Source organism: Chenopodium album, chromosome 12, assembly GCF_948465745.1.
Source record: "Chenopodium album chromosome 12, dcCheAlbu1.1, whole genome shotgun sequence".
NCBI lineage: Eukaryota > Viridiplantae > Streptophyta > Magnoliopsida > Caryophyllales > Amaranthaceae > Chenopodium > Chenopodium album.
In genome coordinates this window covers 11589661-11714137 of record NC_137845.1, presented here as the reverse complement: position 1 = coordinate 11714137, position 124477 = coordinate 11589661, and the positions used below count along the sequence as shown (strand labels likewise).

Sequence of the window (124477 nt, the reverse complement as noted above, 5' to 3'; positions counted from 1 at the left end):
ATAGATAAGTGACATGTGTACAGTATGGGGCCTATTAATGGTTTTCTGGATGGCAAAGTAAAATGGTGGTGAAATCCACCAATTTTGGGTTTTTAAGTAGTGTTATAATAAAACGGTTTTTTTTTTTTTTTTTTTTTTGGTGGTGTTATAATCCAATTTGTGACTTTTTTGTGGTGTTATTTTGCAAAAAAATCCGAAAAATAATAAACATAAATTATACCCCTAATTTATTAAGGATTTAATATGATTTTTAATGAACTAATTTATCTCAACTTATTTTTATTAAACTAAACTTATTTTTTTTACTAAAATTTATTAAAATAAGGTGAATAGAACTATTGCTTGGAGCTTTGAAGACCTGTGGGATCCCGTATAGCATAGGCAAAAGCTTTATTTCTGGAAGTTAAGGTTGTTGTCGAGGCTGCTAGGTTCTTGCGAGTGGTGGTAGGGAGTGATTGTCAGGGTCTAATCAACGCAATGAAGTCTAGAGGAAGGTAGAAGTTATTTCCATATGATTTTAGATGACATCCGTCATTTTTGTAACTTACTAGTTAGCGTTTCTTGGAGCTTTATTCGTAGGGAAGGGAATAGAGTAGCTCATGTGCTTGCTCATTGCATGCCATGGGAAGTTGGAAGTCGGGTTTGGGTAACTGATTTTCCTTATATCGTTAGCTCTGCTCTTAATGTTGATTTATCTATGAATGGAAGTTAAGGACTCCTTTGGAGCTTTTCCTACAAAAAAAAAAAAAAAAAAAAAAAAAAAAAAAGTGAACACATCCTAAAACTAATATTCCAATTACGATGATCAACCATTTTAGTAACAACTAGTTCAAATCTCGTGCTAGCACGGTTCTATAATATTATTTTATAATTCGTTTATAAGAAACGTTACAAAACGAAATCATAAGAAGTAGAAAAAACATAAAAAATAAAAAAAATAAAAAAAATAAAGTACAATAAACATTATGATATACCATAAGATTAATAATATTCTTTGATAATATCCTAAGTAGTATTTATATTATTACGTAATATTTCTTATTCGTTAGAACTATATTTTTTAGTTATCAATCCCTAAATATAAGGCCAAAACTTCTCTCTAACAAACTTCATTCAAAAAAAAAAGGAACAATTTTTTTGGCGGGAAAATTTTTTATGAGATGATGCCACGTGTACTTTAGGGATTAATACGGGGATTACTTTAGTATATAAGTATAGATGTGTTCAACTACACATAAAACAATAAAGTATGTTGAACTTTTTTTTTCTTTTCTAATTAGATATGAACATATTTCCTAATTTAATTTGAAATAAGTAAAAATAAGATGAATTAGGAACCGGAAGGAACCACTTTAGCTATCCCTCACTCTCAACTTGCCCATGTGGCTCTCTAAACACTGGAAGGGGTTGTTAAACACCGCCATCCATATTTATCAATATCGCCATCACTTCAAACAAAGGGTCAATATTGCCCTTACTTAACCTTAACCCATTTTTTCTCCCTTTTTTTTTCCTTTCTCATCAAACACCCCTACCAACCTTTTTCAACACAACTACCACAACCACATAGTAGAGGTTACCGGCCGGTGGCGGAGCCAGGATTTGTAATCTGGGGGACAAATTTAGATGTTTGATAATCGACAAAATTTTAAGGAAAAAAAAAATTGGTCACATAAATTGTTTAATATATATTTGAAATTGCGTATGAGATATGACAATTATTCTTATATGACAAAAAAGATTCATTGCATATTAAGAAAATTATTGACCAAAAAAATAATTTTGTTGGTAAAACCCCAATTTAAGGTATGTAATCCCCAATAATCGATAAATACGATTTATCAAATAATAAGCATTTAAACAATTTTTATTATTATTTTTTTTTTATTTTTTTTTTTTTTTTTTGAGGGGAAGCATTTAAACAAATTGATAGTAGAAGTAAAGGGACTTAGGTTACATTTTTTTTTTAAAAAAAAAAAAACAACTTTCTTTGACTAATGAAATTGTTACAATGTATTATGTAAAAATAAAATTGGAAACTTAGTTCCAAACAATTAATAAAAAAAAAAAAGAATTTTGGCACACATAATTAAAGAGATAAAAAAAATACAGAGACATGTACTGTGTTCATTACAAATAATTTAATAACACATTAGTAATCACTATCAACATGTCGGTATTTGATTAAATAGTTAAATGAAGCCTTACTCATGTTCATCACCACTAGACCACATATCTATCTATACTTTAGTATATTTATTTAAAAACACAAACCAAAGTTGACACATGTACTCATTCTTTTTCACTTTTCTTTATTCATTCTCTTTCCTTATGTTTTCAAAGAAATTCTTTTCATCTCCCCCTTTATTTCTCAATAACTTTATATTTTGTAATCTCTATTTTAATTCAATAACAAATTAAATTTCCTAAATCTTCACCTCTTCTCCTTCCATCTTTCAATTCAATTTATTCACATTTATAATTCAATTCTTTGACCCTTATCTTCCCTCTCTTCTAATATAAATATAAATTTTCAATAAAGCTTTTTCACATCACTTAAATATAATTTCTACAACAATGAAGATAATGATTGAAAAGGAAAATATTGAGGCGGTAAAGAAGGAAGACTTTTTGACAAAAAGAGTGAAGAGTTTCATACAAGAATAATACTATGGAAATTCTATAGGATGACATTGCTTGCATGTCATGGGCTTTATTTTTCAAGACATTAAGCGCACTATAAGAGACATATATTGGTAAAGACTAACGAAGATCATGCCTTCATATTTGATGTAAAAATTATAAAATTATAATAAGTGTTTGGTATTAGTTTTTTATACAAATTGTTGATTAACTATCATGCAAATAGAGATTTGATTTTATAATTGTAAGCCATTTTTTCTACAATTATTACTACTTATTCATAAAATATTATAATATGTCAAAAGACGATGAAATGAATTCATTCAAGTAATTTGTAAAGGGATTTTTTTTTGACAAGATAATTTGTAAAGTTTTAAATAAAATTAATAACTTAAGCGTAACCCGTACGTAGAACGGGTTTAAAGCTAGTTGTCTTTGATATACAAGCTACACATGTAATGTATTTATTCTTATTTACATCATCTATTTAAGATAACATAATTTTTTTTATTTGAAAATGGGGAGACAATTGTCCCTGCTGTTCCCCATGTTCCTACGTGGCTCTGCCACTGTTACCTAGGGCTGAGCAAAACTACCCGAAAAATCGATCCGTAACCAATCCGAAAATTAGGGTACCCAATCCAATAATCATAACGGTTCGGGTACCCGTTCCGATAATTTATTATCGGGTATGGTTATTGGGTATCATTTTAAAATTAACGATTACCCGATCCGATAAGCATTTTTTTTTGCTTTTTTCCCTACTTAAATCTATTTTTTTTAAATATAAACTCTTACTTTAATTCATAATTACTTTATAATATCAATAATTAGTAATATTATTAATAATTTGGTCAAAATCATATGATATTGTTGTTAATTAGTGGTAAATTATATCATAATAACTACATAATAAAGTTTAATTATCATTATTGGATATCTTATTGGGTACCCGATAACCGATCCGAAAATCCGGGTATCCGAAGTCCAGGTACCCAAATTTATCGGTTCGGGTTATGGATATCACTTTTAGGGATTTTGGTTATCGGGTAACCGAACCGTTAGTACTAACGATACGGGTACCCGTCCCATGCTCACCCCTACTGTTACCGGCAGCAGTTGGTGACGGCGCGAAAGCAGGTGGCCGATGTAATACCCTAGAAATTTCCTTCTTTAAAATATACACTTTCTACTCTAAATAAAACTCTTTTTATGAAATATCCAAAATATTACCGCCACCGTGATAACGACTAAGACTATTTTCAAAGTCACACAACGGAAGTCTAAAATAAAAACCAACTTTTAAAACAAAAATTGAGTTCACAACCTCAAAACAAAAGTAGTATTAAATAATTTACAAGTTGGAACCAAACCAAATATGACCCTTTTAAAAATCCAACTTAAAATAAACATAACAAAGTTAGTCCATAACCAATAATCTTATAAACAAATAATTCAAAATATGAAACTAGGAAAACATAAAAAGTAGCTCTCTACACTCATTCCCATCAGGCTCTTCATGCTTCAAGTACCTGTCACTTCCTCTTTATTTCAACCCTCTACTCACCATATAAATAGGTCATAGTAGGGTCAACCAAAGGAAAGCCAAACACAAACCCAAAAGTACGAATTAGCAAAAGTTGAGTACATATACACCACACTAATATGAGTATCCTATCATCAATAAAATAATTAAAACATGCTTGCCATACAATCACAAGTCAACTTACGTTTGACTCATAACTAGCAATATTAATTATTAAATAATAGCTTTGGATTACGCATCGAACGGGTTTCCTTCCTTAAAAATAGCCCATTAAAATGAAGCTTTCAATCAAGGAGCAACTCCAATTGGCACCTACTATGTCACACTTGGTGACGGAATTGCAGTGCATAAATAATAAAAGAAAGTACAACGTTCTGTGCCCCTGTAGAAGCTATGGTTAAATACAAAACCCCATAACTCTCCCCATATGTTCATAATCAAGGTATATACGTTCCAAGAGTTTTGGTGCGTATCATCTTACACTATTTATCAATTTAACATGTGATGACTCCAACCAATCAATCAAGAATAAACATCACAACATTGAATAGATACTTCCAATTCATTCTTGAATTAAATAGTGAGCACATACTATTTATTTTAATTAAGGTTCCTTGCTTAGTTTTGTGCACAGAATTGCACGATTACTACCTTAGTGCATAGAATGCACTAATAAACTTCCTTGACTCAATCTCAACTTATTTGAGCGAGTAAATAAATATACTAAATTCATGACTCAACACCAATAATAAATGGGTGAGAATTAAATTCATGAATCATGCTTAATAATTCTAATTATAGCTCTTTTAAACATACATAAGTCTTGCTTATTAATTTCATGCTTCCTTGATACTTGAAAATAAAACATACTTCCATGACCCACATATATTCAACTTGTATCATGCATGCTTCAAATATCATATTCACATACTTGCATAATAATTCATATTCAACCAACATCAATTCCAAGCATATAATTTAATCAACCAAACATGTTACTAATTCATCACATCAATCATAATTCATAATCCTAACATGATACCATGTATACACAAATATTCTTATGCACATACGTACATTGAATATTGCCTAAACTCGGCCACACTCGTTAGAAATCACTTAGCTCGAAGCTTCCTACAAATAAAAATACATAACTGTATTTAATCCGCAATTCTCACAAATTTCCAGCAACTATAATACTCTTTAAACCTTATTAATCAACCCCCTTCTAATGACATAAAAGCCATATATATAACCTTTTTCTTTAAGTGGGTACTTCAAATCCTAACAAAAAGACTTAGTTTTCATGACTTAAATAAAATTCCAGCATACTTATTTAATATAAAATATCTCTTTTAGACTAGGAAATCATATTTAAATCATTAAAACCTTTTTCCCTTTTATGGGTAATCAAACCCTAACTCAATAAATAAAGAGTAGTGTATATAATTAAATTCTAGCATTAAATTGAGAGCTTTAAAGTCATTAAAAACATGTTTAGACTATGAATTAATCAATAACAACAACCTATCATCAATCCCTAACTAATTACACAAAATCCCCAATTTCTAGGGTTCATACTTTAGGGTTCTTGATTAAATAAAAATTTAAAATTTATATCAATAATTTAACAACTTCAAAATCCCAAAACCAATACCAAAACATAATTAAAATCATGCCTTTAAAACAATAAATCAATAGAATTAATTTAGAAAGAGAAAGAGAGGTTATTTTATTTTATTTATTTTTTTTTCAAAAACCAAATCGCAAAAGAGGAGAGAAGGAGGAGGAGAAAGACGGTCGGTGGTTGATATGTCCATTTTATATAGTGTTTTACCCCCGTCCCTTGGTCATAATTAGTAGTGTTTTTGGCTCTTTAGAGCCACTTTTATTACTAATTGGTGTTTTCTAGTGTTTTCGTAGTTTTGGTTGAGTTTTGTAGGAAATTGCATTTTTGGAGCTTTTTCCCGGGATTATTGCGGTACAACTACGAGCATTTGAAGGCATGACCGATTGCATTTGGATACCGAATATTCAAGACCCGAAATGGAGATTCGAATTGGGCCAAGAATGAAGCCCAATCCAAGTCCAGCATAAAGCCGGGCCCGATCGGGCGAGCTTTAGCCCGATCGGGCGGATGCCCAGAACGAGTGGGCGAAGGAAAAGGCGGGCCCGATCGGGCGTGTGTTTCTGAGGAGAAGTTTAAGCGTCGTTTAAGTTGTTTTAACTTAGGATTTTCGAGCTTAGTATAGATACGCTTTTGTTAAGCGAGTTTAGTATTCTTTTCTCCCTTCCCTTACTCTCTCTCTTTTTCTCTCTCTCTCTCTCCTTTTAAACTCTAGTATTATTTTCTCTCTCTACAACTCTTTATTTAATTCCATCTCTTGTTTCCTTCAACTTTGGTAACGATTTCTTCTCCTTTAATCTCAGTTATTTATTCTTTCTCTTTCATCATGACTTGTTTAATTGCTTTGTTTAGTTTATATTTAATTATGTGTGAGTAGTTTTCTCTCTAGGGTTATGGGGATCCATAAATAATATGAAGGGGTAATTTATTATTGTTAATTGTCAATGCTTGATTAATTTCCTATTGATTGATTTAATGCTATGCGGTTAGATTTGGCCAGATTTAATTCGTATGAGTTTAGCAATATTAATTCGAGATTCGAGAGATGAGAGTTGATGTTTAGGCTTAGTTTCAACAGGCCGACTAATTTATAAATGGTTAGGTCGAGATTTGAGAGATGATATTTAATACCGGTAAATTAACTTTGTGATTGTAATACGTAGTGAAAGCCCTTTATGATCTGATTAATTGATGCATTGATGATTGATTGTTATGTTTTACCCTGGAATATTATTTATTAGTGAACCTATGCCCTAGGTCTTTTATCATTTGATTTCCCCCTACTCATATTCTTCGTAGTATAGCCCCTTTAAATAACAACTTTTGGTTACTTAATAATTTAGATTGTAATAATTAATTAGGAATAGAAAGACTTGTTTCCCTGTGGATTCGACCCTACTTCCCTATCTATTATTAGTTAGTGGTTTTAGGAATTACTTTTGATTAGGTGATACGACGATGGCGTTGTCGGTTTGTTTTCCGATGAGCCACCTCCATCACCATCCATTTCTCGTCGACTTTCGCAATTTTGTTGGCAGTCTGATGTAGATGGTGGGTGTTGACATGGTGTTTATGGGTTGTGGTGGTCGATGTGGTGGCAGAGGTTGTATCGGTGTCGTGATTAGTGGGGGTTGACTTGGTTGTGGTGGATAAACTAATGTTAGAGAAAGAAAATGGGAAATTTATTTAGTAAGGGCTAGGATGTCTCTTTGCTTGAAATGACGGAGGTTGATTATTTTTGATGGCGGTATTCAATACGTTTTATAAAAAAATTGTGTCCTCAATTTATAATTAACATGTTACACGTATATAAAACTTTTGCATGCCCGGGGTTTACAGTAACTTTACTGTACATCGAGCATTACGCACGTGTGAATAGTACAGAGTAGTTTTTTTTTTTTCAAAAGTCACCCATATTTTTACAAAGTGACCCATATTTTTACTAATTTTATTATTCATAATCTCACTAGTTTTTTGTTTTGTTTTTTTTTTTTAAAAAAAAGTAACCCATATTTTTCACAAAAGTGACCCATATATTACTGTACATCAGCATTTCGCAAAATTAAACTTATTATTTGAAGCTAAACTTAAATCGAATATGGAAGAGTTTGAAGTTTAATATTAAAGACAAAAATGGATGAGAGAGAATGTGTAAATAGTGAGAGGAGAGAGAAAAACAAGAGATAGAGAGAGGAAGTATCGTAAAAGTGGGTAAAAGATAAGTGAGAAGAGAGAAAGAAATTGAAAAAAGAAAATAAAGAAGAGGGCTCACGTGTCAGCTTAATTTGAAGTACTTAACTTGCATTATTTGTACTGAGTTACAATAGTGTTATCATACATCGAATTTTTTTAAACATTTGTCTACACGTATTATATATACTAATAATACATATAACATGTTTTGTTTTCCTAAAAAAAAAGGTTACACGTATTAGTATATAACTTGTTCTAACAAAAATAAAGATTATTTAATTGTCAAATATTTTATGCGATGATTATCAATCTAGTTTATCTACTGGTATATGTAAACATAGAAAGGGAAAAACAAAAGCCGAGGGAAAAAGCAATCAAAGATTAGTAAAAGTAAAAAATGAATTACTCCATAATTAAAAATAAGTATTTTTTTAAAGTTGATATTGTATTGTGTTTCCTTGTTCTAGACATTTCTTGCTATCTAATCTTAGTAAATCCTAGACAGTGTGTCTGAAGAAACATAAGTTCATTTCTTTTACTTCTCAAAACATGTTTGTTAACTTTTTCTTCATTTTCACTTTCATTCAACTCTTCTTTCTAACCGAATTACAACTTACAAGAGGTATACACTAATTTACTTTGTTTTTTTTTCCTTAATTTTTTGGCATTATTTTCTACATTTTACCATTTTCTTCAAAAATAAAAATCATAAATTTTTTTACATATAATTAAAATGACCTCCGAAACATTAGAGACAACAGAAACTAGAAGCAGTGGCGAATCTAGTATTTCTTATAAGTGGGTTCAAAAAATTAAAATTAATTTTGAATCAAATAAAACAAATTTATTGATGTAAATCATTAAAAAAAACATTTAAATATATTTTTATAATGGTTTACAAAACAAATATAATTTAGTGAGAAACAATAATGTATTTTGCTATGAAAATTATTATGAGTACAATTTGTAATCTTTCCATCCTTGCTTTCATGTCTTGCAATTTCTCATGATTAGAAGAACTCTTCAAATTCATAATTTGTGATTTGACTTTAAAAAACTTCATTTGCCACTCATAACTAACATAAACAATTAATAAAAAGAAATAAACATTAGAAAAGTAACTTAGTTTTAATGCCATAAGAATTCAACAAATTACACGACCATAATTTTACTTCAAAGAAGAAATGGAGTTTGTGGTGGGGGAAGGATCCACCCCTTGAGAAGATGAGCTAGTCAAGAAAAACGCCTTACGTATTGCAGAAAATTGTTTATCTTTCATTGAAATTTCTTCCTTTTTCTTCCTCATCAAAATTTCTTCTTCTCTTTGTCTTTTGGAAGACAAGATTGAACTACATATATAAAATATCAAATATTAAATAATTAAGATTTAAAAACCAACAAGAGATTAAATAATATACATACCAAATATGAAGGGACTGCTTATCATCAATGTCTAGAGCTTTTCACAGTAGAAAAGACAATCTAGCATAAACTTTCATTGACGCAACCAAGCTAGAACCCAATAAGTCTGACTTATTTTGAATAAGGCAGAGCTTATGCTTCAAAGCACTCCTACTCGTACGTAGAAGAGATGTTGTGCCATATAATTCTCTTTTTGAAATGAAAGTTGAATCAACCATGGGTTGCCTATGAGACCAAAAAATGAAAAGCGCTTCTTATATCATCTATCTTTTTCTCTAAGACTTCAATACAAGTCACTATGAATGAAACGTTTTCTAACATCTGTTAATTACAAAAATTTATTAGTATTATATTAACAATATATATATATATATATATATATATATATATATATATATATATATATATATATATATATATATACTGAGTTTAATCTTGTGTAATCTATCGGTATTATTTTGTAATAAAATTAATTAAAACAAATAGTATTAAATTTATTAAGCATTAACAAATTACGTGAAATAATTTATAAAATAACAAATTACTTGTAACTACGTAAATATTATATTTCACGTTGTTAACTCATATAATTATGTGTATTGATACATTAATTTAAATTTGCAAATTTTATTCTCATATAAAATAATATAATGCTAAATAAATCATTGTTATTTTAATTTATAAAGTAAATTGACTCTGTTGATTTTAATTCTAATCTGTCCGTGGCTAGAAGTGTTATACTAGATTATATTTTTATTTTAACTTATTAAAATTGATTCTTTACACCCATGAAGGTATTTTTATATGACAAAGTTTGTTGTTATTCCATTTTAAGTTATGATTTTTTTTTTCTAATATGGAGTAATAACTTTTAGTGCAGATGACTTGAGTAATGTAAGTGTGAAAGAATGTAACTAACTATTAGCAAAATCAGGATTATCTGATGATATAATTAAAAAGGTTTGATACTACTCGTATGTTCAGAGTTTTTTTGTTTTTGTTTTTTCATTTTTTTATTTTTATTTTTTATATTTGTTAAAATATTGATTATACATTTTTTATTCGAATTTAAATACTCCCTCTGTTACATAATATAGTTCTTTTTTTCATGGTATTTAAGAATTAGGAGGAGAAAGTGGATGAAATACATTATTAAAAGTGAAAAGTACAATTATAGACAAGAGTTAGAGATATTGTGAAAAAAAATACAAGACAAATACAAAATTTAAGAGTAAATTAGGAAAACACAATGAATAAAGTTAAAAAAAAAAGTGAGGGTATAATGGTCTTTACATACTATCCAAAAATGAAAACAAAAACAACATTTTGGATTTCCAAAATAGAAAAAATAGGATTTATATTATGGGACGGAGGGAGTATGAATTTTTTTCTCCATTTCCAGATATGGTTTAAGGTTGACTTTAAAGGGCAAGGTGTCTTGAATTTTGAATAATTCAAATATGTGATGATGGTAATTAAATCACTCTCTTTCATTATTTTTAAATTAGTTACATAAAATTATTATATATGTGTGTGTGTGTTTTTTTTATTTATTTATTTTTATTTTAAGTTCATATAATTAATTCGGTAATTCTAATATATTTATATAAAAAATATATACTGAATTTAATCTTGTATAATCTGTTTGTATCATATTTGTTATAAAATTAATTTAAATAAATAATAATAAAACTATTATGCATTAACAAATTACGTGAAATCATTTATAAAATAACAAATTATTTGTAACTACGTAAATATTATATTCTACGTATTTAACTCATATAAGTATGTATATGAATACATTAATTTAAATTTGCATATTTTATTCTCATATTAAATAATTTAACGTAAATAAATTATTATTACTTTATTTTTGAAAGTAAACTGAATTCGCTGATTTGAATTTAGATCCGCCCATGGCTAGAAGTGTTATAATAGATGATATTTTTACTTTAACCAATTAAGACAGATTTTTACATTCATGAAGGTATTTTTATATAACAAAATTTGTTGTTATTTAAGTCATGATTTTTTTTTTTTTCTGATATAGAGTAATGAATTTGGGTGCAGATGGTTTGAGCAATGTAAGAGTGAAGGAATGTAACTTACTGTTGACAAAATCTGGGTTATCAGATGATATAATTAAAGAGGTTTGATAATGCTCATATTACATACGGAGTTTTTTTTGTTTTTGTATTTTATATTTGTTAAAATATTGATTATGCATTTTTTTTATGGAAACTTTGTAATTATTAATCCCAACTTTCACCTATTTACTTTCATTAATCCCAACTTTCCATTATTATTGATTAATCCCAACTTTTTTACCAATTTTTTTTATCCGGTCAAGATGACTGGTGACTGGTTAAAGAAGTCAACATAATCCTTTGTTGACTTAGGAAGGTCATTTTCCTCCCTAATTAAATGCCGAGTCACCTCCTTCGACTACCCCTCTATTTCCAATTAATTCCTCGCCATTACTCCACTCCTTTAATCTCTTCTTCTCTGTATCATAAACTCAAAAAAAATTTCTCAACAACCCACACTAAAGGCGATAGCGAATGGTCATCCAAATTTGCAAGTGATCCACTTTCCTTTTTGGGTAAAAGTGCGGATTTTGGCGTAAGGCCCTACTGATCTTCCATTTGAGGTAAAACCCTAAATCCGTACTTGGTATGATTCTAGGATTGTGTAATTTTGCATTTTTTTTTATGGAAAATGTGTTAAATTTAGGAGCTTTATAGTTTGATTTGATGAATATATACGGTTTTTGTTTTGTGAAATGATTAAAAGTTTATGGGTGATTGAATGGTTGGTAATTGTTATTGTTTGCGAATCTCAGGTTTGTAAAATTAACCTTTGTTGAATTAGTGTTGTTTGAATGCATAATTATTTGTTACTAACTACATTATAATTCATGTCTCAGTCAAATAATGCAAGGCCAATTGGAAGACTAAGGACCAGGTCAGTCAACTATCTAGGTCAGTCAAGCCAGCAATCTACCCTTCACCAAGGAACACAACCTTAATGTTTTAAGATTAAAGTTTGAGGTAGTTGCAGTAATCTTTTGGTACATGTGTGTACAAACTGGATGTTTAAGTAGTTTATGTTAGAGTACTTGCACTAGTAAACTATGACTGTTGGGGGTGGTAGCATTTTGCTTTGGATAAGCTGCCTAACTTTGCCTAATATTGACAGCAAGTGTGCTGTATAACTTGGATATTTGTTCTATTTGTTATGTTATAGGCACTTATATAATTAGATGCATGTTTGTATGACTATAATGGTGACATGATTGCAAAATATATGTAAAAACTTAGAGTTCCATTTTATTGATCAAAGTCATTGTTACAAGACCCACCATAACCTCGTAACATTACATTACCCCTATTTCAAGTACACAACAACTATTTGTCAAAAAAAAAAAAGTACACAACAACTATGCCAAACAACAACCATGAGAAACACAGAGCCATTAACAAATGGGTCTCATTCCTTGATGCCCTTAGAAGTTGCATCCTAAGTTGAGAGAGTTCTTTTTTCATCTCTTTCACCAAATCTTCCAATTTCAGTTTCTTTCCCTCCAGTTTCTTCACTCTCTCTTCAAATGAACTCATATGGAGCTCCAATCCTTCTCAAATATTTGAAAGCGTAGATCTTCCTCCACAGGATTGCAATCAACCCACTTCATAAAATTACAATTCGTGTCCTGCACATCCAAACCCAACAATTTAGGCATAAATTCCAAATTGAACCCTAATTCAACCCGAATTCAAACAAACACAAATTCAAGTATACAACAATGAAATTAAACAACCCAAATACACATACTGGCCATTTCGGACATCCATAAAACTTAGCTCCAACATTCTGCCCCTTTTTTACTGTTCGAACCACCGCATCCATTCCACATGAACACCTTGTTCTTGGATATGTCCCTCCCCTTGTGTTTGAAGCAGACCTAGTCGAACCGCCAGCCATTGCGTGATTTCAGGATTTGGATTCAACAACAAAAAAAATTACAAAAAGGAAGGATTTTTAAAGGAGAAATTTGAAGAAGAAGAGTGAGGAAACGGGGGTTGCAACGGGCAAATTCGAGGGAAATAAATAGGAAAGGGGAGTTTAATTTTGACCGTTTAAAAAAAAAGGAAAAACAAATTCAATTTGCTACTGCCACGTAGGATTAAAACCGGGATTCATAGGTCTGGTAACCTGTTGGACCGGATAAAAAAAAGGAAAAATTGCCCCCCATTAATCCCAACTTTGCCTCGTTCGCAAATAATAATCCCTACTTTCGATTATTCACTATCACTCCCAACTTTGTATAGGATTAATTTCTATTGCACCCAACCGGTCATCCAACTTGTTGTAGGAGGTTACTAGAAACGTGTCAAGGTGTGATATGTCCTATTTTTTTTTAAAAAAAAAATCAAAATAAAAAAAAAAATCAAAATAAAAAATAAAAATAAAAAATAAAAAATCTAACACCACCAATACCCAGCTGCTGCCACCCACGGCCAGGCCAGCCCAACCCTTTCCCCCAGAGCGCCGACCACCGAACATTTCCCCTTCCCCTACCCCATTTCCAGGGCTGTCCCAACCACCTTCCTTTTCCCCTTTGATCACCACGGAAGCCAACCATAATTCCCCAAATCCCGAGCAAGGAGGCAACGAAATTAGCCAGAACTTTTCCACTAATGGCCGAAATCGGTCGATTTCGGGTTAATATCAACCATTCAGCCCGAAATTCGGCTGATTTCGGCTGTTTTTGGTGGTCTTTTTCAGGGAGAAGCGGTTAGTGGGGAAACAGTCAGTTTACTGCGGTTATTTTCGGTGGGGAAACGATCAGTTTACCGCGGTTGTTTTCGGTGGGGAAACGATCAGTTTACCGCGGCGGTGAGGGTGATGCTATTAGATGTATCGATGGTCGGGGATTAATGGTTGTTAGAGGGGAGAGGAAGGGAGGGGTTGCGAGAGTTTTTAAGGGGAAAGGGGAGGGTGGTCAAGCATCGCCGGCACCAGGAGAGGGGAAGGATGACTGGGCGGCGACCGACGCTCGAGGGGAAGGGATTAAACATATATACACATCAAATGTATAGAAATTATAATGCTATAATCTTTATTAATAGGCAAAGCAAAAAATTAACAAAAATGGATTCTTTGGGCTGCCCAAACCCGAGAACTTTTTTAGGCGGGGTTTGGTTGATAAACATAAAAAATTAATCAAAAAACAAACTAAAATCTCCATTAAAACTATTAACAAAAGTGCACAACACACACACATAGAACAGGAAATGTCAATTGTCACTACGTTTGGTATGGTGTGTCTTTTATTTATGAATATCAAATGTAATAAATTTATCATCTCAATTAAGTGTCTCGACAAAAGATATTTTTTTTCTTTGACTAAGATATTGATTTTTTAATTATGTAATTTATAAAAAAAATGATTGATATTTTATCTTTCCCTAGATTTAGACATATGATATAATTGTCAAACAAAATATTTATTTTATAATTATACTATACTCTATAAATCCTTAATTTGTGATAATATATACCTAGTAGTAAAATTTCAGAAACAAAATTGTAATTAATTTGAATGTATAGTTATTAAAGGTGGGCACGGGCCGTGCCGGCACGGGCCCGGCACGACGCCGGCACGACACGGCCACCAGCACGGCACAGCACGGCGGCCCACCAGTGGGCCGTGGGCTGTGCTGTGAACACAAATTTCGGAAATGGCACGGGCACGGCGGGCGGCACGGTGCCCGGCACGCCGGCACGGCCCGCGCCTAGCCGTTGGAAGTAGCCGTTTTCCAACAGCTCTAAAACGACTATAAAACGGCCATTTTTCCCATCCAAAATCCCTATAAATACCTCATTTCTTCCTCCAAAATTTTCACAATTCATCAACTCATCTCTTCTCTCTTATTCTCTAATTTTCTTATTCTCTAATTCCTACAATCTTACTCTCTTTCTCTTTTGTGCAAAGAAAAAAAAATTCCTACTCTCTTATAAATTTTACATTTTTACTTTTATTAGTCTACTACCAAAATTAAAAAAAAAAATTCTTATATTTACACTCGAAAAATTATAAATTCGGGAAATTGTAAGTTCGGGAAATTATAAATTTGGGAAAGTAATTGAAGCGTCATTGTAAGATCTAACTCAACTTTATTTTAATTTGTTATTGTTATTATTATTGTTATTATTATTATTGTTGTTCTTGGAAGTTGGAACAACTTAATTATATAAAAACTACTTTCTATTTTTATTCTGGATAATTTAGATTGTTAGTGAAATCTGTCTAAGGCGGGACTTGGGCTCTGGACAACGTCGTTCCTAACCTCTCCTACCTGGGATCTCATTGACCTAAGTAATCTACTATTATTATAATTATTTTTGAAAACTTAATTTATATAAAAACTACTTACTAATTCTTATTGCTATCGTTATTATTGTTGTCAATTGTTATTATTATTGTTATTGTTAATTTGTTATTTGTATTATTATTATTGTTGTTGTTATTATTATTAAATATCATGGCATCAAACCCGAACACTTCCTCCTCCTCTAGAAAAGCCAAGTTAAAACGTAGGGAATCACCAAACCCAAACACTTCAATGCCCCCCCCCCCCTAACACCTTTCCCTCCCCTAACATGCCCTTTCACTCCCCTAACATGCCCTTTCCAAACACTTCCACCCCTTTCTTTCATCCCCAAACCACGGGAGGGCACGGACAAATGGATGATATGGCTCCTTGGACTATGCCTAGTTCGGGATTTCAACAAACCCAATTCTCACCTCATTTATACGGATCACAACATGAATTTTCTATTCCTAGTTACCAAGGTAGCCAAACACAAGCCTCCGAGTCGAGTGAACAATCCACCCAAATGCCTAACACCCAAAATCCTAACATATTAGAGTGGTATACCGAAGAGGAATTTGCTCAAACCAACCGAAAGAGTGAAGTTTGGGCACATTATCAATTGAGTAAAAATGGAACCAAAGCTCAGTGTCGGACTTGTAGTAAAATTTTCTCGGCCGATACCAAAGGAGAGACGGGACACCTTAGTAGACATTCAAAAAGATGTGGTGGACCATCTAATGATCCAACCCAACCCAAAATTTCTCATTTCTATCCACAAGGCTTCATTTATAGTTATGAGAGAGATAGGGATGAACTTGGGAGAATGATTGTACATGCCGAACAACCTTTTCTTTTCGCCGAAAATGATGCCTTTAACAACTACATTAACCGAGCACTACAACCCAAACACAAAAAAATCTCCCGAAAAACCGTTCGATCTGCTGCCATGAAGAATTATCAAGAGTATAAATTGAAATTAGTAAATGAATTGGCTAATCTTCCTAGTAGAGTTTCTTTAACTGCCGATGCATGGGATAGTGGATACGGACTTCACTATTTATGTGTTACTTGTTATTGGTTGGATAATGATTGGTTGTTACAAAAACGCATCATTCATTTTAAAATGCTTGAATACCCTCATACCGGTCTTAACATTTCTCATCATTTAATGGAAGCCATTGATGCATATAGTCTTAGGGATAAAATCATGTCTATGACTTTCGATAATGCAACTTCTATGACATATAGTGCGAATTTGGTTAAACCCCAATTGACCGATTTAGTATTAGATGGAGAAGCACTTCATATTAGATGCATTTGTCATGTTCTTAACTTGTGTGTGAAGGATGGAACACAAGCAATTGGTCCATTTTATCACAAAATAAGGAATGTTATTATGTCTATTAATAGCTCTAACTTGAGATATCAAGAACGGAAAGGTTTTTGCAGGCAACAAAGGAGAAAGACTATAAAATAGCACCGGATTGTCCAACTAGGTGGAACTCCACCTATGAAATGTTGAGTCGGGCAATCGAGTACAAGGTTGATTTAACACTTTTTTATAATATGAAATTTCCACAATGTGCTTTACTAGAAAATGATTGGGCTAATTGTGAAAAATATATGCAGTTTTTACAATTACTATATAGTATGACACATTGTTTTTCTTCTGTATATAATCCTTGTTCCCATTCTTTTCTTAGCAATGCATGTTTACTTGCACAACTTTTTGCCGAACATTGATCACAATATGAATATCATGGATATCTTCCATCTATGGAGGAAAAATGGCGTAAATATTACACTGATATTCCTATGATTTATATTTTTGCTTCTATTTTAGATCCTAGGCAAAAATATGATGGCACTTTTTTATTAATTGATATTTATTATAGTAACATGAATTTGGAAGATGATGTTGAAACTTTTAAAAATAAGGTGACTAATGAGTTTTTCTCTTTATATAGAGTTTATGAAAGTAAATATGGAATCGTGTCTTGATTTTCCCCTTCTCAAACATCCAAAAACGTAAGTAAACGGGCCAAAGGTTTATTTGCACACTGCTAACATGATGTCCAAGTTTTCAGGTACGGAATCATCATCAACTAGGAGAACACAAAGCGATGTTTCGGAGTTGCAAATGTACCTAAGTTACGACTTCATGAAAGGCATGGACGATGAAGAGAAGTTTGGCCTCGACATCCTTGATTGGTGGAAATCACAAACCATGAAACATCCAATTTTGTCGGCAATGGCTCGTGATATTTTTGCTATCCAAGTCTCCTCCGTTGCCTCCGAAAGAGGTTTTAGTGCATCGGGACGGGTTTTAGACGATAGAAGAACAAGACTAAAACCCGAAACACTTGAAATGTGTGTTTGCTTCAAGGATTGGTTGGATGCCGAAACTCGTTCTCAAGATCGTACTTATGCACAAAACGACGACAATGAAGGAACGTCGACTTCTTTTAGTTCTCATACTTCTCAATCAACTCAATTGGCCGATGACCTTGAATCACAAGAAGACGAAGACGAAGACGAAGACGAACAATAATAATTACATTATTACATATTTACATTATACACTATTGTACAATTTTTGTATTATCGAACTTCGTATTCCGTATAATAAATGAAGTTATTCACCAAATATTGTACGATTTTTAATTATCACTAATTATTTGTATTATCGATTTATCGTACCGGCTACGGCATATAATAAATTAAGTTATTCTTCAATTTTTTGTGTTTTCGAATTATCGCACTCGTAATTTTTTTTTTGTATTATATGCATTGTTGTTTTTTGCTAAATTAATAAAATTATTTTTATTTGTTTATATAAACTTAAACATAATTAGATAAATTATTTATATAACCTTAATTAAAATAAATTTGTTCAAAACAAAATATATTAACATTAACATAAACATAAATTAATCACATTATTTATATAAAATTAATTTGTACTAAAAAATATATATATCGTTTTTTATTTACATTTATTATTTAAAAAAAAAAGTGGCACGGTTTGGCCCGCGGCCCGGCACGTGGGCCGTGCCGTGCCGTGGGCTGGGGTGTGCCAAAATTAAGCACGGCCCGCCGCGGAGCCGGCACGGCACACCCCCCACCGCGGCACGGCCCGTTGCCCATGTTTAATAGTTATATTGAAATTGAAATAAAATATTAGCTAGAGGTATTTGAAAAAAATAAATTAAGTGATGAAGTAATTTCTTTTTTTTTTTGAGGGATTTGAAATAATTATTTGAACATTTATAATATGATCGAATCAATGTATTATTATGTTTTTGGCAAAATTTAATAATACTCCATTTAAAAAATAATTAAAATTAGTTGGAATAATTATTTAGGTAAATGTGTATAGAAAATAATGAACTCTAAGTAAAAAAATATATATATTTGCCATAAAAATAATATAAAAAAATATGGAAAGATATTATTATAGAATCAAATATTAATAAAAAAAAAAGATTAAAAAGGAAAGGGGAATTTTGGAGGGAAAAAATAACACCAATGTGACACATGTCACCCTGGTAATTTTAATATTAAGTTATTGATTGATGATTTATAACAGATAATAAGGATATCCTTGATTTTCAAATCTTTCAATACCCTTGATTTTGGCTCCCATTATTCATTTTTCTCCTAAATGAATCCCCTTTATTTGCTATATATGTTTGAAAAAATCAATTTACTCTTTCAGTCTTTCCTATTTCTACCAAGAATCCATTTTTTTTTTTTTTTTTATGGAAATCCCCAATAAAATCAATTAAAGATGAAAGTTATGGCTGGTAGTATGATACAGTTCTTTAACTTTATGCCGTCGAAGTATATCTATTCATCATTTGGATTCCAACAATTCACTTACGTAGTACTAGAATATAATTTGCTTGTTCTTATTTTTTACAATTACTATATAGTATGACACATTGTTTTTCTTCTGTATATAATCCTTGTTCCCATTCTTTTCTTAGCAATGCATGTTTACTTGCACAACTTTTTGCCGAACATTGATCACAATATGAATATCATGGATATCTTCCATCTATGGAGGAAAAATGGCGTAAATATTACACTGATATTCCTATGATTTATATTTTTGCTTCTATTTTAGATCCTAGGCAAAAATATGATGGCACTTTTTTATTAATTGATATTTATTATAGTAACATGAATTTGGAAGATGATGTTGAAACTTTTAAAAATAAGGTGACTAATGAGTTTTTCTCTTTATATAGAGTTTATGAAAGTAAATATGGAATCGTGTCTTGATTTTCCCCTTCTCAAACATCCAAAAACGTAAGTAAACGGGCCAAAGGTTTATTTGCACACTGCTAACATGATGTCCAAGTTTTCAGGTACGGAATCATCATCAACTAGGAGAACACAAAGCGATGTTTCGGAGTTGCAAATGTACCTAAGTTACGACTTCATGAAAGGCATGGACGATGAAGAGAAGTTTGGCCTCGACATCCTTGATTGGTGGAAATCACAAACCATGAAACATCCAATTTTGTCGGCAATGGCTCGTGATATTTTTGCTATCCAAGTCTCCTCCGTTGCCTCCGAAAGAGGTTTTAGTGCATCGGGACGGGTTTTAGACGATAGAAGAACAAGACTAAAACCCGAAACACTTGAAATGTGTGTTTGCTTCAAGGATTGGTTGGATGCCGAAACTCGTTCTCAAGATCGTACTTATGCACAAAACGACGACAATGAAGGAACGTCGACTTCTTTTAGTTCTCATACTTCTCAATCAACTCAATTGGCCGATGACCTTGAATCACAAGAAGACGAAGACGAAGACGAAGACGAACAATAATAATTACATTATTACATATTTACATTATACACTATTGTACAATTTTTGTATTATCGAACTTCGTATTCCGTATAATAAATGAAGTTATTCACCAAATATTGTACGATTTTTAATTATCACTAATTATTTGTATTATCGATTTATCGTACCGGCTACGGCATATAATAAATTAAGTTATTCTTCAATTTTTTGTGTTTTCGAATTATCGCACTCGTAATTTTTTTTTTGTATTATATGCATTGTTGTTTTTTGCTAAATTAATAAAATTATTTTTATTTGTTTATATAAACTTAAACATAATTAGATAAATTATTTATATAACCTTAATTAAAATAAATTTGTTCAAAACAAAATATATTAACATTAACATAAACATAAATTAATCACATTATTTATATAAAATTAATTTGTACTAAAAAATATATATATCGTTTTTTATTTACATTTATTATTTAAAAAAAAAAGTGGCACGGTTTGGCCCGCGGCCCGGCACGTGGGCCGTGCCGTGCCGTGGGCTGGGGTGTGCCAAAATTAAGCACGGCCCGCCGCGGAGCCGGCACGGCACACCCCCCACCGCGGCACGGCCCGTTGCCCATGTTTAATAGTTATATTGAAATTGAAATAAAATATTAGCTAGAGGTATTTGAAAAAAATAAATTAAGTGATGAAGTAATTTCTTTTTTTTTTTGAGGGATTTGAAATAATTATTTGAACATTTATAATATGATCGAATCAATGTATTATTATGTTTTTGGCAAAATTTAATAATACTCCATTTAAAAAATAATTAAAATTAGTTGGAATAATTATTTAGGTAAATGTGTATAGAAAATAATGAACTCTAAGTAAAAAAATATATATATTTGCCATAAAAATAATATAAAAAAATATGGAAAGATATTATTATAGAATCAAATATTAATAAAAAAAAAAGATTAAAAAGGAAAGGGGAATTTTGGAGGGAAAAAATAACACCAATGTGACACATGTCACCCTGGTAATTTTAATATTAAGTTATTGATTGATGATTTATAACAGATAATAAGGATATCCTTGATTTTCAAATCTTTCAATACCCTTGATTTTGGCTCCCATTATTCATTTTTCTCCTAAATGAATCCCCTTTATTTGCTATATATGTTTGAAAAAATCAATTTACTCTTTCAGTCTTTCCTATTTCTACCAAGAATCCATTTTTTTTTTTTTTTTTATGGAAATCCCCAATAAAATCAATTAAAGATGAAAGTTATGGCTGGTAGTATGATACAGTTCTTTAACTTTATGCCGTCGAAGTATATCTATTCATCATTTGGATTCCAACAATTCACTTACGTAGTACTAGAATATAATTTGCTTGTTCTTATTTTTTTCTTACTATATCTACTTAATTTCTTGATGTTTGAGTGGGTCTGTTCGATAATCTTAAATTTGGATTACAGTTTATCAATCTTTTCTCTTTCACCGATTTGCTGAGAACGTTTAATTTTGTATGGTTTGTGTTCAATCTTCATCATTTATTTCATTTGTGAATTTTATATCTGAATTATTAAATATTTTTAAGATAAACTGTGCTCGAAAGTCTGAGTTTTGCAAAGTTTGTGTTCGACAATAGGAATGCAATTAAGTTAAAAATAAAATATAGAAAATGATTTTTATCAAGATATGTTAATGGCTTACCCAAAATTAATTAGATGTTGAAAAAAAAATACTTTAGGGAACAATTTAACAGTTTTAATTTTTTTTTTTTTTTTTTTTTTTTTTTTTTTTTTTTTTTTTTTTGCTTTGTAACTTTATACTTACGGACTCACGGTTACGGGTTGAGAACAATGTCTTATCATTTACGAGTATTAATTAAACAAGTATGACTAAAGCTAATTGAGTCTAATTGCTTTAATTGTAGGACAGAACCATGAAAATGAAACTTTTGTAAGTTAATTGATTTAGTATATATGAGTACTCTATAAATATATGAAAGCTAAAATCATGTTATCTAATTACACAAGGAGAAGATCATGAGATTGCATGATTATGGGAATTACGAAGATAGTTGCCATGTTTAAGATGTAATATTCCTATCTTATCTTTTATGTAACATTCAGAGTTATTCTCTTTTCAAATTACACAGCTAAAATCATGGCTAGCTAATTACACAACGTAGTTCTACGAGAAGATCATGGGATTGCATGATTATGCATGGGAATTACAAAGATTATTGCCATGTTTAAGATTGCAGAATTATTCTCGTTTCAAATGCCTTTTATAAAATCTCTGGTCATATTTGCCATTACAACAAATAAATCCATTTTGTTAATGCTGCAGAATCACCTATTGAAGCAGTGTGTTTCAAAGTCCTCCTCAATATGGTAAACTTCGTAAAAAATATTTCACAGTTCTCACTGTTTCTTCCCTTTCTATTGGTTGCTGAAGTAAATTCTGCATGCACAATTGTTATATGGACTTTGCTTGTTTACTGATGTTTGATGAGATGGGTTTTTGCATAATTATCCAAGGAAAAGTATGTATGTTAATTGTTTCCTTGATGTGTTTGTGGGCAGGAACCTTATTTTTCTGAACTTTCCTTCGCAGAAGTAATGGAGAGACTATACAAGGAAAAGCTGAAGCCATTGGAGACTGAATATCACTTTTGTGACTTTGTGTTACCTCCTATGTTGGTAAAGTCTAATACCTTGTAGTCAATTCTAAGCACGCATGCTTTGTTTATTTGGTGTTATCATCATAATTCTTTTGATTTATTTTCTTTTGCTAGGATAGATTTGCATTTGCCTTTGACCCGCTTATTATGGTGTTGGGAGAATCTTCAACCGGGAAAACTTCATTAATAAAACAACTATTCGACTGTGATTATCCAGGTCTTCTACAAAGTATTTGCTTTCATGTTTATGCATTAAAATACTTCGATTCTGACTTCACTAAATGTTAATTTTCTGCTATACATCCAACAGGTTCCAAATATGGCTATACAGACAGGTTTTATTTTATCAAGGTATTATTTTCACTAGCATTTTTTTTAGTTGAGTCCAGGATCTAGATGCTATCATTGTTTGGCCATTTCTCTTCTACTAATTTACTTGGAATTTTCGGTTGTGTAAGGAATTGTTGTGTCACAATTGGTTTTTACTTGTATGAAAAGATGTGAAACAACGTGTGTTTTTTGTTACTTTTTTGTTGTTAGTAACTTGGGTCATTTCATTTCACAGCATGGACTTTTTAATCAGACCGTGACAAGATCTGGGTTGGTTAGACATCCAGATTATAGATTGGATTCACTTCAAATGTGTGGGTCGGATGTCTTATCATGTAGGGAGGGTGCAATGCTGAAAAACAATGTAAGTAATTGTATATATAATATGGTACCATTAAATATTTATTCACTGTAAATTTTCATCTTGCTAATTTTAAAGTTTGCATTGCTTGACATCAGGTGCTGGGGTATGCTTCTTTTGTGGACACCTGCGATTCGTACTGGACATGTGAAAACCACTCAATATAGAAAGATTATATTAGGGTGTGCGCAAAAGTGTGACATGATTCTTCTCTTTTTCGATCTTCACAAGCCTGAGATTTGTGCTGAATTCAAGTGGTTACTTTCATCACTACGTGGTCATGAGCACAAGTTCCGTATTGTTATATATAGGGTTTATGGCATGGCATTAATTCTGAGATGGTAAGATCTTGATTTGAAATTATAGGGTTGTACAAAGAGAGTTGCTTGTATATAAAATGTAGGTCATGTGATAAGGAGAGCGATAAAAAGAATACAATAAAGTATCTAGTGAACTGGACTTATTATGGAGCTTATAGAAAAAAAATCCAACATGACACTTGCTATAAAGCGGAGGAAGTGTAACTAATGGAGCAATGTACAAATTGCAGATGACCAAAGCATATGGCTCACTGATGTGGTCGGTTGGAAAGGTTATAAATAGACCTATTGCTTGCCCTGCTTATATTGGGTAGGTCTTGCTTTATGATTGGTCTCAACTGTCTAGAGTAATCTACTTTGTAGTCTGTATGTCTATATTATACGTCTACTATCAGGCTGATTTCGGTTAATTTACATTCTTTTTGTGGCTTGGATTTAATCTGCTTAATATTTACGTAGTATTGGTGAATGTGTTGCTACTAATCAACATCATTATACAATTCTGCTTCTCTGCAGATTCTCGGAGGAAGTAAAGAATGACTTTCTGAATGAACCGAAGAATTACAGAAAACCTGATGGAAAGAATTGTAAGTCTAATTTTGTAAAATATTGCTTGTTCCCTCTTTTGTTGTTGTAATTTCTTTTTTCATCTTGAGACTATTTATACGGTAGTAATTATCTTATGAAATTATACAGATCATGGACTTTGCAAAACGTGCCAAAGATTCGAAGATTCATGCATGTATTATGAATCACCTGAAGAAAAAGATGCCTTTCAGCTGTCAGTTTCAAATATGTGATAATCTTGAAGATGACTTTGAGAAGGTTAATGCTTTTAATTTCCAAGTCAATATCCTAATTTTGCTCTTTTGATTTTTGGTTTTGATTTCTGTTCAATTCTATCTCCTCACATATCATCAACTTTGCGAAACAGGTCTCAAAGAAGTTTGGAATACCATTGGAAGATTTTCCTCATGTGGATAAGTATAAAGAAGTCCTCAATCACGACTATGATTTTAACAAATTGAAGAAATTGAAGCCCAAGCTGGAGCTGGTTAAAACAGTTGAGGACATGCTTGCCTATGATATTCCCTTGCTCCTTTGCTAATTGTTGATGGCCGTTTTTCCTGCACGAACAAATACAATGTTTTGAGCTAAAGGTCTACAACATGATTCATATTTTGTTTAGTTGTAATCTCCCTATCATGTTAATGATTTAACTTCGATGGTCTTATCTTGATCGCATAAACAGACCATATTGCAGTTTTTTAAATCTCATATAGCATTTTTTAGTGTCGTGTGTCGACCTGATGGCATTTTTTATTACTCCTATTTTTAGCAACAATGAAAGTCGTTGCTATGCTTGTAGTTTACAAGATATCCAGATTCATAAATTGGCCACAACCAATATGTAAAGTTCAAGAGTCATAACACAACATAAACATATAATACGGTAAGTCATTACACAACATGACATAAAGAAGGGTTTTTTGACGAGTATAAAGGGTAATGAGTATATACAAGTAAATGGCATTGGAAGGGAATTGAAACATAACCATTCAGAATTGAGTCTGATCTGAATTACGTCAAGGGGTGAATTGGGTGGGAACACTAAAAAAAAAAAAAAAAAACAAAATTAAACCGCATTGGGTATTGGTTGCAAAAGTATAGTATAATATTCTAATAGCATGCCATAATTCATACAAGATGAGTTCCTAAATAACTTATATTTCAAATATTGCAATATTGATGATTTAATCAAAATCTTGAAGAGAATTTTTTTTTTTTTTTTTTTTTTTTGAATAGAAATCTTGAAGAGTATTTATGAGCAGATTGATGCCATCTCAACCTAAAATTTGAGAATGTACGAGTCCATAAGTCTTATTGTTTGTATTTTCAGGATATGTCTCGTATTAAATTTGAATGTCCACACAATAGAAATGAGATACTCATTTGTAAAATATTTTCTTATGGTACAGAAGAACCATAACTCCATAAGTGATATATGTGTAATTTTTTTTTTTTTTTTTTTTTTTTTTTTTTTTTTTTTTTTGAGAAGTATGATACGATGAGGAGTTTAGGTATGTCTTCTCGCAAGACCGTGACCTAAACTATCTAGGAGTAAAAAATAAGAAAATTTGCTATCTAAAAAAGGGTCTATATCTTGATAAGTCGGAGTCGATTAGCTGAGAGAGGCAACATAGTCTGCCACCCGATTTTCTTCCCGATAGATGTGTCTTGCCTGAAAGCTCGAAAAAGAATCCAAGATAGCATTGACATCCGGCATAAGAAGGTGAAGTTTCCATGGACAGCTGAAATGACCCAGCAAAATATTAATAACAGTTAGGTTATCGCTTTCAATAAAAATATCAGAAATACTACTCCCTAGCAAGAAAAAGAGGCCATTTCGAAGGACAATAGATTCGGCAAGAAAGGTCGGATAAGAGCCTAAATTATAAGTTTGACTGGCCACATGATTACCCAGTATTACAAATTTCTAGAAGATTGAACTATGGTATTAATGTAATCACATGTGCCATATAATTGTGATTAAGAGAACATTTAATCAAATTTTGATCAATTTCTAATATAACTTTTTCAATCTTACAGGGAGAACCACTTATGACATGCAATAAAACTAAAAGTTATTGTAAGACAGATTAAAGTTACTTTAAATGTATATAAAGCTATCCTTATACTATAAGATTATCATTTTCTTAATACTAATTTTACCATTAAAAAAAATTATGAGTATAATATATTAATATGTATTCAACAGAAAATAAAGTACATATTTAAATACAATTAAACTCATTATAAATTAAAAGTTATCTTTAAAGGGATCAAAATTACCATAAAAATTATTAAAATTATCCTCAGATTAATCGTCTTTTAATATAATTAATGGAACCCGCCTTATATAAAGACTTAGGCCCTATTTAGTTCGCCTCATATTTGTTTATCTGAACTTATCTGATCTGGTCTGGTCTGGTCTGATCTGATCTGCTCTGAATGTCAGATTTGACCAAACTTTGACCTTAAATATACGATAATCTATACGGAAAAAATATATCAAGTGGGGTCTTGTTAGATTCGTAATAATGTGTATTTTATTAATATGTGATTTTTAGAATTTTTTTCATTACGAAATTAAAGATATTTAGCGATAAAAAACTGCACATAAAACGATGATCTAATCTGAACTTATTTTTTCTGATCTGAACTTATTTTTTCTGAAATAAGTAAAAATAAGATGAAGTAAACAATGTCTCATTGCAAATTTTTTCTTTTAATACTTGGACCAGATTAGGCCCAAATCTCTATCCCAAAAAAAAAAAAAAAAAAAAAAAAACATAATGACTTAAGAATTGGAATTTGGCCCATTATAACTTTTACTCGGACCACTTTCCACAATTTTAACAGGTTGAAGAGGAAAAAATGCAACAAGTAGTACAAGTTTGAGAAACAAACGTGGTGAGATTCCATTAACATAGAAGTTCCCGAGGTTGTGACCTTGATTTTTGGGCTATATTTATACCATAAGAAAACTGCTAAGTCGTACTAATACCCACCTTTAGTGTTTAATTACACTCATTGTCATCCCCACTACTCACTCATTTGTTTGTCCCCCAAAACTAACTCATTGAGTAGTGTTTGTGAAGCCAACCTTAATTTTTGAGATGCAAATTAATTATGACATATGCATACTTGCCTTATTTTAGGCTCCAACCACATTTTTTTGTTTATTTATTTAGTTATGATGTCATTATATCACATGTAATGCCCTAAATTCAGGAATTTGAGAATATGCATCCAAAATTTATTACTCAAACCTCCCACCAAACGTCACCTTCTTCACCAAATGTCCAAATGATAGAACATGTAAAATTTGATTATGTATTCACTCTTGTATCATTAACATGAACTTACATCACCATGTTTTCAAACATTAAAAGTTTGTCGTAATTTTCTTCAATGTAATTATATACCTTCACGTATTATGAACAACATATTATCTCTGTCTTTTTTATTAGGTTTTTAAAAGTTGTTTTTCAACCAGATTTAACTCTCATGTGTAGTCAAACTAAAGTAGGGAGTATAAGATAAAAATCGTATTTGTATACCTAAGCTTGTTTTATGTGTTTTGAGTTTTTTTGGCCCCTCCAAAATCCATTTTGTTATCATAACTAGATTAACATGAACATTTTAGCTTGAGCTATTGAGTATAAATTATACGCACAATAAAGAGTATATATTTATTTGTTTTTTTAGCTTTGTAGGACAAGGTCGAGTATAAGCCTTTTGAAAGATATTTTTTATAGTGTAAAATTTAAAACCCCTTATTATATTTATATATGGCAAATGCTAATCTATGTTGACTTTGACAAAAGCAAGCAACGAAAGTTTTTGACACTTCGTTTTGTGTGATTATTATAGAGCCGGACACGTGCCTTAGATATGGCTAATGATAAAAATCAATTAAATTAATTGATAATATATAATTAATTAATTAATTGAAAAACAAAAGATACTGTACAGGTCTGAACATATTGAATTATACTACTTCGGGACTTCGCTGCTAATTTTGATTCCTAGTACTATTTGTATATTTAAAAAAAAAAAAATTAACTGTGATGAGAGGTAATAGTATGTGTTGCTCCACAAACTTACTTTTGCCTGGCTAATGAGTTATGTGAAATACAATATAAACGTAAATTAGCTTAGTTGATAAAGTCTTAAAATTAGTGGTGTGATATTAAGTCTTGATTTGTATTCCGTATTAGTCTAATATCATTGCCTTATAGCATATTGGAAATTCTAATGTAGTTATATGACATAGTATCATTGCCCTACATAAAATATACATCATAACACCAGTTTTTACTTGGTCTAGTGATAAAGATCGAAGAATTCTTATCTCACAATTCTTCTAAAGGCAATTTAAAAATGAGGATTATCTAACAAACTAGGATCGGATTGACCTGCACGAGATTATGAATTGATATGATGTCTTCTCCTTATCAACCAATATATTATACACTTAGAAAAAGATTAACATAATTGGTTTATGAAATTTAAAAAGGGACATAAATGAGTGGGTATTGGTGTGATAATGAAGATGGAAAGCAGCAATGCACTAACAGCTAAGAAAGACATAATAGGCGCAGAAAGAGTCTTGGGTCTTTTATTGATCCTCGAGACTAAGATTCTTGAACACATTTTGCATCCTAAAATAATGGGAATTTTTTCTTAAAAAAACAAAGTTTGTTACTGTAGAATTTAGAAATATCCAAGTTGAAAAACTGAAGAAAAAGGAGGGGCCAAAACATGAGGTGGAGTGGTTGAAAACTTTGCATTTCAAGGGTATATTTTTTTCTATAATTTGGATTTATATTAATTGTGGTGGAACAATATGCTGAAATCAAGGAACCAAATGATGCTTATTTTACCAGAAAATAAGGGTAAAAATAGGGTATGAGCTATACAATTTCAAATCATCTTAATGTGAATAACAAACTATTCAAATATGCTGAAGTACATTGTACAAGTATATGTTTGTTTTTCCTTTGCTTTAAACTAATAGTAAGAATTTAGAAGAGGAAGCAAGGTTAAAGCAATTTAGTACACTAAAGTTTACGGCTAATTATACTTTGATAGACTATCAGAACTTTAAGCTTTACTCCTTGTGGCATTGAGCAGTGTAATGTGCTTTTACTGAACCCTAAGCCTTAAATGAACAACTAACAAGCTAATCAAGATGCAGTGAGAAGAGTAACAGTTCGAAATAACAACGATATGTGCTTGGGCATCTAGGTGAGGTGTGGCCGTGTGGAGAGGTGTATACATGAAGCAACAACGTATGGACAGTGGCAAATTTAAGATTTTTCATAAAGGGAACACAAACATTAATAAAAGTGGGATACAAATGTACAATCATATTCCTATCCCATATACCTATATTGGATCCACCACTATGAATGGGCGAGATGTTAGAAGGTCTAAGTGTTCAAAACCTTAAACACCGGGGCAAAATACATAACACAAGTTATCTTCTTCAAATAGAAAAATTAATCAAGGATGGATTCCAATGTGAGTTATTCAGATGAAGCAGCAAATAAGCATCACATTTAGATATAGTGAAGAGCATAAACCTGGGACACAAACAAACACATATGTTAATTATTTAATTTTCTACTTTCACCTTCTTGTTTGTCACCTACAATATGATACATAAGCTCATAAAGACAAGAGGAAAAAAACCACAAGATTAGGAGGCATAAGATTAGGAGTCTCGCGACGCGCAATGCTAATTGTAATTAACAATAAGAAAATAAAGAACAGCACCAATAATTAACATTAGTGACTATAGATTAGAGGCTCGATTATCCAAGCTAAACCACAGCCCATCACTAATTTACTACACTGACCTTATTTTGAGGAAAACAATGCATGAACACATGGGGGTTGCATGGCTACAAAAGCTATTCAATTCAAACTTAAAACCTTAGTATAAAAAATTACCCATCCTAAATCAATATTATGAAGACAGACACAAAACACAGAACCCCGAGGTGAAAGCTGGTGGGCTATTAACTAAACAAACTCATAATTTTTCATCACCTAAGATTTTTTATACTCTCATTTTTGCTTGCTTGTTTTGAAAGCATTGTAATCTTAAACTGATGAGTAAGCAGTTGCCCTAGAGAAAGAGAGTGAAAACCAATGCATAAACTAGAAGAGAAATGTGGGGTTTGAGGCCAGTGTCAATGCCAATGCCGATGCCAGTGCCGATGCCAAGGCAACCCTTCAAGCCCCACCACAAACAACACCGTATCCGCTGCCACGTCCATCTTCTTCTTATCCTTTTCCTAATTCTTTCTCTCTCTACATTTTGCTTCTCCACATCTTTTGCATACACAAACAATGAAGTTCTCTTCCTACATTCATGGCTTCATAGCTCTTCACAAACTCCACCACCTTCTGCTTTCTCAAACTGGAACCCTTTGGACCAAAACCCTTGTAAATGGTCTTTTATTACTTGCACTGCTGACTACTTTGTTTCTGAAATAAACATTCAGTCAATACAGTTGGCTTTACCTTTCCCTTCAAATATCTCAACCCTTAGCCACCTTCAAAAACTGACCATTTCTAGTTGTAATCTCACTGGTTCAATCCCAGAAAGCGTAGGGGATAGCCTGCAGCTGACATTACTTGATCTCAGCTCGAATGGGTTAGTCGGCTACATCCCTCATACAATCGGGAAGCTTAAGAACCTGCAAGATTTGACTCTGAACTCCAATCAGCTCACTGGAAAAATCCCAGCTGAGTTAGGTGACTGTATTAGCCTAGAAAATCTTTCGCTCTTTGATAACAACTTCAATGGTGAGCTCCCAGTTGAGCTTGGCAGACTCATAAATCTGCAGGCATTGAGGGCAGGCGGAAACAAGGATATCTCTGGACCGATACCAGAAGAGCTAGGGCAATGCCAGAATTTGACAGTGCTTGGGTTGGCAGATACAAAGATCTCGGGGTCACTTCCAAGGTCACTGGGCCAGCTGAGGAAACTCGACACCATTGCAGTTTATACTACAATGCTGTCAGGGGAGATCCCACCAGAACTAGGTAACTGCTCTGAGCTTGTGAACTTATATCTCTATCAAAATAGTCTTTCTGGGTCAATCCCTAAAGAATTAGGTAGGCTTGAGAAGCTAGAGAAGTTACTGCTTTGGCAGAATAATTTGTCTGGTGCAATTCCTGAAGAAATTGGGAATATCTCAAGCTTGGTAATTATTGATCTTTCATTGAATACTCTATCTGGGACTATACCTTTATCATTTGGGAACCTGCCTAACCTCCTAGAGATAATGCTGAGTAGTAATAACTTATCTGGCTCAATTCCAACAGTTCTTTCCAATGCTGCAAATCTAGTACAATTGCAGGTTGATAATAATCAGATAACAGGCTCTGTCCCGGCCGAGCTAGGAAGGTTAAGTGGGCTGCAAATCCTCTTTGCCTGGCAGAATAGGCTTGAGGGGAGCATTCCTTCTGCATTGGCTAATTGTAGCAGCCTCCAAGCTTTAGATTTGTCACACAACTCACTCACTGGTAGCTTGCCCTCTGGTCTGTTCCAGCTTCAAAACCTCACGAAGCTGCTGCTGATTTCCAATCACATTTCAGGTTCAATCCCACCTGAGATTGGGAATTGCAAGTCCCTCATTCGCCTTCGCCTTTTTAACAATAGGATCACTGGGGAAATTCCAAAAGAAATAGGTTTCCTTGGAAGTCTTAGTTTTCTTGATTTATCTCATAACCGCCTTTCTGGGTCGGTTCCAGATGAGATAAGCAAGTGCAAAGAGTTGCAGATGCTGAATCTGAGCAATAATACAATCAGGGGATCAATTCCTGACGCACTGTCATCTTTGAGTAAGCTTCAAGCTCTGGATCTGTCATATAACCAACTTACAGGTCCAATTCCAGATGGTTTTGGCCAGCTAGATTCAATCAATTCACTCATCCTTAGAGGAAATTCTCTCTCTGGATCAATCCCATCATCCCTTGGAAGCTGTTTGGAGCTTCAACTGATAGATTTAAGCAGCAACGGATTTTCAGAAAGGATCCCACAGGAGCTTTTCCAAATTCAAGACCTTGATATAGCCTTAAATTTGAGCTGTAACAATCTTTCAGGTGTTATACCCCCGCAGATTTCTTCCCTAAAGAAGCTGAACATTCTTGACATGTCTCACAACAGGCTTGAAGGCAGTCTGATGCAGCTCTCTGCGTTGGATAATCTGGTGTCTCTGAATGTATCTTACAACAATTTCACAGGTTTTCTACCAGATAACAAGCTATTTCGACAGCTATCGTCTAAGGAGTTGGAAGGAAATCAAGGATTGTGCTCACAAAATCATGATTCATGCTTTGTAGGTGATGGCATTGGATCAGATACAGGGCATAGTAGGCAGTCAAAGAAATTGAAATTGGCAATCGGGTTACTGGTAGCTCTGACTGTCATACTGGTGGCTCTAGGTGTCGTTGCAGTTGCTAGGGCAAGAAAAATGATTAAAGATGACAGTGAGTCTGAGATTGGGATGAACGCCTGGCCATGGCAATTCACCCCTTTCCAAAAGCTAAATTTTGCACTTGATGATGTTCTGAAGAGCCTGGTGGAGAGTAATATCATTGGAAAAGGATGTTCAGGGATAGTTTATCGAGCAGAAATGGAAAATGGAGAGCTGATTGCAGTAAAGAAGCTATGGCCAGCAACAATGGGAGCCAAACATGATTGTCATAAAGACAGATTCAAAGACAATGGACGTGATTCCTTTTCAGCTGAGGTAAAGACTCTTGGTTCCATTCGTCACAAAAACATAGTTAGGTTCTTGGGCTGTTGTTGGAACAAGAATACAAGGTTGCTTATGTATGATTACATGCCTAATGGAAGCTTAGGGAGTCTTCTACATGAAAGGAGTGGAAGTTGCTTGGACTGGGATCTAAGGTATAAGATCATCCTAGGGGCAGCTCAAGGATTAGCTTATTTGCATCATGATTGCGTTCCTCCTATAGTTCATAGGGATATCAAAGTCAACAACATTCTAATAGGCCTTGATTTTGAGCCCTACATTGCTGATTTCGGCCTAGCCAAGCTTGTTGATGATGGGGATTTTGCTCGGTCTTCCAGCACTGTTGCCGGTTCCTATGGCTACATGGCACCTGGTAAGCATATTTCTACCTTACATTCATGTTTCTACATAATCAACCATTCTGCCTTCAATATACTAGTTCCATATTAAACTCAAAATTTTTTGTGTAATGTGCAGAGTATGGCTACATGATGAAGGTTACAGAGAAGAGTGACGTGTATAGTTTTGGAGTAGTCATGTTAGAAGTATTAACAGGGAAGCAACCAATTGACCCAACCATACCCGACGGTCTACATATTGTAGAATGGGTGAGGCTAAGGAAAGGAGGTGCAGACGTCATAGACCAACAGTTAAAGGGAAGATCAGAACCAGAAGTCGAGGAAATGATGCAGACAATAGGAGTGGCATTACTCTGTGTAACACCCTCCCCTAATGACCGCCCCACCATGAAAGACGTAGCAGCCATGCTCAAAGAAATACGACAAGAAAGAGAAGCAGATTGCACAAAAGCTGACACTGTACTCAAAGGATCACCAGTGTCAAAAGACCAACAAACAAGTAATACCAACAGCTCCAAAGGAGGACCATCTACAGCAATACAACAACAATTATACACTCGAAGCAATAATACGAGCTTTTCTGCTTCGTCTCTCCTATATTCTTCCTCCAATGGCAACATTACATTCAAATAATAGCCTACAATGTCAGCCATTCACTAGGATATAAAATTTGTTTCTTCTTACTAGGTTCTGTATATTCCCTTTATCTTATGCTTTCCCTTCATTAGAGTGTATCATGGGGTAAAAAAAAGACAAGCCGAATTCGACAAACTTGATAGAAGCAGGCATTCCTGGTTCTTATCATATACTATAAGCAATAACATGCTACCATCTATAGTTTTGTATAAATGCAAGAACAAATTTTTATATTATCAAATTCCATCAACCAACATAGATAAACTATTAAACTATCATGTAGTCAAATTTCAGCTAGGCGTTTTGTCGAACAGGTTATGGGCACTCAGAAATGAAATCAAATTTTAACCGTTTTTTATTATTATTATTATTATTATTATTATTATTATTATTATTATTATTATTTAGCAACAAACAAATTAAAACATTCATAATCAATAAATACTAACCTTGAAAATTAAAAATTAAAATAAAAAAAATAAATTAACCTAAAGCAACAAACAACTCAAATTCAACAACTAATCGTAAAAAGGTAAATCGAAATTGTAAACAAACCTTTGAAATATTTGAATTGCAGAATCATAGATCACAGAATCGGAAATTTGTTCTTCATGTTGCGTGAAGGATGAAGCAAATAGAATTTTTTTTTTCACATTGTACGCTGGGTAGATGCCAGGTTAATTACAAGTAATATAACTGTTTATTTATTTTTTGTTTATACTCCGCGTATGTAAATAATTTTGGAGGGAAAATTAAATACCTGCCCACCTTTTTTTTTTCTTTTTCTTTTTTCCTTTTACATCCAATCACCAGTCACATAGAGTAATGAAAGAAGATCCACCCAAAAGTTCAGATTATACAGAGTACATAATAACTTATAGTTTCATACTACTTACTATAGTTGGAATTATTCTTGCGACTTTTTCCTAAATCAATAGTAATATATTAATACTATTAACTGTTGGCGTTTAAATAAGTGGCTTCAAAATTATTGTAACTATTGTAAAACTATCATAGTTTCATATATTGTCTTGGTTTATTATGTACTTTACAGTTAAGAAAGTCGCTACAGAATTTCGATGCAATTCAATTCTAGTCGATGCAATTCTAGAATGAACCAAAGTCTATGAAGAGAGTACGAATTGAACGGAATGAAAAAGAAAACGTTGTACATGCCCAAAAGTCAGTAGAATGATTAAATTGCTTAAATTCAAATCATTAGTAAAAATAGAAATTAAACTTAGTGATGGACCAACTTCCCCAACCAAGACACAATTTTTATAAGCACACTACAATTTTGGAAAACAACATTTCAAGAACAAAATACACAACACTCTCACATATTCAGAGTAAACTGTAGTAAAGTTTTCCACTCTGCATAAAATCCAAACCCACAAATCAACTTCAACATAGCAGGATCATTACACACTGCCAGTACTACCACTAGTTGTTGCACCCCCAAGGAGACTACCCGCTCGTGTCGTCAGTCCATTTTTCGAGGCACGCCTCTGGTGAATAATCCCAACTATGCGAGGACCAAAACCAGCATACCACAAAATAATCAAAATCCACAACAATACAGCAATGAGTAACACTGCAATAGAAAATGCAACGACCTTAACTTGTTCATCAGGAGGAGCAAGCGTTATTATAGAAGACACGTAACTCGCTGCAATGGCAACAATAGCCATCCAAATCGACACCATAAATAGCCCTTTAAAGAACCTGTACTTTTGAGGCAACCCTGTTAGAAGCAACAAGAACACAGACAAAGCAGCTATGAACCCGACCGTGTTTTCAACAATGAACACCGTGTAAAGCCCCGGGGCACTGTATGCCATGATGGAAGTGCCTGCTTTATGCTTGTCCATTACTTCTTGCTTATCTTCATTTATAGTCTCTTGGTAAATGCCTCCCGGAGGATTGACACCGGCTTGAAAGGCGGCGGCTGCTATCAATGATGCTGCAACCATTACAGCTTCCTGTTTGTCCTGCAAGTACTTCAGCAAAGAATTTTTCCTTATACCGCCGTTGTTTTCAGGAAGCGAAGGTGATGGAAGGCTGCTAGAATTTGTAATAACGGCTCCAGCATTATGAAGGGTGCGTCCAATCATACCTCCTACGCCCTTGAATAAGATGTCCATTGCTGTTTGCCCTGCACCATTCTTTGCGTTGACTTCTATGGTTTGGATTTGAAGTAGATAGTTGACTGCCTACTAACATTTTTGTATACATTACAAAATACAGAATATGTTTTGAGTCGGAGTAGAGAGACTCGTAAAAGGTAAAGTAATTGATGTAACCACTTGACATATCTTTTATGTACTCTCAATTTATTATTCCTCCGTTTTTAAATACTTACTCCATTTCTACTTTTTGTACTATTTATTTGTACTACTTTAACTAATGTTTGTGATTTATTTATACAAAAATATATATTCTTGTGGATACTTGTTAGAATCGTCTCAATAAATAGATTATTAATTTTCAATTGTTAAAATTTATACTTATAGATAATTAAATATTAGCATCGACATATGTGCTCAGGAGATATGGAGCAAGTATTTAAAAACGGATGGAATACTAGTTTAATTAGGATCCGTGTCATGCATTGTAAGTCCAAAACAAATTATACATTAATTATAGGATAATGATAAATGAATTCTCAACTTAATTTCATTTTAGGAAGTATATTTAATACTTATACATAGCCCTAAGGGTTATATATATATATATATATATATATATATATATATATATATATATATATATATATATATATATATATATATATATATATATTTATCATTACCCTTAAAAATATAGCATATGGTTGTTATGCACTATTATTAGATTCATACAACAATATCTTAAGGTTGTTATTTTCAAGGTGAAAAAAGCATAGAATTATATAGAATTCACCTTTGCGTCTAATAACACCATTTTTAAAGAAGTTGTTTCATTAGGATAAGCTTTTAAAGGTACAATCCATAACCTCATTACTCTAGCCTATATAATTACATGTTCATTAGTAGGATTATTATCGTTTATTGAACCTTGATTTGTTGCCATGATAAAAAAAAGATGTTTGTGGCTCATCCACAAATTTATTAATAGATTTATTTATATAGTATAAATCATTCAGACTTAACAAAAAAAAAAGTTTGGGATATTCAAGTTTAGTAGTATGAAAAATTATTAGAAGAGTTTATTTATGAAACTTGTATTATAAGATTGTTATTTTGTGAAGATATTGTGCATGCATGTATAGATATTAAGATAATGTATGTGTCCCATCTAATAGTAATGATTCACCAAAAACAAAATAAATAAATAAATCTTATAGTAATGATATTGTGCGTGCATGTAATTAATGGTAAATTCCTATTAATGTTATAATTGTGCTACTTGCATCAAATCAAATCAATAATCAATTTCATTTTTGTATTTTTAAAGAATAATGCTATTGTGATATTTATTTACTTGTATATTAAAGAATCAATTCATTATAGGTTTTTTTAGAAAATAACACCACAAAAAAAAAAACACAAATTTTGATTATAACGCCACAAAAACAAAAACTTTTATTATAATACTACAAAAAAAACTCACAAATTTGATTTCACCACCACTTAAAGGAATTTTGGATAAAATCCGTTAGTGGGGCCCTTGGAAGCTAAGACACGTGTCAAGTGTTTATGGGTTTAAATGAATAAATTAATTAAAAAAAGGAAAATTAAAAAAAACAACTAACCCCTAACCCAGCCAGCCCTGCCTCGCCACCGGCACCACCTGCCCCAGCCGCCGGAACCTTCTACCCCTACAAAAACCTGCAAACCAGCCAAACTACCACCCCTATAACTGCCTACTCCCCTTCCCCCCTTCTCGAAACCACCCCAAGCCTTTCAAACCACTTCAAAACCACCGTAAATACCAAACCAGCGCTGACCACCACGAAGACCCCTCTTTCCTCCACCCTTAATTTCCAAGTCGGCCATGGAAATTGACCTTTCTAGGTTTCCATGGTCAATTTCGGCCGTTTGAGGGTGAAAGGTTCCCTTCGTCGGTTTCCATGGCCGATTTCGGTGGTTTTTAATCGTTAGTTTTCGGCTTCCGTGGGTTTTAGCGCCAGTTTTGCGGTGGTGGCTAGGGCTGGTGTGTTTTAGGGACGGCTCGCGATCGGGTTTCGGAGATTCCGGTGATGGGGATGGGATAGGAATTGGGGTCGCTGGCGGTGGATGTCAGGATCACCGGTGGTGGTGGTTAGGCTGGGCCTAGGATTTAGTTTTTTTTTTAAAAAAAAAAATTATTTTTTTAAAACCAATAGATTATTGACACGTGTACGTGGTGGGTCCCTCTAACAGATTTCATCCAAAAATTCGTTAAGTGGTGAAATTTGTGAGTTTTTTTTGTGGTGTTATAATGAAACTTTTTGTTTTTGTGGTGTTATAATCAAAATTTGTGTGTTTTTTTTTTGTGGTGTTATTTTCTAAAAAAAAAAACTTTATTATAATATTAATAACATTATTATATCAAAGAAGCATACAAAAAAAGGTTAATAACAATATAATAATAATAATAATAATAATAATAATAAGTGTCGTCATAGTGCGGGTGAGGATGTGTCACCCCCTGATGAAAGAGATGGTATTGTTTGTTTTGTGCTTTATAATTTCTCCAAGCCACAAGCTCCATCTTCTCCGGCTCATATTGGACATGTGGATGGTTTGGTGCGAGATCAGTTCCGTGGTTTTGATGTGGCTCTCCTTAATTGTTTGTTCTCAAAGGGGTTTCACACTGTGAAGTTTATCCCTCCCAAATGTCATTTGGGGTTTTCTCGGTTCTGAAAGGTGCTCTTGATAACGCCATCTCTAAGCCTGGTGACATTTCTAGTTGGGTTTCGATATTGGTGTTACCTCTATGCACCCTTAAAACCTTTTGCCCTCGGAATAGTCGTGAGTCTAGGTCTTCCGTAAAGCGTCGGCATCAAGAGGAGAGTATTTCTCGTGCTATTTGCTTTTAGAGTGCACCATGTGGTTGTGAGCAGCTTGTGAGGGAAACTTTGGCAGAGGATTCTCCTACTTTGTCGATGGTTTGGATGAGCGTAATATCAAGCAGTGTCGTAGGAAGATTTGTGATGTCCATTACACATCTGCAGTCCGGGTTCTTTCTTCTTCGGGGGTTGCTCCGTATAATGAGGCCACTCTTGCAGATTTACAATCAAAACACCCTTCTTTTCCAGCTCCATCCTTGCCTACAGATATACCTGTTGATCAACTTCATTTCGTTGCTACTTCTGCTGTTGTTTTGGATCGGATTAGGAGTTTTTCACGTGGCATTTCATGTGGTAGGGACAATTTACGTGCTCAACATCTTATGGATTGCTTGAGTGGTGCTGCTATGGCTGTCTTAGATGAGTTGGTTGACTCTATTTCCGGGGTGGTTAATCTCTTTCTTGCTGGAAGATGTCCTACGGAACTAGGAAAGTATATTGCTAGTGCTCCTCTCACACCACTTATCAAGCCCGGCGGTGGTATCCGTCCTATAGCTGTGGGTACTGTTGGTGGCGTTTGGTTTCGAAGGTCAGTGTTGTTATGGTTGGCTAGTCTTTGGGCAGTTACTTTGATGGTCTTCAATTTGGCGTCGGGGTTTCTTCAGGTGGTGAGGCAATTCTTTATGCTGTGAATCGGCTAATTGAGGATCGTGGTTCTGATGTTGGTCTTTCAAGGATTTTCGAAATGTCTTCAATCTAGTTGATCGTGCGGTCATGTTACGTGAAGTCTGTCGTCGATGTCCTGGTATTTCGCGGTGGGTTGAATTCTGCTACTCTAATCCAGCCAGATTGTATTATGGGGACCACACCTTATGGTCGTCTCAGGGGGTGCAGTAGGGTGATCCCCTTGGTCCTCTCCTTTTTTATTTGGTTTTACAAGCTCTTGTGTGTAAAATCAGAGATGCTTTTGAGGTATGTATTCAGGCGTGGTATTTGGATGATGGCACTATGATTGGCAACATTTTGGTGGTAAGGAAGGTTCTACAGTTGATTATGGAGGAAAGGCATCGTTTTGGGTTGCATCTCAACGTGGAAAAGACTGAAGTTTTCTGGCCTACAGAAGACCCTCGAAGCAGGCTTGTGGGTGTTTTTCCCCCTTCTATTACTCGACCTTTACATGGTGTTAAGCTGCTTGGTGGTCCCGTTAGTTCCGATTCCAGGTTTAGTGGTGAGCTTGTGATGCAGAGGGTGACCAAGACCATTGCACTTATGGATAAGGTTGCTATGCTGGATGATCCTCAGTTTGAGCTGTTGTTACTTAGGGCATGTACTGGAGTTTTTAAACTCTACTTTGCCTTGTGTACTTGTCCTCCAAGTGCTTTTGAGGCGGCTCAACTCGTATTTGACGAGGCTCTTCGGTCTTCCTTGAAGCGTATTGTTATTGCTTCGGGGCCTGGGTTTGGTGATTGGCAGTGGCGGCTTGCCACCTTACCATTTGCGTTTAGTGGGCTTGGTGTTTATTCCGCGGGTGATGTTCGTCATTATGCTTTTCTTGCTTCTCGTTTGTGATATGTCTATATTATATAATGATTTACCACCATCCCTTGGTCATAATTAGTAGTGCTTTTGGCTCTTTAGAACCACTTTTATTACTAATTTGTGTCTCCTAGTGTTTTCGTAGTTTTGGTTGAGTTTTGTAGGAAATTGCACACTTGGAGCATTTTCCCGGGATTATTTGGAGCAAATACGAGCATTGGAAGAGCACGACCATCGTTCGTAGCCCTAGGCCAGTTAGGGTCATCAAACCGGTGATTAAGGGCTCGACTTTGAAGAAGCCGAGGCTATGGATCGAGTATTCAAGCCCCTTGGAGGAAATTTGGATTGGGCTAAGTATCACGGCCCAATCATTAGTCCATTTGAAGCCCAAGGCATTCGCCCGTTCGAGTAGGGCCTCGCTCGAAGGCGCGCTCAACCGGGCAGGGCGGAAGAGGAAGAAGGGCATGCTTCGCCCTGTCTCGCGCCCGACTGGGCGCGAGAGATGCACACTTGATGGAAAAGGCGGGCTCGGTCGGGCAAGCTGGTGCCGGTCGGGCGCGTGTTTCTAGAAGGAGATTAGGCGTCGTTTTACTTTGTTTTAACTTAGGATTTTCTAGCTTAATATAAGTACGCTTTTGTTAAGCGAGTTAAGCACTTCTTCTTACTCTTTTTCTCTCTCTCTCCTCTTAATAAAACTCTTAGTATTATTTTCTCTCTTGTTTTCTCTCTCTACAACTCTTGGTTTAATTCAATCCTTATTTCCGTTAACTTTGGTAACGATTTATTCTCTATTATTTTCAGTATTTTAATTTCTTTAATTCATCATGTCTTGTTTATTTGCTTCAATTAGTTTAGATTTAATTATATGTGAGTAGTTTTCTTTCTAGGGTTTGTGGGGATCCATAAATAATATGAAGGGGTAATTTATTATTGTTGATTGTCAATGCTTGATTAATTTCCTATTGATTGTTTTAAAGCTATGCAATTAAATTTATGCAGATTTAATTTGTATGAGTTTAGCAATATTAATTCGAGATTCGAGAGATGAGAATTGATGTTAAGGCTTAGTTTCAATAGGCAGGTTAATTTATAAATGGTTAAGTCAAGATTCGAGAGATACGATTTAATACCGCTAGATTAATTCTGTGATTGTAATACATAGCGAAAGCCCTTTATGATCTGGTTAATTGATGCATTGATGATTGATTATTATGTTTTACCCTAGAATATTATTTATTGGTGAACCTATACCCTAAGCTTTCATTCATTGATTTCTCCCTATTTTTATCTCTCTTAGTTTATTTCATTATATCTATAATTTGGTTACTTAATAATTTAGATTATTTTAATTAATTAGGAATAGGAAGACTTGTTTCTCTGTGGTTCGACCCTTCTTCCCTATCTGCATAGTTAGAGGAACTTAGGAATTATTTTTGACTAGGTGATACGATTTTATCCTGTCAGTTTGCAGTCTCTTGGGTTGGAGACGAAGCTTCTGGGTCGTACTGGTATTGTCGGTTTTGATCAAGCCTTTGAGGATGCGTTAAGTCTGTTTAATGGAACGGTAGAATCTGACATTTTAGGTAATTCTTGTGAGGTCGTTGTCCCTAAACTCATTAAGAAATTGGCAGATATATATTTCACAAAGGTTACCGCTTCTGCAGAATCCACCTTTTCTTTGTCTCCTCGTCAGTCGGCATTGTGGAAGTCGGAGCATGGAGAATCACACCTCTACTTGGCTTCGGGCAGTCCCTATTTCTGGGTTGGGTCAGATGATTAACGTAAAGACATACCGATGTGTGTTGTCCTACTGGCTGGGTATTCCATTGTTCTCTGTCTCGACGCCGTGCTCTGCTTGCTCTCGGGTTTTTACTGGGGATATTTTCGGCGACCACGCGGTGTCGTGTGCTGGTATTGTAGGTATTAAACATCAGCATAATGTTGTTCGAGATACACTTATTGATATTTGCTACAGATCTGGGATTTCAGCAAGAAAGGAGGTTGACACAAGGGTTGTCTGGAGGGAATGACGGGGCCCTCAGACTTGCCGATGTGTTACTTTATTCATGGGATCGTAGTCGTGATGTATGTGTCGACTTCACAGGGTCTTCTCCTTTGAAACAGACAGGGCTATCTGACTTTTTTCCTAGACGAGTTGTGGCTGATGCGGCTCATTGAAAGCGGATTAAGTATGAAGCTCGTTGTCAGGCGATTGACTATGGTTTCATTCCCTTCTCCTTTTCTTCGCTTGGGGAATTAGAGAAGGGGGATGTTGCGTTGCTGAAGTGGATTAAGAGGTTCTCGACGACGCAAGACATAGGGCCTCGTGCTGCAGCTCATATCTTCACTAGGGTAGGCTTTGCTATAGCTAGAGGAGTGGGGGCCCAGATTGTATCTCGGCTTCCCACTAATTTATTGTAGGTTGTATGACTTTTATTTTTGAGATAATAATAATAATAATAATAATAATAATAATAATAATAATAATAATAATAATAATAATTTATTAACATCATTTTTGAAAATTTTCTATTTTAAAATTAGTATGCTACCTCCGTTAATTGTTATGTGCAACTTTGGAGTATTATTTGTGAGATATAAAATATTTCAAAGTTGTACATAACATTTAATGAAGGTAGTACAAAGATTAATGTTTAGTCCAATACTCAATTATTAAAATTAAAGATTTTTAACTTTTGGTACCACTAAAAGAGCCAACTTTGATTTTTGATATTTTTTTATTTTTTTTTATTTTATCTTACTACCACACAAATTTTAAAAATATAGTTTTTGATACCCACTTTTCTGATTAAATGTTGACTATATTTTTACACTAAACTATGAGAAAGAAAGAAAGAAAAAAAAACATAATTAAATTGGATCTTGTTACATAGGTAAATCTAATTGTGTGCTTTTAAACTACAGAGTTAAAGATTATTAGTAATAAGTAACTAGAATTAAAATATTGGTCACGTCAACTTTGATCTAATTTGACAAGAATAAGTGGTCGGCGAAATTTGAATTAAGTTGAAGATAACAAGCTCTTGTAAAGATACGGATTAAAATGACTTGGACAAAACAATTTTTAAAAAACTTGTAACCAAAAAATAAGCATACCTCGGATTGTTGGTTAAAAACCGAAAGATGTAGGATGGTATTGCCATCACAATCCCCACAATTAAGGAGCACATTATCACTTATTCTTTCAATTAACACCTTCAATGCTTCAAATTGATTAAACTTAACACACAGATGTAAAATGCTATCATCCTGGTCCGTCCGCAGGAGAGCGGCACCAGAATCAACTCGCATCAACTCTTTCAACACCTCGACCCGACCCTTAATAGCTGCAACATGAACAGGACATCTTCCATACGCATCCCGAGCTCGGCACACGATCCCGGGGCTAACGCTGAGAAGAAGTGTTACAAATTCAACATTGTTGGTAGCAGAGGCAAGGTGAAGTGGTGTGGATTTGTGTAAATCAACTTCAGTGGCAAGGGTTGGCTTTCTTTGTAGTAGTTCCTTAGCAAAGTCAAAGTTACCTAAAATAACAGCTATGTGAAGGGGTGTTTCTGAATATGTTCCTAAAGTTGAAATTCTATCAAGAATTATTGGATCTTCTTTAAGCAAATTTAGAAGGGATGTTACACTCCCCTCTCTTGCTGCATCAAACAACCTTCTCTCCATTATTATTACTCTCAGTACTCTCTTTCTTATTGACTGATTGTTTGTTATCTAGGTTGCTTTAGTGTTGCAAGGTTTTTCAATGTACACTAATAACGGACGTATCTTTATATGTACATATACTATTGTAGCTAGATTGGTCAACGGTACATCCGTACGTATCTTAAGGTGTGTTTAATTAAATTAATTTACTTATCTTAACTTGACTGCTACTGACAGCCTTTGTCACACAAACTTAGGAAAAAAATTAAATTATTACTTCATCCGTTTTTAAATTCTTGCTCCAATGTTTGTGATTTATACATAAAAGAAAATACAGTATTGTGGATATTTATTGAAATCGTCTAAATGAATGGATTATTAATTTTCAATTGTTAGAATTTATACTTATTAATAGTTAAAGATATAATTAATCAAATATTTACATCGACATACGTTCTCAGAAAAAATGGAGCAAGTATTTAAAAATAGAGGGTGTATATACATCCTCATCCCAACATGACACATAAATCCATGTCACATTAATCAAATTATAGACAGATACGATTAGGGATAGCAATATCAAATAAATAATGCTTTTTTTTTTTTTTTTTTTTTTTTTGGAAGTACGTATGGACATATATATGGTACTAGCTTAACATGCAATGCTAGACGAGACACCCAAGTTTAACCATTGATTTTTCAATTTTTTTGATATAAATTTACAAAACCATGTTTAATTATGAAGTATATAAATTTGTGTTAAATTATTAGACTTTATATGATTGGAATTTCTGCAGGACAATCAAATAGGATGTGAGGGAGTATTTGTTTCACTTTGATTTTTGACACTAGTACCCACACACTTTAATTTGCTCATCATTTATAATTAAACATAATAATGATAAATATAGTTAAGTTTCCCGTCTAAAAAAATATATATATATAGTCAAGTTGGGTTTATACTTTCATTAGAACTGACTAGATATATATTTTCAAAAAAATGTCATTTTATAATTTTTACAATTATGTCAATAAAAATAGAATCTTGCTAACGCCCTTTGGGCGTTAAATAACCTCTTAAAATGGTATTAATTTGACTCGCATGTCAAAATCACACATTAATATTGTTCAGTGTAATTAATGTTTATTTTGTGTTAATAGTTCTATTTTTAGTTATCTTATTAATCAATGTTTTAGGATGTTAGTTATGGGGTAGCTTTTACCATAAAAGCATTAATAGTCAAAATTATACTCCGTATGCATTAGCAAATTAAACATACATATCATTTTTAAATATTACTCATAATAATTAGTCTTTTTTTACAATTACGTTGATAAAATTATTACTCGTAATAGTTAAAGTTATGCATTATAAAATGATTGGTATATTATTTTGTAAGATGGGTTGGATGAAGTTTGATGGAGTACAAAGAGGTCGTGAGATTTTTTTATTTTTTATTTATTTTTTTATTTTTACAACTCGTGAGATAATATTAAAATGGTCAAATGGATAAGTAAGATTATGGTAAAGTGAGGAAGGTTTTAATTTTAATACGGTTTTTTTTTTTTTTACGGTAAGGAGAAAGACCCTGACCAAACCTTAACCCTCATGGTTTTTTGGTCCAGTATTTGTGGGTTAGACATTTTGAGAGTGAGGGGGAGAAAGGTAAGGAATTCCCATCCTCAAAGTGTTTCTTGTAGGAATTAAACCCTTAACCTCAAGATTGAAAGGTTCAATCTTTTCCATCAGATCAATTTTAGCTTGGCATTTTAATACGGAGTATTGGAGTAAGCATAGTTGAGGACCTTGGGGGATGCTTGTATTTATTTATTACTCCAGTATTATTTTTTAGTATGCTTGTTTATTTATTACTCTGTATTATTTTTATTTTTTTTTTTGTATGCTTCTATTTATTTATTACTCCATTTTTTTTTTTTGTATGCTTGTTTATTTATTACTCCGTATTATTTTATTTTGTATGTTTGTATTTATTTATTACTCCGTTTTTTTTTTCTTTCTTCATTTCTATCTCCCGTAGGAAAAACGGAGAAAGAAAGACAGCTGTACAGTAGCAACTAGCAAGTCCAAAAGTAACATGGGTTGGTTGTTGGTAGCGGTACAAGTGCATGATAATTTCAAAATTACTCTACTTGTGTTTTTTAACCGTTTTGATATTTCCTTTCCTAATGGTTTTGTTTTATCCATTTACAACCATTGTAGATTAGAATTATAGACTCCACCAACTGGAGTAATTAAGAATCAAAAATTCAAAAGTGTTACTTGTTTTAATAAGTGTTACATTTTGACCAAATTAACATATTGAGACATGATTTTGACCATTAATATATCTAATTATATGTTAGTAAAATTATATGAAATTTAATATTATGAAAGTATACATTAAAATGAATTTAACAATGTATTAAACAATAACATTTGTTTTTTATATATTAGAAAATTAATCAAGTTAAAATCATTATATAAATAGTGAAAAAAGTCAAACTGTAACACTTATTAAAACACGGAGGGAGTAATTTTACTCAAACTTGTTGTGTTTTTGTTTTGTGGTAGTTTTTTAAAAAACAACTTAATTGATAATTTTGGCAAAATTGGTGTAGTAATATGACTGTAACTAGTAATTTATGCATGCGACACGTGCGTTGATGTATGGAGACCAATATTGATATAAGTGTTATATTATCTCTATTATAATTCAAGGTTTAAGGATCAAATAGATGAGAATGAAGTGTCAATGCTACCTGTAATTGGATGGTATTTAATAATTACTGCACCAAAAGCACTAATAATATTTTTAAGCTCAAATAATTACTGCACCAAAAGCACTAATAATATTTCGAAATTTTAAGCTCTAATTATACATGGATGCGCTTTGAGTGTTGATATTGTAAGGAATATTATTATAACATTAAGTTATATTTTTAAATTGTTTAATAGTGTATGTTATTACAGCAGGGCGTTTGAATCATCAAATTGGAATGGATTGATATAGAATCTCATACTATAGAGGTATGAATTCTAAAACCCAAACTAGTCCAAAGTTGTTTGGTTTAATAATTGGAATGGATTCTATCCATCGTTAAAAGGACTTTTTGTCAGAAACTACCTTTATAAAAGAATTTTTTTGTGAAAAACTACCTATTAAAATAAAAAAGTTGTAAGAAACTACCTATTAAAGCAAATAATGTTGTAAAAAAGCTACTATTCTTCGAATGTTCATCGATCTTTGACTAATTTCTCCGGCGTTGGTTATGCTCGGCCGGTCACATGATAGGTGGTATTGTTAGTGGGGCATTGAAAATAAAGGTTTAAAAAGTTCACGTGATTGGCAAGTAGGTGGTCAATGCTGGAAAAATAAGTCAACGGTGAAAATCCGGTGAAAGGTCGGGTAGTCTTTTACAATATTTTCATTTTAATAAGTAGTTTCTTACAACATTTTTTTATTTGGTAGTTTCTCACAAAAAATGGCTTTTAATAGGTAGTTTATGAAAAAAAGCCCTTAAAATTAAGAATGGAATGTGAATCTTAGGAGGGGTTGAATTTGTTATATACACCCGGGTGTATCGTACACATATGTATTTTGTTCTCATTTTGATGACTGTTTTTCTTTTAATCATCAAATGAAGAGCAAAACTAACCTTAGGTTATTTGGGTCGGTGTATAGTGCACCCGGGAGTATATAACAATCTCTCTAAGGGGAAGGGTGGGTATGGGATTCCATGGGTATAGAGTGAAGTTAGAATCCCTAGGGAATGAGATTTCATTACTAAAAACCTCAACCAAATAAAAAGCTAGATATAATGGATTCTAACTCCATTCCAACCCATTACAAATGATCCAACCAAACGACCGATGTAAAAAACTACCTTATAAAACACTTACACCTTGTTTGGATAGAAGGAAATGGAAGGAAAAGAAGAGAGGAGAATGGGAGGGGGACAAACTCTCTTGTTTAGGTAAAGGATTGAGGGAATGAAGGAAAAGGAGAGGTAGGGATCCATTTTTCCTCTCTCTTTAATAAGTATAATCCCTCCAAAATTGGAGAGATTTGGAGGAAAAATGGAGTTCCACCTCCCCCTCCCTTTCTTTCCCCTTCCCTTTCTCCTATTTCCCTCCCCTTCCTTTCCTTCCTTATATGCTATCCAAAAGAAGCTACCTTTTACCGGATTATTGTATTGAATAAGGGACGTTTAATGACCCTTTTATTTTCAATCTTTTTTCTCCTTTTCCCACCCAATTTCTCCATAGCCCCCTCATAAACCCTAATTTCCCTTCTCTTTCACTGTCAAACCAAGCACATGATAGCAACTTACAACATTTAGTTTTTATAAGGTAGTTTCTTACAACAAATTTTTTATAAGGTAGTTTTTCACAAAATTAAATGTATATGAGGTAGTTTTTTACAAAAAAAAAATGAAAATGACATGCCCTTTGAACACTTTCCTATGGCCGGTTCTGATTTACTGAACTGAATTGAACTAAATAGAGCTGAAATGAATTGTTTATGAGAGAAGAAAATCAGGAATTGTAGTGAACTAAACTAAATTAAACTAAACTAAACTGATTGAAGCTGAACTGAAATGAATTAAACTGAACTGAATTGAAAATAAGCTGAAGAGAACAAGCCCTTAAACAATCCAAGATTTTTCAACCTGGAGGTCGTGCATAGCCCTAAAGTTGTACTGTAAATAATTGACAATTCAACTCTATCAAAAATATTGAGCAATTCCCCTAAAAAAAAAAAAAAAAAAAGGAGCAATTATCTATCATCATCCTCACCAAATTATAAATTATAAATTATTCACCATGGTTATATTTTATTTCTCAGTGCAACAATTCAGGTGAGTTATGTCAAAAGCTTCTCCTCCAAGAGAATGAATCAATATGAGATGTTCACTCAAAAAAAAAAATTAAAAATTTCTAAGTATAGAGTATTTACGAAAAAGAAAACACTATTGTATATGATAGAATATGATAATTATTCTAGTTAATATTCTATATAGAAGGATATATTTTGTGAATATTTTGTAAATATCTTTTGAGATTTCCTAACGAGATTAGGACTCATCTTTGTAACTCTATTTATATGAATCAATGGAACACACTCCAATCGAAGGAGTTTACAGTATCTAACATGGTATCATAGCTTAGGTTTTGATCCAACCTCCGCTTTCGCAAATTTTTTTTTCTGTTTTAATTTCCCCTAAACGCCCTACCAGCCGCCCCTAAACACCTTCATCACCACCATCAACCATGACTAAGGATGGGGACAACTCACCACCGTCTTCTTCCTTTGCGTTTCACCCTGCTTTCGGGGTAAACAACATCAAAAACGTCATTCCTTTTCTTCTTGATCGTGGGAAGGTCCATTATTCAAATTGGGTTGAGTTATTTGAGTGTCACTGTCATGCTTACAATGTCCTTGATCATATTGATCCAAAGACAACAAAACCTACGGATTTTTCCGATGATATGTGGAAACGCCTCGATTCGGTTGTCAAGAATTGGATTTACGACACTATTTCCACTGATTTTCTTGAGACTGTCTTGAGTAGAGGGGATACAGCACAGCAAATATGGGATAAATTGAAGGACATCTTTCAAGATAATAAAACAATTAGGGCGGTTTATCTTGAAACTCAATTTAATAGCTTGCATATCTCCAATTTTTCTGATATTTCTTCGTATTGTCGCAAATTAAAGCATATCAAAGATCAACTCGCTAATGTTGATCAACCTGTGTCGGAGCAGAAATTGGTAATTTGGTTAGTTTCAGGGCTCGTGGGCACCGATTTTGATACGGTTGCTGCAATGATTCAACAAACAGAACCTCTTCCTTCGTTTGAAACAGCTAGGTCACGGCTTCTCCTTGAGGAATCCAGATGATCTAATGATCCTAGCAATGTTGCACAGTATTTTGTAGCCCAAAACGACAGCTCATCATCCATTAACACCACAGCCCCAACCACAGCAACAGCCCACTCCAGCGGGCAGAGGTGATGGTGTCGGTGGACACGGCCGTATCCAGTGATGCAATAGTTCGGGGGACTTGTATCCAGTGATCGCTGCACCATCAACCTGTCTAGCCACCTCTCTCACAGCCTTGTCTCCATCTACTTGGCACAACCGATTAGGACATCCCGGGACACTCGTCTTTAATTTTATTAGGAGTAAACATTTGATTGATTGTAATAAGGAGAATGACTCCAATTTCTGTGTAGGTTGTCAGTTGGGAAAACACATTCGCTTGCCTTTTCATAATTCCAATAGTACTACTTTTTCTGCTTTTGATATTATTCATGCCGATTTGTGGACTTCTCCTATTCGTAGTGAAAAGGATCATAAATATTATCTTGTTCTATTGGATGATTATACTCATTATGTGTGGACTTTTCCTCTTGTTTACAAGTCTCATGCTCTTCAACCTTTCTTAATTTTCGATAATATGTTCTAACTCAATTTGAACGTCCCATAAAGTCTTTCCAAAGTGATCATGGTTGTGAGTTTGATAATGATCCGTTCAAATTATTTTGTGTCAAAAATGGATTAGTTTTTCGCTTCTCTTGTCCACACACATCTTCACAAAATGGCAAAGCCGAACGCATGATTCGTACTCTTAACAATGTTAAGCGTACACTTTTGTTTCATGCTTCCCTACCTCCGTCTCTTTGGAATTATGCATGCTTGGAAACGGCCTCATATCTTATTAATATCCTTCCTACCAAGACACTTAATCAAATTACTCCGGCTCAAGCTCTATTTGGAGTTGCTCTGTCCTATACCCATCTTAGAGTCTTTGGTTGCCTATGTTTCCCGAACCTATCGGCAACCATACCACATAAACTTGCACCTCGGTCAACACCGTGTGTCTTTCTAGGCTACCCAACAGAGCATAGGGGTTATCGTTGTTTGGACCTTAACACTCGAAAAATAATTATTTCCCGTCATGTTGTTTTTGATGAAAATACCATGCCATATAAAAATCTCAGCCATTTTCGAGCCTCGGATTATGATTTTTAAACCTCCGATAACCCCTCACCTATGCTCCGCATTTTAGCCCAACCAAGCCATGCTGGACAGTAGGATCCACAGGCAAGCCGCGGCACTCTACTGTCCACCACAGCCGGCCTGCAGACCAGACTATCGCACGCTGCCGCGAGCAACCCAGCAAGCCAGCACACTGCAGTGCACAGCCCAGCCAGCCAGGCTGCCCCCCGGCTTGGCCCACTGACCCAGCAACAGCTGGAAACCCAGCGTGCCAGGCAGTAACTCAGCCAAGGCAGAGCACCAGCCGAACAAGCTCTGGCAGTCCGCAGCCTCAGCCTGCCTAGGCACCCCACAGCCCCAGCCTGCCAGCCCGAACACCCCACCACACCACTCTCCCTCCACTTACCTGCCACCACCATTCCGTGGTCACCCCCACTCACACCAACTCGACCTCCCCCTCTCTCTCCACAAATGCAAACCCGATCCAAGCACGGCATCGTTAAACCGAATCCAAAATTTGGCCTCACTGTTTCTCCCCCTACTCAAGTGTCTTGCCGGCCTCCTTTTCCAAAAAATCACAAACAAACTCTTTCCAACCCAAATTGGAATGCCGCGATGCGTGATGAATATAGTGCTTTAATTGAAACGGGGACATGGGATTTGGTTCCTAGACCTACGGGGCTACGGGGGTGAACATTGTTAATTGCATGTGGTTGTTTCGTCATAAATTAAATGCTAATGGTGATCTTGAAAGACACAAAGCTCGTTTAGTTTGTGATGGCAGGTCGAAGGTGTTGATTGTGATGAAACCTTCAGTCCGGTTGTTAAACTAGCCACCATTCGCACAGTCTTGAGTTTAGCTATGGCTCGTAAGTGGTCTATTCATCAATTAGATGTTAAAAATGCCTTTTTACGTGGTGATTTGAATGAGTGTGTGTATATGCATCAACCCCCTGGTTTTGTTGACAAGAGGTTCCCAGGCTATGTCTGCAGGCTCCGCAAGGCTCTCTATGGCCTTAAACAGGCTCCAAGGGCCTGGTATCAGCGTTTTGCTAACTATCTTTTGCAGATGGGGTTTGTTATTGCCAAGAGTGACAAATCATTATTCATTTTCCGACATGGGATAGATATGGCATATTTACTACTATATGTTGACGATATTGTGTTGGTTACATCCTCAGATTTGCTGCGTGAGCACATCATTACTCACTTGCAAACAGGGTTTCCAATGACTAATTTGGGTCCTTTGAATTTTGTTCTAGGCATTGTTGTCACTCGTACTCCTTCATTTTTGTTTCTGTCACAGCAAAAGTATGCCCAGAAAATTTTAGAGCGTGTAGGTATGGCTAATTGTAAACCTGCGGCAACTCCAGTGGATACACAATCCAAGATTAGTGCTACTGTGGACCTAAATTTCATGATCCAACACTTTATCGTAGTCTTGTAGGTGCATTACGGTACCTCACCTTTACTCCCCCTGAAATAGCATATGCAGTTCAACAGGTTTGCTTATTCATGCATGATCCCAGGGAGGCTCATTATGATGCATTGAAGCGCATTCTGCGATATATTCAGGGAACCATTGATTATGGGTAACATTTTATATCCTTCAGCTCCTACAAACTTGATAACTTATACTAATGCAGATTGGGGCGGGTGTTCGGACACTCGTCGATCGACCTCAGGTTATTGTTGCTTTCTAGGCGACAATCTTATATCCTGGTCATCTAAGCGTCAGCCTACACTTTCGAAATCAAGTGCGGAGGCAGAATACAGGGGCGTTGCAAATGTTGTTGCCGAGTCATGTTGGCTTCGTAACCTTCTTTTAGAGTTACATTACGGTGCCACTATTGTTTATTGTGATAATGTCAGTGCAATTTATCTATCTCATAATCCCGCACAACACCAACGCACCAAGCACATTGAAATGGATATTCATTCGTTCGTGAGAAGGTGGCGTTGGGGCATGTACGGGTATTGCACATTCCATCACGTTATCAGTTTGCAGACATTTTCACCAAAGGTCTTCCTCGGCAACTATTTTTGGAGTTCAGATCCAGTCTCAGCGTACGTCCTCCTACCGCTATGACTGCGGGGGTGTGATAGAATATGAAAATTATTCTAGTTAATATCCTGTATAGAAGGATATATTTTGTGAATATTTTGTAAATATCTTTTGAGATTTCTCAACGAGATTAGGACTCATCGTTGTAACCCTATTTATATGATTCAATGGAACACACTCCAATCGAAGGAGTTTACAATATCTAACAGTATATGCCCAAAATCAATAGTATGAAAAAATTATTGATTAAATTCAAATCATTTAGTAAAAATTGAAACTTAATTAGTGATGGACCAACTTCCCCAATCAAACCACATTTTTTACAAGCACACTTTGTATACAAATTTGGAAAACGGCATTCAGCAACAACAAAATACACAACTATCACCCCCAAGGTATCATTGCTTTGGTGGATTTGGACTTAGTCTGATTTAATAATACAACTTACTAACGTTCCTTCAAAAAAAAAAAATACACAACTATCACAGTACATCAAATGTACAAAAATGTTTCCACTCTGCATACAATTCAACCATATTATCTACAAAACAACTTCAACATAGCAAGATCATTCATTACACACTGCCAGTACCACCAGTTGAACCCCCAAGGAGACTACCCGACCGTGTCACCGGTCCCTTTTTCGAGGCACGTCTCTGGTGAATAATCCCAACTATGCGAGGACCAAGACCAGCATACCACAAAATAATCAAAATCCACAACAATATAGCAATGACTAAAACTACATAAGAAAATGCAACAATCTTATCTTTTTCCAAAGGAGGAGCAAGCGTTATTACAGAAGACACGTAACTCGCTGCAATCGCAACAATAGCCATCCAAATCAACACCATAAACATCCCCTTAAAGAACTTGTACTTATGAGGCAACCCTGTCAGAAGCAACAGGAAAACAGACAGGGCAGCCACAAAACCAACCGTGTTTTCGACAATGAACGCAATGTAAAGGCGTGAGTCACTGTATGCCATAATAGAAGTGCCTGCCTTACGCTTTGTCGTTACTGCTCTTCCCAAGTCATCAAAAGTTTCTTGGTAAATGCCTCCAGGAGGATTAACAGCAGCTTGAAAGGCGGCTGCTGCTATCAGTGATGCTGCTATCATTACAGCTTCCTGTTTGTCCTGCAAGTACTTCAGCACAGAATTATTCTTCCTAATATCGCCGTTGTTTTGAGGGAGCGAAGATGGTGGAACCGTGGAAGGTTTGAAGTTGTGGCTCCGGCGTTGTGAAGGGTGCGTCCAATTATACCTCCTGCATCTTTGTATAAGATGTCCATTGATGTTTCGCCTTTTGCATTCTTTGCGTTGATGTCTATTGCAGTGTTTTGGAGTAGATAGTTGATCGCCTATTAACAATTAGTGTATACTATTACAATCAGCATACCAAAGACAAGCAAACATACCTCATATTGTTGGTTAAGAACCGAAAGATGTAAGATCGTATTACCATCATAATCTCCATAATTAAGAAGCGCAGCATCACTAATTTTTTCCATTAACACCTTCAATGCTTCAAATTGATTAAACTTAACACACAAATGTAAAATACTATCATCCTGGTCCGTCCTAACGAGGGCGACACCAGGATCAACTCGCATCAACTCTTTCAAAACATCGATTCAACCCTTAATTAATAGCTGCAACATGAACAGGACATCTTCCTAACGCGTCCTGTGCTCGACACACGTTCCCGGGGCTAACGTTGAGCAGTAGCGTTACGAATTCGACGTTGTTGGTGGCTGATGCAAGGTGAAGTGGTGTGGATTTATGTAAATCAACTTCAGAGACAAGGGTTGGCTTTCTTCTTAGAAGTTCCTTAGCAAAGTCAACGTTACCTAAAATAGCAGCTATATGAAGGGGTATTTCTGAATATATTCCTAGAGTGGAAATTCTGTCAAGAATTATTGGATCTTCTTTCAGTAAATCTAGTAGAGATTTTACACTCCCTATTCTTGCTGCATCATATAATCTTCTCTCCATTATTATTTCTTCTCTATTTCTAGTTTAAACGTTATACAAGTAGGTATGATAAATTATGATCTTATAATACTCTGTGTGTAATTCTCATTAATCACAATGGCCACATACAATATTTATATATTAGGTATTCTTGGAGGGCAAGACCAAATAACCTAAAATAGCTCACAATATTCTCTAGGATATATCTTCACAATATTCACAATTATCTTGTTTCCTAAAATATATCCCAATACCCCCCCCCCCTCAAGTTGGAGCATACGGGTCACAAATGCCCAACTTGCGAAGTAGAAACTCGAATTTAGCTTTTCCCAAAGCTTTTGTAAAAATGTCAGCCAGCTGAACCGTCGTAGGAACATACGAGGGTATAATCGTCCCATCTGTAATCGCATCCCGAACAAAATGACAATCTGACTCAATATGTTTTGTTCGTTCATGAAACACTGGATTCTGCGCAATGTATAACGCAGACTGACTATCACAATAAAGGTGCATCCCATTCTCATGTCGAACACCTAAGTCACCAAGTAGTCGCTTCAACCACTTTAATTCACAAGTCGTTGCATTCATACAACGATATTCTGCTTCCGATGAAGAAAGGGCTACAGTAGGCTGCTTCTTGGTTTTCCATGACACTGGAGACAAACCAAGAAGCACGAACCAACCACTCAAGGATCGTCTGGAGAGAGGACAACCTGCCCAATCTGAATCACACCAACCTTCCAACTGTAAAGCACTATCAGATCTCAATAAAATACCCTGTCCCGGACTCTTCTTCAAATATCTAACAACTCGCAGAGCTGCTTCCCAATGATCAATCCTGGGTTTTTGCATAAACTGTGATAAAATGTGGACAGAATATGCTAAATCGGGTCTGGTAACAGACAAATAAATCAATCGACCTATAAGGCGACGATATTTCTCAATATCATGAAAATACTCTCCCTGAGCTAATGCTAACTTGTGATTTTGTTCCATAGGGAACTCTGCAGGTTTAGCATCAAGTAAACCAGCTTCAGTAATAATATCCAGTGCATACTTCCTCTGACAAATAAAAATTCCCTGTTTATTCCAGGCTACCTCTAGCCCCAAAAAATATTTCAACACTCCAAGATCTTTCATCTTGAAACAATCTCCCAGATACGATTTAAAATTGAGCATAGCATTTTTATCATTGCCTGCAACAATTAAATCATCAACATATACTAGCACGTTAAGCTGCATTTTACCCTTTGTTAGAGTAAATAAAGAATAATCATAGTATGACTGTTTAAAGCCATAATTTTTCAAAGCTGTAGAAAGCTTTGCAAACCAGCATCGAGGAGCTTGTTTAAGCCCGTACAATGATTTCAGCATCCTGCAAACTTTATCAGAATTATCTCTCAAAACCAGGGGGAATTTTCATATATACCTCTTCTTCCAAATCACCATGAAGAAATGCATTATGAACATCATCCATTTGATGAACTTCCCAATTTTTCACCGCCGCTACTGCAAGAAATGTTCGAACTGTCACCATTTTTGAAACCGGAGCAAAAGTCTCATTGTCGTCTAATCCTTCAACCTGATGATTGCCAAAGATGACTAATCTCGCTTTTAATCTCTGCAAGTTTCCGTGCTCATCATATTTTTCTTTGTACACCCACTTGCTTCCGAGTGCCTTTTTACCAGGAGGTAATTTTTCTAGCACCCAAGTACCCTGCTCTTCTAGTGCCTGTATCTCATCTGCCATTGCCTTTCTCCAACCCTCATGTTTCATGGCTTCTTTGAAACTTTTGGGTTCATTTCCTCCTGTAATAGCTGCAATATATTTTCTATGTTTCACAGAAAATCGGTGAGAATCAATAAAATGTGTTATAGGGTAAACGGTACCTGAGGTTAGTGATGTCGCAGGTGAACTTTGAGTAGATGTAGATGGACTATTTCGAATGGTGTGTGTCACAAAATCACGGAGCTTCACCGAAGGAATCTTTGTTCTCATGCCTTTACCCAAATTATCATCACCGAAGATAATTGTGTTGCTACAACCCTCTTGCTGCCCTTCCCGCTCTTCCTCAAGAGATGAGTTTGCACCACTCATGGGCTGCCCAAGAACTAGATAATGGTTGCCGCTCTGGTTGTCCTCATTGTCGGCCGAAGGAGACTCAGCGCACCTTGCAGAAGGGCTGGCAGTCTCCTCCGCGCCCTGGTCGCGGCCTGTGGGGTCTTGCCGCAGCCTACCTGGGGTGCCCTCTGCTGCCCCTGTGTCACCTGCTGCCCCCTCATCATTCCTCTCATCATATCTCACGCACTCCCCTTCATTCCCAACATTCCTTTCATTCCTCTCATCATCAGTTCCCACATCTCTCACGCACTCCCCTTCATCATCCAAGCATCTCACATTACTTCCCACATCTCTCACGTACTCCTCTTCATCCTCTAAACACCACTCATCATCACCCACACCCCTATTTACACAAGGCATGGAGCATGTCACCGAATTATCAGTCACACTAGGAGTTATGTAGGGAAATTCACTCTCAAAAAATTTCACATCTCTAGACACAAATAATTCCCGGGTTTCCAAGTCATACCCCTTCCATCCCTTTTTCCCGAAAGGATATCCAATGAACACACATTTTCGGCTTCGACTAGCAAATTTGTCACCCTTACTTTTAAGATTATAAGCGTAACACAAACACCCAAATACCCGAATATACTCATATGAGGGCGATTTGCCAAATAACATGTCAATGGGAGTTTTATAATCAAGCAATCGAGAAGGTGTTCTATTAATTAAATGACATGCCCCTTGCACACACTCCCCCCAAAATTTCAAAGGCAAATTTGCTTGAAACCTTAAAGCTCTAGCCACATTCAAGATATGTTGATGTTTTCTCTCAACACGCCCATTTTGTTGAGGCGTGCCCACACATGAGGTCTCAAAATATATCCCATTTGCAAAAAAATATTCTTTCAAGGAATTAAATTTCGTACCATTATCACTACGAACCACTTTAATTTCTTGAGAAAATTGACGTTGAACAATAGCAACAAAATTAAGAAACATATACTCAACTTCCGTTTTATTTCTTAATAAATAAGTCTACACACCCCTAGAGTAATCATCTACAATAGTCAAAAAATAATGAGCACCACAAGATGATGGAGTCTTGTAAGGCCCCCATAGATCCAAGTGAACAAGTGCAAAAATTCGACTAGCTTTATTTTGACTCAAAGGGAAGCTACTCCTATGTTGTTTTGCCCGAGGACACACATCACATGATTTAAATTTATTACTATTACGACTCACAAATGGAAGTTGTTGAAGTACTTTTCCTGAAGGATGCCCCAATCTTTTATGCCACAACTCTGTCGAATGATCCCCATCTATCTTCATAGTCTTTACCATAGGAACACCCCGGAAATAATATAGTCCATCCACTCGTTCACCCGCTCCGATCACCTTCCTCGTCATTAGGTCCTGTATAACACAAAGTTTATTAGTAAATTGCATTACACAATTTGATTCATCACATAATTGAGTCGCCGAAATTAAATTGCAATTTAATTGAGGCACATAAAGAACATTGTAGATAGTCAAGCCTCCTTGCAATATCACCGATCCAATTTTAGAAGCATTTGCATAGTTCCCATCCGGCAATCCCACCGGACAATGGCCCACATTTGTCACATTCGTCAAAAGAGAAAGATCACAAGTCACATGATTTGATGCACCCGTGTCAATAATCCAACCCAAATCATGCTTACCATTAGTCTTGGATTTAAGACTATTCAAATGGTCTAAAAGCTGCTGAATTTGAGGTGAAGTAAGCCCCGTAAGGGCTGCCCCATCCCTTGTTGAAGAAACAGTGTTATTGTTAGAGCTATAGACGCGCACAGAAGCAACTGATTTCTGGCCTCGAACCTCTCCATGAAAACCAGGAAGACACAAACACCTAGCCGCATTATGACCGTCGCGATGGCAGTGATTACAAAAGGAATCTCTAGCCATCACAATCACAACTATAATGTCACAGCAATAACGTAAGTGGCACAATTAATTTCACAATTCCTTTCAAATAAAGGAATTAATCTCCTTCCTCACAAATAAAGGAATTAATCTCACAATTCCTCACAAAATTTGTGAACCTTCACAAACTCACGTAACTCACAAATTTGTGTATGTATAAATCTCAAAGCAATGAACTCTCACTCACACTCTAATTGTACGTGAACAATGAATGTTACGCACCAAAAAAAAAAATTAATTTGATTTCGGATCTCACTCAGGCTCTTGATACCATGATAAATTATGATCTTATAATACTCTGTGTGTAATTCTCATTAATCTCAATGGCCACATACAATATTTATATATTAGGTATACTTGGAGGGCAAGACCAAATAACCTAAAATAGCTCACAATATTCTCTAGGATATATCTTCACAATATTCACAATTATCTTGTTTCCTAAAATATATCCCAATAAGGTAGGTTGGTTTAAGGTGGCAAGGTTTCTCAATGTGCACCAACTCTCTCTCTCTCTTTCTCTCTCTCAGGTAGGTTGGTTTAAGGTGGCAAGGTTTCTCAATGTGCACCAATTCTCTCTCTCTCTCTTTCTCTCTCTCTCTCTATATATATAGTTACATACTAGTACAACTTTTAGCTAGGTCAAGGTCTCAAGTTACGTCAATGTCTTATAGGTTGTTTTATTCGAATTATTTTAAGTTGACTACTTTTCAAACTTACTTTTCTAAATTGAATTTTGTACCAATTGATTGATCACATTGGCATTCAGGGTTTTTATTTTAGTTGTATGCTTCGAACACATCCTCATAATATGCACTTTGTGAAAGAAATTAGATAATGAAAATGGATGAATTAGTCCAGTTAAACCCTTTTCTATTTCTAGTGTTATAATTACTTTGATCGATAAAGTTGTTCATTTGTTTAACTAATAATAAATACCTCCTAATATTGTGTACCTTGAGGCTATGTTATAAGTAAAAGAAAACAAATGAAGTACGATGTATAATTTTATCTGATCTTATTATTTTAGACACAAAAAAAATTCTAATAATAAGACAAACTCAATAATTTTACATAAGTTCAAACATACTAATATAAGGTTTGCTTAATAGTAAAAATAATTTGAAAGAATATAATTTCAGTTACAATACGTTGAACCAATCAAACAATAATTGAAGCTTTATTCAAAAAAATAAAAAAATAAAAAATAAAAAATAAAATAAAATAAAATAAAATAATTGAAGCTTAGTCTAAACTTGTAAATAAAAATTGTTTAAAAATTTTAAAACCTTTTAGTTTCTAAGCTTTTCTAGTCTTACTTAATCTCAAATTATTTTAACGGAGTACGTAAAAGCTACTTTTCAACAACCGATCCAAGAAAACAACACAGAGTATTTTTTAACCTAATTGTACAGTATGTACACCTTGCATCATTGATTAGATAATATATAACAATTGGTATTACAAAGGTTGAAAATCCAGTCAATTCCTTTTCTAGAATTTAATACTTAGTGAGAAAATGAATGAATGGTGATGTGATGCTCGGTAGCTAGGCCTTAAGACAAGTTTTTACATTAACATAAGTTAACTAAGGAAGGTTGTTTGATTAAGTCAATTGCAAATTAATTTTGACAAAGTCATATATAGTAACAGCTTTTAAGTATAAAGAAATTACCTACAAATAAATTGTAATATTGTATACATATATTCCGAGACAAGTCTGCTAAATTCTTCCATGTTTCTTGTTTATTACAACCTTACCTACTCTGTAGGACCGTGCAAAATTAATTTTTTCACAGCCTAAAATACGACAATTCATTGCAGCGTGGTTGTGATCGGGTAGAAATTTGAATAGAGATGGAAAAGGCTAACATGGTACGATAATACGATATAAATTGGATACAAAAATTGAGTTAGCTGGTGTTAAGTGTTTATAATCCGTTTAATTAATCAAGTTAACCTGACTTGACCTGTTTAATTAGATAGATAGTTTTGATTGATAATGAGAATTTACAACACGAAATTAACATGGCAATTCTCTAAAATAAATTATAAAAATTGTTTCTACATTGATATATTTTCTTACCATTTTAATAAATATTTTTTTCATAATGTCATAGTGGGTGCTTTAAAGGGTCTGTTCACATTTACTTAATTTCAGTTCAGTTCAGCTCCAATCAGTTCAATTCAGTTCAGTTCAGTTCAGCTCCTAATTTCTCTCTCTCATAAAATATTCATTTCAGCTCAGTTCAGTTCAGTTCAGTTTAGCTCCAATCAGTTCAATTTAATTCAGTTTAGCTCAGTTTAATAAATATAAACAGGCCCAAAGTATAAAACAAAAATATGCCAAATTCTTTCCTGTTTCTTTTTTCTAACCTTATAATTTATAAAAATTTCATAATGTTTGGGTGGAGAGTCTAGAGTCTAGACCAAGCTAACTTCAAGGAAAGTGGTCTGCATGTCTTGGTTAGCCAACTAACACAAATAGTTTATGAAAACTTTGTGCACAAAGGCCCACCAGAGTTTGCCCAAAAATCTGGCCTATCAGGCCCCATTTGCGCCAAAAAGCCTCACCCCTACCTCACGTATCTGAAAATCGCAATTTTTCAGCTAGGGTTGCACCCAGCTAGCTTTAGTTAAAGTCGTGCAATATAAATGAACATTTACTTAAAAAAAAAAATTAATAAATAAATAAATAAAAGTCATTTACTAGAAAAAAAAAATGAACATTTATTTCAGAACAATGTAATATATAAAAATGAACATTTATAATATAAGAGTAAAATAAAGAGATTATGAAACTGAAAAAAAAAAAAAAAAAAAAAAAAGATTGTACATCTAAGGGCTTGTTTGGTTCACCTTTATTTTTGCTTATCTGAACTTATCTGATCTGATTTGAATGTTAGATTTGACCAAACCCTGACCTTAAATATATAATAATCTATACGGAAAAAATATATCAAGTGCGGTCTTGTTAGATTCGTAATTATGTGTATTTTATTAATATGTGATTTTTATAATTTTTTTCATTACTAAATTAAAGATATGTAGTGATAAAAAACTGCATATAAAACGATGATATGACCTGAACTTATTTTTTCTGATTTGATCTAATATGAACTTATTTTTCCGAAATAAGTAAAAATAAGGCGAACTAAACAAGGCCTAATATTATATAATGAACATTTCAATTGTAACTAAAAATGAACATATAATATTATTGCTTATTATCAACATTTTTTAAAGCTTCAATTGAAGTACCTTGATTTTTCAATTCTCTTGAATGAATATCTTGCAATTCGCTAAAACATATGATTTAGTACCAATTAATTAATTCAACAATATGTTTTTTTAATAATGAACAAAATGCTAATATCTAACATTATTAATGCTAATATTAATTGAACATCCTTTACCTATAAAGATGAACAATTTATACAACTGAACAAACAAAAAAAATTGTATTAATTAAAAAAGAAAATGAACATTTATTTTATAAGAATGAACATATGCGGCATGAAAATGAACATTTATTTTATAAAAATGAGTATCATACTGCATGAAAATGAACAATTGATTTATAAAAATGAGCATCATATTGCATGAAATTGAACATTTGATTATTGAAAAATGCAAAATTATTGTAAATATGTTCAATTGAAAAATGTTCATTTTTGTTATAGTAAATGTTCTTTTTGATAGCGACTTCATAAATACGTATCCAGACTCGACTTCAGCTATTAACGATTCTCCATACCGTAATATACTTCCTTTGTTCTCATTATATACTACATTTTGAATTTTGTAGTTGTTAATGTGTTATCTAAGAAGTATTGACTTTGACTATATTATATTAGAAGTATTAGTATATGTGTATTTGGTTAATTCCATTATATATTCAACATATTAAAATATTTTTGTCAAACATAAAAGTCCAAATGTTATAAATTTTTATAAATGGAGGAAGTACTAAACATAAGTAACCCTATTCCTCAAAAAAAAAAAAAAAAAAAAAAAAAAAAAAAAAAATAGAAATGTACAAACTATTAATTCCCCTATTTCAGAGTAGATTACTAGAATCTAAATCTCACTATCTCATATTCTCATGGAGAACCTTGTTACTACAATATCTTCGGTAGTGAAACGAACTTTAGCTATATTCTTCTTTTCAGAGATTGCTTAGTGAGATAAGTTTCATAAGAAATGGCTTGTTCTTTGTTCCTTATCTTATATATGTGTTACATGTGTCCGATTAAAAAACTTCGTAATTTTATGTATTTCTAATTAAATATATTTATTTATGTATCAATAACTATCATAAAAATAGAAAATTAAAACATATATAATAAATCTCACTTAACAATATATGCTATATAACATTTGTTCTATATAAATAAAATTTTGTGAGTAATTTGTAACGAATGGAATAGGTTTACATGTTCTATTGATGAGATAAGTATAAAACTAGCACCATTAAAAAGGAGAAAAGAAGTATGAACACAAAACAAGAGAGTGACAAAAGAAAAAAAAAAAATCATTCAAAAATAAGAGCCAATAGTATGTTATTACTTGGTCATTGGAAGGAATAACTCGTTCATCTATCCTTAGCCAAGAATCGATCCCAAAGACAAATTAAACAACTCCAAAATAGAATGAGGGCTACACGTGAATGGCCTCCCAAATGGACCAATTATCATACAACTAATGCAACAGAAGTTGTTACAAACTTAATGTTTTTTATTTTTTTTCAATATTGTTCTAAAGTTGCTTTCTAATTGAGTAATATTCAAACCATTTAATATAATTTATTTTTAAAATAATTGTATATACTTCTACATACATACACTAAAAGTCTAGAAATACGTATCTACATCGCCACAAATTGATGAATCATATAAATTTGAAATACGTGGCTTTGAATTAGTGGTTTCTAAAATCAATGTCATTCATTATGCATGTGGCTTATTGATCCCTCCCTTTGCCTTCCTTGTGCAAGGAATAAAGATGGAACATTACAGATCATGTATACATGAGGGGTGTATTCAAAGTGTATTTATATATACCTTAATTTAATCACCCTCAATCATACAAAAAGTCAAGTTTGTTGACTAAGATTTATCGATTTCTTAGTTATTTTCTTATGTATAACACACTCATTATATTATTAATGTAATAAAAATCTACCTATAAAATGTTATTTATTCACTTGGTGAGGTTTTTACCTTGGATTTTAGAAGTATGAGGGAGGTTACAATCCTAATAAATAAGGTATTTGGTGATAGGGATCCTCTTACCCTATCCTGCCTATTAGTGCCTAAGCCACAGATACTGGACCAAATCTGGTATGGTTAAGATCTTATCGTACCTTAAAAAAACTGAAGACCTACTGATCAAAACTATTAACAACAATGGACGACAAATATGATCCGTTTGACGATTTGGTTTATACTAATGTATTTGTACAGAGCATACATATGATATTTGTTTTTATTGCAACATAAAGATAATTACGATTTTCTTTTATTAGAAAAAAAGAAAAAAAAAAGATAATTTATGGTAAAATAGGACATGAAAATATGACTAAGTCATAAGTCAAACATAAAACACATTTTGGAGGAAATTTTAAATAAAGATTTTAAGTCAAAATTTTACAACTAATCAACTATAACTTATACTCTATATGTATTTATTACTCCGTACTATGTATTTATCAAACACGGCCATAGTCTTCTATCAAATTTACATTAGTTAAAAGTGTCACCAACTCACCAAGTATTATCATTTATCAATTCATCATATAAAGAAATTTATATATATATAATTTTAATTAAAGATTTATACTTGTATGTAATTGTGGCTTATATTGTATATAGAGACAAAAAAAAATGGCAAAAATGAAATTGTGGGCATAGGAGGTATAGTACTCCGTAATGTACTACTCGTAAAATGGATGAAGACAACCAAAAAAAAAGGTGGGTTGGATTTTAGTAAAGAGTTTACGTCAGAATTGCATTGACACGCCAAAGCAATTACTATACGAGTATTTTTCAATAGTGCCAAAATTAAATATAACTATCACTCTTTTCCTCTTCTCCAACTCCCCGCAGTTTTTCCTACGAATCCTGACAATTTTGGTTCCATCATCTTATGCTTAACACCACACAAATAGTACAATTTAGTACTCGTATAATTAAGTTAATGTATTAAAGTAGATTCCCCGCGTGAAAATATACGAAGTACTTTTTTTTTTGGAAAAATATACGAAGTACTTGATACGGAGTATATAATCAACTTTAGTTGATTTTTATTTTTTAAAAATAAGGTGCACGGGAAGCCCCTCCTATCACAGGAGGGAGAATGAGATTTGAACCCTTGTCACATGGGGAGGAGATGGAGGAACTAAGGGCTTGTTTTGATTACTGACTGAACTGATTGGATTTGAATTGAATTGAACTGATTGAAGCTGAACTGAATTGTTTATTAGAGAAGGAAATTAGAAAGTAAACTGAATTGAGCTGAATTGAACTAAACTAAACTGAACTGAAATGAAGTGAAATTAAGCTGAAGAGAACAGGCCCTAACCATCCCTCCATCTACTAGATCCTCAATAAACTTAAGTTGATAAAGGTGGACAACTAACCTTGTGAAATTAAGATTATAAGTTCGTGTCTCACTATTGATATTTGTTTGAGACTCGGAAGAAAGGATTCCTTTTGCTCTTTTTTTTTTATTATCAGGCATCGAATTGTACAAATAGTTCAACTGATTTGTGAGAGATTCTGATTTAATATGGTCATTTTTCTTGTTAATCAAATAAAATTTATTGAGTCAATTATTTGGAGATATAAAATGTCATACACCGTCCCTAGAATACTTATTAATATACTCCTTCCTTTACGTACACCAAGATGTATGAAAATACTTGCGCGAACAGCGCCATTGCCACCGAAACAAAGGCATTACCAAGACATAACTACAAATGATACTTGTTCAAAAGACTCAAAATTAAAGCTCATATAGTCATAGACAATCAAAACTTAACTGATCAAAATTTGACTATTGGTTATTGGAATATAAAGAAATATAAAATTAATTTCTTTTTTGGCTTTTAGTAGTTTAAGAGATTAAATAAAATATTAATTGTTGCTAATATAGAGAAATAAAAATGGGGTTGAGAAGCCACCGTTTGGAGGCACCACTTAGGTGAAAGCGAATGGAAGATGGTGCATAGGAGAGAGAAATTTTTAGCACGAGGCCTTCTTTTTATTTATTTTATTTTATTTTTATATTTTTAATATTTTTTTTACATAATATTAATATTTATATTTATATTTATTTTTAATTTAGTTTGTCCCATACCCTCAAGGCCTCAATGTATGTATGTGTCTAATTTAGGGGGTGCTAATTGAGTTGAGCAGCTCGCGAGCAACTCGTACTCAACTCGGTCAACGCTCGGTCAAAATTCGACTCGAGTTGGCTCGACTCGAATTCGACTCGAGTTGGCTCGACTCGACTCGAGATGTTAACGAGCACGAGTTGAGCAAGGTCTAACTCGACTCGATAAGCTCGTGAGCAACTCGATAATATAATATTAATATAGAATTTGCAAACAACAAGTTACTATCTTTAAACAAATTTGACACTTATTAAGCCTTAATTTATATCATAAAAAAAGAAAGAATAAATTTTTAATAAAATCTATATATAATAAGGAAAACAATATTAATTGAACAAAAAATAAATAAAGGCATATAATAATAGAAGGACCAAAATTTTAACGAGCAGAATGTGAGCTGCTCGACTCGACTCGAAACTTTAACGAGCACGAGTCGAGCAGGTTTTATTTGCTCAAAACTTTAGCGAGCACGAGTTGAGCACATATAAAAAGTTTTCGAGTTGAGTCGAGCACCCCTCAGCTCGTGATCGACTCGCTCGATAAGCACCCTAGTCTAATTCTTTATACAATCGTCACTGGTTGGTTGTTTCTTTCAATCTCTATTATGTCTCTTTGCGGAAACATATCAAAATCAAAGCCATGAACATTTAATTTATGATAAACATCCTTACAAGTCTATTAAAATAATGTAATATTATTGTATTATTTTACATTGTTGCCACTTTTAAACTTATCTATAAGATCCTTACCTATCCAATAAGGTAAATAATTGCACAAGGACACAAGGTGGATTTCCTTACTTTTCAATCCATAATATACTGCTACGTTTCTCTTTCTTTTTTTTTTTTTTTTTTTTGTTTAAAGAAAAGGACCCTATCGAACCGGAATATCTCACATGTCCTTCCGTCCCGGGTTAGCGGACTAGGTATTTTGAAAGTGAGGGAAAAGGATAAGGAAATCCACACCCCAATGTGCCTCTATGGGGATTAAACCCCGGAAGATAAAACCCTTTCCCACTAGACCAAACTTAAATTAGCTTAGTAGTTTCTTTTTAATTTGCTACTAGTAGTAATAGGTAGGCAGTGTCGTGTAGCCATATAGGCAACACGATGTATTTCGTGCTCAAACGGATCATGCTTAAAATAGGTTAAGAAATAATTGTGTCGTGTCTAGTTTATGTCGATCTTTCATAAATGAAATCTATTCATAATCTGACCCTAGTGAATAAATGAGAGCGAAGAACTAATTTCATTTGTTGGATTATGTTGAAATAAAAATCTGGATTCAATTGTGTTCCATAAAATAAAAGCAAATATACACTGAAGTAAATCGTACGGAGTATTTTTTTTTTTTTTTTGTTTAAAGTAGACACATATTTACAATTCGTTATAATTGTTTTTGTTTAAGTATATATGAACATAACTCATTAAGAATATTTAGCTAGTGCGTAGTAGCATCCCTACTTTTTAAAACGTTTGAAATAACTCTCATGAATAGTGTTTGGATAATTATACCCTCTAAAATGTTTATTAGTTTATATGTTTATTTTCCTTCATTAATGTTAATTACTTCTTTTTTTGAAATCTTAAAAAAATTGTATTCTAACATTTATACCCCTAAATATATTCCATCAACGAAGTTTACAACTAAATTTGTAATATAAGGCCAAATAGAAATAGCTCTGAACATGGATAGCTATGATTTTCTTTCATTTGATTCATAAAGTTTAGATGAAATTAGTAATAAAGGTAAATCAAATTGATTTTAAAGTAAAGAAGTCGGATATCAGTTTGAAAAGTTGTAATATTACGAAATTGCGCGCCATTAATGGCTATACATTGCATTGGTGGTCCGATTATTGATGATCTTAGGGTTGATATTGGTTCTTGTTCTTATTTTAGTATTAGGTTCCCAACTGATATTAAATCAATCTCTATAGTTAGAAATCACCAACAACTTTGTAAAATCCGCATGAAATAATCACTGTTGTGCAATTTTTAGATATCGCACCAACCATAATTCAAATTGATGTTGTTCTATCACCACTGGCTTTTGTCAAAGTTCATAAATCAGGTTCATTTAAATAAAAATTTTAGATATATTTTATTTTGCATGGTTAGAATATATATTCCAATGTCTAGTGAAAGTATTCTATTGTTGCATTTGTTTCAAATAAATAGTAGTAAATAAAACAATTTCTACCCCAAAAGTTAACTATCTTTGCTCTCTTTAATTATAATTTTTTAAATTTTTTTTATTGATATCTTTTTAGTTAAATGTTACCAACAACCCCGTTAAATCCGCCAGTTTTCACTGCTGCGCATTTTATGGATACCATAACAACCATATAAGGTAAACTATAAGTCAAAACTTCACATGTTTTTGAGGTTTTTCTTTCCAACTACTGGCTTATGTAATAGTTCATAAAACAACTTTATTTTTAAATGTAATTTATTTTGCTGGGTTAGAATATATATTCCAATTTTTGATAAGTATTTTATTGTTGCATTGGTTATAAATAAGTAAACGAATAACATGAATTTTACCCCAAAAGTTAACTTTTTTTTTTTTGCTCAATCTAATTATTTTTTTTCTTTTTTGTTATTATTATTATTCAATTTCTACTTAATTAGACGTTACCGACAGCCCGTTAAATCTGCCAGAATTCACTGCTGCGGATTTTATGAAAATCACAACAACCAAATATGGTAAACAATAAGTCAAACTTCACATGTTTCTGAGGTTGTTTTTAATTTTCAACAACTGACTGTTGTCAAGCTCTATAAATTCAGTTCATTTCAATGTAAATTTTAGATGTATAATTTTTATTTTACAAGGTTGCTAGACTATTCCATTCCAATGTTTGGTAAAAACATTCTGTTGTTCCTTTTGTTACAAATAAATATATAAAACGATTTTCCATCCCCAAAAGTTAATTCTATCTTCGCTCTAGTAAACTTCTAGTTAGACATTACCAGCAGCTTCGTAAAATCTGACAGAAAAAGGCTATTGCGGATTTCATAGATATCACACATTCAAGGTAAAGTAAATCAAACTTTGCATATTTTTGAGGTTTTTTATTTTTATTTTTTTTCCTATTGGCTTTTGCCAAAGTTCATAAATTGAATTCATTTTATTGTAAATTTTTAGACAACCATATAAGGTAAGTCAAACTTACCCCAAAAGTGTGTTACTCTATCTCCACTCTAGTTAGATTTTTTTTCAACTATGAGTTCTAGTTAGCGTTACTAACAACTTTGTAAAATCCGCCTGTAATCACTGATGTGCAATATATAGATACCACAAAAGCCACATAAAGTAAACGATAAATTAAACTTATAAAAAGAAAAAAAACATAATTTTACACATTATAATGTAGACGGAATCAGATTCATTTCAACGTCTATTTTGTAGGTTTAAATTCACTCCATTAAGGAATAATTTTAACATAAAGACCATTAAAAAAAGTTGTAAGAAATTTTAGAATGGAGTAAAAAAAATTCCACTAGCTTTCACTCTCAAGTCGTAACAAATTTCACAAAACTCCAAAATAAGGAAAAATTAAAATTGAAAAAAAAAAAAAAAAAACAAAATTGAAAAAAAAAATTCAGAAAAAATAAATATACTCAAAAACAAATTCGAAAGTATTATGAAACATTTCAAATTCCGAACGGTTTTTTAAGTTTCGGTGAGTAGTTTTCTCTCTTCATTTTCCCACTCTCTTTAATTTCTTCTTTTCTTCCATCTTCATCTTCATCTTCATCTTCCTTTGTTATCATCGTCACCTTCACTAATCTTAATTAACCAAACACTAATCATGTGATTAATTTAATAATCACCAAAAGTTGTACCTTTAATCATAGTTTAATCAGACCATTATTAGATTTGATTCTTCTTTTTTTAAGATAAGGAATCCTTACTTCTCTTCCTAGATTCTCTATAAATTTTGTTGTTAGAATTGCAAGTGGTAATAAAAGAAATACAACATTTTAATTTATACTATAAGGTCACTTTCATAACATAATTAGCAAGTTGTTATCATCCATATCCAGATGGTTTATGTTGCATTTTCTCTCTCCTTAAAAAAATAAAATTCTCCTTTTTTTTTTTTGCTTCCTTAATTCACTACCAAAAATATTTATCCAATTTTCTCCATCATTTTCATTTTCTTTATCCGTACTGTACAAATTCACTCTTTTTCTCTCTCCCTTACCAACTTACCCACTTAAAAGGGTTTTTTTTTTTTTTTTTTTTTCCTTCTCTTGAATAAATATTTTTTGTGGGTTTTTTTTTTTTTGTTGAAAGGATTTGATGGGGTTGAAGAAGGAGATGGTATTGCATGGTGAAGATCTGCAAAATTTTGACGTCGTTGCCGGGGAAGGTATAAAGGATAGTGAGGAAGAGATCTGGTTTGAAACCGCCTCACACCCTTTTGAGAGTAACAATAATAATGATAACAAAAATGATAATGTGAGCAATGAGAATGATTTTTTAGATGTGGATGTTAGCGATCCATCATCTTTGTTCTATGCTGATTTTCCACCACTTCCGGAATTTCCTTGCATGTCCTCATCCTCCTCATCATCATCGACTCCCGCCGCTACGGCGGCGAAGCCTTTTGGGGTGTGTTCCACCGCCACTACGTCTTCCTCCGCTTCCACGGCGTCGTCCGGGGCGGCGTCGTGGGCGGTGTTGAAGTCCGATGCGGATCAAGATCCGGAACCGGCTTCGTCTAGGGTGGTTCCGGTTACGGATCATGATATGGTTCAGCGGGTCGAGGAGAGGGAGGATTTGATGGATGATGTTGATCATTGCATGGATATGATGCAGAATTTTGGGTGCATAGATATGCTTGAGAATACTGATATTTGTTGGGACCCTTCGCCGTTGTTCGAGGATAACAACGGCGATGAGCATGAGAGTAGTCAGTATCAGTTTCTACAGCCGGAGGAGGTGTTGGTGAATCGTCAGCTGGTTGATGAAGATGAAGAAGAAAGAGTGTTTGAGCAGTTCATGCAACAACAACAAAAGGGTGGTGAGAGTAGTAATACTACTATTGAAAATAATAATAATTCTACTAGTGGGGTTGTTAATGGTGGTATGGGTGGTCAGAATAGTGGTGAACCGGGTTCGTCGCCGGATGATCTTGCTTTGGTGTTCTTTGAGTGGTTGAAGAGTAATAAGGAGGCGATATCGGCCGAGGATTTGAGGAATATTAAGATCAAGAAGTCGACGATTGAGAACGCTGCTAAGAGATTAGGTGGTGGGAAAGAAGGGATGAAGCAATTGCTTAAGTTGATACTTCAATGGGTGCAAAATCATCATTTACAAAATAAGAAAATGATGATGAGTGGTGAAGATAATGAGTTTCATGTTGTTAATACTGGTAGTGGTAGTATTATGATTAACAATAATCATAATAACCGAAGTTATTCAATTCAAGAGCACAAGAATGATAATGCTACTACTAGTGAGACTAGTGCGGCAAACCCTAGTTGTGCACCCGAGTCGCAGTGTTTTAGCCCAACGACGTGGCTTCCGGCTCCCCCACCGCCTCAGTCGTATGTTAGTGAGTCCCCCGTGATGGTCCCTATGACGGCCCCACCACCTCCCCCAGGGTTCCCACCCGCGGTTGGGTACATGGGTGGGGATCCGTATGGGGGTGGTAATCCGATGGCGGCATACCCACCTATGCCGCCATCGGATTACCACACATGGGGACCCACCCCGATGCAATACGGGTTGAGTCCCCATTACGGGGGTTACCCCGATGCAGCAGCCTCGTTTGGAGGGTATGCTAACCCTCCTCCCTACCCGGGGTTCTATTATCACCCTGGTCCAACCGAGGGACTAGTAAGACTCGGGTCCTCGGCGACAAAGGAGGCTCGGAAGAAGAGGATGGCGAGGCAGAGGAGGTTCTTTACTCATCACCATAGGAATTCTCATCATAATAATCATCAACATCAGAATAATAGTAATAATAATGGAAATGTTGTTAATCAACAAATGATGATGAGTCAAATGGCTGAACAGCAGCATGCAGCCGCTGTTGTAGGGAATGGAAATTGTGGTGTTGTTGCACCACATGGGAATTGGGTGTACTGGCCACCTCCACCTCCTCCTCCACAAGTCGTGGCGCCGCAACAAGTGAACCACCCCGGTCCTATGGTTGGGCAGATGATGCCGCCGCAGCCACCCATTGAGAGGGCTGCGAACGGCTATCAGAAGCAAGTTGGGATTGAGAAAAAACAGGTGACTGAATTTAGGTTTTTATTTATTTACTCTTGTTTTATTTTTAGTATTGTGATTGGATTGATTAAATTTCTTGCGGTGCAATTTGGTTTGTATGGAATAATATTACAAGTATTGTTGTTTTGTTATTGTTGATTATTGTTTTCCCTAGAAAGTTGAAAATTAACTTTATTTTCATGGGAAATGAAGATTGATTTAATTAAATTTAATTTATACTCATATTATTGTTAATGAGTTAATTTTTAATAATAGGGATGGAAAACAGAGAAGAATTTGAGATTTCTTCTACAAAAAGTATTGAAGCAAAGTGATGTTGGTAATCTAGGGAGGATCGTCTTGCCTAAGGTACTAATTATAATTTTGTGATGATATGATATCGCTTGATTATATGTGTTTAATTTTGTTCTTGCTTACTTGCGATAATCTTATTAATAATAACATAATTTAATTTGGTTTGTTCTTGATTAAATCAGAAGGAAGCAGAGACTCATTTGCCAGAATTGGAGGCAAGGGACGGAATCCCTATCGCCATGGAAGACATTGGTACCTCGCGTGTGTGGAACATGCGTTACAGGTATAATTACATAATGTTTAACAAAATAATGTCTTGTTAATTTAAAAGCATTGTTCAAGTAATCCTTATCTTTGATGAATGTTTAAATCTGACAAAAAATTGGTCTTTTGTGTTTCTTTTTGGAGCGTCAGGTTCTGGCCTAACAACAAAAGCAGGATGTATCTCCTTGAGAACACAGGTACGTATCAACATGTGATCAATTGTTACAACTTAGTTTTATGTACAACACTTAGCAATAATATGTGTCGTAATTCCTTGAAATGATCGGTATTTATGTTATCGAATATTTCAGGGGATTTTGTGAGATCGAATGGACTACAAGAAGGGGACTTCATTGTTATCTATTCAGATGTAAAATGTGGCAAATATGTATGTTTCTCTTTTCCTTTGTCCTTCCAGCCAACTTGCGTATACGTAGTACGGAATACTATGTAATCTATTCAGATGTTTAATGTGGCAAATCTTTGTTTGTGTTTCTCTTTATCCCTCATTATTGTCTATCTTTCTTCCTGCAACTTGCACCATATGATTTAATTTATCACTTGCAACCTTAAAAGTAGAAAAGTGAACAGCTTCTATTGATATCTTCATTAGTTGCATATACTTGTATAATAGGTGGTGTACATGAAATTTTCCAGTTATTATTTGTAAACAAGTAATTTATGTCTTGGGTTTGATTTTGATTTCTACAATTTAATTGTGAGACATCAGACATTACCTTTAGAATGAAAAATTAAACTTTTGTACATATTTTTTTTTTAATTTTAATTTTTATAAATGTGAAAGTTGATTGCATTATCAAAATGTTCTCGAAATATTTTTTACGGAGTAGAAAAATAGTGGCTTTTACTAGAGAAAACTTGGTGCTGATTAATTCTTAGTTTTGAACCTCTTTTTGCCTTGGACCTTGATGAGGAACTAGTTCATCTACCACTGTAATTTCTTTGATTATTATCTTTAATATGCATTAATCTAATCAATCATGTCATGTATGTGTTGATTTTATTGGTCATTGGATGCTGTTTATTAATTTTTATTTTATTTACAAAAGTTAAGTTGTATCGTATGTAGATTGTTGGTTATACTTCTTCTTTTTGAGAGAATAGTTATACTTTTATTTAGCGACTCGTGAAATTGTTATGTTTAATTTATTTGCAATCCTTCGATTATATGATATACTAATATGAAATTTATATCGTGGACAGTATTTTCTAAAAGACCTCTAAAAACACATTTGAGACTATTTTTCCTTGTATGTTTGGTGAAAGGATCGTGTCACAATTTGTTTCTTCACAAATGTTGTAAAACAATTGCATCTCATTACAGTCTAATACAATAATTTGGGCTAGATTTTTTACTAAATGTAATGACTTCTCATCTTTTTATCACTTGAATTATGCATTTCATCATCTACTTGTGGTGTGCTTTAGTGCTAATCGGCATTAGGGCGATGGGCATGTACTTAACATCTTCTATTGTGATTTACAGATGATTAGAGGAGTGAAAGTACGACCACAACAGCAAAGCGCGAAGCCTGAACTAACCAACAAGAAGTCAAACAAGACCCAGAAAACTGAACCAACCTCCTCCCCAGCTGGAAATGGCCCGTCCTCTTCTCCAACCGTTACTCAAAGTTAACTTCGTAGTTCGATTTATTGTTCATAAAACTCTTTTGTAGTAGCATAACATTGCAATTTCTACCCCTATGAGAGTGGTGAATAAGTCAATAAAAAACTCGTGGAGTGGTGGTTGCAAAAACCTTACATATAGGTATGTCACATCCAAAGAAGGGTCAAGGAATATGATCGCAATCATAACTGTTTCGCGCTCTTAGTTTGGTGCTCGTTGATGTGGAGGAGATTATAGGTAAGAATCAACGGTTTTAGGCAGTTTTTGGAGGCGTTTGTATGTTGCAGTTTGTAATATTTTGTAATATATGTCCGCCTTCGCATTGTGATGTGTTTACTATTGTAGATTTTGTGCTGCTGTTGCATGAAAAACTGAATGTAATTTGTGTAGTATTTGTGTGATAATAAACATGTAGATGCGGTTATAAAGTGAATCTAATTTGATACTCCGTATATTTTTGTGAACGTCGCGTCTGGTTAAATTACTCCTGTTAACTGTGCATATTGTGTCTACAAAGTCCTACGTTTTCATCTCATTTTTTTTTCCTCAATTGAAGAATTTTCTAGACTGTTGATGACAATTGCGCATTTGTGTTCAAAGGGGACCTTCCACCGGGGACATTTGAAACCGGGTTTCTGGTAAATTATTAATTAATTAGTTAATGAACTTTAAAACCCTTATTTTATTTATGAAATATTAAAACATAGTGATAAGTTTTGAGCAAGAGGTAAAAGATGTAAATTCTGGCCCCTCTAATATTTGTAGCCAAGATCCGTCACTGTTGAGTGTTTGTGCCATTGATCATTGTAATCGATGCATTAGGAGAAGAAGAATGGAAAGTTAGGATTTGAGTTCATAATCTTCATGGTACAATAGTAGAGGTTATTTTCTTATTTTGGTGACTGCTTACCTTTTCACTAGAGCATGGCCGGAGGTAATTCATGGTCCATAGTTTTCCTTTGTAAAGCAAGAACATGGCTAGTTAATGATATATTTTGTATCACTTACTTTGATTTTTGAAGTTGTTTCATTTTTAAGGGTAGCAAAATGGGTACTTTTAACGATAGTAAGTTTAGTAAGTAGTAACTCACAAATTTTTCTTTTACTTTTTATATTGCATTTTTACTACTCCGCCAGTTAACAATATATTCCCTCCGTCCCTAAATTTTTTCCCCATTTGACTTTTTGTGGTCTCCAAATCGCATCTTATTACGGGTTTATTACCATTTTCATACGTGTAAAATTTATAAAAACTAGATATTAATAAAATATACAATGAGAAAAATCCAACGAGATCTCACATGACTATATTATTTCTTATAGAATAAGAGTATTTTACGGTCAAAGATTATAAAGTTTGGATCAAAGGGACAAAAATTTAGGGACAGAGAAAGTATTTTGTATGACTTACACTGGTTTTTAAAGTTGTTACTCGGCCAGTTACTACCGTTGAAAGTACCAAAGTCTAATTTTAGTCACTTTCAGTGGGATATAACGTCATTAATCATGTATTGATATTAAAAATAACCCCTAGAATTATTTATGGAAATAATGATGCAATTTTTCGATGAAAGTGGTCGAAAATCGAATTTCGGTTGTAGTTTTAAATGTTGGGTGACTTTTTTGTTGTAATTTTTCGATGAAAGTTACCGTTAAGAGTGTTTATAGTTTGTACTTAGAAATTATTAAAGATATACATGCTATTTTGTTTAAATCAAAATATTAGATTGCAATTAAACTTGATTGGAATACGTGAATACGTTCTATGATTATTTGAATTTTTTTTTTTAAAAAAAAATATTTTGTATTTGATTCTTTTGTCAATTAATTTTTTTTAAATAAGAAACAATGAAATATAATCTAGCCTAGAAAGTAGAGAATATCTTTGGAAAACAAAAAAAAGAAACTCTTTCTATGATTGATTTGCGAGAACATAAATTCTTGCTATAATTATTTTGCTACCATTATAGCTATTTACATTTTAGTTAATTCTTTTATAACTTCATTAGAGATTTTTACCCAAAATAAGCTTTCAAATCAAAAAAAAAAAAAAAAAACCTAAGGACACACCAGAAAACGACACGTGTCATTTCTGGTGTGTCTTTTAGTGATTTGAATCAAAACCACTCATGATGATTCAAAATTTGATTTGGATCAAATTGGGTCAATTCTTTGGGGCAAAGCTTGGCCCGACTGCGTAATGTAGGGATGGAGTGTGAAACCTTTTCTCCGATTTCCTTTAAGAAATTAAATGAGATATTTTAGTACTTCGTAATCGATTTTCTTTATTTTTACTAGTGTAGATGCACGGCTTACAAATCTTATTACTTATATTCATTTCACAAAATTTTAAGATAAAACGATTTAATGAGTAATAATGAATTTACTTACATAGATGTCTTAATCATGCATTTTTAACCTCTTAAAATAATGATATCTAGTTAAGGACAACTTTTTTATTCTTAAATGGAATGTAAATTTTTTAAATATAATTCAACTCAATAAATGAACTACTGATAATCAATCCCTACATTAAGTCATTTTTTTTCTTCTCATTTCTACTTGAGTCACTGGCCACCTCATTTTAAAAATGATTAAACTCTGTCCACTAACTCAATATATACAACGCTTTTTCTGTGTGACAGACACGGATGACACACGTCAAAACACGAGTAACCCTTGACTAAGTAACCCCAAACTAACTAAGTGACCCTTGACCGATCGAATAACCCTTGACCAAGTAACCCCTGACCAAGTAATCTCGGCCACACGATGTAGCCAACCAGATATGAAACTTTGTGAACTCAATATATGCTTGGAAAATTAATTTCTATTATAAAACAACATGATCATTGTATTAATATTGTATTTCGTATATCACAAATAATGTCATATCTTTTTTCTCTATGGTCTCTAAAACACTTGAAATTTAACATGTAACTTCTAAAAATAGGAATTTTTATATTCACATATAGCATGAATATAGTCACATCTTTTTATAGACATTTGATATGTTTATCACAATTTTTTGTATGCGGCCTAGTACCATGCGACAGGGGTTACTCGAGTTACTCGGTTAGGGGTTACTCGAGTTGTCGGGGTTACTCAAGTTACTCGAGTTACTCCTGACCGAGTAACTCCTCAAGTAACCCCTGACCGAGTAATTAACTCCTCAAGTAACCCCTGACCGAGTAATTAACTCCTCAAGTAACCCCTGACCGAGTAATCCATGACCGAACGTCCGAACCCCTCAAGTAACCCCTGACTGAGTAACCCCTCAAGTTACCCCTAACTCCTTAAATAACCCTTAACCAAATTACTTGAGTATGTAACCCCTGAGCGAACTCCTTAAATAATCCTGACATAGTAACTCGAGTAACTCATGATCAAGTAACCCCTGACCAAGTAACCCCTCAAGTAACCCTAGAATCGAGTGAACCCCTCGAGTAACTCTTATCCGAACCCCTCAAGTAACCCCTAACCGAGTAACTCGAATAACCCCTGATTGAATAACTTGGGTAACCTCTAACAAAATAACTCGGGTAACCGCTGCCACACGGTGTGGCCTGCTGCACCAAAAAGTTGTTGTAGTCTTATTATGTATGTGAATATTAGTTCTCATATTTTTCTTTCCCTCGTGGAGAATAAAAAATATGAAATTATCTAGTCTCATCATCTACTAAATTTTATCACATGATGAATCAACCTCATCACCACACACATATTGCATATTCCACATCCAAAAATTTGTACGTCTAAAAATCTGAAAAGCCACTGCTTAGTATAATTTTTTTTTCAAAAATTGTAACCTTTAGCTATATATGACCTTAGAAGGATGCGTAGGCTTGCCCTTAATTGTTTGATTAATTGTCTTTTATTATTATTATTATTATTATTATTATTATTATTATATGTAATCATTTGATATTTTTATTGCACATACAAGTATATAATAGTGAAAAAAATTATATGTACACAGATATAAGAGAAGTAAAAAAAAAATGCATGTTACTCTTACATATCACTCGTGACGACATATACAAAATATACAACGCATTTTCTATGCGACTGGCACACCGTGTGGCCGCTTGTAAAAAGAAATAGTAATGCCTATGACACCGACAAGTTAACCCCTATTTTACTAACAGATTAGAGTAGCCCCTTATTATACTTATTGAGTAACTATTAAATAATTAACAAATAAAGTATCCCCTACAACACTCACAGTGTAATCATTATAACACTTACTAATAAGTAAGCCTATATTTTCCTCAAAAAAAAAGTAAGCCTTATATTACTAATTGAGTGACCCCTATAACAATAACTGAGTAATCCTATGGTGGCTGCCCACATTGATGAATAACTAACACAATCAAACTTCGCATACGTGTTGGTGCAATAGTTTGACTTAGTTTTTATGTAATTAAATATCAATAAAAATTATATTCTTTTTAATTATAAAACCTTACATCAATATCTACTTTTTTTTTTGAATAGCACATCAATATCTACTTAACAACTTAAAATGATAAAATATGAATTTTTACATTTATATAAAATAAATAAACTACAATCAATGTTAATATTATAGATAGTGAAAAAAAAGTCTAACGTGTCAGTTATAATAGAAAGAATGGAGTAAAAATTAGTGTCGAACTCTGTATTTAAAAATGAGAATTATAGTTTATAGAGAATTATATATCAATCAACTTTTTTACAATTTATAGATGTTATGCATGAGTGTGTTGTGACTTTAGTTGTCAAATAAATGGTTTGTTTATAGGTTTAGCAAAAGTTTAAAATTTTGTTATAAAGATTTCGCGTTTAGAAAAATATTATTGCAAATGAATTATATATAGCATGTATAATTTTTCAAAAAAAAATTAAGTATGATATACCTAAAATCATATGGTAGAAAATTAGTAAAGTCATTATAATTGTATCACAATTTACATTTATTTTTTTTAGAGAATACACAATCTACATATTTATAAGCTATTTACGATTCACAACATGTTTAATTGTTTTAATATAAGCTAGAAAGCACATTATTATCAAGTTTGATCTTATTAGATTAAAATTGTTATAACTTTTCAATATATCAACTTTTTATAATTTAAATTAATGCACAATTATATATATAAAAAAATGGTCAAGATAGTGAATTGGAGATCGTTTAAATGTAACACTTAACAATAAAGTGGAGGTAGTACTCCGTATTATATTTTTTAAATAAGATATATAATGTATACACATTAGTATATTTGAGTGATAATCTACGTTTAATATATAATCAAATATATCTTTTACTAATCCGTAATATAAACTTGACTTAAATATAAAAGACATGGATGGAGGAGGCCAGGGTGAGATCCATGAAGAAACTTGAAATGGTCATATCCCACAAGTATAGTCTTAAGTTGAATTTTTCGGGATAAATAATTGGTAGAATTGAGTTTGATAATATTAGTGAAGTGGACAACAGAGCACAATTAGGTTCAACATCATTAGGAATGGTGTTAGTAGCCATAGGAATAATGTGGGGAGGAAAAAAAAAATTAGGTTGAAGGAATAACCTGCTCTAATATAGCTATACGTGTGCTAATTAGGAAACCTAAAATATAATGTATGGATTGCAAAATAACAAAATATACTCTCCTTGAATTAAGCAACCTAAAATCAAATGATATGGACTAAATATATGGTGAAAATCCATGAATAATATTAATTGAGAAACAATATTAAGAAAGTCAAGATATTATCTCGGAGTATCTTTAATAATGGGATCTTTGACAATTATACATTTTACCCAAAAAAAAAAAAAAAAAAAAAAAAAAAAAAAAAAAAAAAACTGAAAAAAAACCTTTAAAACAGGGACACGTGGCAATTATGGAGCTAGGGTACCCTGTTTTAGTATAGTATATAGATATAGATAGATGATAGCATATTTGAATTTTAGTAATCAAAATAGTAAATGATTTATTTGGTAAATGTTTGAATTTGGTAAATCATACTCAAATGAGTCATTTTCATTTGCTCAAATGCTATAATTTTAAGGAAATTAGTGTTTGAGAAAATGAAAATAACTCATTTGAGTATGATTTACCTAAAATTATAGCTTTTGAGACGGTCCTATTTTAAAGAGTTTGGGTTGGAAGAAGAATACTAGGTTGCCCATTGAAAAGGTGGGGTGTGACACACATCAAATCCAAGGCCATGTGTACGAACTATGAAGTGTGTAAAATAGACGAGTTCATTACTAAACGAGCACATATACAATGTCTTACCGCTTGATATTTAAAATAGACGAGTTCATAACTAAATGAGCAGATATATAAGTCCGTCAATGTTATATTAGGGATAAAACGCATTATTAACACGATAATCACAATAACTTTGATCATGATAAGTGCCTTGTTACAATAAGTATATATCTGATTGAACAAACTGATCTTATTACGGAGTATTATTTTATTTATTTTTTAGTTATTATTATTATATCTTGTGTTAAACACTAGAATAATTCATCTTTTTTGCAGCAACAATCTGCCTTCGTACCTATTTCATAACCAAAACATCTTCCTCCCAATTTATAACCATCTTTACCGCAACTTGCTGAACACGTTTGACGTTCTTCTCTACATCCGGAACATTTGTTGTTGCACACATACGAAGATTTTATGACCCCCCCTCTAGTGAATGGCAACCCTTTCAGTAAAAGATCTATTATTAATATCAACTCGGAAAAAAAAAAAAAAAGAAAGAAAGAAAAAAAACACGTAATGCACAATACAATAATCAATTTTTTCAAGTGTATTCTCTTTATCCGGCCAAGTCATTGTAATAGCGAGTTGAACTGAAATAATCTTAATTTATCTAAATGTAACTTTTTTTAATATAAACAAATGAACCTTGATGGATTAGCTTAAAGCTCATTTTAACATAGTAGTCCCTTGAACACTTTTGGACAGCCAATTCAAAGCAAATATTGAACTAGAAAGTAATATTAAAAGCAACCTAAATCAAATCACAAATCAATTAGTAATTTGAATTAGAAATAGTCTAAGCTAAAATGAAGTAAATGACGTTACCTGTAGTGATGAATAAAGCAACGAGAAAGAACGTAACGAATAGTGTAGAAATTTGAGCCATGACCAACTTTTTGAGGTGGGCTTCTTTAACCTGAAGAGTTAAGAGTTTGTATGTTCAAATATCAATGCATGATTGAGGTTACTCTTATATACTCGTAGTATTTAGATATTTCAAGTAACATATCAAATTTGAAGTAATTTTTCAGATTTTCTTTTTTTCCAATTCTTTTTGGGTATATATGAAAAGACGTTTTTAAGAATTAATTTTATTTCTTTTTCATTGGGCCGAGCAGAAGCCCATATTAAAAAAAAATGACTACATATAAGGTCAATAGAGTTCTAGTGTAAAATTAAACTTACTTCGTATTATTGATGTAATCCACCAATCTTATATTATATTAGTTGCTCTTCCTCAATTTATCTATTTGGAATAAGTAGTTTTAACTCATACATGAATATTTTTTCTTTACACTTCCTCTCATATGTGAGTCATCTTCAGTGTCTTAGAATATGAATAGGCCGTAAACTTTCTTGTTTGCTCTCTAAACTTCTAATGTAACGTCAACAAGTCCCTACTTGAGGCAATCACAATTTTCTTAGGTTAGTCACTCCAAATAATCATTCAAACAATGTCCATTATATTGCATTGCATTCTCTAGTCATTGGGCTCTCCCTAAGTGGATGTTGATGATGGACAGATGGGGGAGGATCGTTTGCTTTTGAAATCATGTTTAATACAATCAAATGAAGTTCATCATGGTATCAAAGTCTAGTTCATGATGTATTTAGTATACTTTAGGCCTGATTGAATGGATCTATGTGAAGGTAAGTGTTGAAAGTGCACTTAAGCCCATGAAATACATCACGTGAGTGCATTTAAAAGGTTTCTCATGTATGAAAGGGAGTGTAGAGTAAAAATTTTAAAAGAACACAAGTAAATGTTCTACATTAATTAAAAATAATGTAGAGATAATCACCTTATAATCAACCTAAATTATGTTTAGTTTATTAAAATTAAGATACCTTAAAAATCTACTTTTGTTAAGTTACACCCAATCACCCACCAATAACACCAACTATTATTGTAAAAAAATGAAATATCTTGTCACATCCCACCTTGCTAGTTTTCAAAATCTTATAATTAAATTGTTTTATATGTAGTGTACTAAAATTAAGATACATCAAGATCCCATTTTAGTTAAGTTACATCCAATTGGCAATTGGCCATCAGTTACACTAACTATTATTTTAAGAAACGAAAACTCTTGTCACATCCCACCTAGCTCTCAAGAATAAATTAAACTACGTTATTCGGATGCTACCCTTGCTCTCAAGAATCATTCAAACTATATATATATATATATATATATATACATTAAAAATCCATTTTAGGGCCTGTTTTGATTGACTGAAATGAGCTGAACTAAAAATAATCTGAACAGAAGAGGCCCTTAGTTAAGTTACATCTAAAGGTGGACATGGGCCGCGCCGGCACGGGCCCTGCACGATTCTAGCACGGCGGCCCACTTGTGGGTTGTGGGCCATGCCGTGAACAAAAAAATTGAAATATATTTGTATAAACTTATTTAGTTAAGTTTATTTATATAAACTTATTTAATTAAATAAACTTATTTAATTAATAAATAAATAAGTTTATTTAATTAATAATTAAATTAAAGTTGTTCAAAAAAAAAATATTAACATTAACATAAACATAAATTAATAACATTATTTATATAAACTTAAGTTGTTCAAAAAAAATACATATATATATCGATTTTTTTTATATACATATATATTTAAAAAATATATATATATATATATATATATATATATATATATATATATATATATATATATATATATATATATATATATATATATATATATATATATATATTACGGGTTGGCCTGCTGCCCGGCACGGCACGACCCATCAGGCACGTGGGCCGTGCCGTGCCGTGGGCTGGGGTGTACCAAAATTTGGCACGACACGGCCCGTTGCGAAGCCGGCACGAGCCCCACCCGAGCACAGCCCGACACGGCACGATGCCCATATTTAGTTACATCCAATTGTGCATCCATTAATTACACTAACTTTAGAATGAAAATCGTGTCACATTCCATCAATCTCTCAAGATTTTTAAAATTAAACTAGTCATATTTTTTTTATCAGAAAAAATATGTCTACGTTCTATTTAAATTAGTTTACTAAAATTAAGATAAATTTTAAAAAAAGCAGTTTCGACGCGTTACATCCAATTGTCCATCAATTACACGAAGGACCAGTTCACATTTACTGAATTGAGCTGAACTGAACTGAACTGATTGGAGCTTAACAGAACTGAATAGAGCTGAAATGAATATTTTATGAGAGAAGGAAATTAGGAGCTGAATTGAACTAAAATGAACTGAACTGATTGGAGTTGTACTGACCTGAACTGATTGGAGTTGAACTGAACTGAAATTAAGCTGAAGTGAACCAGCCCTAACTATCAAATGAAAAATTGAATCAAATCCCACCTAGCTCTCCAGATTTATATCAATAAACTACATTATGCTAAGTGAACTGAAGTTAAGATGCATCAAAAAATCAATTTAATCAACAACAACAATAAAAACAAAAAACAAAAACAAAAACAAAAACAAAACAAACAATAAGTTCAGTAAATTTAATTTCACATATATATTCAAATAAAATAAGTTCAATCAAATCAAAATCATTTCAAATAAAATAAAATGATTTCCTATAAAATAATTTCAGACAAAATCTAATGAACCAAACACAACTTAAGTTACATCTAATTGTCCATCATTTGCACTAAAATATTTTTGAAAAATTAATGAAAAACTCAATAAAAATTTGTTATTTACAAAAAAATATAGACATTTGAATCCATCCAACATCAACTTAAATAATGAATTTTTTACCAAAAAATAAGATTATGTCAAAATTATAATAATGAAAAAATTCCATTAATAATTAAAAAAAAAAAAAGAAAAAAAGAAAAGACTATGTCAAAATTATTAGAAACATATACTGTAAAAACTCAAAATGATAAATGGAGTATGTTTATATCTACTTGAGTGTACTACAAAATTTTCATTCATGTAATACTCCATTTGACTTTTCCTAAAAACTCTTTACACTTTCACCTTATTAATTACATTTTAAAAAATAATGAAAAACTCTTAAAAAAAAAAAAGGGTTGATAGGAGTTGTTAGGACTTGTAAGTTGTAACTAGCTAGTTTTCCCGTTCACATGGCGCATCTGCTAGCTACCACAGCCAAGCTAAGGAAGGTTAATCATTTTCTTATAAAATAACCATTCATAATGACTCACCAAGTTAAGGCCATTATTGTTATTAATAAAAAAAAAAAAAATCAGAAAAGAAATATAACTAGGAAATAATAATAGGACAAGTATACTCTGTCGTTAGAATAATATTAGCCCTCCCATATATTGTTGTTGGGAACAATTAAGCCAATTTATCCCAGGATTCTCCTACTACTTAGAATGAAAATATAGCATGATTAACATTCTCCGTGGACATGATTTTTTTTTGTAGAAACGTAAAAAGAAAAGAAGAAGAGTAAAACTGATAACTTAACATGCACGTGCCTAGTGTCTAAGTGCTAGTCTATAATTAGTAAATATTTTGATAAATATACTAATCATCAACCAACAAAGCCATAACCAAAACCCAATCAAATGGCTCAAATCAATTATACATAGCACACTAAAAAATAAAGACATCCAACAAATCTCAATCTTTTCATGTGGGAGAATATTTCCACTCTATAACTCACAAATTGAAGACTATACATAACAATTATTATGGTCATATTTTGTACAACTAAATAATACTAAAATTGTACATCGTATTAATTTATACATTGTAAATATGATAAAAGAAATGTGTCAATTGAAAGTACTAAAATTACATTTTTATGAATGATTGATAATACGGCTTTTTACTAAGAAAATAAGTTTTTTTTTTTTTTAAAAGCAACTAGCTAGTTTTTTTAGATCATTTTTAAATCAAGATTTTTTTCGACAAACTTATTGAATGTTGAAACATTTTTGTGCCAGCTGATTTAAACTTATTACAGGGTATTAATGATAACACTAATATTTTATCATAAATATGTTATATGTAGTATTATATATAATAACACACGGAAATTTAACCAATTAAGGGCTTGTTTGGCATCATTTTTGGTTTTCAGTTTCCTGTTTTATTGAAAACTAAAAACCAAAATAAGGAAACAAGAAAAAGGTGTTTCCACTTTTTTGTTGTCAGTTTTCAAAATTATCATGATTTTAATAAGTCCAAATATTTTTTGATCCATTATGTGACATATGTAATATACTTTTAAAAAACAAAAAACCAAAAAACAGAAAACCACAGCGATGCCAAACGGACCCTAAGTTATTCGATAATCTAGCAAATACACAGACTAAAATAGGGCCAAGACTATAATTTTATAGAATACAATTTAACTTTTTTGACAAATACCCATACAGGAGATGACAACGATGAGTGTAAATAAAGTAATCACAACACAAATTAACAAGACTCATAGAACAATAGGAGTAACATTGTACCAATACTTATAGTATTTAGTTGTTGTGATTAGCTGTTGTAAAAAAAAAAATAAAGAAAGAAATAAAGAAAGAAAGAAAAGAAAAGAAAATGTGTAACAAAAGCTTGCTAAATTTATTAACTATTTTAAAACAGAATTATGCAAATTCAAAGATTGGTATCACTTGTTACAGCAACAACTTAAATCTGAAGAGCCCATGCCAACACAAGAACCACCACTGCTATAACCTTTGTCAGTGCATTGAGTGTTGCAATCTACTGGAGTTGTACATGCCCCCACACATACATATGGAGATGGTCCTAATCCTTCTGTTGATGGTAAATCTGCCACATTTTAATGTAAAATCACAATTATTAATGGTGGTTTCATCAAAAAGAAAATGTATTATTGGTTTTGACCTCATATCAGAAATGACCATTAAGACTTAATAGAGCAAGTTTTGGCACAAAAATCGATATTTTTAGTCAAGAGGTGGTAAAATCTAACATTTTGTAAATATGATGGTTAATTCTTAATTGGTTAAATAAAATAAACGCAAAAAGAAGGTTAAATCAAAATATGGTGTTTTGAGGGGTGATAAAATACGATAATCCTAATTCCAAATAATAAATGATCCTGATTATTTCATTAGACTTGCATTATTGTACACCCCAACAGGTTAATCTGTCTATGCGATATTATACATAGTTAATTGATGAGATTATCTCGATTAAGGGAAGTTACATAACCAAACCGGATTTCACATTAAAATTTGTGAGGGACTTTATGCAACTAATTATAGGAAAGCCTTAAAATTAAGAAAAAAGGTTGGCACATGAAAATCATTATACATCTTTAAGGTTATCTTTTTTTATTTTCTCATTTGTTGATTTTTTTTTTTCATTTGTTGATTAAATAAGTAATAATTAAAATAAATAAATAAAACCACTTGAAGGCACCTTGAATGCATCATGGTGTATGAATGAATTTCTCGGTTACACATGATTATAATCAAATTTTAAATTAAAAATGCAACAAATTGAACTAATGATAACTAGAAAAACTTACTAGAAATCATGACCACAGTAACTAGCAGAAATCCAAGCAAAACAAATTTAGAACTAGGGGCCATAGTTTTGGGAAATCTCTAAGTTCTAATTTTTAATTTAATTGCTATGATTTTTTTTTTTTTAAAGGTGTTATGAAATTACTTGATTAAAGAAAGTCCAGCATACGTCTCAATTTATAGTTGAGTAGTTGACAAGAGCCAGTAATTTGATAAGGGTGATTTTTTTTAAAAGATTACTTGCATAAAGGAGATGGAAAATCTTTTTGCATTCAAACCTGATTATGTACAAAGATACCGGAAATCACATTGATAACTTTCCATATTTGATGATTATATTATGGGTCATTAAGGTTGATCAATGAGATTTCCATTATAATTTAAGATTTTTTTTAATAATAAATCATTTTGTTATTAGTGAGATTTTCCTTTAATTTTCCCGTGCATTTGAGGATTTTTTTTTATTTTTTACATAGAGGATTAAGGTACTATTCACTTCACTTTAAAAATAAATAAGTTCAATTTAGAAAATTTAATTTCAATTCTGTAAAATTAATTTCAGTTCAACAAAAATCGGTAACTTTAAAGAAATATAATAGAAATTTAGTAAAAATAATCTCAGTTCACCAAAAATAGAGTGAAGTGAATGGGGCCTAAGTTTCAATGATACTCGTAGGCTTTTTTTTACAATTTATAAAGAGTAAAATAACCTTTTTTTTTTTTTTTTTACCATCTCTAGCTAATATTTGAAAAAAAAATTTAAGGGACAAAAAAGAAACAAACTAGGGCAACCAAACAAAGAAGAAGAGTAATTCTTCCATCTTATAAAGTGTAACTTTCTCTTCTCTTTTTCCAATGCGAGACGCTAAAAAAGTAGAATTACAATGGATTTGAACACTGCTCACTTAATTTCCACTAATCTGAAATCATCTAATCTTAGTTGTCAATTAAACTTGGGTATTTCTATTTAACCCTGGCCTTATCTAAACAAGTTGTCTAAAGACAACAAGGCGGATGTTAAATGAAATACAAGTATTATAATTGAGTAGATCCATGTGGTGCAAATGAGATAATTGGGACATAATAAAATTTATTGAGCTTATAATTGATTAAAATTATGCATTGCTTCTTCTTAAGTAGCCCACGACAATACTTATTTTCAAAATACTTATATTGTTAAAAAAAAATTAACAAAAAAAGGATCTTGGGGATACTTTACCTAGCTCGTCTGCAAACATCAAGTATAACTTAAACATCGTTCACCACAGCATTCAAGTCGTCCAGTTTTCGGCCATGACTCCAATTAATTCTCTGTCAACGCAGGACAACAGCTATCTTTAGGCATACTCCATTATGTTAGTCTTTTAGCTTACTAATTATACTAATGCCCTTCTTCCCATCTTACACTGCAAATTCATCTAAGAAAATAATTGGAATCTTTATTCAGTTTTATGTAGGTTTTGGAATCAATGTAGATGTATGTATTGCAATATGTATTGAGAAATAATTAGGGTACAATCAATTCATTTTTTATGGAGCTCGGTATGGTGCTTATATTACTTCTAATACGTACTATATACATACAATAGTTACATCCTCGCCTCTCCTCTCCTCTTCTCTCCGCTTCTTTTCTAGGGTTTCTCCAAAATCTTGGCCGTGTTTAGGCCGAAAATAGTCTAATTTCTTCGGAAATTAGACTATTTTCGACCCTTTTCCCTTAATTTTCTTTAGTTTTGCAATTTAGGTTTCAATAAATCTACACTAGTGTAGATATTCTCCCGTCTCCCTATGGTGGAGTCGTTAGTTTTTGTTAGTTTAGTTGTTTGTTTGCGTTTAGGGTTTGTTTGTGTGTTAGGGTTTATCAAAAAGGTAATCATCTTTTGCCCTATTGTCAATTCGTTGGTAAAGATTTGTTCGGAATCGCAACGGTTGTCAAGTTTTCGAATGCATTCAAGCTAATCAGAAGAAAATTATCCTTACGGCTATAACAAATCGTTAGACCGTCTCTCCGAAAGGCTGTATATTCCAGCGATGTGTGCGAGAAATGTAGTACAGTGCAACATCTTTTCAACGATCGTAGCTTTGATGAAGGAAACCCTAGTTTGATTCAATTTTATGTATTTGTTAATTTAGATTTCATTTGTAAATGCCGAATGGCTTTTTATTAATGAATTGATTTGTTTCAAAAAAAAAAAACATACAATAGTTACATACATACTTTCCTAAATTTAATCTCTGCTACATCTTCTCAATCTGTACATGCCGCTCTTGTGGTCTTGCATGCACAAATTGTTGTTTAAATTAAAAAAATTGATTAAGATTCGCTATAAGAGGTTAAGAGGACAAAAGCTTTGAAATTATCTAGGTCTACGAATTACACAACTTAATTAATAGAGATTAGGGAATATACTTATTGTACAACCAAATTAAACCACCATATATGATACACAAGTAATTTGAATGCTTACGCGTCAGTATAGTGATGCAAAGCCGAATTAGTAGTAACAAAGGTGTAAACATACCTAAAAAAATATAACTCATGTTTCATGTGTATCTCCAATGACAGTTATCTACTTATTTCTATTTAGGCCCTGTTCTTTTGAGCTTCTGGGCAGAGCAGAGCAGATTTCAGCAAAGCAGAGCAGAGCAGAGCAGAGCAGATTTTAGCAAAGTAGAGCAGATTGAAGCAGAGCAAAGCAGAGCCGAGCAGAGCAGAGCAGATTTCATTATTATTATTATTATTATTATTATTATTATTATTATTATTATTATCATTATTATTATTATTATTATTACTAATATTGTTATTATTACTATTATTATTATTATTATTATTATTACAATTATTATTACTACTACTACTAATACTATAATAATAATTGTAATGCTTTATTATTGTTATTAAATATTAAATATTAAATATTAAATATTAAATATTAAATATTAAATATTATTATTATTATGATTATTATTATTATTATTATTATTATTATTATTATTATTATTATTATCTCAAAAACAAAAGCCATACAACCTACAATAAATTAGTGGGAAGCCGAGATACAATCTGGGCCCCCACTCCTCTAGCTATTGCAAATCCTACCCTAGTGAAGATATGAGCTGCAGCACGAGCCCCAATGTCTTGCGTCGTCGAGAACCTTTGAATCCGCTTCAGTAACGCAACAGCCTCTTTCTCTAATTCCCCAAGCGAAGAAAAGGAGAAGGGAATGAAACCATATCCAATCGCCTGACATCGAGCTTCATACTTAACCCGCTTCCGATGAGCTGCATCAGCCACAACCCGCCCAGGAATGAAGTCAGATAGCCCTGATTGTGTCAAAGGAGAAGACCCTGTCAAATCAACACAGACATCGCGACCACGATCCCATGAATAAAGTAACACATCCGCGGGTCTGAGGGCCTCGTCGTTCCCTCCGGCCAACCCAATGTCAACCTCTTTTCTCGCTGAAATCCCAGAACGAAAGCAAACATCAACAAGGGTATCCCGAACAACATTATGCCGATGTTTAATACCCACAATACCAGCACAAGACACTGCGTGATCACCGAAAATATCTCCAGCAAAAACCCTCGAACAAGCAGAGCATAACGTCGAGATAGAGAACAATGGTACACCCAACCGATAGGACAACACACAGCGATAAGTCTTGGCGTTCATCGTCTGACCCAACCCTGAAATAGGAACCGCCCGAAGCCAAGCAGAGGTGTGATCACCTTGCTGTGATTTCCATAATGCTGATTGTCGAGGAGTTAAAGAATAAGCAGATTCTGCAGAAGCGGTAACCTTTGTGAAATATATATCTGCCAATTTCTTATTATTATTATTATTATTATTATTATTATTATTATTATTATTACTACTACTACAACTACTACTACTACTACTATTATTACTATTATTATAATCATTAAATTTTATTATTAAAAATTAATTATTATTAATAATATTAATATTATTAAATATTAATTATATTATTATTAATATTACTATTATTAAATATTAATTATATTATTAGAAAATATTAATTATATTATTAAATATTAATTATATTATTATTATTAAATATTAATTATATACTTCCTCCGTTTTCTTTTACTTGCAACACACCTTTTAAGCACGCAGTTTTAGGAGATGATTAGTGAGGGTAAACGAGCAATTTTATCAATATAATTTTTACACGAAAATTAGAATAGAGTTAAGTATCATTTGTAAAAATTATAATGAAAAATTTGTCCATTTACATTACATAAACCAGAGCTCAAAACACGTGCCACAAGGCTGTGTTGCAAGTAAAAGAAAACGGAGGAAGTATTATTATTAATAAATATTAATTATTATTAATAAATATTATTTATTTATTTATTATTATTAAATATTAATTATTATTATCATTAAGTATTAATTATTTATTATTATTTTTATTAAATATACATTATTATTATAATAATTCAATATTAAGTATTAATTTTAAGCAGAGCAGAGCAGAGCAGGGCAGAGCAGAGCAGATCAGATTGAAGCAGAGTAGAGCAAATTTCAGCAGAGCAGAGCAAAGCAGAGCAGATTTCAGCAGAGCAAAGCAGAGCAGAGCAGCTCTAAAGAACGGGGCCTTAGAGAGTAGAATCTTAGAGAGTAGAATTTGAGTGTCATAAATAAATCTATAGCTAGGGTTCATTATTCCTTCTAAAACCCTAGATTAATTTCACGAATAACTGTAAATTAATGGACTCATGATCATTCCATTAATTAGCCAAACGATTGAAAATAATCAAAATCTAGCTTATGATGAAGTTCATATGTAAAACAATATTATTAATCTTTGCATTGTACTAGGATGAATAGCCCTACCAATACTATTATCTTTTGACAACACCAATACTATTATCAAAGATATATATAATAATGAGTCCGAATTTAGGTTAAAATGAAAGTGATATGAGCAAATTATAACTTCGGACTCAAAATGGGTCTATTTTTCTTAAATTACTAATTTACTTGATGCAAAAATATCTCCATTATTGAACAACGAAATAATCAAACTTCCTATCGAAAAAACTTCCTAGGAAGTCACTCAATTATCTCAAGACTAATCCAAGTTAAGCGCGCTTAATATATAGTAAAATATCTTATTATATGTGCTCTTTAAAAGAAAATCGTACTTGTTGATATAAATGGCACTCCGTACATCAATTTTTTTTAAAAAAAGCAAAGTAATATGGTATCACAACACAAGTCACTCAACTTTTTATGCAACCCTATTCACATAAACATGGCCATATGTGTCACACTCATAGCCAATTAATGTCTACAATAGGTGGCCAAAATTTCATCACATAGAATTTTGACTCAATCATGTAGCAAAAGACCAACTTCAATCAATAGTACCTAGCCCAAATTCTCTCAACAACAACATCACATAAGATACACCATAATATTTTGAAGAATCAAAAACCGCAAATTAGATAGTGCAGACAAGTATATGATGGTGCTTAATTTATTTTTTACCCTTTTAAACCACGGTTTTCTTTCCAAATCACAAAAAATTACCTTACACCAAGTCATACAGGTTAAAAAATTTATTACCTACATGAACAAACAGCTAAAATAACAAGTTAAAAAGTGTCCTTTACCCTGGTAAATTGTACTCGTACTACATACTAGTAGTAATATCAAGTACCACAAATTCACAGCAACATTGTCTCTCCTTTCCAAGATGATTTCAAAAAAATAAACATGTTATCACACACTGAGATTCCTGCGCGCCAACACAACAACACTTCAACTTTGTCATTTATGTCATCCACATTTATTATCTCCAACTATCCCACCTTCCATCCTCTTACTGTACAATACTTATTACTTACCACGTTACTATTTACTATACTAGTGTTTCTAGTGTTACTACTACCCTCTTTTTTACATTATATAAGCTCAACACTATCATTCTCATTTCTCATTCACAAACAAAGAGAAAAACAAGACAGTACTAAGAGAGAAAAAAAATGGGTAAGTGTTGCATTACATTGTTTTTGGTAACACTAGTTCTGGTGCAATCTGCCTCCGCGGCTAGAACTGCACCAGAACAAAAAACCAACACAAATATTGTCAACACAACTCAAGATAACAACAAGAAAAGTGGTGTAACAGTACCAGCAACCGACGAGAAGAACTTCGTCTCGTTCGGAGGTGTTGGTGGTGGTGTTGGAGGAGTTGCTGGAGTTGTTGGTTTACCCATTGGCGGAGTTGGAGGGTTAGGTGGTGCTGGAGGTGTAGGAGGGTTGGGTGGTGCTGGTGGGTTAGGTGGGCTTGGTGGTGGTGCTGGTGGGCTTGGTGGGTTAAGTGGTGGTGCTGGTGGGTTGGGTGGGTTAGGTGGTGGTGCTGGTGGGCTTGGTGGGTTAGGTGGGCTTGGTGGTGCTGGTGGTGGTGCTGGAACTGGAGGTGGTGCTGGTTGTGTTGGGGGTATCCCTTAAGATGATTATAGATCTCATGATTAATTAATAGGTTGTTATGGTGTGATTAATTATGTTTTGAGCTTAATTAATTAATACTTCTACTATGTTGTCATAACTCATAATTGTGTTTTAGTGGGTGGGGTTAATTTTTGTTATACTAAGCTAGTTTTGCATGAGAGCTAGGTTGTAGGAGACTCTCTTATGTGAGTGTTGGAGGGTTTGAGTTATTATATTGGTGTGTATGTTGTCGTTTATGCTTTTGTTGTTTATTATTATTCAATAAAAGTTTGTTATTCATCTTGTTTTATCGTTACTAGCTATTACTTTCTTCGTCTCAAATTAGATGTTGTTGAAAGATTCACTTATGTTATTCAATTAGATTTTGATGTCCAACATGAAACATCAAATTAATTAATTTTAACCAAATATGTATACTAAGTTAGTAGCTCAATATGTGTGCAAAATAGTGATTTTAGGAACCCACGTAAGTAGATAGGGCACATTGTTACAAATAAGCTTTGAACCAGGCCACGGAACATGTGAACAACATTCCAATAGTATGTTTGCTAAGATAAAATTTTTACTACTTCAATGGATGACTATTGCCTTTAAAGTAGTGAGTTTTTTTTTGCATGCAAAAACATTGTTACTTCAGTAATTGAATGTATATGAGTGATTAAAAACGATATTAAAATATATTTAAGCTTATTAATTACTTATAAGTTAGTAGAATTACACCTTTTGATTTGGTAGATTAAGGGCTTTGTAATTTCCAGATGTTAGAGATATGAGATATCAGAAATATATCTGTTACATATACTATGGAGAATATACTAAACTGTACTTTTCATTCTCATTAATTTTTAACATTACATATTATTGAAAATCACATGCATGCTTGCTGTCAATAAAGCTAAGGCGTTTTTTTTTTTTTTTTTTAAAAAAAAAAAAAAAAAAAAAAAAAAAAAAAAAAAAAAAAAAAACTAGCTAGAAATTAAATGTTGTACATGTTCATTTCTCCCAAGTAATGCAATATACTTCTTATAAATTAGTCATGCTAGATGGTTTAGTCTTTCGATCTAATGATCGTCATGATTGACCACAATATAATTCAATTCAGCAATGGCGATTGGCAAAGTTAGAAATATTATTAAGTGATCGCGGCTATTTCCCTTATTATTAATATATCGAAGTATTATTTATTTATTTAATACATTTTGTAGGAAAAAAAATATATATTTACTCCGAGGTCTCCAACCAAAGGGCTCAAGTAAAACCTAAGCTAGCTATTCACTTCAAGGTGTGGCTCAACGAAGGCAACCAAGGTTTTTTTTTTTTTTTGAAAGAACCAAGCTTTTAGTTCATGGCTTATCTGCTTATTGGTACGAAATAATATTAATGTCGGTGCACTAAGTACTAACCTTTTTAGTGATGATCGACGACATGCATGGCTCGTATTTAAAGCTCTAATAAGCCTTCAACTGACACCTCAATGACCTCATGTTACCATAACGGCGTTGGTTAGGGACATTATAATATATTTGAATGGTGTATGTAAAATTTAGTTAGTGAATAATATCAATCATTTATTGGACATTATGGTTCAAATCTATATACGAAGTATAAATTAAGACTCAATAATTAAAACTCAATGGGAAGACATGAGTCCATCACGTGTCATGATAACTAGGCAGATAATGTGGCACCATGTCACTTTTTGTGTAATTCTTATAACCCCCAATTTAAGAGGATAATTAAAGTGATTAATCACCACTATAATTCTCTTGATAAGTAACTCTCATAATACCCATTTTAAGAGGATGTTTAAGGTGATTATTTACCTCCCTTGATGTTTGGGATTCTTCTTCTATGTTCTTTCGTGTTTCTCTATAAATAGAATTCTTTTTTCTGATTTTTACACTGCAAAAATACATCAAACATAATAATCTAAACACATTCTCTATTGACATAAGTTATTTGACTCAAACCTTCCACTCAAAAGTGTCTTTGTGTGGAAATAGTGTGTTAACCTTAGGGTTCGTGCCAGCTAATACAATTGAGCATCTTGGTTGCACTGAAAATTCGTTTTCAAGTCAGTGATTTGCATCACGACGCAACAATATTGTTCCATTGTTTGTGAGATTATCTTTTTATCTTACGCAAATATTTTTATACGATTTGTACTCAACTACTTTATTTACAACAAATGTAACTAATTTAATCTATATTTGTATTTTATCATATAATTTTTATTATAAAACCTCATTTATAATATACTTATAATTACCCAGAACATTGCCAGGGCCAAAAACTAGTAGGTTTTTATGATAGGAAAATTTTGTTAGATATGTCCTTTAAAAAATGTGGCAAGTTTTGAGATCTTAAAACGTTTAATTAACTTTTGTTTGACCTAAACCTTTAATTGATATGGAGTACCTAACCATTAACCGCCATTTTTTAATTGACCATCATGTGCAAAGCGCATAGAGGTATCAAAAGCACATCCGAATCGACCCGATCCGAAAAATATCCGATTCAGATTTGGACTCGCGTGGACATAATAATTTAGTATGACTTAACTTTAAAAATTAACCCGATCTGACACGACCATATCAGACCCGATCCGATCATCCGAATTGACACCCCTAAAAGCGCGTGCCTACATAAAAAATCTCAATTTTTTCCATTGTCCTTCCTAATCGTTATATCTGCCTTCTCGATCACTACAATTCAATCACCATATTCCTCAACATCATATTTCATATAAAATCAAATTTAGGTTAAATTAAAAATCGTGTTTCAAACTTGTTTATAGAGGAAGTAGAAGGGCTGGAATAGAAAGAAGGGGATATATTATATTGGGGTAGGCTAGAGTTGGTGGCTTGGTCCAAAGAGGAGAAAGAATGAGGTGAAGAAGGAGAGGACTTCCAAGGGTACGTGAGAGGAGGTTGTGGGTAGAAGTGACATGGTGAGAATTGAAGAAGGTAAAAAGAGTTGAGGGATCAATTGAGCAAAGGTTTAGGGGGTTTGCATGAGTAGTTAATTGGCCACATGCAGTAATGTGCAATAGCTGGAGGCCAGGGTTGTGCTCTAGTACTGACAATTTAAAGGTGGGTCGATGGTGAAATGGTACGTACGTTAATGATTGGTAAGATATGGCCGGGGTGGTGGACACGGCGGTTGTGAGGAGATTATGGTCGGAAAATTAAGTTAATGGCCGGAATTCAAACTATGGTCATGGTCCAAACAAATTACATATAAGGTGTCAACATGTCAGTTTTAGATTTACGAAGATAAAATATTATTATTAATCAAATTTTTTATTAAGAAAACAATAGATAAGAAAAAGAATTAAAGTAGTAATATTCTAGTCATAAACAACCCGTGTCAATGTAATAGTTAGTTACATACATGAATACATGATACATCAATCAATGTAGATGGTGGATAAGTATTGCTTGGCTTATATTTTGGTAGAAAAGTTAATAAAATGCGATAGGAAATAATAATTAGTATTTGTTTTTTATATGTAGGAAAACCACCCTCGTGGATTACTTTTTACAATCAATTAATTTGTTTTACAAGGTAGAAAAAAAAAAAGTAGTTATGGTTCTAAGTTTATAAAGAAAAAAAAAATATAATAGTAATGATGATTTTATAATAGTAATGGATCATTTCATTGAAAATTTAAAAGAAATTTGCAGCAATTAAATATACTCGTATATGGTATACATCCAATCAATTATATATGCTTCAAGTCGAAGTTTGCTAATCTTCATTCTATTGAGTGTAGGGCTGTACAGAGTGCGGTTTAGACCGCATCAAACCGCAAACCAAATCGTAATTTTGCGGTTTGGTGCGGTTTGCGGTTTGAAAATTGCGGTGCGATTTTTCAAAATGACCAAATCGCGGTTTGCGGTTTAGTGCGGTTTTCAAAATTATTGAGACCAAACCGCACTTTAATGCGGTTTGCGATTTTTATACTATATTTTCATTAAAATTATATAAAAGAACTAAAATATATGAGCTAATTTTTGACTATTAGTTAATTAAAGGTTAATAAAAAGAGTTTAATATTTAAATTATCAATTAATAATTATAATATAAAATAAAAGTTTTGTCTTAAAAAGAATAATTACAATTTTAATAAAATACGGTTAAACCGCATCACACCAAACCACATCTTGTGGTGCGGTTTTTTAAAAGTGCGGTTTGGTGCGGTTTGAAAAAATTACAAACCGCACTTTTGCGATTTGGTGCGGTTTATGATCCAAACCGCATCAAACCGCACCGCGAACACCCCTAATTGAGTGTATGTTCGATTGTATTAAAGATTAGTTTTACAAAGCCAAGGAAAGAGAGAATTTTTTTTCCCCCCTTCTATTTACATCTTTGTCGGACAATAAACAATAAAAGTTCGAATTAAGTATATACCAATCAAGATGTTGGGTAGCATAAAGTCTTAAGCTTTATACTCCCTCTGTTTTAAAATACTTACTCCACTTTTATTTTTCGGTCGTTTTTAAATACTTACTTTATTTTTTTATTTGGAAATCTTTTATAATATTTAATTTATTTCTCTCACATAGTGGACCCTACAAAAATCATATTTTATTAATTTCATATTCTCACTCTTCCAATTCTCTCAACTATTTTGTTTTTTTTTTTACAATTTTTTTATTATTCCCCCTAACCTACTACTTCCATATTTTTATTACTTTCTCCAATTTCTCCTAAAACTCTGCACATGGAAAAATGGAACAAGTATTTAAAAACAGAGGGAGTAGATCACAAAATGATGAGATGAGCATTTGTTTGGAAAGCAGTTGCCTTACCACTCGAACTAATCAATCTCCTAGAAACCTAGATAAGGCAAGGAAAAAAAACATTAGCATCCTCTTCACAAATTCACAAGTCACACCTAGCAAACTTAAAATGGTTAAAATTGTACAGAAAGTTTTTGTGAATAATGTGATACAATGATAAACAAGAGCTTTATCAATTCAATTAGTTTACAATAATACAAAAATAATATAGTTGTACAATAATACTTGTATAAATTTATAACACATCCCAAGACCATAGTATTCATATTGCAGTCCAACAGTTAGACAACATCATAATAAAATGACTGATGAAAATGTCTGGGCAGAGAATTTTTGGGCAACGTTATTAGGGCGTTGGGCGTTGTATGTAGATACCCTTGACTTTTTTTTATTTTTACTGTTTGTGTAGTTGGCCCTTTAATTTCAATAATAACTGTGGTAGCTGGCTAAACTAGCTATGTAAACAAATTCAACTCCTCCATATATTTAGTTCAGATGTCATTTTCAACTATTTCAATTACTTCTTCCATTTCAAAAGAATTGTTAACCTTTATCGTAATGATTAAGGGTCTATTCTAATTTACTGAAATGGATTGATTGGAATTAATCTGAATTGAAATGAATTGTTTATGAGAGAAAGAAATTAGGAACTGAATTAAACTGATTGGAGCTGAACTGAACTGAAATGAAGCTAAAGAGAACAGACCCTAAGGGCCTGTTCACATTTACTGAATTGAGCTAAACTGAACTGATTGGAGCTGAGCTGAACTGAACTAAAATGAGATGAAATGAATATTTTGTGAGAGAAGGAAATTAGGATCTAAACTGAACTGAACTGATTGGAGCTGAACTAAAGTGAACTGAAATTAAGCTGAAGTGAACAAGCCCTAAGGCTCAAGGCTTCAAAGATCAAGAATTATCATAAGCGTTAAAAGGAAAAAAAATTGATGGTATACATATTTAATTATTAGAGTTTTATTAGAAAAAAATTATCTCTTCAATGATTTTTCTAGCCATTATGTTTTAATTCCTAGCTTTGTAATTTCCGAATTTACATGGACACTAATTGAGAAATATTTTCAAATAAACACTATTTTAATAATTTATTTAATTTTTAACACTAATTTGACAAATCGTTCGATTTATTCATCAACAACATTATACATTATTATATTTATCCTTCCATACAAATCATAAAAAACTTTTTATTAGAGGTGATCAAGTTGAGCCCGGCCCGTTGGCTCGACCCGATTTTGTGCGGGCTTTGGACAACTTTTTCTGGCTCGAAATCGGGTAGGGCTCGGCCCGATCCAATTTTTTAAAATTTTTGGAGAGGCTTGGGAAATCAATTTTATGCAATTTTAGTTGTTTTTTTGGCCCAGTTTGAAAAGCCCACTTGGCCTGGCTAGTTTGGGCGAGTTTGGGGACACCTCTTCCGACCTGATAAATGGCCATATTTTTTTGACCTTGGCCCGGCCCAGCTCGCCCATTGATCACCTTTACTTTTTATAAAATATATACAGAGTAACCATTACTTTAAATAGAAGAAGTGAGACTAAGGTATGGTCGGAGCTCGGAGGGACTCGAGGCATTATTCTAGGGCTCACTGTTGGGGACTTGGGGTATAAAGTCAATATTTTGGTGATTTTTACATTCACTCATCTTTAGTCTCGTCTCTTGTTCTTTATTTGTTTCATTTTTTTCTTGACACGTATTCACTTCTTCTCATTGATGGATCCAAAAAAAATATTTAATAGGGTCAAAATACATTGAGTATAAGCAATTTTTACAGAGGAATTTTTATTTATTTATATTTATATATTCATATTCAATTGGGGTCAAGGTACCTCACTTAATACACTCGCATCCGCCATTGCTTCTTCCCGGATGGAGTATGTATCATTAGAAGACTTTCATTATCATTACACCTTCTACTTAATGATGTTACTTATCTACTTCACTACCTGTTGGCATCTTATACTTATACCATATTATTTTGAGTATAAAGTTAACATCATTTACAAAAAAGAAATAGTATGTGAATTTATGTTTGTTAAAAGAACAAAAAAAAATACCATGAAATGAATTTATGTTTGAAAAAATAGTACCGAATTATTATGGCCAAATATTATCAAGCTAGGGCTTATTTAACTAGCCTTGTGACCCCTCTGACAACACGGCTTCCATTAAATATTTTTACTTGACACTAGCATGCATCTTTCTCTTTCTACCCTCTATTCATGGCTTTTATGCTATCTAAGATCTTTAATTCTCTATTTATTTTTTGACACATAAAAACTTTTGAAGTAATAATAAATAGACTATACTAAAATATTTACTAAAGGGAAAAAGAAATGGATGACATTGGCTGAATAATAATTGATGTTAAGGCTGTCACTGGCTTACAACTACTACTATGAATTTATTATTATTACTCAGAAAAATATTTATTGGACTTGCAGAATTGCATTTGTACTGTGACTAAACTGAGCAATGTTTAGCGTACAGACAGCTCAAAAGATCTAAGGTCCTCATCTTTTTTTGCAAGTTTGGTTGAGATAGATATAAATCTTTGGTCAATATGAATTCAGAATGTTAAATTAAATTTACAAATGTAAATCATCTAAAGAGTTATGATTGTTACCATGTGTGTCACGTACCTTTGATTGTTAATCGATCACATACAAATTATAATCCGTAGGTATTTACAATATGCTTATCGAGTGGAGCAGTTGACGGAATAATATAAAAAATGCCCAGTGTCATTGCCCTAATTATGTACGGTACATTAATATAAATAAATAAATATATCCCTAATTCAAGTTCGAACTAGGTTAATCCATCTATATTACAGTTTAAGTCATTGCCACACTAGCTACACGCAATTGTTTTTTTGTAAACAAAATATTTGACAGTGGAGGGAGAGGTAAGGGGTCGCGAGATAGATCTTCACATTTAAGCACCCTCACTTGATAACTTGGTATGATTAAGGGTCTGTTCTTTTCAGATTATTTTCAGTTCAGTTCTTAATTTCCTTCTCTCATAAAATATTCACTTCACTTCAGTTTAGCTCCAATAAGTTCAGTTCAGTTCAGTCAATCAGAATAGGCCCTAAATAAAGCGAATAAAGGCTAGATCTCTAAAATCTAAAATAAAATGCTTAATAAGTATATTGTTAATTGACTCAATCCTTACTTGTCTACTTCTTTTAAAAAAAAAAAAATACTTGCCTACTTGGTGCATATATACATGCATGGATATGTTGGATATATATCATGATAAAATTTTCAACTTATAGAATTTCTAGAAAAAAAATCCATAATACTTGTTGATTGACATCAAAAAAAAGTTACAATTCCAGGTAATTTTGAGTGATGGGGGGCCAATTTATTAAAATTCCATATTTTTGTGAAAAGTTCGATTAATTCTCAAGTTGAAGCGTTTAACTTCCTTCATTGCTTTTCATTTTTGTTGTCAATATAAAAAAAAAAGGCTGGAAAAACAACTAATTTTGTTTCATATTTCTAAATGTTTTTGTCATAAAATATGAGCTAAAATAAAGTTTCTTTGCTCACTATTATTAGTTGCACCATCGCTCTTTCAAGGCCGAGCTTCATGAGCACGAATTATTATTAATAGATTAGAATAAAATAGTTCATTTTGTATTATATAATCTTCCTTTTTACTAATTTATAATTTAAAATATTGTGCAAGAATTATTAGTGCACGTAAGAACTAGAAAGTATATTGATATTCTACCTTTTCCAAATTCTCCAATCTTACAGTTAATAATGTTTATACTCCAAAGTCCAAATGCTTTTGATTTTATCTAAGTTCTCTCATTTTTCTTCTGCTAAAAGCATTGGTAATTGCATGTCACCATTGACTTCCATTGAATTAATTTAATTCTATACTTCGTACTGTTAATCAATTTTATGTAAAAGTTGACTAAATACTGTATCAATCAATATTACATTTTTCAATTTCAATCATATAAAGAATTAAAGAGTAGTTTTTTTAGGGGATATAAAGAGTATTCGTAGTTGATTTAATCTTACTACATTCCAAAAAAACCTTTTATTTAAACTAAGTAAAAAAACTTAAACAATAAATTCATAGGTTTATACTAGTTCTTTCAAATATATATATATATATATATATATATATAATAAGAATAAAATAAAAAAAGGTATATACTAGTTTATACAAAAAACATGAACTTCAACTAGAAATGCATGTTTAAATTTATGAACAGTATAAAGTAAAAATTCATAGTTATCATGAGGCATGAACTTATTATATACACGGAGTAAATCTATATTCAAGAAAATAAAGTATTTCGGATGCCATTTCTAGAAAAAGTAGACCTCCAAAATTTCAAACTAACTAAAAAAGAGAAAAAAGAATTGTGTGATCAAAGAAACACCGTGATAAATCCAACCAAAACCCTAGCTTTTAGAACATGGTCAATATTACCATTAATATTTACCATCTACTTCTAGTAGTCATATAAGCTGGAATATGCACACCTTTTTAGTAACATAAATTCTCCTGAACTTTGTCACAAATGCTACCACCTACCCAATATATATCACTCAATTAATAGATTTTTATTTTAATACCACCTTTTTTTTTTTTTTTTTATAATTAACACAGTTTTATGACTTTTTGTACTACAATTTATGAATCAGCTTTGACTATATCTATATAGTATATCATTTAAAAAAAAAAAAAAAAAAAAAGCCTATATACTATATCAGTATTATTATTTAAAAAAATAAAAATCAAAAAAGGGTAATGCTATATGCAGCCCTTAGGGCTAATAAGGGCTGCATATAAGCATTTAATATACTTCATTTTTTAGTATTAATTTGAGAATTTATCGACAATTCACGAGTAAATTGGTTTAATAAATGTTTATTTATTGTCAATTTTTTTCATTTTTAGCTTCTTATATTCATGTGTTAATGCTCAAATTTTATCATGTAAATAGGTGCATATATCTTTTTCCATAAAGAAAAGGAAAAAAAACAAAAACAAAAACAAAACAAAAAAAAAAACAAAACAAAAAAAAAACAAAAAAAAACTCAAATTTTATCATGCAAATATGTTAAATTGGTATTAGTGTGAATTTTTTTAAAATTTTACAGATGCATATTCATGTATTAATGCTCAAATTTATGAGTTAACACCTATACATGTTCAAACTAAGTCAATTATTCTTAAACGACTAAAGTAAATAAATTTATTTTTAATTTTATATTTTTTGAGGAAATTTTAATTTCACATTTAATGAACCTCCAACTTCCCCACTCCAATCTCTTCCATTATAAACCCCACTTCATAACCCAAATCTCTGCATCAAACATTCAATCCAACCAAACAACAAAGGAGAGATAAAAAAAAAAAAAAAAAAAAAACATAAAAACTCTTTCTTTTTTTTTAAAAAAAAATGGCAAAGTTTTCTGCTGCTTTAGTATTGGCCATTGCACTACTAATGGTCATAATGGCTAGCCACTCAGCATTTGGTGCTAGGAACATGCAACAAATGAGCAGCACTACTACTACCACTACTACCAAGACTAACCCTAGTAGTACAAGTGGTAGTGGTCTCACTGATGACAAGAATCTTGTTTTTGGTGGTGTTGGTAGTGGCATTGGTGGCACCGCTGGCTTTATTGGCCCATTCGGTGGTGCTATTGGTGGTGCTGGTGTTGCTGGTGGTGTTGGCGGTGTTGCTTTCCCCGTTGGTGGTCTTGTTGGTGGTGGTGTTGGTGGTGGTGCTGGTGCTGGTGGAATTATTCCTTAAGCACCTTAATTATACTCTTAACGAGTTTGATTGAGCTAACAAGCGATTGTTTAAATTTATGTCGTGTGGTGTATCCGTGTATGTGTCTTAAATTAGCTTAGCTTAGCTAAGTTGATTGTGGTTAGGGTTTTTAGGTGTTGTCTAATTAAGGTGGTAATTTAACAATAATAAGAGGTTGTTTGAATTAATTAGGGATTTGCATGCATGCATGCATAATCATGTATGTGTTTCGTTGTTCGTCTAGTAACAAAATGTGTTTGTCGTTTTAGTTAAATTGTGTGTTAGTGTGTTATGTATGTTGTTTCAACTGTAAGCCAAGCGACACTGTTTTTTTTTTTAATTTATTTATTATTTTTTTTTTTATGTATTGCAATTGTGTGAATCAATCAATGAGAAAAAAAAATTTGTTCCAAATTTCTTGCAACTAACCTTTTTTTTTTTTTTTAATTATCTTCATGATGAATAACTTTATTTACTCTGATCTATTAGCTTTAAGTTCCACCAAATTTGATCAATTAATGAGATAAGGAGGGATAAATGCTTATATTCGCCAATTTTTACGTAGCTTAATCGTCATGGTGTAATGCGATCAATCGTGCAAACATCATCAAATGTTACCATCATATATCTCAAGTGAGCTGGTTAAAATTGGACTAGTGAAACCAAATTAACTACATAATACGAGGTAGTAGTCTAAATACTAGATTACTAGTAGAAGATAATGTAATACTCCGTACGTATAACATGTTAATTGTAATAATATTTGCCATACACTTATGTACTTGAGTAATTTTTACTTTTGACTCTGATACGTTAGAAAATTATTGTTACGAGTAGTAGAGTATTAGAGGTCCTTTTAAAAACGTATATTGAAAGTTTTGTGAAGAGGATTGGTAATACGAAGTAGAATTTTTAATATAATGCCGTCCATTGTACAAACTAAGATCGTTTCATAAAATTATTTATGATTATTGCTGTTCATCATATAAAATTAAACAGTGTGGTATTATGAGTATGTTTTTATTAAATATAATAGATTATAATCATTTACCCCTTTATTTTTGTACGCATTTTTAATCTCAACCTATTACAAACTTCATTCACAAAATCAAAATTGTTATATTTTTTTTCTTCCTACTTCAATTTCCTAGAAACTGATTAGATCGATTTGTCCGAAACTCCCTGTATTGCAATGATCTCCACATTGCACCCGAGATGAACTCAGTCCAACTAATGTACGAAATATGGTTGTGACCATATTCTATAGTCCATACCGTACCTTACTTTAATTTTTACTTCAGTAGTTCAATTTTCAGCTATGCAATGGAATGGAAGCAACTTAACTTTTTTAGTGTACATTTTACTTTTTTTGTGTTAATATTACATATTGTATTAATATTCATATTTATCAACTGCATGTATTACTTTCAACCATTTTTTATACTCTACTTAATTATATCATAGACCAATCGACCCCAACGTCCAATTAATAGATTTATTTTTTTAGAGAACAACATTTAAAATTACACATTTACTACGGCTGTTAGAAAGCACTCTCTCGTTCCAAAGTCAATACTCAAGTTTGTGTATGTGTAACTAGGATTGTAGAAAAAGAGAATATTTTACATCAAGAGTTATTATACTCTATCTGAACCTGAAACTTCGACTCACTTTGTATTTATGCTCGACTTTGTATGTCTGAAAATTATTTATTTCTATTAATTAGATTGCAACCAAAGTTATTTTGTTTTGATCACATGATTAGTTAGTGAGTCGAACTTTCAGAAATAGAGGCGGAACTTTTTTTTTTTCCCTCTCAAATGCATTTATTATGAGCATTGTTCCAAAAAAGTTTATTGTGAAGGGTGTTAATTGAACTAAAATCATAGGTTGTGCAACATAATACTCCCTCCGTTTTTTTTTTATTTGCATCACTTTCCTTTTTAGGGTGTTTTTTTTTCAAATGCATCACTTCTATATTTGGTAACTTTGTATTATATTTTATCATTTCTCTCTCTTACTTTAAACCCCACTCAACTTATTTTATCATTTATTTCTCTTCCATGGTCCCCACTAAAATAATAAAAATATCTATCATTTCTCACATACTTTCTCTTTCATGATCCCCTTCTTACTTTTACTATAATAATTTATTCACCCACTCACAATATTATATTACTCTCCTAAAACTTTGTACAATATAAAGTGATGCAAATAAAAAAAACGGAGAGAGTATCCAATTATCTAGTGGAAAGTTGGCCCTTTTAAAGAATAATTGTAATCAAGCAGTTTGTTTATTTTTTATACAGTATACTCACAACTTTTAGCCCAAATCATCTCCTACAAGCCCAATGGCCCAAATAAATCAGATAATTTTCACTGGTTGATCTGGTCTAAGCCCAATCTTTTAATAAGATAACAAAAATTTATGGTTGCTCCAGAGTCCAGACCCTTTCATAAAAGAATAAGGGTGTTACTAATTTACTAAATACAGCCATATATTACAAGACACCATACTAGTATTTTACAATTTCGCGCTGTTTTGAGAAGTACAAGATATAGTTTGACCAACAAAAAAAGGAATATCAATAGAATAGAGAAGAGAGATTAATGATCCTAGACTTGCTCGTAACTAAAGGAGAATGTTAAGCAAAGAATGATGATTATACTAAGGCATAGATAGCGATAATAAAAGTATTGTCGATCATAGAGTTTTTGGACAACCATTGAAAGACCTTGGTCATTATTGGTTATGTGATTTGGTCATAGGCTCAGAGGTTAGGGGGGAGAAGAGAAATTATATAAATAGACAAATAGTTGATGAGACTATGAGAGTTGTTTGGTCATTCATTGGCTTTATCTTATAACATAAATTCATAATCATGCAACGACTACCTCTTCAGGCATCAACTACCCATTGTCATACACTCTCACCAATCATAAAGACGCACCAAAAACAACCGCCGTCAAGCGTCATCATCCATTTTAGGCACCTTAAAACATATTTTAAACCAACCATAAACCACCCTAGACTAATACGTACCTATACTCTTGCCTTCAAAATTTTAACTGAAAGAATGAATCAAATAGGCTGTCAAGAATAGCTAGCAGTTAGCATTAGAAATCTAGTTAGTAAGTTGAGAATTTACTCATTTTTGGCAATAGACTTATCTATTGTTAGTTTGTTACAATTACTAGTTACGTTGTCTAAACAAGCATTGTGTTTTTCCCTTTTTCTTTGCATCATGATACTCATGACCTTAATATGTAAATTATTAAAATCAAATTACTAATTCTCATCACTTTTGTCCTCCTATGTAACATAAATATAAGGTTACAATGCAAGGATAGATATATCATAAGTAAAAGTTTTATGTATTGCATATAATTGTTTTTCACATTTCTCACGCGTTCAAATTAACCACTATTTTACTCAATTATTATTTGACAATTAGATGAAATTCACCCGATGCACAATTTGCTTGTATGATTTTAAAATAAATATTTTTTTGTATGTACTTGGTAAGTTGGTATGCGTTAAAATTTGTTATTTTATTAGTTATACATAGAATATCATTAAAATTTTCTTTTAAAATAAATTGTGAATTTCATTTCATTCATTATATATTTACATAAAATTCCTAATATCAAAAGATATTATTTTATATTTAATTAATTTAACCTTTTAATATCTCATTCACTAATTTTGCTTATGTGGCATTTGAATTATTTGATTTTAAAAAAACAATTACAAATCTCTTATTTAATTGGCTATAACTAAAATTTATAATCCTACCTGGCGCTTTAATTTAATCCTACTTGGCTCTTAAAACTCGGGATGGAAAAAACTCTCTTTTATATATATACTAGTTTGGTGCCCCGAGCAAAGCCCGTTACATATATACATACATACATACATATATATATATATATATATATATATATATATATATATATATATATATATATATATATATATATATATATATATAACCACCCTCTATGTGAGAACCCATCCCTTAAGTGAGGACAAATCTCAGCCATTAGATTGTATTAAATTCAACAGCTGAAAATGTTTAACTAGTAATGGTAATAATGTAATTCTTAAAATAAACACATCAGCCCCCAAAACCCAAATTACGTACAATTTGTATACTCCTGTTTCTCTCTCTTCAAAGCTTGAAGGTGGGATTACATTTATGGAGACTAAAAATTAAGGATCAACGATTTCTTTCTCCTCTTCTTCACTGCTAATTTAACAATAATTAGCAAACATTTCTTTGATCATTTAGAAAATGAGCAATCAATTTTTTGCTCATTTAGCAAATAAACAAATAGTTAGTTGCTTATTTTTCAAATGAGCAAATACTTAGTTGCTAATTCAACAAATGAGCAAACTTAGTTGCTCATTTGTTAAATGAGCAAAATGAGCAAACATTTCGAACGGAAATTGAATCGAAAATTGCAAAAAATTTGACGAAAACCTTAATCAAACTAAAATCAACGAAAATCACCTTGACAAAGAATCAATGAAGTTTGAAGAAGAATTGATGAAGAATCAAAGCAAATAGCTGTAAAAAAGGGAGCAAAGAAATTGAAAGAGGAGAGAGAAAATGGCGCATCAAATGAAGGAGGAGAGAGAAAATGCTGGAAAATTGTTTTTGAAATTATGTTTGATTGGGATTAATTGTAGACATTGGATGCAATTGATCCAACGGTTGTAATATGTCCTCACATATAGTAGGGTTCTAACATAAGGAATGTGGTCTCATATGATCCCATATATATATTATTGAATTTAAAGATAAATTTCTTATTTAAATACCATATTTTAAAACATATCTGTTTCGGGGTTTTTTGGAATCCCTCGGGACACTGGTCACGTACTGCCGGCAATGAGACTTGGACACTGCAAAACAACGAATATTCCGTCATCGGAATATCCGCCTCCAATGGTTAAGTTAGTAACCGGAAAACGGAAAGGTTAGAGAGAGAATTTAGAGAGAAGCTGGAGCTTTTAGTGCTCTATTAATTGTTAAGTCCCATCCTCCCCGTAATAAATGATTGGGGTTGTAGGGAATATTTCAAGCATTACCCCAAACTTGAACCCCACTGTGATCATACACTTAAGCATGGTGGCGTCCAAAGGGAAGGAAGCTAGAGTAAAAGAGTCGCCAACAAGTTTTAGGAACTTGTAAACCGTTCACAGGGTGAAGGTTATACCCCTTAAAGATCCATGAGATCGTCAACTCTAATAGTTCTGGAACCATGACTGGTGTTCGAGAATGAAGGTACAAATCCAACCTAAAAGAGATTGAACCTGCCCTAAAAATAGGCCTCTACTTTATTCTTCTCATATTCATGTGCGCTTTCTGACTAACATGCAATCATTAGGTTAACCCTAAACCTGTTTATCTATGTTGGTTGAATATTAATGCACAAGAAAAACTATTATTGGCGATCACTTGAATTATAATCAAATTAACCCTAAACAAGATTATTAATTATCTAATTAAGCGTGATTACAAGTACAAATTCCCTTTAAACATGCATAAAAGGTGTGATCAAGCAATAACAACAAATAAATATAATATCAAGCAACATAATAACAATCATCATCATAATAATAATATTCTCAATCTCAAAGCATAATAATATTAGCAAGATCCTAGGCATGATACTAACAAGATTAATAACAAACCCTAGCATGTCACTAAACAATAAAAATCAAAGCTTTAACCCTAACATGATACTAACATGATATTAGGAAAGAAAATAGGAAGAATCATAGAAATCATAATTGATATTAGAAATTACCCTAAACATGATACTAGCTTAGGAAAAGCATCCTAACATGTTACTAGCTTAGGAAAAGCATCCTAACATGATACTAGGAATCAAAATAACAACCTAAACATTATTTCTATATCAAAATATCAATAAAACAATTAAAGTACTTACTTGGATGCCTCGTATCTTTTTCTAATAACAAAATACACACGTTAGTAACTTCAAGGAAAATAATAAATCAAACAATTAAACTAAATAATTGAAATAGAGATTTGGGACCAAACCCTCAGAAATATCAAACCTTTCACGTCTAGGGCGAAGGAAACTTCAAACTGGGCTAGGTGTATCTAGTGCTAATGTATGAGGAATTGTGTTTGTGGGAAGATTTAGAAAGAGAATAGAGAGAGAGAAAGCTTCTAGCTTTTAGAGAGAGAGAAGAGATGATTATTGATTGTAGATGATTGAAAAAAGGGGAGATATGACCTCTATTTATAGGAAAAAAGAGAGTTGAAGAATAAGAAAAGAATCCGAAATCGAATCGAAATAAAACTCGTCGGTCAGCAGTTTTTGCAAATTTTGTTTTTATCATATATTTTGATCCAAAAGTCCAAATAAGTCATATAATATATCTTGGAAAGCTCTTGAAGTCTACTTTCCAACCCAATTAGAATCAGATTAAAATCTTTTGTAGATAAAAAGATATGGCCGAAATAGTGGAAGGGTGTCAGTTTTGGATAGAGTTTCGTATCTCATTCATATCTTTTTCGTTATAGCTCGAAATTAATATTATAATATATCATTGGAAAGATAATTTCAAGATATATCCAACCATATAAGATTTGGATAAAGATTATGAGGCACAAAAATAATATCTGAATATATTCCATTTCATACAAAACAAGGATTCTCAAAAGGAGTAGTTTTATTCAATTTCAAACTCTTTGAAACATAATTATCAATCCTAACTCCATTAGGATTTAAGAGAACCTTATAGAGTATTCTAGAAGACTATAATCAATCCTAATAGCTTTAGGAATGATAATTAATAATAGGCCCTCCTCTAGATCATTGGGCCGTATGTAAGAACCAAACCGGGCCCAGTTTAGTATTTTGGCCATAACTTCCTCATTATTCATCGGAATTGGGCTTATAATATATCGTTGGAAAAGTTTTTTTGAGCCCTATCCAACTAGACTATTATTGGACCCATATCATGGACCAAACTAAACTGGAATGCACGTTTTTCATAAATAGGGTAAGAAAAGAAATATTTTCAAAAACAGAAAGAAGAGATATTTTAATAAAAACATCCTCATCACTAGACTTTTCACACTTTCGCTTTGTTCGATAATCAATGACATGAAAGGTATTCATCACTGGGTTTGGTTTTTAGGGAGACACAAATGGGTGTCTACAGAAGCCCCCACTTTGACTAAGTTTGGAGAAACGCAAGTTTCGAAAACAAAAGTCAAAGTAACGATAGGGACGGAGAATGATTCAAAACGTTCTGCGATCCTAAATCATTCTTGTAACGCCGATACCTGTAAACTAGTGTTAGTTAAAATAGATAAAAGAGTTAAGAAACGCGTATCTTGCACCGTCGAGCACACGTCTCTGGGAGTAACTGATTTTTGTTGCATCTACTGTTGTGACAACCTTCCACAAGCTAGGGAACGTCATCTTGCTGTTTTGATGTTCACTCGTCTCTGAACAATGGAGCTTTGACGTTCTTCCTCAAGCTAGGGGATTCCGCCTGAAGACTGCTACGCCTGCAACTGCCTCCAATTTTCGCTGTGATAGTCTTCTGCAAGCCAGATAATACTATCGAACATTGCTTCACTTGAAATGATCTTCTACCGCCTTGTGACCATCTTCCGCAAGCCAGGGAATATGATCGAAGATTGCTTCGCCTGAAGCCATCCTCAGCTGTTGCGATAATATTCCAAAGAAAATCACCGAAGACCAACGCTTGTTGATCCTTAAAGCTCGCTTGAACTTTGCTGTTGATGCTTTAGGTGATGACAATCCTTTTTTCTTTGGGAATAGTTTCCAACACAATTCTTGTATGATGTATGACAATCCGATTTAGGGAAAGTTGTCAATGCTTCGTAACAATCCATCCTTGGAAATGTTGCCACGATGAAGCGACAATCCGTATCTCGGAAAATTTGCCAAAATCCAATTTTGGGAAAAGTTGCCAATGCTTTGTAACAATCTGTCATAAGAACTTTTCTACGATCGACAATCCACATCTTGGAATATAACTCTTGAAAGCAATCCACCTTGGAAATTTGCCAACGCTATGCGACAATCCTTTTAGGAAAATATTGCCACTATTGACAATCCTCGTCTTGGAACATTTGCAAAAAAGAGTTGACCGACAATCCACTTCGAGAAAATTTGCCACTTACTGAAATGAATGACAATCCACATTGAGGAACCTTTGCCGAAATTTATGATGAGTAGAGATCTACGACAATCCTTTGGGAAATTTTGCCATAGGGAACTGGGTGTATGAAAATCCAATCTCAGAAACTTGCCAGAGATGACAATCCGAACTTGGAAAAATTTGCCAAACAGAGCAGGAGCACAACAATCCACGCTTGGAAACTTTGCCAGAGATGATAATCCAATCTTGGAAAAATTATCGTTGAAGAAGATGCGCGACAATCCACTTTTGGAAATATTGTCAGTTGGGGATGACAATCCAATCTTGGAAAAATTGTCGTTGAAGAAGATGCGCGAAAATCCACTTTTGGAAATATTGTCAGTTGGGGCTGACAATCCAATCTTGGAAAAATTGTCGTATAAGTGATGCGCTTGCTTTTGAACCGATGCCTTGGTGCTTGTAATGAGCCAATGTTTAGGCGCTTAAGCTAAGTGAGACGATCGTCGTCAGGTCAATCACTTACTGCGATTGTAATCGAGCCGACTACTAATCATGTCAATTTGCTTATAGGGGCTAACTGGCATACCAAGGAACCCGAAATTGTTGTATGAGGTCCGCATAATCCAATATGGGACCACGTATCTCGTCGTTGCACCGGCGCTCGCCAAAACATATTGTCGTCGCGTTCTCGCTTTGTCGCCAGGCGACAGCCTTGTCATCTGACGCTGGAGTCAGGTTTTCATTCGCGGCTTTTTGAAAAAATTCGGGAATGTTCTTGTTCACTGGAATGTACCTGCATTTATATTTTGGATTATAGGACTTTGCTTATCTTTCTTTAGGGTTGACCAAAGACTTAGTGTTGCTTGACTCATTGACTTGACATGACTCAAGGTATAAACTTGACTTAATGATGACTCACTTCGTGTGACTCGTGTGTGCATAGTGTTGACTCATGAAGCTTGATATGTACATGACTCGAAATGCAGAAAAACAAAAATTTCCGTCATTTTTGTGGAAGGTACCGACTTTCTCCCGAAAAGGAAAGACGCAAAAAGACAGGAAGTGAAGTTTTTGAAGGTGCATGTTGAATGAGCTTAATCCGTTAACGTTGTCTTTCACAGTACAAGGATTGTAACATCTTAGACTATCCTAGTTGACTTGATAATGAAAGTATTTAGGTAACTTAGGCGTGGAGGCTAAGTACTTCATACTTTGTGATGCAACAATGATTAATGTTGATATGACAAGGCATGCTTCAGCGTTGTGTTAAGATTTCATGACAAAGGGTTCCTAAGGGAAGGACTATTTGGTCATGTATCTGTGCAGTGAGTGAAAGTGACACTAAGGTTAGGCCGTAAGGGCATATACCGTCTGCCTATAATCCCTCAAGCGAACGGCTGAGTCTAGGAATTGGGCGAACGGAACCCGACACATTATCTTCTTAGAGGGAAGCTCGGACGCCCGACTTTTTAGGATGGCAGTTTTCGTTCTGCTGACGTGGCCGTCTATTTGGATGTGCCGTTATACGTCCGTCTCTTTTTTCCATCTTAGTTAACAGGGGGTACTTTCTAAGCCTTTTGAATTCTAGGTTAAACTTTTCAAAAAGTAACCGTTCGAATTCTAAGGCAGGAAAGATGAATTTACCATCTTGCCCCCATAAATTTTGCCTATAAATAGAGGGGGTATGACCTCATTTTGATAGTTTGGAACTTTGAAATTTTTTAGAGAGAAGTCAGAGCTCTAGAGAGAGAAAGTGATTTTCCCCTGAATCTCCGAGAGCTCCGCCGTTCGCTTGAGTTTTCCGGTCAGAGTTTGAGGTTTCCGACCACCTTCCAAAACTTTCTACACGGACAGAGGTAGGCCGAATTCTTTTATTACTTTAATTTTTCTTCCCTTCTTTTCTCTCTCTTTTTTTTTAAAAAAAAAAAATTAGCTCCACACTCGGCTTCGTCCGTTTCTCCTCATAAGGTCGGCCGTTCACCTAGGACTGAGGAGTTTAGAGTGGACAGAGACGAGTTGTCTCCTTCATGGAGTGGGTCCATTTCTAATGAGTACCAACTCTTATCCACCTATTCTTCTCTGTTCCTGCAGGCGAAGATGGCCTGTACAAGGCAAACATACGACAGGCATGCTGAGAGAAATCCGGACGGTAGTCTGGTTCATCCAAGGGTCTCCTATGACCCGGACACTGTGAACTCTCAAATTGAAACCACCACTAACACAGCCTTTACTGGAGGCACTGGGTGTTCGGTGGTCGAGGTGACCGCCTCCTTTGAGGACCGCCAAAGGACTCAGGGCGCCTCTTCTCCTAGGGGTGCGTCCGGGCAAACCCCGAAGCTAAGGTACCCCAAATATGCCAACACGGTCATGGACCCGGCCGAGTTGCTATCTCGAGAGAGACGTCCTTCCTTTTCTGGGGCGGACAGAGCTGGATCGTCCGTCCCATTTCTTAAACCACCCCATCTCCAACATAGCAGGTCGGACAGGCCTAAGACCAGCGTTATTATCAATGAACCGTCCGACCTGCTACCTCGCAGCGCCCCTTCTTCGGGAAATCGGGCAGCCGCTGCAAAAGATAAGGGCAAGGGTCCCTTAGTTCCTGAAGTTGTGGCCCTCTCTGGGGGCGGCCATGGCTCCAGAAGAAAGAGCTCGGCCGAGGCTGCCGATTTGGATAGAGTTCCGTCCTCTGAGTTTGGAGCTGCTCCTCACCCTAGAGAAGAAGAGGCAGAGAATATGGCCAAGGGTAAGAACGCGGCCAAGGGCGAGGCAGCGGCCGAGGGCAAGGCAGCGGTCGAGGAGGCCGTTGCCAATATTGACACATTCAAGGACCCGTACGCCTGTACGGTGGGTAGCATGGCCTTGGGCTACCTGAATGATGGCCTGGATGAATACAAGACATTTCTCCAGCTGGGAGAAGGATTTGAACTTGTGGCCCCGAAAAGGTCTCTTTCAGTGGCCGCCTGGGAGGATGAGCGGCCGCGCCGCAGATTATTCAGCGTCTATCGAGCCGCCCTAGACGTTGGACTCTGCTTTCCCCTTCATCCCTTCATTCGTACGGTCTTGGACGAGTATGATATTGCTCTTTTCTAGCTGATGCAGAACAGCTGGTTAAACATATTTGGGTACTTGGTGACGTGCATTCGGAAAGGCTTCAAGCCGGACTTTCCGGTTTTCTGCGAGATGCACGCGATGACCCGCCTGGAGAAGCACATGGACGACTGGTTCATACTTAGCACCACCAGAGATTATATGGTGGTGATGGACCGTGTGTCAAAGTGGCGGGACTGGAAGAACCAATTCTACCGCATCAAAACAAAGGACGCGGAGTTCAATTTGCGAATGAATTAGTTCAATGCCAAGCCAATCTGTAATACCCCGTATTTTTGAAACGTATTTTCTAATTAGTATTCTCTTAAAAGGGTATTTTAGTAATTTATTTTACTATTTGAATTTTGGAGCCAAAATGATATTTGAATTTTGGCGCCAAAAGTATTTTAAAACTCAATTATTATTTTTGGATTTTGGATAAGATTTATTATCCATTTATTTTATTTAAAAACCGGATTATTTATATATATTCCGGATATTTTAATTAAACAAAATTATATTTTATTATTTATTTAAGATGGTCGAAAATTCCTAATTTAATGACTATGATTTTCAGATTATCTATGTATAGAAAATCTGATTTTCTTAGTTATTTTATTTAGTGAATAATTGGTATTTTCCTAATTAATTATTTTATACAAAATATATTATTTACGCAATCATTTTTAATTCCTTAAAACTAGCAAATTAATTCCCTAAATATCTAAAGCCACCATGATGGATTTTTGGGTGACTTATTTTGGTAAATTATATTTTTAATTATCTCCTTAAAATCTCTTATTTTTCTTAATTCTATTTCTCCATCTTTTTAATATCTAATCATCATATTTTATTGCCATTCATTCTTCTTATTTATTCCCCAAGTAATTCCAATGTCCTTATTATTTTTCATGACATACATACATTCCATATTCAATTATACACAATCACCTTAATATCCAAAGTTTCCTTAATTCTTTTACTCATTTCTCCAAGTAATCTCTTAAACCCTACTTGCCATAATTCTTCCCACATTCTCTTGCTATAATTCTTGCATGAGCTAGCCTATAAATACCCCTTCATACCACTCATATTCTTCACACCAAAAACCCAATTCTCTTCTTCTCTCTTATTCTTCTTTTCCCTAAACCTTTTCATACTTTTATCCTCTTTTCATACAAATATTATCCCATATACCTTTGAAGCCAGTTTTCGGGCACTTCTGGTCAGTTTTTGGGGGTATTGATGTTTCACAAAAGATTGTTCCTCTAAAAAAATCCTTGAGGTTAGGCTCAAGAATCACCCAATTCGAAGTTATAGTGAAGGAGTTATGACCTCTGCAAGTTTTGCCTATTCTTTCCTATGAAAATTCAATTCTCTTTAATCCTATTTCTTTATCTTCTTTATGGTTAGTTTTCTAAAATACAAATACCTATTTCAAAGCTAGAATTTTATGTTAAAGTATTATTTTAAAAGAGTTTTATAGTCCATGCACATTAGATTTGAGTTTATGTTGTGACAACCTTATGATTATATTATTTGCAAGGTGTATTCGTGATTGAACTTTGAAAGTGCTAAGTGTTGATTGATATTCGGAATCAAGGTCCTTGAGGTTCTTTTTGTGTGGTTTTTCTAGCAAGGATCAAGGTACCTTTGAAAGTGATTGGTTTGAATAACATGTTTTACATGATTTGATTGGCCGGTGATTGAATTAAATTGATTTGAATTATGATTTTGAAATAAATTATGTTTGAAGGTATTGATTTTAATAAAAGTATTTTGAATGATTGATTTTTAAATCATGTTTTGAATGGTTTTGATTACTTATCATGTTTAAATAAAGGATTTGATTTTAAAAGGTTTGTTAAATTAAATAAAAGGTTTTTTTCAAGGAAGAGTTATTGATTTTGAAAAGTTATTAATATGAGATTTTATTCTCAAGTATCTATTTAAAAGGTTTTGATTTGAAAGTATGTGGAATTATTAAAAAGGAGTTTGAATTATATTGGAATTTATTGGATATTAAAAGGATTTATTGAACCATTGAATTATTATTATTACTGCTTTATAAGCATGTTGGTAATCCCACTATGCGGATTTGGTTATTTGATAAAGCCTTGGACTTTGTATGACCGGGTCTTTCCTTAATAATAGCCTTGTAATATAAGGAGACTAGCTTGGGGGTTGTGCACACTTGGGTGAGGAATTGGATTAATAGAAATTGGTTCTTAATAATGGAATTGGTTTTATTAACTATTATTTTGAATATTGAATCATTGGAATCGGTTTTGGAATAATGAGTTTGAAATTATTGGATTAATTATTGGAATTGATTTTAAAAGCATGTTTGCAAATAAATTGAGTTTACATTATCTTGCACTTATCGTACTTAGCATATTTTGCTAATCCGTATTTCTTATTTGTTTTGGTTCGCCCTGTTTACCGTAATGGTAAGCAGTGTTGACTATTTTCAGGTGGAGTCAATAATTGAGCATATGGAGTCTCGGGAATGGTTTCACCTAGATTAGGAAGTGTTGGTCTTGTGTCTTTATTTTGAGTACTCATAACAATGTTACTATTTTTATAAGTATTAATAAAAAAAAGTTGAGTTTCCGCTGCAAGTTTTGTTATTGAGTTAAGTATTTTGAGTAGCCTTGCGTAATCACGCGGCGGTAATACGCCCAAGTCTATCTCTACGGTATAATTATACGTATTATACTAGTATTTCCGTAGAGGGAGATTGGGGGTGTTACACAATCCAGCTCGGCCGAGGGGATCACAAACCATTAAAACCACCTGTCCACCCTAATAAAGCTCACCAACTTGATTACTTCAAGGTCAAGAGGGGTTAGGAGGGACGGCAAATTGGTGGCCGTGCCCCAGAACTGGATCCCCTTGGCCGGTTGGCTCCGGGACCCAATATTTATGTTCGCATGCGGCTTGTACAAGAACCTTCCCCAATGTGGGGCTTTAACGCTTTCTGATGTCCAAATACTTTTCTTTTAGTAAATGTTTTTAACTGTTTTTCAAATTTTCTTTCTTTCGCAGAGGAAGCGTACGCCATGCTGGACAAGGAGCTGAAGGGGGAGATCGATATGTCCGAGATCGATCTTGCTCAGTACAAGGCTCGGCAACGAGCGTACGAGCAGACCAAGGAAGTACGGACCATCTCTCCCTTTTTTTTTTGCCGAGCTGGTATGTTGGGTATGTTGGGAGGAGACTCCTTTCCCTTTTCGCGTGGACACTTCTTTACGTCCACATTAGTATGTTTGGAAGAGACTCCTTCCTTTTTTGCGCGGACGCTGACTTGTTTTAGTACCTTCTTGTACTAACTTATTTCTTTCTTGCCTTTTTCAGTTGGCTACTCCTACCCCAAGGGCGAAGCGGAAGGCGCCGGCCACTTCTTCTAAGGACAAGGCATCCAAAACTAGGAAGTCAGTCACGTCTAAGACCCTTTCAGACCCTGCGGCCAAGACAACGTCGCGGATTACTGCAGAGCAATCCAAAGGAGAGCAACCCCAGCTGACACCGAGTGGGGACTCCAAGTACGTGGATCCGAAAACGAGGTCGATCCACGATGTGTCCGCGGGGACGGACGACGGCCCTGTTCAAAGGGTCGAGAAGTCAGATTGGCAAACGGCTACCAGTCATACGACTGAAGAAGCAACTGGTCCCACGGGTGAAGAGGAGGAAGAACCTCGGCCTCCTCCTACCTTCACCTTCAACCTTCCTTCTCCTCCCAGCTTCTCAACTAGTTAGTCAAAAATTTCACACTTGTGTTTTCTTGCAAGCTTTTTATTGATTTGATTTAACAATTTTTGCGGCCGTGTGCAGACATTGCGGAGGAGATGAGTATGAAGCTGCCCGGCCAGTCACTGACTGGTGCGGACAAGAAAACCATGAGGGAAGCCTTGCCAAGGGCCGTCCCTCAGGAGCAGAGGGACAAGATAAGGGGAATCAACGAGGGATCCCTCGGTCCCATGATTAACTGCAACGCCGAGGTAACCGTTCGTGACCGTTTGCCCCTTTAATCTTCATACTTAGAAATTATTTCTTGATTTGCTTTTACTAACAACACTTTGTCTGGGTGTAGCTCTTTCTCAGGCTCACTGCCTTCCTGGAATGGAAGGAGAAAGAGAACGAACAACTGAAGATGGCCTAGGCCGAGGTTAGGAAAGCTCAAGATATGGTCACTGGGACGGCCGCCATTCAGAGGGTTCATATGGAGACCCAGATAACGCGCTGTCCAACAAAGCGGCGCAGCAGGCTGAGGATTTGGTGAAGCTGGGCAAGGCTCTTGAAAAAGAGGCCTTGGCGAGGGACACCTTTCGGCAGGAGAGGGATGCGGCGATCCTAGACGCCCAACAATGGAAGGAGGGCTTCGAAGCCTCCGAAAAGTGAAGGGAGACTTGACCCTGGCCCAGCTAAACTTGGAGACGGCCCTCAAGGAGGCGGAGTCCCTCAGGGCTGAGGTGGAAGCATTAGAAAAGACTGTCTCAGACTTGACTGAGCAGCTAAAGGCACCTTGACTGCCCAGCCCCACCGAAATCTTCCGCATTGAACATAACGCCGAGGAGAGGCTGAAGAGCCATTTCTTCGAGGCGTTCGAGCTGATGGTGGAGGAGGGGTCGGCCGCCTACTACCAGGAGCGCTTCGCCAAGTGCCTCGACTTCATCTGCCTTAGAGACGAGGCCAAGAAGGCCAGGCATCCCTCTCCCGACCTGGTCGTCATTCCGACCGGATCGGACATGGACGAGGACGATGAAGAGGAGGAGGCAGACGAGGTTGAGGGCGAGGAGGAGAAAGAGAAAGAGAAGCCAGCCGAGGACGCGTCCGCCCTCGCCGCGGAGGAGCCTGCCAAAGATGACAACTTGGCTAAGTAGAGCTCAGGTCCTCCATCGGCCGCTGCCCAATTTCAACTTTCTGGCACTTAGCTTATCTTTCTGCTCTTTTTGAACAACTTTTTTTTGTTTGTTTCAGTGCCGCCTATTTTGAGCAGTTTGTATAAATATTTTCCGCCTACTGATCAGTCTTATTTTAATTCAAATCTTGCCGCCTGTTAAGCGGTTTTCCATGCTTTTTCAATACTTAGAAATTTTTGCGCAATTTTTATGCTTTTTATTGCTTTCGTACGAGCACTTGGGGGGGAGGGACGTTATGCCCCTTTATTCGGCGATCTCCTAGTCTAAATTTTAAATGGTTTGATTAACTTGGTAGATTTATTCCTCAAAGGTTATGAATTTAACAACTTAATCAAATCATATACCATGATTGCCCTTGGACTAGGTGAGCGCCGAATCAATATCAAGTATTCAATCGTTCTATTGGCTTTATAGGGGCCGTCCGTTGAAGCTATCACTCGGACGCGCCCAGAAAAGTTCAAGTAATATCTCAACCTGAAAATTTCTAAGTTTTGGTTAGGCTAGGACGCCTTGGTATGCCCTTACTCTCTTTTGGGGCATAAGATGCCTTAGAGAAATTTAGGCAACCTTTGTGCTTGACTGTCCGTCTTGGTAGAAATCGAATGGTTATTATTCATTGGGATGCCCTTGTTTAGACAATTATGCAGCCGCTAGGTTATACCTTTTGCGACCGAGCTTTTATATTGCTAAGACTATAAAAATTATTTTATTTGGCCTTTTTACTTAGCCTTTTAAGGCCGAGCTGCTATGTTACAAGCAGCATCGATTCCTTTTTCACTCGGCATTTCTGCTAAAAAATGGAAAAATATAAATAAACAAAATAAGGTAACAATGCTTGACTTTTTTTTATTAATTTTGTCAAAATTACATTGTTGGGGTCATACAGCCTTAATTACATTGCTCGGTCTAGCTGTATATACAGCTTTTGGCTAAGTAAAAGAAAAAACTTAAACATAGTATTTCTTCATATTGTCCGTGTTCCAGGTTCGAGGAATTGGACGGCCATCTAAAGCTTCGAGACGATAAGTGTCATCTCGGACTTCTTCTCTAATTCAGTACGGCCCTTCCCAGTTTGGGTTTAACTTTCCGTCCTCATTTGCTCGGCCGACCGCTTCCATTTTCTTTAAGACCAAATCACCCATCTTTAGCGGTCACTTAGACACTCGGCGATTGTAAGCTCTCGTCATTCTTAGACGATAGATTTCATGTCTAAGAGCCGCGTTGCCCCTTGCTTCTGGGAGAAAATCCAAGGCGGTTTTCATTGCCTCCTTATTGGCATTCTCATCATACAACATCACTCAAAGAGTGGGCTCGTACATCTCAATTGGGAGCACTGCTTCAGCATCATAAACCAAGAAGAATGGGGTTTCACCAGTTGAACTCTTTGCTGTTATACGTATGGACCACAAGACATTAACGAACTCATCCGCCCACAGGCCGCTTGCTTTCTCAAGCTTTCGCTTGATGCCGTGGAAATCAGCTTGTTGTAGGCCTCAACTTGGTCGTTGGCTTGGGGATGGCTGACCGAGGCAAAACAGTGAGTGATGCCCTGGTCACTTAGCCATTTTTTGAGTTGGCGAGTTTCAAACTGAGGTCCGTTGTCAAATACCGTGGATTAAGGCACTCCATAACGAGTAATAACATTCTTCCAAATGAAGGCTAATACGTCCGTCCACTTAATCCCCTGGACAACCTTGGCCTCAACCCATTTTGTGAAGTAGTCAACGGCTACAAGCACATAGCGCCTCTGACCGGATGCTGGAGTATACCGCCCTAAGATGTCCATGCCCCATTTTGCAAAAGGGAGAGGATTGTTTATGGCCGATAAGCTGTTGGCCAGTCGATGGATCAGGGTTGCAAACCTCTGGCACTTGTCACATTTTTTCACAATTTTCACGGCGTCTGAATTCATGCTCGGCCAATAATACCCCAGGTGGGTAGCCTTTTCAGCTAGGGCACGTTTGCCTATATGGGATCCACAATGCCCTTGGTGGAGGTCGTCTAACACATCATGCACTCTTTATGGAGTGATACACTTCAAGTATGGTTTCACAAAAGCTTTCTTGAATAATTCCCCTCTCCTCATTTCAAACCAAGCCGCCCTCTTCTTCATCAGCCATCTCTCTTTTGGATCGTTCGGGAGTACCCCATCCCTTAAGTATGAGATAACTCCGTCCATCCATGAGGAGATTCTGTTAATAATTTGCATAGGCTTGGCATCGATACTTCTCTTTTCCTTTACTTCCCAAAACACCGATCTAGGAGTATCGCATGATGCCGAGGACGCTAATATGGAGAGCGCGTCTGCTTGATGATTTTCTAAATGGGGGACTTGCTGCAGGGTAAAATGTTTTAGGCTCTCGGCCTCCTCTTTGACCATCTGTAGGTATTTCATCATGGCCGGCTCCTTGGCTTCATAGTCACCATTCACTTGGTTGACTATCAGCTGAGAGTCCGAGCTTGCATCAACTTTTGTTACGCCGGCCGCCTTACACATTCTGAGGCCGGCCAATAGGGCTTCATACTCGGCCTCATTATTAGAGGCTTGGAACTGAAATCTCATTGCATATTCAAACTTATCTCCCTCGGGAGATTGACAAATAATCCCAGCACCGCATCCGGTTGCTGTTGCACTACCATCTACATACACTTTCCAAACTTGAT

At 33.7% G+C, this 124477-nt stretch overlaps 6 protein-coding genes across 6 annotated transcripts; 4 read left to right on the top strand and 2 right to left on the bottom strand.

Moving 5' to 3' along the window:
• The first annotated feature begins 14371 nt into the window (after positions 1-14371).
• LOC145570861 (EH domain-containing protein 2-like) lies at positions 14372-25420 on the top strand. The gene is made up of 9 exons (XM_081629987.1): positions 14372-14527; positions 23204-23320; positions 23416-23518; positions 23612-23636; positions 24091-24333; positions 24503-24622; positions 24829-24913; positions 25009-25137; positions 25247-25420. The coding sequence occupies exons 1-9, from the start codon at positions 14372-14374 to the stop codon at positions 25418-25420; spliced, it is 1152 nt and encodes a 383-aa protein (XP_081486113.1).
• A 5635-nt stretch (positions 25421-31055) lies between these two features.
• LOC145571998 (uncharacterized) lies at positions 31056-34746 on the top strand. The gene is made up of 2 exons (XM_081631017.1): positions 31056-34026; positions 34131-34746. The coding sequence occupies exons 1-2, from the start codon at positions 31056-31058 to the stop codon at positions 34643-34645; spliced, it is 3486 nt and encodes a 1161-aa protein (XP_081487143.1). The 3' UTR covers positions 34646-34746.
• A 9317-nt stretch (positions 34747-44063) lies between these two features.
• On the bottom strand, positions 44064-44867 carry LOC145570860 (uncharacterized). The gene is made up of 2 exons (XM_081629985.1): positions 44295-44867; positions 44064-44096 (listed from the first exon to the last, which is right to left on the bottom strand). Exons 1-2 carry the CDS (start codon positions 44865-44867, stop codon positions 44064-44066), a joined length of 606 nt encoding a protein of 201 aa, XP_081486111.1.
• Positions 44868-54492: 9625 nt separating this feature from the next.
• Positions 54493-55532, bottom strand: LOC145570858 (uncharacterized). Its single transcript, XM_081629984.1, has 2 exons — positions 55382-55532; positions 54493-55280 (listed from the first exon to the last, which is right to left on the bottom strand). The coding sequence occupies exons 1-2, from the start codon at positions 55530-55532 to the stop codon at positions 54493-54495; spliced, it is 939 nt and encodes a 312-aa protein (XP_081486110.1).
• Positions 55533-71630: 16098 nt separating this feature from the next.
• On the top strand, positions 71631-76226 carry LOC145570857 (B3 domain-containing transcription factor ABI3-like). The gene is made up of 6 exons (XM_081629983.1): positions 71631-73571; positions 73824-73916; positions 74045-74145; positions 74271-74323; positions 74438-74514; positions 75634-76226. Exons 1-6 carry the CDS (start codon positions 71631-71633, stop codon positions 75781-75783), a joined length of 2415 nt encoding a protein of 804 aa, XP_081486109.1. The 3' UTR covers positions 75784-76226.
• An 18258-nt stretch (positions 76227-94484) lies between these two features.
• LOC145571996 (uncharacterized) lies at positions 94485-95297 on the top strand. The gene has a single exon (XM_081631016.1). It carries the CDS (start codon positions 94541-94543, stop codon positions 95006-95008), a length of 468 nt encoding a protein of 155 aa, XP_081487142.1. The 5' UTR covers positions 94485-94540; the 3' UTR covers positions 95009-95297.
• The last annotated feature ends 29180 nt before the right edge of the window (positions 95298-124477 follow it).

Coding starts and splice junctions, on each gene's coding strand:
- LOC145570861 (XM_081629987.1), top strand. CDS start 14,372: ATGGTTGTTAGAGGGGAGAGGAAGGGAGGGGTTGCGAGAGTTTTTAAG. Junction 23,321..23,415: donor TTGTGTTACCTCCTATGTTG/GTAAAGTCTAAT, acceptor TTCTTTTGCTAG/GATAGATTTGCATTTGCCTT. Junction 24,334..24,502: donor ATGGCATTAATTCTGAGATG/GTAAGATCTTGA, acceptor CTTGCTATAAAG/CGGAGGAAGTGTAACTAATG.
- LOC145571998 (XM_081631017.1), top strand. CDS start 31,056: ATGTGGGGTTTGAGGCCAGTGTCAATGCCAATGCCGATGCCAGTGCCG. Junction 34,027..34,130: donor CTATGGCTACATGGCACCTG/GTAAGCATATTT, acceptor TGTAATGTGCAG/AGTATGGCTACATGATGAAG.
- LOC145570860 (XM_081629985.1), bottom strand. CDS start 44,867: ATGGAGAGAAGGTTGTTTGATGCAGCAAGAGAGGGGAGTGTAACATCC. Junction 44,097..44,294: donor TTTTTAACCAACAATCCGAG/GTATGCTTATTT, acceptor TTAACTCTGTAG/TTTAAAAGCACACAATTAGA.
- LOC145570858 (XM_081629984.1), bottom strand. CDS start 55,532: ATGCGAGTTGATCCTGGTGTCGCCCTCGTTAGGACGGACCAGGATGAT. Junction 55,281..55,381: donor TAATTATGGAGATTATGATG/GTAATACGATCT, acceptor AATTGTTAATAG/GCGATCAACTATCTACTCCA.
- LOC145570857 (XM_081629983.1), top strand. CDS start 71,631: ATGGGGTTGAAGAAGGAGATGGTATTGCATGGTGAAGATCTGCAAAAT. Junction 74,146..74,270: donor GTGTGGAACATGCGTTACAG/GTATAATTACAT, acceptor TTCTTTTTGGAG/CGTCAGGTTCTGGCCTAACA. Junction 74,324..74,437: donor GTATCTCCTTGAGAACACAG/GTACGTATCAAC, acceptor CGAATATTTCAG/GGGATTTTGTGAGATCGAAT.
- LOC145571996 (XM_081631016.1), top strand. CDS start 94,541: ATGGGTAAGTGTTGCATTACATTGTTTTTGGTAACACTAGTTCTGGTG.